Source organism: Hemitrygon akajei, chromosome 3 (assembly GCF_048418815.1).
Source record: "Hemitrygon akajei chromosome 3, sHemAka1.3, whole genome shotgun sequence".
Taxonomy (NCBI): Eukaryota; Metazoa; Chordata; class Chondrichthyes; order Myliobatiformes; family Dasyatidae; genus Hemitrygon; species Hemitrygon akajei.
The window spans coordinates 137715335-137859513 of NC_133126.1; the positions used below are offsets into that span (position 1 = coordinate 137715335).

General features: G+C 41.5%; 2 protein-coding genes across 2 annotated transcripts; one reads left to right on the forward strand and one right to left on the reverse strand.

The window, feature by feature from the left end:
* Positions 1 to 8694: 8694 nt before the first annotated feature.
* Positions 8695 to 46443, forward strand: copb2 (COPI coat complex subunit beta 2). The gene is made up of 22 exons (XM_073040915.1): positions 8695 to 8828; positions 14512 to 14649; positions 18417 to 18503; positions 19433 to 19559; positions 19689 to 19837; positions 20072 to 20218; positions 20649 to 20748; positions 21735 to 21877; positions 22684 to 22883; positions 23522 to 23632; positions 23716 to 23804; positions 24593 to 24699; positions 26672 to 26815; positions 27026 to 27156; positions 28406 to 28613; positions 33550 to 33660; positions 36093 to 36307; positions 38127 to 38219; positions 38327 to 38510; positions 38606 to 38677; positions 39079 to 39207; positions 46049 to 46443. Exons 1-22 carry the CDS (start codon positions 8826 to 8828, stop codon positions 46142 to 46144), a joined length of 2784 nt encoding a protein of 927 aa, XP_072897016.1. The 5' UTR covers positions 8695 to 8825; the 3' UTR covers positions 46145 to 46443.
* A 922-nt stretch (positions 46444 to 47365) lies between these two features.
* On the reverse strand, positions 47366 to 101207 carry mrps22 (mitochondrial ribosomal protein S22). The gene is made up of 8 exons (XM_073040916.1): positions 101061 to 101207; positions 93527 to 93690; positions 92371 to 92535; positions 84240 to 84383; positions 71147 to 71230; positions 68287 to 68432; positions 50668 to 50776; positions 47366 to 47670 (listed from the first exon to the last, which is right to left on the reverse strand). Exons 1-8 carry the CDS (start codon positions 101167 to 101169, stop codon positions 47551 to 47553), a joined length of 1041 nt encoding a protein of 346 aa, XP_072897017.1. The 5' UTR covers positions 101170 to 101207; the 3' UTR covers positions 47366 to 47550.
* Positions 101208 to 144179: the final 42972 nt, after the last annotated feature.

Below are 144179 nucleotides of genomic sequence, written 5' to 3' on the forward strand. Positions count from 1 at the left end.
TATCTACACGAGGCAACCTCTATCATCAAAGCTGCGGAGAGTAGGGGACTCCGCCCAATAGATCATGAGTACATCCCTCACCATGTATCTACACGAGGCAACCTCTATCATCAAAGCTGCGGAGAGTAATGGACTCCGCCCAATAGATCATGAGTACATCCCTCACCATGTATCTACACGAGGCAACCTCTATCATCAAAGCTGCGGAGAGTAGGGGACTCCGCCCAATAGATCATGAGTACATCCCTCACCATGTATCTACACGAGGCAACCTCTATCATCAAAGCTGCGGAGAGTAGGGGACTCCGCCCAATAGATCATGAGTACATCCCTCACCATGTATCTACACGAGGCAACCTCTATCATCAAAGCTGCGGAGAGTAGGGGACTCCGCCCAATAGATCATGAGTACATCCCTCACCATGTATCTACATGAGGCAGCCTCTATCATCAAAGCTGCGGAGAGTAGGGGACTCCGCCCAATAGATCATGAGTACATCCCTCACCATGTATCTACACGAGGCAACCTCTATCATCAAAGCTGCGGAGAGTAGGGGACTCCGCCCAATAGATCATGAGTACATCCCTCACCATGTATCTACACGAGGCAACCTCTATCATCAAAGCTGCGGAGAGTAGGGGACTCCGCCCAATAGATCATGAGTACATCACTCATCATGTATCTACATGAGGCAGCCTCTATCATCAAAGCTGCAGAGAGTAGGGGACTCCGCCCAATAGATCATGAGTACATCCCTCACCATGTATCTACTCGAGGCAACCTCTATCATCAAAGCTGCGGAGAGTAGGGGACTCCGCCCAATAGATCATGAGTACATCCCTCACCATGTATCTACACGAGGCAACCTCTATCATCAAAGCTGCGGAGAGTAGGGGACTCCGCCCAATAGATCATGAGTACATCACTCATCATGTATCTACATGAGGCAACCTCTATTATCAAAGCTGCAGAGAGTAATGGACTCCGCCCAATAGATCATGAGTACATCCCTCACCATGTATCTACACGAGGCAACCTCTATCATCAAAGCAGCGGAGAGTAATGGACTCCGCCCAATAGATCATGAGTACATCACTCACCATGTATCTACACGAGGCAACCTCTATCATCAAAGCTGCGGAGAGTAGGGGACTCCGCCCAATAGATCATGAGTACATCCCTCACCATGTATCTACACGAGGCAACCTCTATCATCAAAGCTGCAGAGAGTAGGGGACTCCGCCCAATAGATCATGAGTACATCCCTCACCATGTATCTACACGAGGCAACCTCTATCATCAAAGCTGCGGAGAGTAGGGGACTCCGCCCAATAGATCATGAGTACATCCCTCACCATGTATCTACACGAGGCAACCTCTATCATCAAAGCTGCAGAGAGTAGGGGACTCCGCCCAATAGATCATGAGTACATCCCTCACCATGTATCTACACGAGGCAACCTCTATCATCAAAGCTGCGGAGAGTAATGGACTCCGCCCAATAGATCATGAGTACATCCCTCACCATGTATCTACATGAGGCACCTCTATCATCAAAGCTGCGGAGAGTAGGGGACTCCGCCCAATAGATCATGAGTACATCCCTCACCATGTATCTACACGAGGCAACCTCTATCATCAAAGCTGCAGAGAGTAATGGACTCCGCCCAATAGATCATGAGAACATCCCTCACCATGTATCTACATGAGGCAACCTCTATCATTAAAGCTGCAGAGAGTAGGGGACTCCGCCCAATAGATCATGAGTACATCCCTCACCATGTATGTACACGAGGCAGCCTCTATCATCAAAGCTGCAGAGCGTTGTGGACTCCCCCCAATAGATCATGAGTACATCCCTCACCATGTATCTACACGAGGCAACCTCTATCATCAAAGCTGCGGAGAGTAGGGGACTCCGCCCAATAGATCATGAGTACATCCCTCACCATGTATCTACACGAGGCAACCTCTATCATCAAAGCTGCAGAGAGTAATGGACTCCGCCCAATAGATCATGAGTACATCCCTCACCATGTATCTACACGAGGCAACCTCTATCATCAAAGCTGCGGAGAGTAGGGGACTCCGCCCAATAGATCATGAGTACATCCCTCACCATGTATCTACACGAGGCAACCTCTATCATCAAAGCTGCGGAGAGTAGGGGACTCCGCCCAATAGATCATGAGTACATCCCTCACCATGTATCTACACGAGGCAACCTCTATCATCAAAGCTGCGGAGAGTAGGGGACTCCGCCCAATAGATCATGAGTACATCCCTCACCATGTATCTACATGAGGCAGCCTCTATCATCAAAGCTGCGGAGAGTAGGGGACTCCGCCCAATAGATCATGAGTACATCCCTCACCATGTATCTACACGAGGCAACCTCTATCATCAAAGCTGCGGAGAGTAGGGGACTCCGCCCAATAGATCATGAGTACATCCCTCACCATGTATCTACACGAGGCAACCTCTATCATCAAAGCTGCGGAGAGTAGGGGAATCCGCCCAATAGATCATGAGTACATCCCTCACCATGTATCTACACGAGGCAACCTCTATCATCAAAGCAGCGGAGAGTAATGGACTCCGCCCAATAGATCATGAGTACATCACTCATCATGTATCTACATGAGGCAACCTCTATCATTAAAGCTGCAGAGAGTAGGGGACTCCGCCCAATAGATCATGAGTACATCCCTCACCATGTATCTACACGAGGCAACCTCTATCATCAAAGCTGCGGAGAGTAGGGGACTCCGCCCAATAGATCATGAGTACATCCCTCACCATGTATCTACACGAGGCAACCTCTATCATCAAAGCTGCAGAGAGTAGGGGACTCCGCCCAATAGATCATGAGTACATCCCTCACCATGTATCTACACGAGGCAACCTCTATCATCAAAGCTGCGGAGAGTAATGGACTCCGCCCAATAGATCATGAGTACATCCCTCACCATGTATCTACATGAGGCACCTCTATCATCAAAGCTGCGGAGAGTAGGGGACTCCGCCCAATAGATCATGAGTACATCCCTCACCATGTATCTACACGAGGCAACCTCTATCATCAAAGCTGCAGAGAGTAATGGACTCCGCCCAATAGATCATGAGAACATCCCTCACCATGTATCTACATGAGGCAACCTCTATCATTAAAGCTGCAGAGAGTAGGGGACTCCGCCCAATAGATCATGAGTACATCCCTCACCATGTATCTACACGAGGCAGCCTCTATCATCAAAGCTGCAGAGCGTTGTGGACTCCCCCCAATAGATCATGAGTACATCCCTCACCATGTATCTACACGAGGCAACCTCTATCATCAAAGCTGCGGAGAGTAGGGGACTCCGCCCAATAGATCATGAGTACATCCCTCACCATGTATCTACACGAGGCAACCTCTATCATCAAAGCTGCAGAGAGTAATGGACTCCGCCCAATAGATCATGAGTACATCCCTCACCATGTATCTACACGAGGCAACCTCTATCATCAAAGCTGCGGAGAGTAGGGGACTCCGCCCAATAGATCATGAGTACATCCCTCACCATGTATCTACACGAGGCAACCTCTATCATCAAAGCTGCGGAGAGTAGGGGACTCCGCCCAATAGATCATGAGTACATCCCTCACCATGTATCTACACGAGGCAACCTCTATCATCAAAGCTGCGGAGAGTAGGGGACTCCGCCCAATAGATCATGAGTACATCCCTCACCATGTATCTACATGAGGCAGCCTCTATCATCAAAGCTGCGGAGAGTAGGGGACTCCGCCCAATAGATCATGAGTACATCCCTCACCATGTATCTACACGAGGCAACCTCTATCATCAAAGCTGCGGAGAGTAGGGGACTCCGCCCAATAGATCATGAGTACATCCCTCACCATGTATCTACACGAGGCAACCTCTATCATCAAAGCTGCGGAGAGTAGGGGACTCCGCCCAATAGATCATGAGTACATCCCTCACCATGTATCTACACGAGGCAACCTCTATCATCAAAGCTGCAGAGAGTAGGGGACTCCGCCCAATAGATCATGAGTACATCCCTCACCATGTATCTACACGAGGCAACCTCTATCATCAAAGCTGCAGAGAGTAATGGACTCCGCCCAATAGATCATGAGTACATCCCTCACCATGTATCTACACGAGGCAGCCTCTATCATCAAAGCTGCAGAGCGTTGTGGACTCACCCCAATAGATCATGAGTACATCCCTCACCATGTATCTACACGAGGCAACCTCTATCATCAAAGCTGCGGAGAGTAGGGGACTCCGCCCAATAGATCATGAGTACATCCCTCACCATGTATCTACACGAGGCAACCTCTATCATCAAAGCTGCAGAGAGTAATGGACTCCGCCCAATAGATCATGAGTACATCCCTCACCATGTATCTACACGAGGCAACCTCTATCATCAAAGCTGCGGAGAGTAGGGGACTCCGCCCAATAGATCATGAGTACATCCCTCACCATGTATCTACACGAGGCAACCTCTATCATCAAAGCTGCGGAGAGTAGGGGACTCCGCCCAATAGATCATGAGTACATCCCTCACCATGTATCTACACGAGGCAACCTCTATCATCAAAGCTGCGGAGAGTAGGGGACTCCGCCCAATAGATCATGAGTACATCCCTCACCATGTATCTACACGAGGCAACCTCTATCATCAAAGCTGCGGAGAGTAGGGGACTCCGCCCAATAGATCATGAGTACATCCCTCACCATGTATCTACATGAGGCAGCCTCTATCATCAAAGCTGCGGAGAGTAGGGGACTCCGCCCAATAGATCATGAGTACATCCCTCACCATGTATCTACACGAGGCAACCTCTATCATCAAAGCTGCGGAGAGTAGGGGACTCCGCCCAATAGATCATGAGTACATCCCTCACCATGTATCTACACGAGGCAACCTCTATCATCAAAGCTGCGGAGAGTAGGGGACTCCGCCCAATAGATCATGAGTACATCCCTCACCATGTATCTACACGAGGCAACCTCTATCATCAAAGCTGCAGAGAGTAGGGGACTCCGCCCAATAGATCATGAGTACATCCCTCACCATGTATCTACACGAGGCAACCTCTATCATCAAAGCTGCAGAGAGTAATGGACTCCGCCCAATAGATCATGAGTACATCCCTCACCATGTATCTACACGAGGCAGCCTCTATCATCAAAGCTGCAGAGCGTTGTGGACTCACCCCAATAGATCATGAGTACATCCCTCACCATGTATCTACACGAGGCAACCTCTATCATCAAAGCTGCGGAGAGTAGGGGACTCCGCCCAATAGATCATGAGTACATCCCTCACCATGTATCTACACGAGGCAGCCTCTATCATCAAAGCTGCAGAGCGTTGTGGACTCACCCCAATAGATCATGAGTACATCCCTCACCATGTATCTACACGAGGCAACCTCTATCATCAAAGCTGCGGAGAGTAGGGGACTCCGCCCAATAGATCATGAGTACATCCCTCACCATGTATCTACACGAGGCAACCTCTATCATCAAAGCTGCAGAGAGTAATGGACTCCGCCCAATAGATCATGAGTACATCCCTCACCATGTATCTACACGAGGCAACCTCTATCATCAAAGCTGCGGAGAGTAGGGGACTCCGCCCAATAGATCATGAGTACATCCCTCACCATGTATCTACACGAGGCAACCTCTATCATCAAAGCTGCGGAGAGTAGGGGACTCCGCCCAATAGATCATGAGTACATCCCTCACCATGTATCTACACGAGGCAACCTCTATCATCAAAGCTGCGGAGAGTAGGGGACTCCGCCCAATAGATCATGAGTACATCCCTCACCATGTATCTACATGAGGCAGCCTCTATCATCAAAGCTGCGGAGAGTAGGGGACTCCGCCCAATAGATCATGAGTACATCCCTCACCATGTATCTACACGAGGCAACCTCTATCATCAAAGCTGCGGAGAGTAGGGGACTCCGCCCAATAGATCATGAGTACATCCCTCACCATGTATCTACACGAGGCAGCCTCTATCATCAAAGCTGCGGAGAGTAGGGGACTCCGCCCAATAGATCATGAGTACATCCCTCACCATGTATCTACATGAGGCAGCCTCTATCTTCAAAGCTGCGGAGAGTAGGGGACTCCGCCCAATAGATCATGAGTACATCCCTCACCATGTATCTACACGAGGCAACCTCTATCATCAAAGCTGCGGAGAGTAGGGGACTCCGCCCAATAGATCATGAGTACATCCCTCACCATGTAGATGTGCTCAATGGGAGGAAGGACTTTACGCGTGATGGACTAGATTGTATCCACTAATTTTTTGTAGGACTTTTCATTTTCATACCAGGCTGTGATGTAGCCAGTAAATATACCTTCCATCACACATCTCTAGAAGTTTGTCAAAGTTTTAGATGTAATGCCGAATCTTCGCAAACTCCCAAGGAACTACGTGCACTTCTGTGCTTTCTTTGTAATTGCACTAATGTGCTGGGCCCAGAACAGGTCCTCCAAAATAACACCGAGGAACTTAAAGTTACTGAACCTCTCCATCTCTGATGGACATCTGGTTTCCTTCTCCTGAAGTCACTAACAAGTTTGTTGGTCTTGCTGACATTGATAAAGAGATTGTTGCTGTGGTACCATTCAGCCAGGCTCTCAATCTGCCCCCTATAAACTGATTCATCACCACCTTTGATTCGGTCTACAACAGTGGTGCTATCAGCAAAATTGAATATGGCAGTGGAGCTATGCTTAGCCACATAGTCATAAGTATATAGGATTAGAGCAGGGAGCTAAGCAGACAGCCTTGTGGTGCATCTGTGCTGATGGAGATTCAGGAGGAAACATTGCTCCCAATCTGACCTGACTGGGGTCTACAAGTGAAGAAACTGAGGGTTTAATTGCACAAGGAAGTATTGAGGCTTATAGACTGGTTTTGAGGGGATGATGTTATTGAATGCTGAGCTGTAGTCGATAAAGAAAATCCTGATGCATTGTTTCTGTTAAGATGTTCCAAGGTTGAGTGAAGAACCAATGAGATGGCATCTCCTTGTATTTGCCTGTCCTTCTTGTCCTTCTCCTTTATGAGGGCTCAGTTATGTCCTCACTGTTGTGTATTCAATATTTATGTAATATCTGAGTAATATTGTAAATATAATTATTGATTAAACATTCTTTGTTCATTTACATATTTCATTATAGATCTAAGAAGTACGTGAAAGGCATACATCATTATGCCACCACTTCATATGTGTGTGCCTCACTTAAAGAAAAAGAAATTAAGCACACTAATCTCAGCTCCCGTGTTTTTTCTTTCAAGTAGATTTTGGAAGTAGAAAACAGAACAATTGTGATGAGGTAGTTTTAAAATGAACCTGAGACAACTACCTGCACAGCACATTTTTCTTCAGAAGGGGAGACACTTGAGTTAAAAAAAAAATGGGCACAGCCCATTTTTCTTCAAAAGGGGAGAAGTTTGAGTTAAAAACAAATTGCAGCATGTTTTCTTTGGAAGGAGAGAGAGAGAGAGAGAGAGAGATATTTGAGTTAAAAGAGGCAGAAAAAAGGAAGAAATTAACAAGCAACAGGTATGACCATAGGCTCATAAACAGTGAGTGCTGGGTGATAATAATAATAAATATTTAAAAAAGTATTGGAACATTGGAAATATAGATGCAATTGATTGCACAACAGATAATTGGACGGTGTACGCTGAACACATTGAGCAGTATTTTAAAGCAAATGGAACTGCCAGTAAGAAATGAGCACCAGTGCTGCTGAGTGTAATAGGTGGAAACCATATTGTTTGCTTAGATGTGTGGCTGCTTCAACCAAACCAGCTGAAATGAGCTTTGCTGATACTGTGAACATAATACAGCAACATTTAGAACCAAATGTTCTCATTATGACCTTGTACCTTACTGTCTTCCCACATTGCAGTTTCTCTGTAACTCTTTATTCTGCATTCTCTTATTGCTTTACCTCAGAAAACTGTTGTAATGTATTGATCTGTATATAAATCAGTATTTTTACTATACTTTGGTACATGTGACAATAATAAACTTATTTACCAATTTAATTAACCTCTGAAATTTAATAACTCCAGAATACTTCCTAACATATTGACCAAAATACATTAAGAATGTAATATTTTGCACTATGTTTATTTTTCATATTTTTATTTGAATCAAGTTTACAGTTTAAATATTAGAAAGATCTTTTTATATGGTCCTGTGTCTGCACTGTAGGGTTCTCGTCTGCAGGTGGCGCTCTGGACGCAGTCTGGAGAAGACTATGGAGTAAGTAAGCGATAGTCAAAGGAGTACCTGGAGAGGCTGATCTTGAGCGCAGTGCTCAGAACCCTGCTGCCCCTTCACTGTGAGACTTATGTCCGGAAACAGCTTTTGCCCATACTGTAGCGTACTTTGTCCCCTCAAAGCGGGAGTGTTTCTGGAGAGTGCGCTACTGCTGCATTGTCAGCACTGAGTCTGCAGAGGGGGCATTTTGCGGAGTGTGCGCTATTCTGCTGCACAGTGAGCGCCACGCCTGCAGAGGGCGATGTCCCTGGAGGGGCGCTTCTTCTCCTCCGTGAGCTCCGCACCTGCAGAGGGGGGGGGGGGTGGGGGGTGTTTCTGGAGAGGGCTCTGCGCCGGCAGGAGGCAGTATGTCTGGAGTTCCTGCCCAGGGCAACTCTCGCGAGTTTGCCGAAGTCTCGCTTTTCGTGGCAGAGGAGGAAGCTCCACGTCAGAGACCAAGCGAGTGAGCGGACTGCCCGGCCTCTGAGCAGCCGAGGACATGGTGAGTTTGCGGCGGTGCGCGATGTTGTTGCTGTGAAGGTGAGCCGGGTGCTGGAGTGTCTGCAGCCCGAGCTGTGCCTGGGGTTCCGGGCTGGCCCCTTGGCTCCCGGCTTGTCCACTGGGGCCTGTGCTTACAGAGGTTTTGGGTGGCATCTGAAGTCTAAATGCCGGAGCTTTTTGATTATCCCTGAGATCAAAATATTGAGTCAATGATCATCAGTTCTTTTATTTTACATTAAACGGCCTTCAGCGGAGCAACAGGCTGTTAGAATCTTGATCCGTGTTGCCAAGAGGTCTGAAACGCAGCAGAGTTCCCTTACATGTCCTTTGTGAAGCTACTTTCAGTGTGAAATTTAAGTACTCATTTATGGCCTGTAAATATTCAGGTTCGTGCTATAAGTTGGTATTATGAAGTGATCTGTGTACTTAACCATGTTGCTTATTACTAAATGCTACGACTGATGTGGATGTGCAGTTACCTGATGCATGATATTTTACTTTGTGTCAGTACTCTGCCCTTTGTTAAGTTTCTTTATAAAGGTGTGATACTTCTATGGAAAACAAGCAAGTATGTTTGCTGTTTGCCGTTGAGTTCCTCCAGTACTTTGCATTGGTTGTGTTTATGCTTGATAGATGTTGCCTGAGATGCTGCTGTTTATATTGACTAACCAGGGCTGTCAGTAGTTGTTCCAGGCAAGAACGTGTGAACCTTACAGCATTACTGTAACTGGTGCTCCTGATGTCGCCTCATTATATTGGTGAGGCCAGATACACATTCGGTCTCCACTTCACTGACCATCTTGTGCCAAGTGTCTTCTAAGATCTTGCCGTGGCCAGTTTTTAAATTCTATATCCTATTCCCAAACCAACACATTTGTCCACAAATGCAAATTAATGAACCAGCACCTTGTATTCCATCTGGTGGCATGACATCGACTTCTCAAACTTTCAGTAACCATTGCTCCTCTACCCCCATTTTTTCCCCTGGTCCACCTCGTCTTTTATCTCCTTTCCCTTTTCACTTTCCTCCTGATCCATCTGGTCTCCTTTTATACCCTGTTTAAAAAAAACCTGTCACATGACCTCTACTGGCAGGAAAATGACGTCACTCCACCATCACAAGACCACTACCTTAAGGCCAGTATAGCTTCAACACCACTGTCACGTGAGAAGTACAAGATACCCACGGTACGTAACATCAGTCATTCCCCTCCCTTATCTACACCTGCCTATCATCCTCACCTCCCTGGGTCCACCTATCACCTGTCAACTCTTGCTTCACCCCTCCTCTTTCGTTTAGTTCAAACAGTCCATTTCCCTCCATAGATGTTGCAGTACCCTGAGTCGTTGAATTCCTCCTGTACTTTGCATTGATTGTGTTTATGCGTGACAGATGTTGCCTCAGCTGCTGGATGTTTTCACTATTCTCTGTTATTGCATTTATGTAGAATCTCTCTCAAACTTTGCTTGTTTCAAACAAATAGTCTTGCAAAATAACAACTGTTCTAACATTTTAAACTTTACCACCATTGGATATGTGCATAATTTTCTGCAAACAGCAGTGAAATAATCCTTTTGTAGTGATGTTGGTTGTGATGATGTATATTGCCAAAACACTAGGGAAACTTGATGAAAAATTAGTGCAATAAGACCAGATGTCATAAGTCACAAGAGTAGAATTAGGCCATTCAGCCCATCGAGTCTGCTCTTCCATTCAATCATGGCTGGTTTATTGTTCCTCTCAACTCCATTCTCTTGTCTTTTCCCTTTTTGATGCCCTTACTGATCAAGAATTTATCAACCTCCTCTTAACGATACCCAAAGAATTTGCCTCCCCAACCTTCTGTACAATGAGTTCCACAGATTTACCGGCCTCTAGCCGAAGAAAAATTCCTCCTCATCTATGTTCTGTGGGGATGTCTTTGTATTCTGAGGGTGTGACCTCAGGTCGTTAACTCTCCTTTTCACCTCCACTCTTTAGCCCTTTTTCACTTTTCAGTTGTTTCAGTGAGATCCCAACAGGTACAGGCCCCAAACTGAATATTTCACAAACAGTTAAGGGGAGTGAACGGGCTGCAGCTACACTGAGGGCTGGAAACCATGTTTATGCTGGCGATGCAGCAACTAAATGATCAAACTAGTAATCTGACAGACCCAGGCTCAAGTCCCACCATTGCTGCTGTGGAATATATATTCAATTTTTGCTATAACCTATCCCAGCAGTTGATTCTTCAATACCCCCTGAAGTGATCTCTCAAACATGCTCTGACTGCTATGGAATAAGAGAATAATCCTGCATGCAGCACTTGGCGTGGTTCTGGGGACTGAATTCAGTCACGGCAAAATCACTTGTAACCTCTAAGTTCTGGCAAAGATTTCCTCAAATATTTGTCTTAAGTTGGGATAGCGGTCAGACAAGCTTCAGCCAAGTGCAGTCTAACTCACAGGATCACACTTTATAGTTAATGTGCCAAACTCCTGAGTCTGTCTCGTACTGGCAGGGCTGACATTCATGTGGTGACTACACAGTGGTAATACAGGCCGGGCGGAGTAGATAGACCCTTCAATGTTGACTCCAGACCTCCCAACTCCCCCACTAATCTGTCAGTCCTCTCTCAGTGGAATATTATCTTGACATGGAAATACATAATTATTTCTTTATCATTGCTGAATCTAAATCCCAGAACTCTCTGCACTAGAGTACTGTGGGAATACCCTCACCAGTAGGATGGAAGTGGATTAAGAAGTTACCTTACCATCACCATCTCAAGGGCATTTAAGGCTACGCAATAAATGGTGGCTTTACCAGCAACAACATCACGAAAAATTAACAGATTTAAAAAATGTTGGCTGACTGCAGCATACACATCAGAACCATGAGGCTCTGACTTTGTTTACTTAAGGAGACAAAGTTGACAATTGCAGCAGATAGTCGTAGAAAACTACAGTATAGAAACAGCCCTTTGGCCCATCTAATCTGTACCAAAACATTTTTAACCTACCTACTCCCACCAACTGGCACCAGGACATAGCCCCCCCCCCCCCATACCTCTACTATCCCTGTACCTATCCAAGCTTAGCTTAAACATTGAAAACAAGCTCCCACGGATCACTTGAACTGGTAGCTCACGACCCTCTGAGTGAAGAAGTTTCCCCTCCCATTCCCTTTTAAACTTTCACCCTTAACCCATGAGGTCTGGTTGTAGTCCCATCCACCCAACCTCAGGTGGAAAAAGCCTGCTTGCATTTACCCGATTGATACCCTAGTAATTTTGTATACCTCTATCAAATCTCCTAACCTATTCAATCTTTCCTTGTAACTCAGCTCCTCGAGATCCAGCAATATCTTTGTAAATTTTCTCTGTACTCTTTCACCCTTGTTTACATCTTTCCTGCAGGTAGGTGACCAAAACTGCACACAATACTCCAAATTAAGCCTCAAAGTTCAAAGCATTTTATTATCAAAGCATGTATAAATTTTACAACCTTGAGATTTGTCTGCTTGGAGACAGTCACAAAACAAGAAACCGAAAAAAACCCATTTAAAAATGTCCCAATAAACACCCTATGTGCCGAGAGAAAAAAATAAAACACACCACGGAAACAATAAAAGCAAGAAACAACATTCAGAACGAAAGGCCCATGGCCTCAGCCTTTGTTCAACACCCAGCAGAGCAAATCATCACCAGGCTCACAGACAGAATGCTCGGAGCAGGCTCACAGTGTCAGTATCAATGCCGCGAAGAGCAGAGTAAATGTCACAGCAGTAAGCAGAACCACTCCGACCTTCACCCCCGGTACTGAGACATCCTGCTTTTTCAATCCATCTGGCCTGGTATTTAAATTGTCCAAAATTTCCATTCCAAATCTTCATCGGGTTGTTTCCAACACCGGGACTCAGGCCTTGCTACGTCAACATGCTCTGGGCCTGGACCATGCTGCCTGTTCCAGACCATACCCGACCTTTTCAAGTTGACCTAGTGCTCAGACCTCGCCTTTGATTTTGGTGGATGCACTCTGAATCTTCTCCACTCCGGTTTCTCTCCGCTTCACAATTCAGTCTTGACCATGTCTCCCTCCCACTCTGGCCACTTTTCCTTGAAAATGCCTCGACCACCAATGTTGTATACAACTTCAACGTAGCATAAACGTAAAGATCTTCTGTACTTTGATTCTCCGCTGCCTTTGTCTTCAAACTAGTTACATTACCTGCATGTTATGTAGGTGATTAAATCTCCTAATGGAATAGAGTAAAATGCTTGTGTTTGTTTTAGTGGTGTCCAGGGAAGTGTAGCACCTCTGGTGAAGGGGGCTTGCCCAATCTGGGGCAGCTCCCTCACTTTTGCTCCCCACCAGATGCTAAGCCCTCACCTGTTCATTCAAGTAGCGGCCACACCCCGGTACACCATTTCAACTGGTGAACTAAACCAAGTGAGGGTAGTCGGCACCGTCATACCCTGGTGAGATCGGAAAGTTCCTGTGCTAGCAGCGAAATCAGCTCCAGTGGACCTGCCGAGGGACATCTGCGGTGACATCCAACTGCTAGGAAGGTGAGACTGCAAGATTCCGTGGAGTGAAGGGCATGAAGTCAACGTGGTCATCCACTGCGACCAAGGAAGATCCCAGTTTGTGATATGCTTGACCACTGAACCTGGGCTTCTGCGGTGCAGAGAGTGGAACTGTCTCAGTGCAAAGCCCTTTTTCACTTTTAAAAACTGTCCTGCACGGGTTTCCTGTTATCATTGGATGCAATGGATAACTACTGTATTAACTAAAGCCTGTTCCTGCACAGAGCTTTATTTTAGCTAATGGAAGCCCAAACAGCTATGGGGTTGAATGCCAAACAAGAAAAAATCTGCAGATGCTGGAAATCCAAACAACACACAAAATGCTAGAGGAACTCAGCAGGCCGGGCAGCATCTATGGAAAAAAGTACAGCTGACATTTCGGGCTGTGAGACCCTGCTGAAGGACCTCATAGAAAACTGGTTGCTGGAGCCCTGAGCAGCCAAGCTTGGCCTGCAGGAACGTGGAACATTTTTTAATTGCAATCTTTTATCACTTTCATTGCTTTTAAGGTGGAGGGAGTATTTTGGAAATCTCAAAGATAGGGATGCAGGTTTGTTGATAAGCCAACCAAAGTGGGCATGAATGAACATGGAGTTGTCTACAAGAAAAGGGTGACCTCGTGGCCAGTCCAAGATAGCAAAGTGGATGCAAGGGTAATTCCAGTATAACGTGACAGTCAAGGCTAGGATTGATTTGACCTAATGTTATTGTAACATTATTTTATTTTACACCTTATTTGCTTTTTGTGCAAGATTACTCATTCACCTATTTTCCACGTGAACTGTATTAATTAGGCTATTAAATCTTCCAGTGCCCATAGGTACTAATAAACTACTGAAAGACTGATACTGGACTTGTTTATCATTCAGAATGTGCACATACCCAGGGTAAATGAGTTATAAGACTAAAGACTGAATTAAGTTTTGTAGGTGAGTTTAATATATAGTTGCATAAATTAAACAATTCTCATAAACTTCATTAATTGGAATTATTTTTATGAATTTCAGATGCTGGAGAGTAATTTGTCTCGTGGTTACTTTTGCCTTGTGCGTTTAAAAAAAAAACTGCCTACAAACTCTGCTTTGGCATAATATTACTTTATCTTTGTTTTTACAGCCTCTGAGACTGGACATCAAGCGAAAGCTGACCGCTCGGTCTGACCGAGTGAAAAGTGTGGATTTGCACCCAGCTGAGCCATGGATGCTGGCCAGTCTCTACAATGGCAGTGTCTGCGTGTGGAACCATGAATCCCAGGTAGGGAGTTTTTATCCTCTTTCTGGTGAATGGTTTAATTGTTCCAGAGTGTTAAATACCGTATTTCTTTTATGTCTCATTAATTGGAAGTTCAAGGTGTATTTATGATGAAAGTACATGTATGTCACTATATACAATCCTGAGATTCTTCCATAATTAAATAATAACCATCACAGAAAGACCGCACCAACTTGGGTGTTCAACCAGTGTGCAAAAGACAACAAACTGTACAAGTACAAAAAGGAAGTAATAATAATAAATAAGCAATAAATATCGAGAACATGAGATGAAGAGTCATTTTAAGGTGAGTTATAAATGTAATAACAACATCTAGGTTTCTGTGTGTACAATGCCTATTAAAAGTATTCATTCCCCTTTTTTCATGTTTTATTGTTTTACAACATGGAATTATAGTGGATTTCATTTGGCTTTTTTTGACTGATCACCAGAGAAAGATTTTTACATCAAAGTGAAAACAGATCTCTACAAAGTGATCTAAATTAAATCTACAAATATAAAACTAAAAAATATTAGATATTTGATTGCACAAATATTCACCCCATTCAAGTCAGTACTTGGTTAATGTACCTTTGGCTACAATTATAGCCTTGACTCTGTGTGGATAGGACTCCCATCAGCTTTGCACATCTGGACACTGCAATTTTTTCCCATTCTTCTTTACGAAACTGCTCAATGTCTGTCAGATTGCACAGGGATCGTGAGTGAATAGCCCTTTTCAGGTCCTCCCACAGCTTCTTAATTGTGTTGAGGTCTGGATTCTGACTTGGCCACTCCAGAACATTAACTTTGTTGTTTTTAAGCCATACCTGTGTAGCGTTGGAGATCATTGTCTTGCAGGAAAACAAATCTCCCAATTCACAGTTCTCTTGCAGACTACATCAGGTTTTCTTCCCTGTATTTTGCTGCATTCATTTTATCCTCTGTCTTCCCAAGCCTTCCAAGGCCTGATGCAGTGAAGCATCCCCAGAATGTGATGCAGCCACCACCAAGCTTCACAGGAGGGATGGTGTGTTTTCTATGTTTGGCTTACCCCAAACATTGCATTTAGTGTGATGGCCAAAAAGGTCAACTTTGATTTCATCAGACCGTAGAATCTTCTTCCTACTGATTTCACGTGAGGCTGTCTCTTTACCACCCTCCCATAGAGCTGTGGGAGCCCGAAGCACCCGGGCAACAGTTGTATGCGTGGTCTCTTCCCATCACTGCCACGCTCTTGTTGGTCTCCCTCAATAGTCCCCTTTTTGCATGCTCACTCAGTTTTTGAGGAGAGCCTGCTCTTTGCAGATTTACAGCTGTATCATGTTGTTTCCATTTCTTGATGATTGACTTATCTATACTCCAAACGCTATTCAGTAACTTGGAAATTTTCTTCTATCCATCTCCTGACTTGTGCTTTTCAAATACATGGAGTAGTTTTTGAATCACCAGCGGTTGGACCTTCCAGATGCAGGTGTATTTTTACTATAATCAATTGAAACACCCTGACTGCATGCAGGTGATCTCCACTTAACTAATTATGTGACTTCTAAACCCATTGTTTTTACCAGTGATGATTTGGTGTGTCATATTAAAGGGAGTGAATACTTAAGCAATCAATTATTTTGTGTTTCATATTTACAGTTTATTTAATCACTTTGTAGAGATCTGTTTTCACTTTGACATAAAAGTCTTTTTCGGTTGATCAATGTTAAAAGAAGCCAAATGAAAATGCTAAGTTGCTTTCAATCATTCATTGTATCTCCATAAAATATATATATATCTGTGTTTGTGTGTAGACACACGCACACACACACTCTTTTATTATATGCTTCCGGCCAGCGGATGTGGGTTTGGTTGCAGGATTTAAGAGAAGTTTGGATAAGTACCGTAGATTCCGTACTACAGAGCGCACCTGATTAAAATCCGCAGGCTCTAATTTTAGAAAGAAAATCAATTTTGTACTTGTACAAGCCGCACCGGATTTTAAGCCGCAGGTGTCCCACTTTGTAATATGAGATATTTACACAGAAAGATATTACACGTGAGGATTTTTTAACTTTTAATTAAATCAGTATGGTAACATAAACAAATACATATTGCAAATGCTTTTTTTTGAACCGTGCCTGTAACATGGCTACTTTTAAATATACATACGTATCGGTAACACACAAATTACGTTGCGTATACTTTTTTACTGAACAGTGCACGAACAACATTCCAATATCTCCTAACGACTGGTAAAAAAATATATACTGCAGCCTACCAGGAAAAGTTATTGATCGCCTTTAATTTAAAAGCAGCGTTCTCGCGCGGGTCTAATGCCGCTCGCCCCCACCTTCCCGTTTATCGCAAACCGGTATTTCCCACAAGATGCGGCGAAACCGGATGTGACGTCATAGCATCCCGGGATGTAGTACAGAAAACAAATATAGTTAAAACACTTCTAACTTTAACTAGAAAATACTAACAAATGAATTACTAAGCGAAAATATTATAAACTAAATAACTGCCATAAAGGCAGCACAATGCTTTTCTTCGAGTGTTTTCCATGTTGATGAGGGTGAGTACAAATGACTGATTTACAATAATTTAATTGTGAAAGTGCGCTTGATTTATCGTACAATTTCATTGGACCTCTGTGAACTACTCATCAATTTTATTGGTCTACTGTTACGAGGCAAAATGTTTTTGGCGGCATGAAAAAAAATCATGCATTAGCCGCACCGTAGTAAAGGCCGCAGTGTTCAAAGCTGTTCAAAGCGTGGGAAAAAAGTAGCGGCTTATAATCCGGCATCTACGGTACATGGATGGGAGTCGTATGAAGGGAGATGGTCCCGGTGTGGGTCCATGGGTCTTGGTAGAATAACAGTTAAACATGGATTAGTTTGACCAAAGGGCTTATATCTGTGCCGTAATGCTCTATGACTCCATATGGGTTATCATTCCCCTGTTACGCATTTTGAAAAATTTCATGGTTTTAGTTCCTGATATTCCAACTTAATTTTATCTGTATGTTCGAATCTTTGTCACACCTTGTAAAGGGTTAAAAGTATTAGCAAATAAATTATACTTTTTCTCTTGTTGTTCTGCCTATTGGAATTATTTAGTCAGATTGACAGTTCATCTATTGTGATAGAAGCATTGTTGGAATCAAGACATTTCTTCAAATGAAGTTCTCATGCTGGAATAAGTGTAATGTGGTCACAGATCGAATCTCTTCTACATTTTTAGAATCTTTTTCCTTCATTTTACCTTCCTCCTCTCCAAAAACAAATCTCCTTTTGTGGAAAAAGACTGAGCTTTATCCTTTTAAAGCTCTTATAGATGTTTTATGTGCAACTTTTATATTGAAGTTTTAGAATTAACTTTAAGCTTTAATAATGAATCAGTGAATTCTTAAATATTCTGGAAGTAACAGGTACTTAGATGAATATGATACTTGTGAGACTTGTATCCCATCTCTGATGGAATCCCGTGTTATCATGAGTGCAGAAGAATACTGCAAGGTATTTTAATTCTCTAGAAATGTTAGTCAAATTAAATAAGTTTCACTTGAAAGTTCATGTATAAATAATTCCATCTCATGAATCTACAGAATTATCTTCTGATTTACTCTGATAGTGTGGTACAGAATTTTTATAATGCAATTGAACGTTATGCATACAGTCTTATTGAAGCAAATGGACAACTATTAACATTTATCAATGAAAGTAAGTTTTAGATAGTTCATCTTTACATTTTTGTACTACCTGTGTGTATTTTTCCAGACTCTGGTGAAGACATTTGAGGTGTGTGATCTGCCTGTAAGAGCTTCCAAATTTGTTGCCCGTAAGAACTGGGTCATCACTGGAGCTGTAAGTATCTGTAATTGTGACTGTCATAATCTGCTATATAATTATGGTTCTAACAAGGATGTGAATGAATTCTAGTGCTATGGAGCAATATGGATCTTTGTTGAGCTAATGAACATGTTTCCCTCTCAATATCCAGAGAGAGGAAAATTAGAAATGATAATAAGTGTTGTTTAGACTTATGATCTGACCTGGCTTTGCTCAGACAGCATTTGGTTGTCTGCAGTTGCTAAGAAAACCCAGGAATGTTTGTCCCTGAAGAAAACAGTTGCTAAGGATTTTTTTTTGCATGGTAATACCTTTATTGCATTTTTTTTTTGCATTATAACACCTCATGCTGCAGGTGTGATTATTAGTGAATCAAAGATATGTCTAGAGTTGGTGAGAATATCAAATAGAGTATGGTAGGCTTACTGTGAAAGAGCAGGAACAAATGGAATTTCATTTGAGGTAATGAAGTGAATTGAGTTGTGATTTTATAGATTTGGATGGATGTGCATACTTTTGAGTTTAATTAGGAAATTGAAATGTATTATCTAGTTATTGTGGTTTGTAACTATTGTAAATATGGACTTTAGAATTATGAGCAAAAAAATAACATCTGGAAGTAAGTCTTGAAATTCCTCCCAAAGACAGATTTATATAGTATTTAAAGATCAACGTGTAATCATCTTGTTGGAAAAGTTGATCTTCTGTTACACATTGCAATTTATGTGATCACTGGTCTGCCCCTCTGGGGTAGAGGAAAAAAGATAAAAGTAATGCTTCTGGTCTATAGCATTTTTTGTTGGTTAAGCATCTTAATTTTATTCTGAGACCAGTGATCATAAGCCTGCAAATCTTAAAATTTCAGCAATTTTTAAAAACAAATAAAGCCCAACTTGGAAGAAGCGAATAATTTTTGTTTTGGAATTTGTTCTCTTATAATTTAGGATGACATGCAAATCCGAGTTTTCAACTACAACACACTGGAGCGGGTTCACATGTTTGAAGCTCATTCAGATTACATCCGTTGCATTGCTGTTCACCCAACTCAACCATATATTTTGACCAGCAGTGGTAAGTGTTCATTATTTAAATTTTACACTGGAGAGTAGAATTTTTTTTTTCTCTGAAGACTTATTTCAGTGGGAATGTAGCTAAATTTTTGAAATGGTTCCAAAGATTTACTAATGTATTCTTTCTTAGATGACATGCTGATCAAGTTGTGGGATTGGGAGAAGAAATGGTCCTGCAGCCAAGTATTTGAAGGACACACCCATTATGTTATGCAGATTGTTATCAATCCAAAGGATAACAACCAGTTTGCAAGTGCATCTTTAGATAGGACAATTAAGGTATGTGAACACACTTTGGAAAGAAGAACTGGGAAACCTTTCATGCTGTAGTTAAAATTGTGGAGGATAAAGGGGTATCCAACTAACACATTGAAAATAATAAATGTTGATCTTGTAGCCTAATATGTGGAGGTAATCATATTACATTGAAGAAATGTCACACAATTTGTTCTGAAATAATTGTAAAGAGTTTTTTTTATCTTTATACAGTAAGTTGTGCTTATATCAATCTAGGTATGGCAGCTTGGTTCATCCTCACCTAATTTCACCTTGGAGGGCCATGAGAAAGGAGTAAACTGCATTGATTACTACAGTGGTGGTGATAAGCCATACTTGATTTCTGGAGCTGATGATCGCCTAGTTAAAATCTGGGATTACCAGGTAAATATAATCAGATTGATGAGCGTTTGATCATGATTATGCATTTTATTTTATTGTAAAACACTATTTTACATCTAATAACCAAAGTATGATTCTACTGAATCATATATACATTGGGAAAGTAAATTGCTTTTGTGGTAACATCCAACTAATGTATTGTTAAGTTTTTCACTTGATCAGGAAGCAAAACCTCTAACCATTTGAATAAGTAACTGATAAAACCACTGAACATTCTACCAAAGCTAGGTAGAGCAATAAAGCACTTTGACTAAAAAGTTCTCAATGTTTTTTGGGGAAAACTGCACATTGTTGATCAGTTTGCATTGATCGATGCAATGCCAAAATCAGAGTTAACATAAATAGTATTTTTAGCCCTGAAATAAACAATAACCATTATAAGTTTTAACTGAACTACGACTGTTGTTCATAGAATAAGACCTGTGTTCAGACGCTGGAAGGTCATGCTCAGAATGTATCTTGTGTCAGCTTCCATCCTGAGCTTCCAATTATCATCACTGGATCTGAGGATGGTGAGTATAATGTTGGTAATTGTAATTAGTACTTACAATGCAACTTATCAATGCCTTGTATAGCTTAGTCTATAGTCAGATATGTAAAAATATATTCTTTGTTTGATAACGAGTCATATTAGTAATGTTCTAATTTGTTCACTATTTCATTTAAATACATCATTTGTTACTCAGTTAAATAGTAGGTCGTCTTTTTTTATGCCTTTTAACTATATCCATGAAACTTCGGCTAACTGGGGCAGCTGCCTAATTGGGCCAAAATGAACTGTTCCCAATCTGCCAATTAACTAGAATCCACAATATTACTGTTTAACATATAAAGAGGAGGAATTAACTGTGATGGAGTATTAATAGGACCATTATCTGATGGTCCAAAGTTCCACTACAATGCCATCAAGATAACAGATTATTGGAGATTTACTACATAAAATAGAATATTTAATTCTTATCCTTCCTTTAAGTGGGCAACCATTTTCAATGGCAAGGAAAGAGGCATGTTCTCTTTAGATTATAATAATAACCTAATGGGCACATGCATCAGATTTTTTCATTGAGAATTTTGATGTTTGTTTTTTTTTGGGAAAGCAAAACAATAAGTAATTTTTGAAAATACTTTCATTGTATTTACCTATTTTATATATTCCAGAAAGGGGAGAAGTTGTTGAAATAACCCTTTATTTGTAGTCATTCAGAAAAGAAATGTGTTGTAAAGCCAGAGAAATGCCTGAGGGAAGGATAATGTTTTCTTTAGCTTACTGAGGCAGCAAATTAGAGTAGCATAATTTTTCTATTGCAGTAATCATTGATGGCATAGTGGAGAAGGCAAGTTTAAAAGAAAACTGAAGGACTGAATTAATTCCTAATAAAAAGATAAAGGGGCTGAATCATGTTTACTTTTTAAAATAGACTTTTGAACGTATAGATTAAATGAACCAAAGGTCTTAAGCTTGAAATAATCATTGGACAATTGCATTTAATTTTTAAAGGTACTGTCCGTATCTGGCATTCTAGTACTTACAGATTAGAGAGTACACTGAATTATGGGATGGAACGAGTCTGGTGTGTGGCAAGTCTGAGGGGTTCCAATAATGTGGCTCTTGGCTATGATGAAGGCAGCATCATCATTAAGGTATGCAAGTTGCACATCTTTACAGCAATAGTCTGCAAACTAGAGTGCAGTTCTTTTACGTGCACCAGTGATTTAGTAGTAATCTGAATGAAGTGATGTTTTTGTAGGATAAAATACTAAACTGATAACAATGTCAAATTAATTAACCTTAAAAGGGCAGTATATATTTACTGTCCCCAGATATATACCAAAAATCATGTGCTTGGAATATCTGATGGATTCACAATGATGTTATCATAGATAGTAGGGTTGTGATTTTCCATTTATTTCTAAAGTTAACAATTAAAAATAGTTTTACATGTAACCACCTATTTCTTTATGCAGCCATTTCATTTGTGTACAGTTTAATAATTATACACTTAGTGATATCTGTGCTCTTCAAAAGGAGAAATGTTGTGAATGTAGCATGTGTTTACTTCTGACTCCCAATGCCTATGTTAAGTATTTTCAATTTGTTAACAGTGCATAATTGAAATTTATAAATAAGTTACTTCAACAAAATGGAATAGCCAACTATGCTGGCCCATTATGAAATTTGTTGATGCAGTTGCCATGTTATTTTATGTTCTGGGTGATTAGCCAAGCAGTGTACTAAATGTGCAGAAGAAAACAAATTGTAAATTTTAAAAAGATCTCATTACTCCACAGATCTTCACTCTTAAGCCACAGACAAATTACAAGTGTTAGAGTATTTGCATTTTAATTAAAAGGATTTTTTTTTACCATTTACTGCATACTCTGCTCTCTCATTGCTTTCAAATACAAAGGAAAAGGCTGACACTTAATATAATTTGCACAATTTTTAGCTTGGTCGTGAAGAGCCAGCAATGTCCATGGATGCCAGTGGTAAAATTATTTGGGCTAAGCATTCTGAAGTTCAACAGGCTAACCTTAAAGCAATGGGTGATGCTGAGATAAAAGATGGTGAAAGGCTACCTTTGGCTGTGAAAGATATGGGAAGCTGTGAAATCTATCCACAATCAATTCAACACAACCCCAATGGAAGGTATATCTTCAAAACGTTCCAGTTATATATAAAAAAAATTGACGTTGTAGAATTAAGTTGATTAAAACTACAGAGTCTCTTGTGTACTGTACTTTTGTGAACTGGAACATATCACAAGCATATGTTTAACTATTAGACGAATAAATAACTTACTGCCATTTTAACTTGTAGTTATTTCTTGGTTATAATTTATGTTAGTTGGATCTTCTGCTCACTTAGAACACACTTTTCCTAGTACACCATTAGAAGTTATGTAAAATAATCATATTTATTGTAAAGATTTTCTTGTTAACAGGAAAAATTAATATTTGTTATAACATTTGCTACCTTCCCTCCCTTTTATCAACAAAGGCAATTAAAACTGTTTCTCTTTCTAATGAAAGGGAATAATAGACTCACTGGTCTTTAGAAAAATGAGGGGGTGATCTTGTTGAAAGCTATTGAATATTGAAAGGCTTAGATAGAGTGAATGTGGAGAAGATGTTTTTCTTATAGATTTTATAGATGAGGTTGAGAGTTGTACCCTACCATTCCAAATACTTCAACCTTTGCACTGATATTTAATCTGTTGAGTATCTAAACTAAGTTTCTTAATGTAATATTTATGTTCATAAAGTAATTTAAGTTTTGGTATTTAGATTTGTTGTAGTCTGTGGGGATGGTGAATACATTATCTACACTGCAATGGCTTTGCGAAACAAGAGCTTTGGATCTGCACAGGAGTTTGTATGGGCACACGATTCTTCTGAGTAAGTAATATTCAAGGCAGAAGATTACTTCAACCTTTGATCAAAAGTGAACAAAGAACTAATGGATTTGCTTCCCTTTTCAGATATGCAATCAGGGAAAGCAACAGTGCGGTAAAGATTTTCAAGAATTTCAAAGAAAAAAAGTCATTTAAGCCTGATTTTGGAGCAGAAGGTAATCAGTTGATATATATCACTTGAGTGTTTTTAAGAGGATTGATTGACAGAATTTCTTGCTGAATTTAGAGAATTGTTCATTTAATTATGAGCATATCATGGAACTTTTCCCTGTTACCTCGAGAGCAAACAGTTTCTTTGTAAAGTACTTTATAACCTACTGTTGAGAATAACCTCATAGCATGAGAATGAGTAAATTATGTCATCACTTTAATCCAGAATATAAACCAAAGATTTAGCATTTTTCTCTGTGGAGTTTCAAATTGAAGATAAGTATTGGAAATTGGTATATGTTTTATAGTATATAGTCTGTAATGTGTTAGTGATTATAGTTGAATGTAAATAATTTTTCTTATGTACTTAAGGAAAAGTTGATCTCTGACCTGTATATAGGTTTTTAATGAGTAATGTGCTACTTGTTTATTATGTGACATCTTCAACTGAATTTATTCAAAACTGAAGTATATAACCCAATGATAGAAGAGATTTGTTTTGTATATGTGCTCTTGAGTTGTATGAAAGGGGAATGTGAATGCAGGTCATCTGATGAGGATTAAAAAGTAGATACAGTTGGGATGTATGTACGGTATGGGAGTTATAAGGGAGTGCAAGAAGCAAGCTGTAAACAGAAACTACCCCCTGATTTCTCAGTGATTTAGCCTGATGGGCTAAACATTTTTCAAATATATTTGCAAGCTCTTTGTCTTTATTGATATCCCATACTTTTATGAAATTAATTTCTAACTCTATAGAATATGGTAATTTCAAAGGTTCTCTTACTCATAGGTGTCTATGGTGGTTTCCTCCTGGGAGTTCGGTCAATGAATGGCCTAGCATTTTATGACTGGGATAGCACTGAACTCGTACGTAGAATTGAAATACAGCCCAAATATGTAAGTGACCTATCTAAATAATTTGGAACTATGATTAGCATCCAGTAAGAGAGAATGATCCCAATTAAGTGTGTTGTCTGGCTCCATGAACTTGTTGGGAATTTAAAAAGGGTATATTTCCTTTGGATTTGGAGCAACCTATTTAAAATGTGAATTTATTTTGAGGTAATGATAAAAGATGGTTGAATTGATCAGTTAATGTTTAGTTACAGCATAAAAGCCTTTACCAAGCTGATTTTTTGCTGAAGGTTTCTTAAATTGTACAACTTTGTTCAAAGTTGGAGCTTGTTGGGTACAGTTGCTTACATTTTTCAGTCGTGGTGCTGATGGAAGTTCAGGTGAAATGAATGGACTGGTCAGACACTTCTTACAAGAATATTTAAGTAATTTTCCATATATACAGTTGGTTTGAATATATACAATTTGAAGTTGGTTAACTCTTCTTCAATCTGTGCCAGTCACTCTTTAATTCAATTTAAAATTGTAAATCGTTTCTATTTGACAAAGGAGAGACTGTCTAAAATGTTTGCTAATGTTGACAGTCAGTGTGACAGATGTAAAACCGAGACAGCCACATTGACACATATGTTTTGGTCGTGTTCTGTATTGAAACATTTTTGGAAGTCTATTTTCTCTATAATTTCTAAAGTTCTAAAAATTAATTTACAACCTAATAAATTGACAGTTTTTTATTTGGTACCTCAATATATTCATGGTATTTCTCCATCAGACCAACATGTAATTGCATTTGTTACATTATTGGCCAGAAGGGCTGTTTTGTTGAAATGGAAAGATGCTTCTGGTCCTCCTTTGATACAATGGTTTTCTCAGGTGATGTTACATCTTAATTTGGAGAAAAGCAGAAGTCGAACTTTTGATCCTCGATTTGATTTTGTGAAAAGGTGGGGTTCATTCGCCTGCTACTATCATCTGATTTGAGTTAATTAATATGGTTTTCTTCCGATTTTTCTTTAAATGGATTTGAGTTGGCGGATTGATTTTTTTAAATGGAAGCTTGTATGATGTATAGCTCCGGGGTTGTACTCCCAATGGTTTTTTTTCCCCTCATTTTTTTCAGTTAGTAGGATTTTTTTTAGTTAGTAGGGGTTTTTTTTTCCTTTTTTCTTTCAAAAATAAAATTCTTAACACTTTATTTTTTCTTATTATTATTGATATATTGTTTAGCTTTGTTAATCAGTTATTTGCTAATTTAATTCTTTATTGTACATAATGACATACTGACTTAATGTATCTTTGTTAATTTTCAATAATAATTAATGAAAAGGATTTTAAATAAATAGAAATGAATGGACTGTCTTTAGAGTCGTGGCATGAATATCTGGAGTGACTTATGCATGCGTTGGAAATTGCAGTGCACGTGACAGGAATTGTGCTGCAGAAAGAAATTGAAATGAGATGAGTATTTTACTTGAGGGAAAGACTGGCTTTCAGCAGTGATGAATTTTTGTAAATAATCTGCATCTAACTGAAGTAGAGAAGTCAAATTTGTCCCAAGTCAAATGGCAATGACCTACTTACTGCTGGATCTGTATCAATACATTAAAAACATTCTGTAATTCCAGAGAGTGAGTGGTAATCCAGTGACATTTGCTTTATGTTTCATTGCCTTATTATTTGCTCTTCAATTTTTCATTGTTTCTTGAAAGAACTGATTAAAGGACAAAGGGTGCATTCCCTTCAACTAGTCTTAACTGGCTTATTCAATCCAGACAAGTAAGTGTTGGTCTGCTCATCTGGGGAACATGGTCAGTGCTAACCATGTTTTCATGTATCCATGCTTAGCTCTCAGAATCACTAGATAGTTAATAACAGGTAGAAATTCAAGACTGGTTTTCTCTTCCGTTGCAGAGGCATTAAGTATATTCAAAATAAAACTTCTGGTTATTATTTGTAGTAAGCTTGTAGTGATATTAATAATGTTGACATTGGTTAACAAAATATTTCTTTTCAGATATTCTGGTCAGATTCTGGTGAACTGGTTTGCATTGCCACAGAAGATTCCTTCTTCATTTTGAAATATCTTGCTGAAAAGGTGGCTACAGCGCAGGAAACACATGAAGGAGTTACAGAGGATGGTATAGAAGATGCCTTTGAGGCAAGTTTGGTAGCATTTAGTAGAACAAGTAGGAACTTGGTAAAGTGAAATCTGTTTGAATAGATTCTGTTCTCAGTTACAGGAGTCTGTAATTATATTGGATAAATCCTTGATGTTCTTGTTTATTTTTTAATTCTAGTTTAACACTGAAGAAGGTGTTCATAGTTAAGTTACTTGATTTGTATATATCTTTGGGCATTTCTTTTCTAGGTTCTTGGTGAAATTCAGGAAATCGTGAAGACAGGATTATGGGTTGGAGATTGTTTCATCTACACAAGCTCTGTGAATAGGCTTAATTACTATGTTGGTGGAGAGATTGTCACCATTGCCCATCTTGACAGGTGGGTTGCACAGTTTTAGGAAGATTGTATGGAATCAATATAAAAAGTCAAAATATTATATAGCAATTTTTGTAGAATACTTTTACTGGTTTGGAAAATACTCTAGAGTACAGAGGTGTTGCATACAAGTCCAGTCCTATTTTCACTAACAATTACTACCACTCTGAAGGCAGAGCAAGTAACTAAAACAATTAACTGAATGTCAACTTTAATTACAGGGGTTAAAGAGAATAAAAGTAGGAAAGAATTATTTTAACCTTGTAAGGTGCTGGTGAGACAGAACTTTGAGTAACATGTATAGATTTGATCTCCACACTTCAGGAAGGATACTTGTATTGGAGGCAGTGAAGATTACAACATCCACCAATTTCAGTCCCCAACCCCAGGGATCAGTACTAGACATAGATCAAGCTCACTCTAAGTATATTGTTTCTTGGGCAGGGAAATTAAAACTGCACTGCACACTACATAGTTGTTCTATTAAAGTCCTATGTGATTGCATTAGTTTTACTTTTTGATCTATATTCCTTTGTAACAAAAGTTAGTATATTGCTTATTTTCCTCTTTTGCTATACCAGTCTGTTATTTGTTAGGTTATCACTTTTCTAAATGACTCATCTCACCATGTGAAACTCCATGATTTCTTTAAAGGACATAATGAATTGATTTTTGAAGGTAATGGTTCTTGTGTGCATTGAATGGAAGTAGTCCCGATGAAATGGATGTCTCTTTCCTGAATACTGATGCCACTATCTCATGAATCAAATTTTCATTTTCCTTACCACTCAACATATTCAACATGCAAATTTTTATGCTAAAGCTAAGCTTCTCAAAGCAATCGGGATATCACCTTTAAAAGCTGCAGTTTATTTTGTCTTTGCTCTAAAAAGCTCTCATTCTTTCTGTGTCACTGATTTCCCTGTTTTGGTGCAAGCCCACTTTGATAAGGGCCTGTTCAGACTGTGTAGTGACATTATCTTTGTACCTTCAGTTTAGCAATGCAGAGAACAACCTCTCTTTGACAATGCCATCCCTTGTTATGTAGCTTTTTCATTTTCAATTTGAATGACCTCCAGTACTTCGGTATCATGCAGAATTCTCCCTAACCAATATGGGCATTAAGATCTTTGAATCAATTGAAAAATGCAAATAACTATAGAAAATTATTTACAAAATTCATAATACCCATGTTTTTTTCATTAAGAACTTAACTGACGCTATAATCCTATTATCAATTTTATCTTTTCAGGACTATGTATCTTCTGGGTTATATCCCAAAGGACAATCGATTGTACTTGGGTGACAAAGAGTTAAATATCGTCAGCTATTCACTGCTGGTCTCTGTCCTTGAGTACCAGACAGCAGTCATGAGAAGGGATTTTTCCATGGCTGACAAAGTTCTTCCCACTATTCCAAAGGAGCAGAGGACAAGAGTAGCACACTTCCTAGAGAAACAGGTAAGTTGGTACTATAGAAGTTGACCATGAACTCTGTAGATGCATTTTGTTTAGTGTCAGTTCTGAACAGAATGTTACACAGCTTTTTAGTATTGGAGTAGTTTATAACTGTGAGAATAAAGAAACTGAAATTAGCTTTTGCTGTGGCTGCTAATAATTCTTTATAAATCTTGTAGAATTTTTATTTGTGATGATGTTAGCTACTTTGTATTGAATGATTGGAGGCTTTGTGGCCTGAGTTTCCAAATAAAATCATTTCCAAATACTGTAGCGATGTGCTACACACAGCCCTGAAATAACGACACGCAGTCGGTAAGTCATTTCGAGACTAGTTTATTCAAACTTCACAGTGCTGGCATTTAAATCCCTAGCGCCCGCCCTCTCCGGGCGGAAATGACATCGAAGGTGCATTACCAAAGTCTCCCCCTGCGCGCTGGCTATTTGTGAGCCGGTTCGCCTGCGCAGAAAGTGGGTCGCCACATAACCCCCCACCGGAACCGGTGATACACCCCCCCAATGTCCACAGTCTGGATCAGCCTCTGTTTGGGAGGTCTGCCTCTGCGCCGCGGTGCCTGAACCTCGACCGGCTGCGCCGTCCACATGGGCTGGTTTGAGTCGGTCCACTGTGAAAACCTCCTCTTTCCCCCCAATGTCCAGAATGTACGTGGACCCGTTGTTGTTGATCACCTTGAATGGCCGCTGTAGCGGCGCCCGGTGTCCACTCCTTCGTACAAACACAAGCTTACAATTCTGCAGGTCTTTGGGTACATGGGTCGGGGTCCGTCCGTGCTGTGAAGTTGGTACGGGGGCCAGGTTGCCGAGCCTTTCGCGTAGCCTGTCCAGGACTGCTGTGGGTTCTTCCTCTTGCCCCCTTGGGGCTGGTATGAACTCTCCCGGTACGGCCAGGGGTGCGCCGTACACCAACTCGGCCGACGAGGCGTGCAGATCCTCTTTGGGCGCTGTACGAATTCCAAGCAGGACCCAGGGAAGCTCGTCCACCCAGATAGGTCCTCTCAGGCCAACTTCAAGTGACGGTGGAAGCGTTCCACCAGTCCGTTCGACTGTGGGTGGTAGGCAGTTGTGTGGTGCAGCTGCGTTCCCAACAGGCTGGAGGTGAACTGGGCACCTCTGTCGGAGGTAATGTGGACCGGTACCCCGAAGCATGCTACCCAGCTTGCGATCAGTGCTCGGGCGCAGGAATCGGCAGATGTGTCGGTGAGCGGGACCGCCTCTGGCACCGGTCTACCATCGTTAGGAGGTACCGCGCTCCTCGGGACACTGGTAGGGGGCCCACGACATCCACACGAATGTGGTTGAACCTCCGGTGGGTGGGTTCGAACTGCTGCGGCGGGGCTTTAGTGTGCCGCTGCACCTTGGCTGTTTGGCACTGCATGCACGTTCTGGTCCATTCACTGACCTGCTTGCGAAATCCGTGCCACGCGAACTTGCTGGAGACCAGCCGGACGGTTGTCCTGATAGATGGGTGCACCAAACCGTGTATGGAGTCGAAAACCCACCGCCTCCAGGCTGCCGGGATGATGGGGCGAGGTTGGCCAGTAGCCATGTTGCACAGGAGGGTCCTATCACCTGGGCCTACGAGAAAGTCCTGCAGCTGCAAACCCGAGATTGCAGTCCTGTAGCTGGGCATCTCGTCGTCTGCCTGCTGCGCCTCCGCCAGTGCTGCATAGTCCACTCCCAGGGACAGGGCCTGGACAGCTGGTCTGGAGAGTGCGTCCGCCACAACGTTGTCCTTCCCCGAGACATGCTGGATGTCCGTCGTGTACTCGGAGATGTAGGACAGATGTCGCTGCTGGCGAGCCGACCGGGGATCGGACACCTTCGTGAATGCGAAGGTCAACGGTTTGTGGTCCGTGAACGCGGCAAACGGCCTGCCTTCTAAGAAGTACCTGAAATGCCGGGTTGCCAGATACAGTGCCAACAGCTCCCGGTCGAAAGCACTGTACTTAAGTTCAGGTGGTCGTGGGTGCTTGCTGAAGTACGCCAGGGGTTGCCAGCGCCCCTCGATGAGCTGCTCCAGCACCCCACCGACTGCTGTGTCAGATGCGTCCACTGTGAGGGCGGTAGGAACGTCCGTTCTGGGGTGCACCAGCATCGCGGCATCTGCCAAGGCTTCCTTGGCTTTAACGAAAGTGGCCGCGGCCTCCTCGTCCCAAGTAATGTCCTTGCCTTTACCCGACATCAGGGTGTACAAAGGGCGCATGATATGGGCTGCTGAGGGGAGGAAACGGTGGTAGAAGTTCACCATACCAACGAACTCCTGCAGGCCTTTGACTGTGTTGGGCCGGGCAAAGTGGCGGATCGTGTCTACCTTGGCGGGCAGAGGTGTTGCCCCGTCTTTGGTAATCCTGTGGCCCAGGTAGTCGATGGTATCAAGACCGAACTGGCACTTGGCTGGGTTGATCGTGATCGTGAGGCTGAAATCACTCAAGCGGGAGTAGAGCTGGCGGAGGTGGGACAGATGCTCCTGACGGCAACTGCTGGCTATAAGGATGTCGTCCAAATAGATGAACGCAAAGTCCAGGTCGCATCCCACTGTGTCCATTAGCCGCTGGAACGTCTGTGTAGCATTCTTCAGGCCAAACGGCTTTCGGAGGAACTTGAACAGGCCGAACGGGGTGATGAGTGCTGTTTTGGGGATGTCTTCAGGGTGCACCGGGATTTGATGGTATCCCCGGACGAGGTCTACTTTGGAAAAGATTCTTGCCCTGTGTAGGTTTGCTGCAAAGTCTTGTATGTACGGCACAGGGTAGCGGTCTGGAGTGGTAGCCTCGTTCAGTCTGCGGTAGTTGCCGCATGGTCTCTAACCCCCGGCTGCTTTGGGCACCATGTGCAGGGGGGAGGCCCAAGGGGTGTCAGACCTCTGTACGATCCCCAATTCCTCCATCCTCTTGAACTCCTCCTTCGCCAGGCGGAGCTTCTCTGGGGGGAGCCTTCGTGAGCAGGCATGGAGGGGTGGTCCCTGGGTCGGAATGTGGTGCTGTACCCCATGTCTGGGCATGGCTGCCGTGAACTGCAGTGCCAGGATTCTGGTGAATTCGTTGTCCGACAGCGTGATGGTGTCCAGGTGTGGGACCGGCAACTTGGCTTCACCCAGGGAAAATGTCTGGAAAGTCTCGGCATGTATTAGTCTTTTCCCTTGCAAGTCGACCAGCAGGCTGTGACCACAGCGGCCAGTGTGAAGTCCCACGTGAACCAGCTGGAGCCGAACTGCAGCTGCACTGTGTGGGTGCCGTAGATCCGTATCGTGCTGCCGTTTGCGGCCCTCAGGGTGGGTCCTGGCTTCCTGTTGCGGGTGTTGTACCCCGTCGGGGGCAAGACGCTGATCTCCGCTCCGGTGTCGACCAAGAAGCGGCGTCCCGACTGTTTGTCCCAGACGTACAAGAGGCTGTCCTGGTGGCTGCCGCCATAGTCATTAGCGGCAGCTGGCCCTTGCAGGGCGGGCGACAACGTCGGGCTTTTGTGCCCCACCACTGGTGGTAGAAACACCACTGTTCACTGGCCTCCTCACTCCTGCCTCTGGGTTGTGTGCGCCCCCATGCCGGGCCTGGTCTGGTCTGCTGTTGGGCACGTGGCCTGGTAATCTGACCGATGGACGCCACGCTCTCCCTCTTGGCTTTCCACAGTACGTCTGTCCAGGCCGCCACCTTCCGGGGGTCACTGAAATCTGCATCGGGCAGCAGCAGATGTATGTCCTTGGGCAGTTGCTCCAGGAACACTTGCTCGAACATGAGGCATGGCTTGTGGCCGTCAGCCAGGGACAGCATCTCGTTCATCAATGCTGATGGCAGTCTGTCTCCCAAACCGTCCAGGTGAAGCAGGTGGGCACCCCGCTCACGCCGTGAGAGGCCAAAGGTCCCAATGAGCAGCGCTTTGAATGCTTCATATTTGCCTTCTTCCGGGGGCGACTGTATGAAATCCGCAACCTGGGCGGCCGTCTCCTGGTCAAGGGCACTCACCACGTTGTAGTAACGCGTGGAATCAGAGGATATCTGCCGAATCTGGAACTGGGCTTCTGCTTGGCTAAACCACACGCGTGGTTGCAGCGTCCAGAAAGTCAGCAGTTTTAGCGAAACTGCGTGAACAGATGAAGAGTCGGCCATCTTTGGTCCAAATCCCGTTCCGACCGTCGGGGTCACCAATGTAGCGATGTGCTACACACAGCGCTGAAATAACGACACGCAGTCGGTAAGTCGTTTGGAGACTAGTTTATTCAAACTTCGCAGTGCTGGCATTTAAATCCCTAGCGCCCACCCTCGCTGGGTGGAAATGGCATCAGAGGTGCATTACCAAAGTCTCCCCCAGCGCGCTGGCTATTTGTGAGCTGGTTCACCTGCGCAGAAAGTGGGTCGCCACAATACTATAAATTCAAGCTCATGTCACTGATTGTTCCAATCAATGGTTGGTGGGTCCATTTGATACCCTAGCAAGAAATCAAACAGTCAAGAATGAATGGGAAAGCTGCTTTGTATTCATCCAGTTTGTGTAAAGTAGTTTGTGATTTGGAAATCTAGATATCCAAGATGGAGAATCACAAGAATTCATATTTTGATATTTGTATATACATCACTGAACTCAGACAATTTCATTTTCAAAGTAGTTAGCCTTGTGAATCAATTTGCAATATTTTCTTCTGCTGAAGGTGCATAAGTACAAGTTTGTTTTCCCTTTTAGGCAATAATAACTATTTATTAATGCCCAGATAAATTGGTATTTAAGATCCAGAGAATATAAAATAATGTATCGGTATTTTCTACCATAGGAAGAATGAAACCTCCTCTGAACAGGAGTAAGACTGATAGAAAATACATTGCTACAATAACAATTCAAGCTGAATTTTTTTTATAGTGGACAGGTTTGAAAATGAGAATGCGTTTCTCACAAGAATTTTCAACTTGCTGTCTTTCCTTATACACAGGGTTTCAAATCACAGGCTCTTGCTGTATCCACTGATCCAGAACACCGCTTTGAACTGGCACTGCAGCTGGGTGAACTGAAGATCGCCTATCAATTAGCTGTAGAAGCGGAGGTAATTAATGTCCTGTTGCTTCAATACCCATTGGCACTAGTGTTTGAAGCCATATTGCATTATTGAATTCAGTTAGAATATATGCTTTTTATGTTTAATTACATCACGCTGAGTTAAATTATAATACATTAATTATTAAAAGCTTTTGAAGTGGGTTAGTACAATATTTGATGATAGGTGGTTCTGGTTCTGAAAGGAGGATATCAGTGGACTTGGTCAAGACAGAAATGGAAGTCAGTTTGCAGAATTAAGCTGTTACATTTGGGGATGATAAATCATATGTACATTGGACTTCATTTTTATATATAGCAAAATCGTTGGTGACACAGTGGCTCATGAGTAAATCACTCAGAGGAAACCCATGTATTCAGAGGGAGAAATTGCAAATTCCACATGGAGAACACCGAAGGTCAGGACTGAATTTAAGTTGCTTAAGAGGTATGTTTAGTGTTGTCTGTGTGGAATTTGCATTTTCTCCCTATGAATAATTGGATTTCTTTTGGGTGCTCTGATTTCCATCCAAATTCATGGATTGCTTGCTTAATTGGCCACGTAAATCACCCCTAATGTGTGGGCAAAGGTTGATGGCTATGTGGGAGAATAAAATAGGATTAGCGTAAATGAGCACTTGATAGTTGGTGTGAACTTACTGGGCTGAAAGCCATGTTTCAGTACTTTATAACCATGATTTTATTACTCTAATCTCAAAGTAGACACATATTTTTAACCAATTATTTTCATGTTGTCACTTCTTAAATTCTCTAATTCCTCTGTCACTTTTTATTTAAAGTGGAGATTTTGTAGAGTTTTGTCTTGGTTTCTGTTGGTAAGTTCACCTCAGCTCATTAGCTGTAATTGTAAATCTATGTATGAGAACCTTGATGTAACATTCAGTGGTGTATAAAATCAATCTCATTAACCCTTACTTTGCGATGGGAAATATTTATCCAGTTACTCAGTCTCTGTGGAGAAGCCGGGCAATATTTCAGATGCAAGTCAAACTTTATCACAGAGTAATGGAATTTTAAAAGCAAATAGAATAAAGTAGTGGTCGCCAACCTTTTAAACCCCAAGATCCCCTACTTCAGCCTTGAAAGGCAAGATCGACCTACTAAATCGTGTTTAGGCACACGCATGCACACCAGGCAGAAGGGACCGGAAGTGGAGCCCCGCAGCCCCAGAAGCAGTCTCTCTTTGCACGCAGCTTTCCGTAGCAGGAAAGTTGCTATGTTACCATTATCTTAATTAGTATTACTTACTTTTATAATGCTCGCATTACAACACCTTTAATCCTATGTTTCATTATTTAATTATTATTAAATCATCATTATTATTAAATCATTATTTAATTTTATTTCAACACGAAAAATAAATGAATAAAAATTGACCGTTGCACTCAGTGTGATGACTGGGGCTGAATACTTTCTGCTAGTTCCCTGAAATTTGGCTCATAACTACTGACAGCCAGTCTGAGACAGTCTGTGAGTTGTCTATCAGTAAGATAGCTCCTGTACTTAGATTTAATAATTTTCATACGTTGCAGCACAGCGCCCTCGCAAACCTCCTGACAGACTGAGTATTTGCATGGACAGTTTCCTTTGTTAGACTGAATGTTGAATCTGCCTCGTTTTTCAGGTGTTTTGTATTGGTAAACTGTTACTGAGACACTAGTATAAGTTTCAGTGGTACACAAGCTAATGACACCACTGTTTTTGTTTCCCAGTTCTTTTACATGTGGGGAATGTTTGAATTTAAAGGGGGCAGAGTGTTGTAATGTGAGCATTATAAAGATAGGTTGATGCCGATTGGGATAATGGTGATGTAGCGGTGCTCCCGCTGCGGGGAGCTGTTTCTGGGGAGAGGTTGTTTCCGGGTTGTGGGGTTTTGCTTCCAGTCTTTTCTGCCCAGTGCGCAATTTTCTTTTTTTTTCAGTATCTACTGAGAAAGTCTCAAAAATCGACTGGTCGATAACAATCGACTAGTTGGCAGCCACTAGAATAAAGGAAAGCTGCAGTCAGATAAGGAAAATTTGACAAGTAACATGGTGCTTAACCATAAATCAAAGAGATGGTAAAAAGACTTAATAGGTATTAACATGAGAAAGTTCAAAAAGAATCACAACCAGAATTAGTTAAAAACGGTGCACCGAAAATAGGTGAATGCTTATGACAGGGATTGTGATTAAGATTTAGAAATGGGAACATAAACAAAGTAACATGGCCTTAGAAACTGGGAATTACAAAAAAAAATCATTAACAAGTTGGCATTTCTGAAAGGGCAGTATTCCAGCTGTGAATACAGGTTTCAGACAGCAACCCCATGTAAAAATGTAAATTTCAGGTATGATTTCAAGCCTGACTTTGCATGTTTCTGAAACTGTAAAATTTCGCCATTTTATCTTTCATGCAAAATGTCCCATTTTATCTCTACAGTCAGAACAGAAATGGAAGCAATTGGCCGAGCTTGCAATTAGCAAGTGTCAGTTTGCCCTTGCCCAGGAATGTCTGCATCATGCTCAGGATTATGGTGGATTGCTGCTGCTGGCCACTGCTTCTGGCAATGCTCCGATGTTTAACAAACTAGCAGAAGTAGTTGAAAAAGATGGCAAAAACAATGTGGCCTTTATGACCTACTTCATGCAAGGAAAGTAAGTACTCTGGTTATTGGCCTTAATTAACTTTTTATTTTATGTCAAGTGAAATGATAAGCAGCAACTATTGATTTCCATAACTGTATGCAGTAATGTGCAAAGTCTTAGGCACATGTAAAAAAATTCTGTAAAGCGAAGATGCTTTCAAAAATAATGAAGTTTCTAGTTATTGAAAAATTTGCTATGAAGACCAGTAAACAGTTTTTAAAAAATCACACCCTTTGCCTTTAAAACTGCATCAGTTCTCTTAGGTATACTGTCTTGCAGTTTATCTGATAGGTTGTTTCAAACATCTTGGAGAACTTGCCACATTTCTTCTGCCGACTTCAGCTATCTTGCTTGCTTCTGTCTCTCCAGGTAACCCCACACAGCCTGGATGATGTTGAGATCAGGACTCTATGGAGGCCATAACCATCTGAAACCATATAAAAAATCTAGGGTGCCCAAGTCTTTTGCACAGTACTGTAGATCTAATGCTTCCTTTATCTGGATGCTCCTATCACAAATACTCCTGTATGTCCTCATCACCATCTGAAATTCTGCCAACAGTGTCATCAGAAAATTTATAGATGATGTTTGAGCTGTGCCTAGCCACACAGTTGTGGGAGTAGAGAGAGTAGAGGAGTGAGCTAAGCATACATCCTTGAGGTGTGCCAGTGTTAATTGTCAGTGAGGAAGAGCTGTTATTTGTAACCCGCGCTATCTGTAGTCTCCCAGTAAGTCAAGAATCCAGGTGCAAAAGGGAGGTACAAAGGTCCAGGTTTTGTTCTTAGTTTACTGAAAGGAAAATTTGCGTAAAGGACCCAAGTCCTTTAGAAGGGTCTCGGCCTGAAATGTCAATAATTTCCTCCTCTTCATTTACTCTGCCTGACCTGATTTCCTCCAGCATTCTGTGTGTATTTTGCACTGGATTTCCAGCATTTGCAGACTTTCTAGTATTTGTGATTTACTACCTAAGTTTATAATTTTAATGAACAATTTGGTGTTTTTAGTTTTAATTAATTTTAACTGTTTTTAACTCTATGGCATATTAACAAATCAGTTACTTGGGCCTTTGACATATGAATTATCGAAAGCTCTCTGGGAGATGCTGGAGGCAGTGTCTCAGGATCATTACCAGAGGATTGATTGCTCATGCATCTCACTCCATATGCGGGACACCTTCAAAACCAAAGCTTAGTTTGTTGGGGCTGTTGGGCTACAGAATTTTACTGCTGCTAATCTGGTCCAGTGTATCCAGTTTTTTGAACTGAAGAAATGGGAAATGATTAGTGTATAAAAGGACAACTATAATTTTAATAAGAACACTACCATTCTGTATTACTTTAGAATGGCTTGGATAAAATATATTTCTCATGAATGCCCTCAGAAATAGTTTAGATTGTAAATCTTGCCCTCTTGATATATTAAAAAAAGATTGTATTTTTGCTTTTGTGTAAATCCTTAACCAGGATGAGCTGCAATGCTCCTTCCCACCACTGTGCTCAATCACACATTTTCAGATCTCTGCTTTAAGCTACTCTCATCCAGGCCCTTATCTGATGTCAATATATCGCAAATGAGCAGTTCACTTGGTAACAAAAGTGTGAATGATTTTCCCCTCCTGTGTTGCCTTCTTCCAGACCCCTCCTCCTGTTTATAGTGTAGGCTATTAACTTGTAGCTTCTCTCAAGTGAACTAACTCACTATAGTCTATAGGGAATTTATGCATTTAATTTAAAAAAATATATATTTGATTTAAAGTTTAATTGATTAACATTTTAAAGTATATTTAGGTATTCTGTATAAACTCCTAACTATATCCTAATCTACTTAGGCTTGACAGTTGTTTGGAATTGCTGATAAAAACAGGACGCCTTCCAGAAGCTGCCTTTTTCTCTAGAACTTATCTGCCCTGTCAGGTTTCCAGGTATGGTATAACTCTTTTATATCATAGTGTAATACGTGTTTATGCACAAAAGTACACAATAAATGCACATAGGTTCTATTCTGATGTTGATTTTCCCTTTTTTTAAGAGTTGTGAAACTGTGGAAGGAGAGTCTCTCTAAACTAAACCAAAAAGCTGCCGAATCGCTTGCTGACCCCACAGAGTATGAGAACTTATTCCCAGGCCTGAAGGAAGCATTTGTGGCTGAGCAGTATTTGAAAGAAACCAGCAACACTAAACACAGACCTGCTCGGGATTACCCCCTTGTCACTGTAAATAAGAACAGTCTCTTACATTTTAGAAGTGCTGAGAATTTGAATTTGTAAACTGGCTAGTGTTAATCTTTTCAATTATTTTTGTTCATCAGCCAAATGAAGAAAGGAACGTTATGGAAGAATCAAAAGGCTTTGTGTCATCTCAGCATGGAACATCAGCAGAGGTAGCTGGATCTTAAATACTTGGGATGGAAACTAATGTAAATCAGTGTAAAATCAAAACTTCTAAAACTGGCCATGATTTTGAAAATGTATGAGGTTGGAAAGTAAAGTCTGTAATCCTGACCCTGCAGGTGTAAGTGGCTTAGTACATGCCTTGAACCACTAAAGGACTCTTCATAAGGCAAATATAGCAAACTCAGTGAGGGTCTCTGGTGGCAGAAGCTGAGCCTTGCAAGATATGTCCAGAAAAATTAAATAAGATACATATTTGGAGCATTGTGTTCTAAAATAGTTTCCTGTTTTATGTTAAAATAGTTATCTAAAGTAGTTTCATTTATACAAAATTACTTGCGAGTGATTTTATTACAATATCTCCACTTGATATAAATCTGTGATGTTACAGAAATCTTCTAGTGAAGATGAAGCAGTACCAGAAAAGTCCACAGTAATATCAGAAACAAAAGCAGTATTGGAATCTTCATCTGTTTCTGTACCAGTTTCAGCTGACTCAATGGACCTTCAAACTAAAAAGGTAATAAGCTGGAATATTCCATGTACACATCTCATTTCAACTATTCCTTGGATAAATAAATAAAAAATGACTAGATTAGCTAGTGCTTGATTTGGTGATTGCACTTGGTGAGAATATTCCAAACATAAATGGCTAACAGTGGAGGTGGTGCAGTCAATATAGCTGTATTGATTTTTCAGGAAAGGATTTGATGTGCACTTTGATAAGTGGAATCAAAGGCAGATTATTAGCTACATGGACAGTGACCGCAAATGAGTGAAGCACAGAAGTGATTTGCATGTTTTTGTGCATAAATCATAAAAAGTTACTCAGCAAGTCCATCAAGAAGTATGGCATGTTGATCTTTATTGTAAAGTTTAGAAATAGAAAAGTTTGTTACAATTGTATGGGATCTAAGTAAGGCCTCTCTGGATGACTGTTTCGGTCCTCTTACCGTGAAATGAATAAAATTAACATTACATCAGTCCAGAGTAGATTTACAAGGGTAAAGTCTGGGATGAATGGATTGTACTCTCAATGAACCCGATAGGATGAGGTAACTTAAAGTAAAGCAGCCCTTAGAAGGCAGTGATCATAATGTAGAATTCACCCTGCAGTTTGAGAGGGAAAGCTAAAGTCAGGTGTATCAGTTGGAGTAAAGGGAATTACACAGGCATCAGAGAGAAGCTGGCCAAAGCTGATTGGAAGGGGACTGTATTAGGGGTGACGGCAGAACAGCAATTCAGAAGGCGCAGGATAAATACATACCAGAGATGTAGTATTCTAAAAGGAGGATTATGCAATCATGACTGACAAGAAGTCAAAGACAGCATAAAAGCAGAAGAGTGGGTATATAATATAGCAAAAATTGGGAAGTTAGAGGACTGGGAATTTTCTTAAAAAAAATATAGGGCAACTACAAAAAGTCATCAGTAGCAAGAAAATGTAATATGAAGGTGAAGTAGCCAATAATATAAAGGTATACCAGAAGTTTTTTCAAATGCTTAAAGAGTAAAAGTGAGGCGAGAGTGGATATTGGACTGCTGGAAAATGATGTTGCAGAGGGAGTAATGGGGAATAAAGCAATGGTGGACGAAGTGAAGAAGTATTTTGTGTCTTCACTGTGGAAGACACTAGCAATATGCCAGAAATTTGAGAATGTCAGGAAGCAAAAGTGAATGTAGTTGTTAATACTAAGGAAAAAGTGCTTGGGAAGCTGGAAGTTCTTGAGGTAGATAAGTTATCTGGACCAGGAGGACTATATCCCACGGTTCTGAAAGAGGAAGCTGAAGAGATTGTGGAGACATTAGTAATGATCTTATAAGAATCTCTAGATTCTAGCATGGTTCCGGAGGAATGTAAAATTGCAAATGTCACTCCACTCTTTAAGAAGGGTAGGAACAGAAAAAGAGGAAACTAGCAGGCCGTGGCTATGGTAGTTGGAAAGATGAGATTTCGGGGTACGGCGATACATGATAAAATAGGCTAAAGTCAGCATGGTTTCTAAAGGGGAAATCTTGCAGGACACATCTATTGGAATTCTTCAAGGAACTGACAGGCAGGATAGACAAAGGAGAGTTATTGGACGTTGTTAACTTGGATTTTAAGAATGCCTGTGACAAGGTACTACACATGAGGTTCCAAAAAAAAAGCAAAGAGCAGGAATAAAGAGGGATATTTCTGGTTGGCTGCCAGTAACTAATGGTATTCCGCAGAGTTCTGTTTTAGAACCACTTTTCATGTTCTGTGTCAGTGATTTGGATGATGGAATTGCAGACTTTGTGCCCAAGTTTGCAGATGATATGAAGATAGTTGGAGGGGCAGGTAGTGTTGACGAAGCGGGGCATCTGCAGAAAGACTTGGATTAGGAGAGTGGGCAAAGAAGTGGTAGATGGAATATAGTTTAGTTAAGTGTATGATCATGCACTTTGGTAGAAGGAATAAGGGTGTAGACTATTTTTTAAATGGGGAGAAAATTCAAAAATCAAAAGTGTGAAAGAATAATTTGCAGGTGAGTCAGTGGTGAGGAAGGCAGATGCAATGTTAGCATTCCTTTCGAGGACTGGAATGTAAAAGCATGGATGTAATAATGTTTTTTTTTTAAGGCATTGGTCAGACCGTACTTGGAAATTGTAAGCAGCTTTAGGCCCCTTACCTAATAAAAGATGTGCTGGCATTGAGTGATGTCAGAGGAGGTTCACAAGAATGATCCCAGGAATGAAAGGGTTAACATCTGAGCATTTGATGGCTCTGGGCCTGTATTTGCTTGAGTTTAGAACAGGGGTGGGGGGGCATATCTCATTGAAATGTACCAAATATTTAAAAAACCTAGATAGAGTGGATTTAGAAAGGGTGTTTCTGACGAGGACCAGAGGACACAGCCTCCAAATAAAGGGACGTCCATTTAGAAGAAAGGTGAAGAGGAATTTTTTTTTTAGCCAGAGGGTGGTGAATCTCTGGAAATTGTTGCCATAAACGGCTGTGGAGAACAGGTCATCAGCTGTGTTTAAAGCGGTTGATAGTTGATAGTTTCTTCATTAGTCATGGTGTCAAAGGTTACAGGCATAAGTTGGGAGTATGAGGTTGAGAGGGGTAATAAACCAGCCATGACGGAGCAGGTTCAATGGGACGAATGGCCTAATTCTGCTCTTATGTATTGTAGGAAAGGCAGATAAGTTCAGGTAATGGATACATCAGTGAAACTTGGTTGCAGGAGGGACAGGACTGGTAGCTCAATATCCTAGGGTTCTGTTGTTTTAGACACGACAGGGAGGGCTGGCGATACTAGTCAGGGAAATGTCATGGCACTGTTCTGTCAGGACAGACTGGAAAACTCATCTAGGGAGGCTTTATGGGTGAAACTGAGGAATAAGAAAAGTATGGCCATGTTAACAGTACTATATTACAGACCATTCAACCGACTGCAGGACTTAGAGGAACAAATTTGTAGAGAGATTGCAGGCTGTTGCAAGAAACATAGTTGTTATAGTAGGTGATTTTAACTTTCCGTACTATAAAAGACCAGATGGGATAGAGTTCTTTAAATGTGCTCAGGAAAGTTTCCTTAATCAGCACATCAGAGTTCCAGAGAGAATGTGCAATACTTGATCTCCTATTAGGGAATGAGACAGGGCAGGTGACAGAAATTTGTGTAGGGGTACACTTTGCATCTAGTGATCATAATGCCATTAGTTTCAAAGTAAATATGGGAAAGGATAGATCTGGTCCTCTGGTAGAGATTCTAAATTGCAGAAAAGGCCAATTTTGATTGTATAAGTTAAGGATCTAGCAATTGTGGATTGGGGCAGGCTAGTTTTCTGGCAAAGGTGTACTTGGTAAGTGGGAGGCCTTCAAATGTGAAATTTTGGGAGTACAAAGCTTGTACTTGCCTGTCAGAATAAAAGGTGAAGAAAACAAGTTTGGGAAGCATTGGTTTTCAAGAGATATTGAGGGGAAAAAAGGTGTATAGCAGGTAGGAACAAATGAGGTACTTATGGGATTTAAGAAATGCAAGAACACAAAAAGAAACCAGGAGGGCTAAAAGAAGGCATAAGGTTGTCCTCGCAGACAATGTGACGGAGAATCCTAAGAGATTCTACAGATATGAATTGCAAGGGACAAAATTGGTCCTCTGGAAGATCAGAATGCATGAATCCAGAAGAGATGGGAAGATCTTAAATGGATTGTTTGCATCTATGTTTACTCGGGAGACGGACACAAGAGTCTATAGAAATGAGGCAAAGTGGTATCAACTTTATGGACTCAGCACAGATTATAGACGAGGAAATATTTGTTCTCGAGGCAAAGTAGCATGGATAGATCTCCAGGGCCTGACAAGGTGATCCCTTGAACCCTGTGGGAGGCCTGCGCAGTAATTGTAGGGGCCTTAATGGAGATGTTTAAGTCATCCCTAGCAACAGGTGAGGTACCGGAGGATGAGAGGCTAGCTAATATTCCACTGTTTAAGAAGGTCTCTAAAAGTAAATCAGGATATTATAGGCTGGTGAGCCTGATATTAGTAGTGGGAAAGTTATTGGAAGCTATTCTAAGGGACCGGATATGAGTATTTGGATAGGTAGGGACTGATTAGGGATAGTCAGCATGGCTTTGTGCGTGGTAGGTTGCTTCTAACCAATCTTAGGAGTTTTTCAGGAAGCTTCCAGGAATGTTGATTAAGATAAGGCAGTGGATATTGTCTACATAGATTTGACGAGTGCAAGGTGTTGCACTTTAATAGGACCAACCAGGGTAGGCCTTACACAGTGAATGGTAGGGCACTGAGGGGTGCAGTAGAACAAAGGGATCTGGGAAGACATTTGGAGTATTGTATACAGTTATGGTCACCTGGCAAAGATGTAAATAAGGTTCAAAGAGTTCAGAGAAAATTTACAAGGCTGTTGCTGGGACTGGAGGACCCGAGTTAATAAGGAAAGATTGAATAGGTTAGGACTTTAATGCTAGGAATGTAGAAGATTGAGGGGAGATTTGATAGAGATATACAATATTATGAGGGTATAGCAGGGTAAATGCAAGCAGGTTTTTTTTTACTGCACTTGGGTGGGACTACAACTAGACATGTTAACTCTGAAAGGTGAAAAATTGAAGGGAGAATGTGAGGGAAAACTTCTTCAGTCAGAGATTTGTGAGTGTGGAATGAGCTGCCAGTGCAGGTCATGCATGTGAGCTTAATTTGAATATTTAAGAGAAGTTTGGATAGGTACGTAGATGACAGGGGTATGGAGGGCTGTAGTCCTGGTGCATGTTGATACGACTGGGCTGCTTAAGTGGTTCAGCATGACCATATTGAACAGTGGAGCAAGCTTGAGGTGCATGATGGCCTATTCTTGTTCGTGAGTATGCTATATACTATAGATCAAAGTTAAATTGTATGTGTAAAGACATTGGTAATTGTGTATGTTATGCCTAGTTATATGCTGACAGCCTGATGAATTGGGAAGATGCTTTTTAGCACAGAGAAGTGAAGGTTCATAGCAGTGCAGAAAGGCTAATGATTACACCAAAAAAATTAACAAAAATTAATGCATCTGCTTTGTACAAAGACCTAGCTAGACCTTGTTTGGGATACCTATCCAGTTTTAGAGCATTTGTACGTTGGGTAGAAAGCCATAAAGAATGTAGATAAATGGCACTAGATAAGTATTTTTAAAGTCATTTAGATAGTATAAGGAGTTGGGCCTTTATTTTTCTAGAGGTAATCTTCAGTGCATATTGATTTAAGTGTATAAAGAAATTAGACTCACTCTGTTAAGAAGGGTACTTTAACTGGCATGTTACTTGAGCATAAACTAGATTAAATATTGACAAATTGAATAAATCACTGGCACTTAGTATTGAGTGTAGACTTATTGCTGAATCCCAAAAGGAGCTTAATACAGTACAGAATGTGAGTAAAATAGATACGTCTGTTTATAAGTCTTTGGGAATGTGCCTCTCATTCTGCTTTCCTTTAAACTTGATTCCCTCAGTGTAGAATTCTGTTAAATCAACCTCAAGAGATTGGACTAGTGAATCGGAAATATTAGATGTGATTGTGAGTTACGTCAGCCATCCTAAAATATGATTGAAAATTTGGAATAAATTTCAATTGATTATTGCCTTACTGAAATTTTATTGTCCATACAAAAGAAATAGAAAAGGAAAGTTAAGAACATTTGAGTGGTAAGTCATTGAAAAAGATTCCAAGGAACAATATTAATCTGGACCTGTAAAGGCAAGGACTGATCAGCGTTTGCATGGCTTTAGAGTGACTTCTTGTATGACCAATTTAGTTGAATATTTTGAAGCAGTAGCAAAATGCATTGAAGACAGCGTAGTTGACATACATTACATGCAGAGTTAACAGCAATGTCTCTGTAAGGTGAAACTCATCTTAAAAAAAAAATCTATAGGACTCGGCAAATTAGAAGCAAATTTGTCTTGGTAAGGGGCAGATGGATCTGAAGGGTTGGTTTTTAAGTGTAAAACCTATGAGTCATGGTGTATCACAGCAATTGGTGCTTGGATCCTTACTGTTGTATACATTGTTTGTATTTGAACATAGGCATGGTTAGTAAGTTGCAGATGACACAAAAATCGGGTATAATAGAGTAATCTTTGGCTGACAACATTGAGAAGATGGGCAGAACAAAGATAAATCTTAATTGAGGTGTTGTATTTTGTGAACACAAAGGCTAAGACATAAGTAAAGAATAAACCCTAGGGACTATTGAGGAAAAGAGACCTCACTACACATCCAAGATTCCCTCATTGAGGATAAGGTGACGAACAAAGCAAATGACATTTTTGTCTTCATTAATTGACATGTAAAATTATAAACGTGGGTTTGGCCAAAATATTCTGGAGTACGAAAAGGAGATTTGCCAGGCTGAAGCCTGGTGTGGAGCATTTCAGTATTAAGATAAACTTAATCAGCTGCACTAGTCTTCCCTGGAACTGAGGCCAAAAAAGATACAAAATTTAAGCATAGAGTAGATAGTAGGAAATGTTTCCCCGTAGCAGAGGTCTATAAAGTCAGAGGTTTAATATCTGATTAAAGGGACATGCTTAAATTTAATAATGTTAGCAACTGCTAACCTCTATTGAAGTTAGTGATTTTTTTTCGGTTGAATCAAAGTACTACAGTGTTACCACAACTTAGTGTTCTGCCAATAGAATTCTTAAAAGTGTAATTGGCAAAAAGCCATGCACACACTTGAGGCCTCAATGCCTCTCACTGAAATACTTATACTAGTTTCTACAGACCTGATTTATGCAAGCCATGTCTTTGCCTGTTGTCTATGATTCCTTATGTAAATGTGAGCACAAAATATTGTATTTGTTGATTATATTCTCTTATTTTCAGTCTCTTACTGAGCTAGAAGATGATTTGGATAACTTGGAGCTGGATGACATTGATACTTCTGATGTTAACTTGGATGAAGACTTCCTGGATGATTAAGTTGAAAAGTAATTATTTAAACCTGACCAAATTTCTATTAATGAATGCCTATCATTGCTTATAAAGAAATCTGCTAATTAAACTTTGGACAATTCTAGAATTATAAAAGCTAATTTGGCAGCAAGGTGACATTCCTAAATGCTTGTCCCACACAATAGGTGGTGCTGTTAGACCAGTTTAAAATCATAAAAAGTACCATGGTTGCCACATACCTTGTAAAGTAGTGGAGTTTCATAACTGAATAGAAATGTTCATACTGTTGTGTTGTATTAACTCCAAATAAAACATGTTTTTTATGACTCTTGTACATTTGTAATTGTTCTTTTACAGTGGAATATTTTTCTTCATTCCAAAAAATTGAGATGGTTTTCAATATAGACTTATTAATTCTACTCTCATGAAAGGTGTTCAGCTTAAAGGAGTCTTCGGAGAAAAAGCCTGTGGAAGCACTTTAATATTGATGATTTATTTTGTATTTCAGAAAAGGCTAACCAAATTTGATGAAAAAGTCTTTTGGTAAATTGTCCACCTTCACAGTTTATCAAAAGCTTCTGAAATGTCAGTAAGGACTATTCGTTCTTTTTCCAAGATAAGAAAAGCTGTTAAATTCAGATGGTGGTTGAGGCATCTGAAGTTGTGGTGTTCGCCAAGCAGGATAATTAGCTTGCATGCATTTCATCACCAGTCGAGGTGACATCCTTAGTGCACAGTTTCTCTCTGGGAGAAACACCAACAAGCAGGCACAAGAATTTTTAGAATTGTGGTTCTCTACTGATAACTCCGTAAACAAACATTAAAATAGACGCCATCTACGAATCCCTAAGAGCCAAAAGAATTCAAAGGTCAACTGGATGGGTAGCCTATATGGACACGAGCACCGCCAGTGAGAAGCACCAACAACTGTGCACTGAGGATGGCACCTCGACTGCTGATAAAGCATCTCCAAGCTAACTGCCAAGTTCATCAAGCTCCACAACATCAAAAATTGTTGGGACTGTTTCACAGCATTTATACGTTCAAGTTGTTCCACCCTACATTCAAACATTTCATAGCAACTACTGAAAGAATTTCAATAGCAATTTATAGAATAAGCAGTTCAACTGCAAAACCAACATTGAGCTTTAAAACAACAATGTTTTTATGACCTGGGTCAGTATACCCATTGACAGCAAAGCTTACCCACACTCCAACTGCAATAAAGAGGGGACTGGAGGCAGCAAATAACAGTTAAATATTTAATAAATCACATCCCAAAATAGAAAACATTGAATTTTCTATGAAGATAACGTCTGTACAGATTAGCCACAATCAATGCATTTTCCAAAAGCAAGTGAATGGAAAGTAAATTTTTTTCATCAATTGTTTTCACCAGGATCCAAACCAGAAAGTGTTGGATTGATTTAACATCAGTTTTGTTCTTCGCTCCTATGGAGATCCTGATCACTAGAGCTGCTGAGCGTTTCTTGATAAACTTGCAAAGCTAATTCAATATAGCCTCCCTTCTTAGAATCAGTATTGGAAAATACCTAGAAATAGAAATGTATTATGTTTTAATGTTCCAACTTTGTTTACATAATAACTAGCAAAAATCAGAGATCAACTTTGAGATTTTGCATTAATAATTGTTTCAAAAGAACGAGACAAATCTCTAAGACAACAATTATTTCAATTCAAACTACTGCATTGGAACCTCAAGTCTCTGCTACTGAATTCTGGAATTGAATGACTTTACAGTTTCAATTCCCTGGCCCTGACCGCCTTATCTTCACCATGGACATTCAGTCCTTTTCCACTTATGCTCCCAGCAAGAAAGCCTCAAAGCTTTCTGCTGCTTTCTTGACAAAAGAAACAGCCAGTGCCCTTCTACCACTACCACCCTCCGTCTGGCAGAACTGGTCCTCAGCTTCTCCCACTTTTTCCAAATGCCAGGGGCAGCTGTTAGCACTTGCATGGGCCCAGCTATGCCTGCCTCTTTGCTGGCAACGTAGACCAGTCCAGGTTCAAAGCCCTCCTCAGTTCTACTCAACTCTTACTCCGCTATATTCACAACTGCATTGGGGCTGCTTCATACAGCCATGACGAACTTGCCAATTTTATCAACTTTGCCTCTAACTTCCCTGCTTTTAAATTTATTTGGTCCATCTCCGAACCCTGCCTCACTTTTCTCAATCTCTGGAGACAAACTGTCAACCAACATCCTTTATAAACCTACTGATTCCCATGGTTACCTTTTGCCACCCTATCTCCTGCAAAAATGCTATTCCCTTTTCTCAAAGTCATATAATGCCTGGACGTACGAAGCTGGAGAAAGGAGGGGCTCGCTGTGGAATCCAGTGGCTGTTAGCGAGGGGCTAATGAGCCGCATTTCCAGAGATGCCCAGTAAAAGGATGTTTCATCTGTTCCCAGGACATGACTTTCCATTCCAGAACATCAGAGATGTCCTTTAAAGAACATGGTTTCTCTCCCTCCACTATTGATGCTGCTCTCCCCCGCATCTCCATTTCCCTTACATCCGTGCTTGTCCCATCTTCCCACCACCTTAATAGTCTTGTCCTTACCTACCTCTGCCTCCAACACATCATCCTCCAACTTCCGTCAACTCCAAACGAATCCTACCACTAAACACATCTACCTGCTCCCCTCCCCCCGCCACTTTCTGCAGAGAACACTCCCTCTGCGATTACCTTGTCCATTCATCCCTCTCCATTGACCTCCCTCCAAGCACTTACCTCTGCAAGTGGCCTAAGTGCTATGCCTGCCCATAAGCCTTCTCCCTGACCTCGATTCAGGGCACCAGGTAGTCCTTCCAGGTGCAGCAACAGTTCGCCAGTGAACTTGCTGGGTTGCCTAATGTGTCCAGTGTTCGCAATGCAGCCTCCTCTATACTGGTGAGACCTATCATAAATTGGGGGGCTGCTTTGGTGAGCACTTCAACTCCCATCTGCCACAAGCAGGATTTCCCTTGGGCCAAACATTTTAAATCCGATTCCAATTTCCATTCTGACATGTTGGTTAATGGTGTCCTCTTGTGCCAAGATGAAGCTACTCTCAGGGTTGAGGAGCAACACCTTGTATTCTGTTGGGTTGCCTCCAACCTGCTGCCATGAATATTGATTTCTCCTTCCAGTAAACATATCTCCCCCTCTTTGATTTCCAACTTAGACCTTTTACCTCTTCTCACCTGCCTATTACTTCCCCCTGGATCCCCTCCTCCTCCCCTTTTTCCTACGGTTCACTCTCCTTTCCTATCAGATTCCTTCTTCTCCAGCCATTGACCTTTCCCACTCACCTGGCTTCCAACTAGCCTCCTTTCCTTCCCTCCAACCATTTTATTCTGGCATCTTCCCTCTTCCTTCTCAATCCTGAAGGGTCTCAGCCCAAAATATTGACTATTTATTCATTTCCATAGATGCTGCTTGACCTGCTGAGTTCTTCCAGCATTTTGCATGTGTTGCTTTGGAGTTCCAGCACCTGCAGACTTTACTGTATCTTGCTTTTCAATAACTTTTTTCGTACCATCTTACAATACTGATTTTTAATCTGACTTTTAATTACACTTTTAATAGGCCTGGACAAAGCAGTTGCACTTTTTTTTGCTGTTTGCTTGGGCCATAGTTCCATAAATGTTTGTATAATGTGCAATTATTTGGGCATCTAAGAATTGGCCCAATCACGTTCTTCCAAACAGTCTAAAAATTTCAGCTGTCCAATGTAGATAAATTGAAATCAATGTTCCTTTCAAATTACCATGCTTTTGTTCAACACCTGTGCCCTGCTTTTACAATAGTATGATTGTGTATTTCCCAATTTGTACTCTTGTTGATAGAACCATAGAACATGACAGCACAGAAACAGGCATTTTGGCCCTTCTTGGCTGTGCCAAACCATTTTTCTGCTTAGTCCCACTGACCTGCAGCTAGACCATATCCCTCCATACACCTCTCATCCATGTTTTTAAAAAAAAACATTATTTTCTTTGGGAACACAAAAAAATCTGCAGATGCTGGAAATCCAAAGAAACAGATACAAAATGCTGGAAGAACTCAGCAAGCTGGGCAGCATCTACAGAGAAGAGTAAAGAGTTGATGTTCTGGGCCAAGACCCTTCATCAGGACTAGAAAGAAAGAGGAGAAGGTGGGGGAGGGGAGGAAGAAGTACAAGGTGGCAGGTGATAGGTGAAACCAGGAGAGGGGGTGGGGTGAAGTAAAGAGCTGGAAGTTGATTGGTAAATGAGATAAAGGGCCAGAGAAGGGGGAATCTAATGATAAAGGGTAGAAGACCATGGAGAAAAGGGAGGAGGAGGAACACCAGAGGGAAGTGATGGGCGGGTAAGGAGATAGGATGAGAGGGAGAAAACAGGAATGGGGAACGGCAAGTACCCAGGACAGAAGACTTTAATCCCAGGCAGACCTGCTTGTTTGAGTTTCCTAGAATGCTAATGCCATGCAGATTACCTGTTAAAAACTGCCATTCTACAATCAAGATGAAGTAATAATAAAAACAGAGAAACTCAGAAAACTACCTTAATCAGTTCAATCCCCTTGGCTTGCTGTTTGTTTGTCTCCTTTGCTGAGTGACACTCTGGATGTAACCTGTGATACAGTTCAACCACACTTACAGCATCATCCATTCTGTAAAAAACACATTCAATGATTTAATTACTGTGAGATTCGAAGTAAATTAAGATGTGCGTTTCTGAAAGAGGTCGGGGTTAAAGTCAGAAAACAAATGTGATTTAATTATGTCTGATAAGCATGAATGCAGAAGCCCTGACAAGATTAACTGTTTGTGGAATCATTGAAGTCCTGAGATATGGACTATTGTTTTACAGAAATGTGTAAAAAAAACAACTCCAAATATGGAATGGGATAAGACTATGTACCTCCCGAGTCAGGGAGGGGAGGGGTAAGGAAGAAGGATAAAACCTGCTGCCCTGTAAGGTTCAGGGTTCCCTTCTCTGAAGGCACCCAGCTCTGCAGAACTGTTAATAAACTTTGTTTCCTTGAATTTGTCTTGAAGCCATTATTCGGGAGCGTGGCTCGTTTCTGACAACTTGGGGTGCTCGTCCGGGATCCACACTCCGGCCGTGAGGGGGGCAAGGAAGGACATCGGAGAAGGTGCACCCTGCCGAGTTCGGCAGTCCCTGATTCCTTGCTCGTCGCCCCACGTGGCTTGAGCGAGTGATATCCGGCGGACTCAAGGAAACAAAGAGGGGTTGTCAAGGCAGTCGAGACAGTGAGCGATCGAGTAATTTCTGTGCACAGGACCCAGGTAGGATGACTTGGGTCTTACTGGGCGATCGCGGGGACAAAGGGTTCCGGAATTGGAAAGGAGCACCCCTAAGCTAGGCTGCGACCAAATTAAATTCCTGTACGGGATAGACAAGGCAAAGGTTGTCTAAGTACGGGTGGATTGGAACCGGGCAAGTCCTCGAAAATGGGGGGAGCAGGATCAAAGGGGAGAAAACAAAAGGGAACACCTACAGAAAGTGCTGAAAAATACCCCAGGGTCCCTCCTGATAGTCCCTTAGGTCGCATGTTTGACGATTGGGGAAGTGGGAGGTTAAAGGGAAAATCAAAGGAAAGGATGATACAGTACTGTGAATTGTGGTCCCACCAACCAATCCAAGGGACAGCCGTTTGGTGGCCGAGACTTGGATCCAATGAAGATTGGGTCGAACAGGCTCTAAATATATATGTAAACTCAAAACCTAACGTAAAACAAGAAGAAATCGATTATGCTTTTTGCTGGATGCCCAGCCCCCGAGCGACCACGAAAAGCTTTAAGATGGAAACCAGAGCAGAGGGAGATAAAAGAAGAAATAAGTGGGAGGTATTGGATAATTTACCGCCTCCATGCATACCTCCGGCGCCTCCAGCGGCACCCGTTATGGGAGCAGAGGGAGAAGATAATATGGCGGCAGTAGGGAGGAGAGTCGGCACCGAGCAAGGTGATGACGAAATAGAGGAGGTAGGGCAAAAATCTGACCAAGAAAACAAAAGAGAGACTAGGGCGGAGAGGAAAAGGAAAGAAAACCAAGAGATGAAGAAAGAGGACGAAGAAACAAAAATGTGTCCCCTCCGAGAAGTCCCAATGGGAGGGGCAGAAGGGGGAACAGGTTACGTAAATGTTCCCCTGACGAGCACAGAGGTTCGGACCTTTAAGAAAGAGATGAAAAATCTGTTAGAAGATCCTTTGGGCCTTGCGGAACAATTGGACCAATTCCTGGGACCAAATACCTACACCTGGGATGAAATGTACTCAATAATGGGGACCCTATTCTCCGCACAAGAAAGGCAAATGAGAAGACAAGCTGCAATAGCAGTCTGGGAAAGGGAGAAGCCCCAGGATGGACCAGGTGAACAAAAATTCCCATTAGTAGACCCACAATGGGATAAGCAATCGGAGGACGGAAGGAGGAATATGCGATATGTACGCGAATACATGATAAAAGGGATACGACAGGCTGTGACAAAGGGATACAACTTCACTAAGGCCTTTGGAAGTCACCAGAACCCCGAGGAGACTCCGTCCGACTTCCTAGATAAAATCCGGAGGAATATGCAACAATACGCAGGAATAGACCCTGAAACGGAGGTTGGCCAACAGCTGATTCGTGTTGAATTTGTATCGAAAGCATGGCCAGATATAAGAAAAAAAACTGGAAAAACTAGAAGATTGGAATACTAAACCCTTAAGTGAACTATTTAGGGAGGCACAGAAAGTGCTTGTAAGAAGGGATGAAGAGAAGCAGAAGACGGCAAGGATAATGGTCCAGACAGTGCGACAAGTAACCGCAGATAGTAGAGAGAGACGGGGACCATGGTTGGATCGAGGTAGTAGCCAGGAGCAAGGAGGAGGGCTAAGGAAGGCTTTAAGATGTTTTCACTGCAACGAAGAGGGACACTGAAGGCACCCAGCCCTGCAGAACTGTTAATAAACTTTGTTTCCTTGAAGTTGTCTTGAAGCCATTATTCGGGAGCGTGGCTCGTTTCTGACAATTACAATAAAGGAAACCAGTTTATTAAATTTAGCAGATATTTAACTATCTGTATAAAGTTAAAAGTAAATTTGTTATCAACATACGTATATGCCATCATACACAAACTTAAGATTCATTTTCTTGCAGACATACTCAGAAAATCTAAGTAACAATAGAATCAATGAAAGACCACATGCAACAGGACAGACAACCAATGTGCAAAAGACAACAAACTGTGCAAATACAAAAGAAAAAGAAAAATACTGTAATAATAAATATATAAGCAATAAATAAGAGATGAGGACTCCTTTGAAAGTGAGTCCATAAGTTGTGCGAACAGTTCAGTGATGTGGCAAGTGACGTTATCTCCAGTGTTTTAAGAGCCTGATAGTTGACGGGTATTAACTGTTCCTGAACCTGGTGCTGTGAGTCCTGAAGCTCTTGTACCTTCTTCCTGATGGCAACAACGGGAAATGATCATGACCAGGGTGGTGGGGTCCTTGATGATGGATGCTGCTTTCCTGCAACAGTGCTCCTTGTTGATGTGCTCAGTGGTGGGGAGGGCTTTACCCGTCATATACTGGACTATATTCACCACTTTTTAGTAGGATTTTCCATTCATGGGGAGTGGTGTTTCCATAATAGGCGCTGATGTAACCAGTCAATATACTCTTCACCACACATCTATAGAAATTTGTCAACTTTTAAGGAAGCAGAGGCACTGCCATGCTTTCTTCATAAATACACTTGCATGCTGGACCCAAGACAGATCCCCCTTTAATATGACTAATATTGAAGTATAAAATATTATGGAGTATAAAACTTGTATTTGCTGTGTAATCAAAACTATGTGAAATGCTAGGAATGTAGAAGACAATGGTGTATATGTTAATGAGAGGTAGCTAAGAGATGTAGTCAGCTTTGAAGTTTCCTATTTGCTATGCATGTACCCAATCTGGTAGGAGACTGAAGTCTTAAGATGACAATGGTGTGTTAATGAGAGAGTTTGCTATTTGCTATGCATATATCTTAAGAATGTAGAAGACAATAGTATGTTAATGAGAGGCAGCTAAAGAGATGTAGATTAGAACATGATTAAGTCAATGGGTAGAAACAATAGGGACAAGATAGTACGTGTGATATGCAACTATAGCAACTGGACCAGGAGATTGCTATAAAAAATGCTGTGTCCGGGGATTGGTGGGCAATCAGCGACTAGCTCAATGACTGTCTCAGCTTTGATTTGCAAATTAAAGTTTAACCCTTCTTGAAGAATCTTCTGCGTCTCTTGGTCATTTGTGAGGCACGAAAAACCACGACAAAATTGGCGACCGCGGCAGGACCGGACAGAGACCCGCGGAAAGGAAACGGCAGATTGGGAACGCTTCCCAGTCCTCTAGGGACCCCCACAAAGCTAACAGAATTAAGGGTGCACCCAAACAAAAGGAAAGCGCTTTTTGCGACAATTTGGACTAAGAATTCTGTTGGCTTTGGGGAGGTCTTGGAGACTCAGAAGTGTGGAACCACTGCCAAAGGGTCTCTCCGGTCCAAAGAATCTGGCAGAATTGGGGGTTAACAGAGGAGGCTCAGAGGATTGCTCAAGAACACTGCAGTGAGGGTAAGTACAAATAAGTTAATAAGATGTTAAGGAAAAGTCCACGTGGTGTTGGTAAATCCCTGTGGGTACCGCTTCGTATGAAACGAAGGGCTGAACGGGCAGGGAAAGTAGAATAGAATTAGAGTAGAAAATCCTTGTGGATACCGCCTTAAGAGATAAGGGTCTGAACGGGCGAGGTGTTAGACTAGGCATAGAATTAGAGTAAGTTTAGTTAAGAAAAAGTCCACATGGTGTTAGACTAGGACTAGGTGTAGAATTAGAGTAAATAATATCCAATAAACAAACTGTGAATCTCTGAAATACCTTAAAAGAGAGAATAACATGACAGGTAAAGGAATAGCAGTAGAGATTCTGAGCAAAAAGTTCCCATTAATTCAAAATGAGATTACAAAAACTTCAGAAAAATGGAAAAAAAGAACCAAAAACCTGGTCACAAAGTGGCCAAGAGAAGGAACGTTCGATGTAAGTTTGTGCGAAGAAATGGAAGGACTAATTAAAAATTACAAATCAAAAGATAAATCTAAGAGAGCAAAAAAGAGAACGAGAAATGGAAGTGCTAAAACTCTTCAGAACGGAGGGAGAAAGGCTGAGGAGGACAGGTAGAATATTGATTACAAGCGAGGAAGACACTAAGGTGCTGGAGAAACAGCCTGTTAAAGAGAGAGAGGAGGGTACGGTGAGAAGCTGGCTTCGGCTCCGTACCCGGATGCGAAAGAAACAGAAAAACCCCCTCCCTATAATGAGGAAGGAACCCCTAAGCAGTGCCCCCTGCTGATGGGAACAGTACACATGCAGGGAGAAGTCCAAGTTTGGGATAATGAGGAGGAAAAAAACAATACGAGAAGGAAAAAGCGGCGATATGGAAGGAGATACAGGCAGAAAGGATAAAGATAGAACAGGTACAGAGAGAAATGGAAGAAGGGATTGAACGGTTGAAATACTTGAGAGAGGTAAATGAGTATGAGGAGTATCGGTTATACCATAGAAATAAACAGACTAGAGAAGAAAGTGGGTCATCAGGGCAGGAAGAGATGAGGCATTCAAGAAGAGGTGGGAAAAAGATGAGAGTCTTGGAGAAAACAGGAGAGAAGGGAATCAAGCACGAGTAAGGGTCATGAGGAGTCCCTGCCACAGGTGTACAGACACGGACAGAAAGAAAGAGAAGGTGACTCATTGGAGGAGCAAGAGTTAAGTGGGGAGAGAGAGAGGATGTGAGAATTTGTGGGGAAGAGGTAGGAGGCAGAAGCCTAGAAGGACAGAAGGAGGCAGTAGGGGAGCGACTTGCGGAAGTAGAGAGAGAGCCAGATAAGTTACTGAAAGGGGATTGCCAGGAGAGATGCGAAAAATACTCTAGGGGCCAACCAAGTATTGAATCAAGACAGAAAGGAAGGACTCCACAGGGAGACCGAGGGAAGAGCAGGACCCCGGAGACATTTGTGTGGGAGGTAGTAAAGACATACTCTGAGACAGATGGGGAGTCAGGCAAGGAGGAAAGCCAGGGCAGGTGGGAAGGAGGAGGAAGAATGATGCCGTTGTTAGTTAAAGGATCAGGACAAGTGCAGTATATCCCTTGGGGATCCCAGGACCTAGAAGGGCTGAAAAACACTCTGCCCAATTTACATGAAGGAGCAGGGAAATGGATTAGAGCCTTTGAAGAAGAAACAGCAGGACGATTATTGGCTATGGGAGATTTGAAGGCACTGTTGATAAGGTTGATGGGAACCTCCAAATTTAACGAACTAATGGAAATGGCTGGCATAGTAAACTCGAACGACCCAAGAACTGACGGAGATGGGTTTGACAGAGTGAGGCAGAGGGTATGGCAGGCCCTCAGAAAGCTTTATCCACCCAAAGTGGACCCCAAAGCCTTAAAAGGGGATCCACTGGGAGACACTGAAAACCCAGCAGCCCACGTAGAAAACCAGTTGAAAAGGTGGAGACTGGAGACTGAGCAAGAGGTGGAGAATAGCTTATTTATGACCTCACTGTTCCGACATAGCATTTTGGATGCAATGCCACCACAAGTAAAACCCAAACTGGAGGAGGTGGTTGGGCTAACGTCAAAGACCCCACAAGAATTTAGAGACCACGTAGTCCATGCGGTTGAGAAATACCGGAAAGACAACAAAGGTTGGCTGAGCAGCAGGAAGAGGTGCAAAGAAAGTTAATACAAATGCAGCTCGAAGAACTTAAAAAGGAAAAAGAGAAAAACAAAAAGATGCTGCCAACAACCACCGGTTCGAGTACAGCCATCGAGCTGGACAAAGCACTGCTATATGGAGGGACCGATCATATTGTAAGACAAGGGCTGGAAAACCCCATGCCAATAATTAACTTTGAGGGAGCATTCCTACAAATGCTCTATCAGGAACAGACTAAATTCAAACAGCCCAGACAGGACTGGAAGTCCCAAGGAGGGGGACAGAGGAGCTATGGGCAAAGGAGACCAGTGAGAAGACAGTGGGAAAGAGAGGTAGAGAGATTGTGCTGGGAATGTAATCAGCCAGGTCACATGAGGAGATTGTCCGTTTATACTATGACCTGTCGCACACCAGCAGGAACCGATAAGAAGGGAACCGAAGTTTAGCCAAGGACCAGCCCCCACAGGCCCAAGCGAACCTGTGAACCCCTATGCAAGGTATTAGGGGTGCCCCGAGAACTTGAGTGGGAAGGGACATTACCCAATGATAACAAGGGAGGCAGGTGAGGAACCCATTGTTCAGGTTATGTTAGAAGGGCAACTGACACCAATGATGATAGATACTGGAGCCACGTACACTTGCGTACAGCCACAGTATGCCCTTCACCTTCCCATGTCAGGAAAGTTTATTAAGACGGTAGGGTTCTCAGGGAAAACAGTTGACACAGTGCATGGCTCCAGTGCGGTTGAGAATGGGAAATAAAGAAATTGTTTTGCCGGTGCTAGTATTTAAAGGAACTCCGATTAATTTGTTAGGCAGAGATGCCTTGTTGAAACTGGAATTAAAATTAGAATGCACCAGAAATGGGCTGAGTGTGAAAAGAGCAGGGGCTCAATTGATAGTGCGAGAAGACAAGAAGGCTAATGTCTTTTGGATAGGAGACATCGCAGATCAGATTCAGGAAACCTGGGAAAAATGGAAAAAGGGCATGCAGGCTATATTACCCAGGGCTGTAATGCCCAAATCTGAGCTACACTGTACAGTGATTTTTGACGAGACTCAGAATAGGGAGTTAGAGGAGAGATGGCACCTGGAGGCATGTACCCAGCAGCACCTGGAAGGGGAGGCTGTGATAATTGGAAAGCAAGGGGCAGCTTTACAAGTAAAGTGGAACACCTTTTTAGAAAAATGGTACAGGATACCGGAGGCTGCGCCCCACGTAACGTTGTTGGTAAATAAGGGATATCAGTCTAAAGACTTAGGACCTTTGGTTAAGAGTGCTGAAACCGTAACAGCGTGGAGGAAAATCATGCCAGAGGTGTGGATATCAGAAGACAACAATTGTATTAAAATAATGGTAAGTGTAGATATGGTAGGGACAGTGAGAGAGGTCGAAATAACTCCCCAACCACACATGCCCGTGCTGGGAAAGGAAAGAGGCCAGCAGAAAGATAAAAGGTTAGATGAGTTGCTGTCTATTCTGTGGTCACAGCATGACACGGACGTAGGGAAAATAAAAACAGCTAGTCTGAGAAAAGGAGCAATTCCACCCAGGAGACCACAATACCCACTAAGACCAGAAGCAGAAGAGGGAATAGCATCGACAGTGCAGGGGTTGCTTGAAATAGGAGTGCTTAAAAGAACAAACAGTCCATGCAATACCCCGTTGTTGCCGGTCTTAAAAGCAGATAAATCTAAGTGGAGATTGGTGCATGATTTGCGAGCGGTAAACGATGTGGTAGAGGACTGGCCAGCGGTAGTCCCCAACCCACACATGCTTTTGACTAATGTTCCACCAGAAGCAAGTTACTTTTCAGTGATTGATTTGTGTTCGGCTTTCTTCAGCATTCCTCTGGCCGACCAGTGTCAGTATCTGTTTGCATTTACTTACAGAGGTGCTCAGTATACCTATACCAGAATGCCACAAGGATTTAAACATTCACCACACATTTTTAATCAGGTGTTGAAGGCAGACCTAGAGGGCATACCATTGGAAAGTACATTGTTACAGCATGTGGATGACCTGTTGATTTGCTCCCACAATAAGGAACAGTGTGAGCAGGACACTATAACTCTAATGTTAGAGAAGCTAGCGCGTGGAGGACATAAAGTATCCAAAAAGAAACTGCAATTTTGCACGCAGCAAATGGAATACTTAGGCAGGGTAATATCCAAGGGAGTAAAGGCGATAGCACCAGATCAGATTGAGGCAATAACTAAGGCCCCAAAACCCCAGACTGTAGGGCAGATGATGACGTTTTTGGGAATGGCAGGGTACAGCTCAGATTGGATAGGAGAATATGCTGAGATTGTGGCACCTTTGAGAAAGATAATGAAAGAAGCAGGACATACAAATTTGAAGAACGGCTTACAGTGGAATGGAGAGGCGGAAATAGCTTTCAATACTATTAAGCAGGAATTGCAGTCAGCACCAGCATTAGCTTTGCCTGACTACAAGAAGGTTTTTTATTTGTATGTATCCAATCGACAGGAGGGTTATGTCACAGCGATTCTAACACAAGAGACAGGCACAGGAAAAGCAAAGCAGCCGATAGCATACTACAGTACGAGACTAGATGAGGTGGCTCAGGGGTATCCACCCTGTTATCAGGGATTGGCGGCGCTGTACTATGCATATGAAAAGGCATCATCGGTAACCCTGGGCTATCCTGTAACTCTGTACACACACCACAAAGTAGCAGAAGTGCTGGAAAGAGGGAAATTTGTGCTGACGCCAGCCAGGACAGCAGCGTATCAGATGCTATTGACATTTCCTGACATAACTATACAGAGATGCACTACCAGTAATATAGCCGATTTTGTCCCTTTAGACTATGAAGGAGAACCCCATGATTGTGTAGGGAAGACGATGGCATTTGCCAAATTGAGAGCAGATTTACGGTCAGAACCACTAGAGGATATAGATAAAAAGGTTCTGTTCGTAGATGGCTCTTGTTATAGGGATTATGATGGAAATCACGCAGGATTCTCAGTGGTGCAGCAGGATCAGTCGAGCTATAAGATTATTAGGATGGAGTCCTGTCCCCAACCGTGTTCCGCCCAACTAGCAGAAATCAAAGCCCTGACAGCTGCGTGTGAAATTGATGGAAGGTGAGAAAGTAGACATCTATACTGATTCGGCATATGCTCACGGAGTATGCCATTTGTTCGGGGCAGTGTGGAAGCAGAGAGGTTTTAAAAAAGGTAATGGAGATCCCATACAACATTGTCAGCAAATTCTAAACTTAATAAAAGCCAAAATGAAACCTAAAGCATTGGCTATAGTAAAATGCCAGGCACACAAAAAGGGAAATGATATAATAACAAAGGGAAATCAAGCTGCGGACGAGGCAGCTAGAAAAGCGTCTGGATGTACGTCAGCTGTCATTGCCCCCCAGGTAAGCCTAACTCCAGAACCTGACGTAGAGGACCTAACTGAAATACAAGGTAAGGCAACTTTGGCAGAACAGACAATGTGGAGAAAAAGGGGGGCCAAGCAGAACCCGGAAGGCTTGTGGAGCACGGAAGACGGTTTGTTGGTAGCACCCACCCCTCTACTGACGATTCTGATCTCAGAAGCGCATGGGATGGACCATTGTGCAAGGGGGGAAGTGATAAGGAAAATAAAGAAGGATGGTTTTTGGTCACCTTATTTACAGGCTTCAGTGGACTTTGTTTTGTCACAGTGCGCGGTATGCACACAGAATAATGTTCGGAAGGGAATTACAACCCCAATAGGTCACATTCCTGTACCTGAAGGACCATTTAAACATTTAGTGATCGATTACGTAGACATGATAAAGACAGTGGTAAAATTCCTGACAAACGAAGTGATCCCAAGGTTTGGAATACCTACAGAAGTTAGCTCAGACAATGGTTCAGCTTTTATCCAGAAAGTGGTCAAACTGGTACTACAAGTGCTGAGGATAAAGCAAAGATTTGGATGTGTATACCACCCTCAGTCGCAGGGCATGGTAGAGAGAATTAATGGAACCCTGAAAGCCAAACTAAACAAAATTTGTGCAGACACTAAACTTAATTGGGTCGATGCTTTACCGTTAGCATTGATGAGTTACCGCATGCAAACTAATCGAATAACATGCTTGACACCGCATGAGATGCTCACTGGGAAGCTATCATACCTGTGATAGGGGTAAGCAAAAATGTTGAATGGATAAACTATATATACTATAATCAACAGAGATTCATCAACTACACCGAAGATGCACTGGAGGCCTTAGGGCAACAGCTGGATGCAACTAGCAGGATGGCGTGGCAAAACAGGTACTGGATTGGCTTTTGGCAGAAAAAGGGTGTGTGTGTGTAATGTTTGGAGAACAATGCTGCACTTTCATACCGAACAATACTAGCCCAGAAGGGTCTTTCACCAGAGCAATGAATAAATTAAAGAATCTGCGGACGGAGGTCAAACAGAATGCAGGGTTCGGACATCAGTTCTTTGATTGGATAGAAAGTAGACTCGGAGGGTGGGGAGCATGGCTGACTAAAACAGCAATAACTGTCAGTATTATATTGTTGAGCTGTGCGTTTGTGCTGTGCTGTTTTCTTCCTTGTCTCAAATCTCTTGTAGTGCGTGCTGCAACCAAACAATTTCCAATGCTCGTGGCAATTACTGAAGCAAGCTTAGTGGAGAAAAAAACACTGAAAATGTATCGTTACAGCCTACAACACCTGCAGGATGAACAAGAACAAAACGACAGTGTGGGAGTAGATTGTAAGGGCTGCTGAGTCTTTTTCCCTGTCTCAGGTACAAAGGGACAGGTTTTTGGCTCAGCGGCCTGTGTAACCAAAACTATGTGAAATGCTAGGAATGTAGAAGACAATGGTGTATATGTTAATGAGAGGTAGCTAAGAGATGTAGTCAGCTTTGGAGTCAGCTTTGAAGTTTCCTATTTGCTATGCATGTACCCAATTTGGTAGGAGACTGAAGTCTTAAGATGACAATGGTGTGTTAATGAGAGAGCTTGCTATTTGCTATGCATATATCTTAAGAATGTAGAAGACAATAGTATGTTAATGAGAGGCAGCTAAAGAGATGTAGATTAGAACATGATTAAGTCAATGGGTAGAAACAATAGGGACAAGATAGTAGATGTGATATGCAACTATAGCAACTGGACCAGGAGATTGCTATAAAAAATGCTGTGTCCGGGGATTGGTGGGCAATCAGCGACTAGCTCAATGACTGTCTCAGCTTTGATTTGCAAATTAAAGTTTAACCCTTCTTGAAGAATCTTCTGCGTCTCTTGGTCATTTGTGAGGCACGAAAAACCAGGACACTAACAATAGAGTGGTCAGCAAACTTAAAAATAGCACTGGAAATGTCCTTAGCCACACAGTCATAAATATAAAGTGAGTAAAGCAGGGGGCTAGGCACCCTTGTAGTGCATCTGTGCTGATGGAGATTGCGGAAGAGATGTTGTAACCAGTCCAAACTGACTGGCGCCTGCAAGTGAGGAATTGAGAATTCATACTTAAAATGGCTATAGACCCAAACTTTAAAATTCCAATTAATAATTTTATTCCAAATCATTTGCTAATTTCCCACTCTACCGCTAATTATTAATGGACAGTATTAATTGTCCTACAACTCTGCAAACCTCACTGAATTGATCCACCAGACAAGAGTTGGCATCAACTCCTCCAGTTTAAGATGGCACTACTGAAGGTGGGCGACAGCTTACTGGTGGTTTTTATAGCTAGAAATATGACTCAATACTCTATTAATAACTATTTTTATGTATAAAATTGTGGAAAATTATCACCGCAAACAATGAAGAGACGAACGAAGGGGAGGCCAATCTGAGGGTCAAGGCATGTGGGTACGAGATGGAGTCGAAGCACGGTAAAGGCACATTTGGGTGGCTGCAGCAAGGTTGGGTACATCTAAGTGCCAGGCCGATTTAGAAACTTTTGAGTACGGCTGGAACATGGAACGGGGGACGGGGGGCCTGGGGCTGAGTGCGGGGGACAACCCAGTGCTTGGTCGATTTAAACGTGAGCCCAGGTGCTCTGAAAAGACAGTGTGTCGGGACCAGTTCTGCTCTGCAATGTTTCACTCCACAATCCTCAGCACTGAGGCTGAGGCTGTGTCATGCTCTGGGCTTAGTGTCTGCGAGCTTTGTGGTGATTTGCCCTGCTGTGTGATGAACTGAGACTGAGGCTCTGGGCCTACTGCAGCTGCTCCCGGCTCCGGGTTTATGGACTCAATTTCATTCTGAATGCCGATGCTTGCTTTACTGTTTACATGATTTGTTTATTTTCCTCTCTTTGCGGATTGCATGTTAGTCATTTTTTTTAAATTGGTTTCTTGTTTTGTGGCTGCCTGAAAGGAGATGAATCTGAAGGTTGTATAATTTATATATACTTTGATACTAACTGTGGTTTGAACTTTGAACTTAAAACATGAAGGTGTGAATCTGCACTGTGCACTGTAGAAGTAATTTGCTCATACAAGTACATTTTAATTTTAATAAGGTTAAGTCTCAATGACAAACTTCCCATCTCTGAAAATTTACAAAAATTGGATCACAATCCATCAGTTTTTGTTTATTAAAAATGCTGGAAATTTAGTTTGGATGTACTTTCTCAAACTTTTTTTGTTTTTTTTAAAATTTCTTTTATAATTTTAAATTGAATATTCTAATGTCATTCCTGGATTTCACAGTCACTGGATTAAGTGGTACTGTTGCCTGTGGGGGGGGGGGGTCACCATGTTATTGACATATGTAGCTGCATAAAAGCTCACGGAATCTCGGTTTGAGTAACTGTGAGCAAAGGGTGTGGTGAGCACAGTTAGTTTGCTGCTACTGAAAATTCCAGGACAATACATATTGTCTTTCATATTTGCCCAAATAATTATACAAATTCCACTTGAAATGTTTCTCCCACCTGATGCTGGAGTCACTTTAAAGTAAATGCCTAAATTATTATAGTGCTTTGGAATGGATAAAAGGTGATAATTTTGCAGCTCAGAAGAAAACTACAAATTGTTCCATCAGTCAACAACTCAAATCTATGGCTCATTTGCATACAGTTTGAACACTTCCGTTCATCGCAGATGTTTGCAAAAATTAGCCAGCTCAATTTTATGCAAACATCTGTTGAATTGGCAGTCTATGACATTGATCAGTGTGCGGTATTGATCTGACACTAGCCAGTCCAAACAAGTCCACTATCACACATTTTGTCTAAAGCCTTAACAGCAGGAAGGGCCGCATCTTTCATGTTCCCCCCATCTTCTGCGTATTTAAATTGCCGTAATTATTTATAGGCATGTTGATGATTTGCTGGTTGATTGATATAAAGTCCAATGTGCTTTGTGTAATCATTGCAAGAGGTCCTTAACAGGATGAAGAGTACTGATCAAGATGCACGGCAGAGGATAGAGCAGTGGTCACCAACCTTTTTAAGCCTAAGATCCCCTACCTCGGCCTTAGTGAAAGGCAAGATCGACCCCAGATCGAACGCATGTGCAATGGGGCAGAAAAGACCGGAAGTAAAACCCCGTAACCCGGAAGTAGAAATAATGCATAAACACCAGGGATACCCACCCTTTTTTGCACTACGGACCAGTTTAATATTGACAATATTCTTGCGGACCGGCCAGCGGGGGGGTGTTAAACCACGACCGGAATACAGCAATTCTCGAACCAGGTTCCTTATGTCCAGTCTATTCTGCAATTTAGTTTTCACGGCTCTCGGCACTTAGCTGCTGTCCTGCGCTGCTCACGTTTTTTCCACTGAAAAAACTCAACAGGTTCGTCTTTAAGTGCCGGGTTCTTGAACTCAGGGTACCAAAGCAGTTTTCAGGGCTTCATTGCCTCATTAGACATCCTCCCGGCACGAACTCCAGCCTCCTGCCGGCCCGTCGCCAGACGCCCTGGCCAGCTGCGGCTGGTCGTGGGTGGGGTGAGAGGACAGGGTCAGAGCCGGAGAGAGCGAACGACCGAGCGAGGAGTGCAACAGGCCGCGCCTGCCCCCTCTTGTAGGATCTATCGGCCGACAAAAGTTTGTTTCAGTAGATCGCAGCGAGGTAGCTGCTCTGCTACTTACGAAACCTTGAGCCCGAATTAGGTTGTCTGCGAGTATTTTAGCACCAGGTTCCCCACAAACATTCGGTGTGCTAAAAAGGTTCAGAGGCCGCGCCCATCGTCCGCGCTCCCGGCCAGTAGCATTGGCGCTTCTCGCTGGCCACGCTCCAGGCCAGTAGCATCAGTGCTTCTCGCCGGCCACGAGAGGTGAACACTGGCGCGAGGGTATCACTGTGTTTAGGCGACTGATGACCTCGCATGGGTTCAAGTTCAACAGTGGGCTGAAGGGAGTGAGGAACGGAGCAGCTGACTCATATTGTTTCCGCGTGGCCCAGTGGTTGGGGACCACTGAAGTACACTGTGTAGTGCGGGGGAGCTACACGCATGCGCACTGGGCAGAAATAACGGAACTAAAACCCTGCAACCCGGAAACAATCTCTCAACAGTATTTCTGTATTTATTTTTCATTTTTTCGGGATCTACTGGGAAAATCTCAAAGATCAACCAGTCGATCGCGATCGACGGGTTGGCGACCACTAGGATAGAGTATAGGATTTGAAGATGCACTGCCAGACAGTGAGCATATGCAACTTCACTGAACTTACGGGACAATGCATTCAAAAGGTTCAAAGGTTAATTTATTATCAAAGAATGCAATCTGAAATTCTTCAATTCTCTGGGTAGCCATGAAAGAAATGAAAGAGGAAGTGCCCTGTTTCCACATGGAAACAGGAAAGAAACAAAGAAAGAAAAGACAGGCAGCATGATCATCAATCCCCAAATCCCACCTGCCTGCAAAAAAAACAAACAAAAACGGATCAGGCACATCCACCCCCAAATCCCTCACAAACAAAAAACGGACTTGGAATGCTTGAAGATGCATTCTTGCCATAGTGTGTATTGACATCTCTTCCCACATGTGGGGAGAATAGATTACAGGTTAGCATAAAAATAGGTGGTCAATGTCCAGTGTGGGCCAGTGGGCCCATTTTCTGTACTGCAGATCCTCTCTGGGGTACCAATGCCCAGCCGATGGACACTCACGTTTGAACCAGTGTTTGGGTGACTGACAAGCTGCATGGAGGTGAATTTGCTTTGAGGTGCCCTGTTTCCACATGGGCACCTCCACTTGCATTCTCTCCTCCCACCCTGAGCCACCATATTAAAGCCAAGCAGAGGGGGGAAGTGCCAAGTAGACTCGCTTGCTCACTGAGTAACAGGCCCGCTGTCGGCCACTTACTGTTTCTGTGATCGCTCCTGCGCACTTTTTCTTCATTGCCAATTTATGGACAGTTTGATTTGCAAACTGTTCTCAGGAATGGAACCCTGTTGTAACTTCAAACTTCAACGGCCTGTATGATTATTATGCAGTGTTTTATTCTGTTTGCATTGTTGGTGTGCCTGAAAGGGCACTCCTGGTTCCATAGAAAGGTGACTTCTCTCCTCCCCATCAACCAAGGCCTCAGTTTGAGAAAATTGGGATGTTCAATTTCACTCTTGATCTGCCTATTGAATGATTCCCATTCAATAGTTGCAGTCACAAGGTGCCACCGCTTCTAGAGGAGGAGGCTGCAAGCTTGACTTGCAAAACTAGGTCCTGTGGTAGTACACATAGGCAAAGAGGGAAGCTACTGAAATCACAATAATGAGCAGACAGCAGAAAAGCTTGTGCACAGCCTGTACTAGACAATTGGGCATGGGTTAATCAGACACAGGAACACTACCCTCATAGATCATGGCTATTTTATCACCGGATTTTACTGCACTTCTTTGCCATAACCCTGAAATCTTCTGTAGACTAAAAAGTGAACCACAGCCTTAAATACACTTACTGATTCAATTACACTATGACACCGCATGTCACTGAAGTTAGCTCCTCATCGACTTATGAGAGGCCAGGGAAGAAATCGTGAAGGGCCTTCCAGAGACGTTTGCTTTGCCATTAGTCAGTGGCAAAGTTCCAGAAAGTTGGAGAGTAACAAGAAGGATGGCAAGGACATGCCAAGCAAAATGGATTCAGAATCAGCTGGATGATAAGAAGCAGAGTTTGATGGTTTAAAGTTGTTTCTCCAGCTAAAGCCCTGTGATTAGTGGGTGCCCCAGGCTACATCCACACTAGACCGGATAATTTTGAAAAAGCCGGTTTTGCGTAAAAACGATAGGCATCCACACTATGCATTTTTGAAAATATCTCTATCCACATTGAAATGGAGATTTCAGCGAATCTCCTCCTACCGTGCATGCGCAGGACACATCTACCGAAAAAAAGTGACATGTTTGGTGTTGAATCTCGCTGTAAAAAGTGCGCGTTTGTGTAGTTACAGACTAGAAAAACTTAAGACGACGGACAGCTGTTGGCTCTCGCGCAGGAGAACTTAAAACTAAAAAAAAATACTGGAGCGTACGGAGGCAACCGACAGGGAGTTCACAGACAGACTGACCCAGTTGACAACGAACATTGAAAAGTTGAATAACTCTGTTGCATTAATAAAGCACCTTGTTAAATGTATAAAACATGTCTGCATCAGTGTTATCTTGTACTTCCATACAATGTTACATTAGGCTGTTACACATCTATTGTCAGAGAAGTATTTGCATAAATAGGTAAACCACCTTCACACGAGCAAGGACAGAAAACAGCAAGGTGAGTACATTATACTTATTTATTCAGTAAGTTATGGGTCAAAGAATTTGGTGAGTACATTTCTAACTCTATGTCTGTTCTGAAATTGTTAGGTTGCGTTCAAGAAAACAATGAAATAGTGCGCTGCCATCAGACAGCGTTTTCAAAAGTCTCTGGTTACCTCGTCCACACTGATCTGCCCAAACAGCGTTTTCAAAAATACCCACCCTGGAAAGCATTTCTGAAAAGCTCCGGTTTCGGGGGACGAAAACGCCGTTTTAGTGTGGACGGAGGGTAAAAATGAAGAGAAAAAGCTTTGGTTACAGATTTATCCGGCGTAGTGTGGATGTAGCCCCAGGTATGAATGTTGGAACCACTGTTATTCATTATGTAAATTATTTGGATGTGAATGTACAAAGCACAATTCGCAAGTTTGTTGATTATTCTAATTCGAGGGTCCTTGTTGATAGAGAAGCAGGTTACAATGAATTGCAAAGAGAACTTGATTAGTTAGGGAGAAAGGCTGAAGAAAGGCAAATGGATTTCAATGTAGTTAAGTGTGAGTTGATACATTTTGGATAGTCAAGGCAGAGCAGGACTCATACAGTGAATGGCAAGGCAAAGAGGAAACCAAAAGGAACCTTATGTAATAATTCTGTACAATGCAGCATGCTACAGAAAACTTTGTAATTCTGATGAACAAATAATTTAAATAGTACTTACAGATTTCTTTGAATCATGTCTATTATTAAACCATCAATTCTCATTCTGTTCACAAGGTACCACACCAATCCTCCAAAGTGCCTGGTTGACCGGAGAAGATCATACTTGCCATATTTATCAATATATTCATAAGTCTGGTGGTGAATCTGATAGAGATTTACAAACTCAATTAGTTTTCCAATGGGATCGTGTTCTTAACTTGCCACAATGACCACTGAAGTCGAAAATGTTAGCATACTTTAGATGAAACATTGCTAGGGTAATACCTTGCAAATATATTGAATAAATTTCTTCCTGCTCCCTAGCTTACAGAGTAACTACATCAGGACAGGTGGTCCACCATGAATTGGCCAACAATGAGTTACTGTGTTGGTAGATGAAAGCTGGCCTAAGGAGCTTCTTAACATTCTTCTTCCTCATGGTAGGAAGGTGCATCTCCATTAGTCTCAGCTTAAACAATCTTTTAACTCCCCACACAACTTCTCTAAGATAGTCAAACAGCAACTTGGATATAGAATACAATACAAAGCAAAATTCTGATGTATCAGTATTTCACTGAAGTAAAGGAATTTACAGAGGCATGAGAGAGCAGTTGGCCAGAATTGATTGGAAAAGAACACTGGCAGGGATGACAGCAGAGCAGCAATGGCTGGAATTTCTGTAAGCAATTCGGAAGGCACAGGACATATACATCCCAAAGAGGAAGACATATACTAAAGACAAGATGACACAACCATGGCTAACAAGAGAAGTCAAAACTAACATAAAAACCAAAGAGAGGGCAAATAATAGAGCAAAAATTAGTGGGAACGTAGAGGATTGGGAAGCTTTTAAAAACCAATAGAAGGCAGCTAAAAGTCATTAAGAAAAAGATGTAAATTTCTTCAGATGCACAAAGTGTAAAAGTGCTGCTAGAATGGGTATCAGACTGCTGGAAAATGATGCTGTAGAGTGAGTAATAGTGGAGAAGGAAATGGCAGGTGAACTGAGTAAGTATTTTGCATCCATCTTCACTGAGGAAGACACAAGGAGTATGGTGAAAGTTCGAGAGTGTCAGAGGTCAGAAATGTGTGAAACTGCCATTACTCTGGAGAACTTTCTTGGGAAATTGAAAGGTCTGATGGTAGATAATCAACTGGACCAGATGGTGTACACCCCAAGCTTCTGAAAGAGGTGGCTGAAGTGATTGTGAAGACATTAGTAATGATCTTTCAAGAATCACTAGCTTCTGGAATAGTTCTGGAAGACTGGAAAATTGTAAATATCACTCCACTCTTCAAGAAAGAACACAGAAGAAAGGAAACTCTAGGACAGTTAGTCTGACCTCTGTGGTTGGGAAAATGTTGGAGTCAATCGTTGAGGATGTGGTTTTGGGGTACTTGGAGACACATGATAAAATAGACTGTAGTCAGTGTGGTGTCCTCAGGGAAAATTTTTCTTGACAAATCTGCTGGAATTATTTGACAAAATAACTAGCAGGATTGACAATGGAGAATCAGTCGATGGTGTGTACTTCGGTTTTCAGGCCTTTGACAAGGTGCCACACACGAGACTGCTTAACAAGTTAAGAGCCAATGGTATTACAGGAAAGATTCTAGCATGGATAAAGAGTAGCTAATTGGCAGGAAACACAGAGTGGGAATAAAGGGAGCCTTTTCTGACTGACTGCTCGTTACTAGTGGTGTTCCACAGAGGTCTGAGTTGAGACCACTTCTTTTTACGTTATATAGTATGTCAAAGACTTGGATGACGGAATTGATAGATTTATTGCAACGTTTGCAGACGATACGAAGTTAGGTGGAGGGGCGGATAGTTTTGAAGAAGTTTAGAAGTTACAGAAGAACTTAAGACAGGTTAGGAGAGTGGGCAAAGAAATAGCAACTGGAATACAGTGCCGGGATGTGTATGGTCATGCAGTTTGGTAGAAGAAATAAAGGGTAGACTATTTTCTAAATGGAGAGAAAATTCAGAAATCTGAGGTGCAAAGGGACTTGGGAGACCTATGCAGGATTTCTGAAAGATTAATTTGCACGTTGAGTTGGTGATGAGGAAAGCAAATGCGATATGAGCATTCATTTCCAGAGGATTAAAATATAAAAGCAAGGATGTAATTTTGAGGCTTTATAAAGCTCTGGTGAGGCCTCATTTGGAGTATTGAGTAGTTTTGGGCCCTTATCTTGGAAAGGATATGCTGACACTGGAGAGGGTTGAAATGAGGTTCACACAAATGATTCCAGGATTGAATGCCTTGTCATATGAAGAGACTTCATACTGGAATTCAGAAAAATCAGGAGTGACATAATTGAAATTGATCAAATCTTGAAAGGCCTTAATAGAGTGGATGTAGAGAGGATGTTTCCTATGGTGGAAGAGTCTAGAACCAGAGGACACATCTCAGAGTGTAAGGATGTCCCTTTATAACAGAGATGAGGATATTTTTCTAGACAGAGGGTGGTGAACCTGTGGAATACATTGCCACAGAAAGCTGTGGAGACAAGTCATTTGGTATATTGGAGGCAGGAAGTTGATAGATTCTTGACTGGTCAGGGTATGAAAGGATATAGGGAGAAGACAGGAGATTGGAACTGAGAGGGTAAATAGATCAGCCATGAAGAAACGGCAGAGAAGACTTGATGTGCCAAACGGCCTAACTGCTCCTATATCGTATGATCTTATGGTCAAAGCTGGAACCTTCATGTCGAGATGAGTTAGTTTCTACATTTCAGTGCTGTTCACTGCCTCTGATGAAACCATGGTGTATTTACCAATTTGAAATGATTTTGACTTGCATGGCTATTATACATTTTCCATAGCTATTTTACTGTCTGTTCACATTTAATCGCATTGAAGGTATACTCACTCTGATGTAATCAGCAGAATTTGGCTCAAATTGGACAAGACAGAAATCAAGAATGTCTTCAAAATGATCCTGAGCAAAAACAACCTGTAACAGCCAAAAGTACTACCATTAAAACTAATATTTTATTAAATATTGTCATTTTGTACACATAGAAAAATAACAGCTGGGAGTGCACATGGGGGAAATGCAGTTAATCAGAAAGATCACATTTTTTCAGATGCTTTTGGACAAATGTATTTATGCTTTGGCAATGGTTATTATTAGCTATCCATAAGAGATTCAGATGGATGTAAACCTTTAATAATATAGTCCCTTTCTCATTTAAAAAACAGTGGGATTGATTTGAGTTTGGATCAAGTATATGTACAGCATGTTTTGCATCTGCCTGTTCCAAATTTTCTAGTTCTGGCCTTATTTTAATGACTTAGGCAAGCTTCCAGTCAATATACGTTATTTGGTCCTTTCCAGAGAGATGCTGGGCAAATCTAATAAGATGTAGCTGGATAAATCAGTAAAAAAAAAAGATAGTCCTCAAAACTATAATTACTGCAGGTGATCAGCAGATTATTTTTACATCAAAAATAGCCTTTATTCATAATAAAAAATACAAAGTAGTAACAGTATATTACATTCATAGTCATTACATTCAGTAGTGTTAACCTATATTTTTTTAAATCAATATAGCCTACTGGGATGATACTCCCTTTTAGTGTTTGAGGAGCTTCCCCACCCAACTCAGTTCTTCCTGGCCCAGTAGTGGAAGGAGCCTAGACTATAGTCCTTCCCCCCCAGAGTCCTCACGTCAGGTAACCAAGCTTCCGTGAATCCTTTAGCATGTACTCGTGCATCCTGGAATATGTTAGTCAGCAGCATTCTCCAATAAACATCACGTTGGGTTGAAAGACCAACAAGTTTCAGGCAGACCAAAAGGGATCTTTTACCGAGTTGAGGACCTGCCAGCAGCATTTGATGTCTGTCCCCGGAATCAGAGACACCTCTGTTACGCAGCTGCTGGGGTGAACCAGGACAAGGACCCTTGTGTCTTCCTCCAGGAGCACTTCGCAAATCTGCAGTCTGCAAAGAGGTGGGCGACTGTCTCTCCCCCACAGCCGTCGTGAGGTTACCGTGGATTGGAGGTGATATGCTGTCAGTACAAGGAGGATCTGACTGGAAGGGCCCCTCTCACCACCAGCCTAGCGAGATCTTGGTGCTTGTTGGTGAGATCTGGTGATGAGGCATTCTGTCAAAAGATTTAGACAGATGCTCAGGGAACCATTCCGCTGTATCCATACAGTCCCTGTCCTGTAGAGTCTGCGGCACCGTCCATATGGACCACAGTTTGAAAGACTTGTGGGAAAGGGTGTTTGTTTAGAATATTTTTTTCTTAAAGGACAGGTAGTAGTATGGCAACAACCAGCTGACTGGGACTTAGCACTGCAAAAGGGCCCAATCTACCTACTGCAACACTAGGCAGGTCGAACCTCAATATGTAGAGATACCTGGTGCTCACATGCTAGACCATCAGACATAGGAGCAGAATTAGGGCACTGGCCTATTGAGTCTGCTCCGCCTTCCATTATGGCTGACTTATTATCCCTCTCAACCCCTGCCTTCTCCCCACAACCTTTGATGCCTCGATTATTCAAGAACCCACCAACCCGTCTTAAAATATACCCAATGATTACCTGCACAGCTGTCTGTGGCAATGAATTCCACAGATTCACCATCCTCTGGCTAAAGAAATTCTTCTTCATCTGTTCTAAATGTATATCTCTCTATTCTGAGGATGTGCCCTCTGGTGTAGACTCCCCCACTCCTGGAAACATCCTCTCCAAATCCACTCTATCTAGGTCATTCAATATTCAAAAGGTTTCAACGAGATTTCCCACCCCCCACCCATTCTTCTAAACTCAAGCGAGGACAGGCCCCGAGCCATCAAATGCTCCTCATATGTTAACCTTTTCATTCCTGGGGTCATTCTCGTGAACCTCCTCTGGACCCTCTCCAATACCAAGGTAAGGGGCCAAGAAACTGCTTACAATATTTCAAGTGTGGTCTGACTAATTACTTGGAAAAAAAACCTCATCATTACTTCCAGGGTTTTATATTCTAATCCTCGAAATGAATGCTAACATTGCCTTTGACTTCCTTACCACTGATCAACCTGCAACTTAACCTTCAGGAAATCCTGCATAATGACTTGTAAGTCCTTTAAGCCTCAGATTTTTGAATTTTCTCCCGATCTAGAAAATAGTCCACACCATTATTCCTTCTACTAAAGTGCATGACCACATAATTCCCTACCACATATTACATCTGCTCTTTCTTTGCCCACTCTCCCAATCTGCCCAAGTCCTTCTGCATACACCCTGCTTCCTCAACACTACCTGCCCCTCCAGCTATCTTCATATCGTCCAAAAAACTTGGCCAAAAGCCATCAATTCCTTCATCCAAATCATCGATGTATAGCATCAGAAGAAACAGTTCCAACACCAACCCCTGTGGCAACCACTAGTCACCGGCAGCCAAAACGGCCCCCTTTATTTTGACTCTGCCCTGCTGGCAGTCAGCCAATCTTCTATCCATTCTCATATCTTTCCTGTAATACTATGAGCTCTTATCTTGTTAAGTAGCCTCATGTGCGGCACCTTGTCAAAGGCCTTGTGAAAATCCAAATAAACAACACCCACTGACTCTCCTTTGTCTATCCTGCCTGTTATTTCCTCAAAGAATTCCAACAGATTAGTCAGGCAAGAATTCCCCTCGAGAAACCATGCTGACTACTGCCTATTTTGTCATGTGCCTCCAGTACTCCAAAACCTTATCCTTAATGATAGAATCCAATATCTTCCAACCACTGAAGTCAGGTTAACTGGCCTATAACGTTCTTCCTACTGATTCCCTCTCTTCTTAAAGAGTAGAGTGACATTTTCAATTTTCCATTCCTCTGGAACCACTCCAAAATCTAGTGATTCTTGAAAGACCATTACCAATGCCTCCATAACCTCCATAACTACCCTTTCAGAATCCTGGGGTGTAGTCCATCTTGCTATTGAGGGAGTGCAGCGTAGGTTCACGAGGTTAATTCCCGGGATGGCAGGACTGTCATATGTTGAAAGATTGGTGCGACTGGGCTTGTATACACTGGAATTTAGAAGGATGAGAGGGAATCTTTACTTTACTTTGTCACCAAGCAATTGTACAATCATCACAGCAATATTTGACTCTGCGCTTCGCACTCCCTGAAGTACAAATCAAATATAATAAAAATTTAAATTATAAATCATAATTAGAAAATAGAAAAGGGAAAGTATGGTAGTGCAAGTCAGGTCTGGATATTTGGAAGGTACGGCCCAGATCCAGGTCAGGATCCGTTCAGCAGTCTTATCACAGTTGGAAAGAAGCTGATCCCAAATCTGGCCGTACGAATCTTCAAGCTCCTGAACCTTCTCCCTGAGGGAAGAGGGACAAAAAGTGTGTTGGCTGGGTGGGTCGTGTCCTTGATTATCCTGGCAGCACTGCTCCGACAGCGTGCGGTGTAAAGTGAGTCCAAGGATGGAAGATTGGTTTGTGTGATGTGCTGGGCTATGTTCACAATCTTCTGCAGCTTCTTCCGGTCTTGGACAGGACAACTTCCATACCAGGTTGTGATGCACCCTAGAAGAATGCTTTCTACGGTGCATCTATAAAAATTAGTGAGGGTTTTAGGGGACAGGCCAAATTTCTTCAGCTTTCTCAGAAGTAAAGGCGCTGGTGGGCTTTCTTGGCAGTGGACTCTGCTTGGTTAGACCAAGTCAGGTCATTTGTGATATTCACCCTGAAGAACTTAAAGGTTTTGACCTGTTCCACCTGCGCTTCACCAATGTAGATAGGGTTGTGCGGTCTGCTACTCCTTCTGAAGTCAACAACCAATTCCTTCGTCTTGCTGACGTTGAGGGATAGATTATTGTCTTTGCACCATGCCACCAGGTTCTTAATTTCCTCTCTGTACTCAAACTCATCATTACCCGAGATACGGCCTACAATTGTGGTGTCATCAGCAAACATAATATTGAGTTCGATGGAAACTTGGCTACACAATCACGGGTGTACAGTGAGTACAGCAGGGGGCTGAGTACACAGCCTTGTGGGGCACTGGTGCTCAGAGTGATTGTAGAGGAGAGCTTGTCCCCTATTTTTACAGCCTGGGTCCTGTCTGTGAGGAAGTTGAAGATCCAGCTGCCTATCTGAGTGCTAAGACCCAGGTTCCGGAGCTTAGGAATCAGTTTATTTGGAATGATGGTATTAAAGGCAGAGCTGTAGTCGATGAAAAGGAGCCTTACATATGCGTCTTTATTCTCCAGGCGTTCTAAGGAGGAATGTAGTGCCAGAGAGATGGCATCTGCTGTTGACCTGTTGCTCCGGTAGGTGAATTGCAAAGCGTCGAAGTTGACTGGTAGATTATGGTTGATGTGTGCCATAACCAATCGCTCGAAGCACTTCATAGCAATTGATGTTACAGCCACAGGTTGGTAGTCATTCAGGCATGCCACCTTGCTTTTCTTCGGCACCCAGATTATCGTTGCCTTCTTAAAACACGAGGGGATCTTAGACTGAAGCAGGGAGCAGTTGAAGATGTCAGCAAACACTCCAGTTAGCTCGCTTGCATAGGTCCGGAGAACCCATCCCGAGATGCCATCTGGGCCCATCGCCTTCCTTGGATTTATCTTCAGGAAGACTCTTCTAATGTCTTCCTCGGTGATGATGAATCTCCATTCCACCAGGTCCGGTTCATCTCGCATAGAATATGTAAAGGTCGTCAGGAAGAGAAGCGCTAGTTATTGATATTCCCAGCCTTTTCTTTGTGCCCAGTGATCTCATTTAGACCCTGCCATAGTCTACTAGCATCCCTCTGGTTAGCCTGGGCTTCCAACTTGGCACCCTTAATGGCTTTCCGGAGTTCACGCCTGGATTCTATGTAGCGACTGGTATCCCCGGACCTAAAAGCCGCAGCTCTAGCCTTCAAAAGGGACTGGATCTCATAATTCATCCAAGGTTTCCGGTTAGGGAATACCCGGATCATCTTGTGAGATACACAGACCTTCTTGCATTTCCAGATAAAGTCCGTGACAGCTGAACAATACTCATTGAGGTTAGCTGCCAAGTCCTTGAATACTAACCAGTCCACTGATTCAAAGCAGTCACGGAGGATCTCATCCGTTTCCTCTGTCCAATGCGACACCACTTTTGACACCGTGACCTCCCGCTTCAGTTTCTGTTTGTAAGCCAGGAGGAGGAATACGGCCTGATGGTCCGATTTTCCGAAGTGAGGGCATGGGATGGAACGGTAGGCATTCTTGTGTAGCAGTGGTCAAGTATATTCAGGCCTCTAGTGGAGCAGGAGACATGTTGGTATAACTTTGGCAGCGCTTTTCTGATTGAAACATATAAGATTATTAAGGGATTGGACATGCTAGAGGCAGGAAACATGTTCCCGATGTTGGGGGAGTCTAGAACCAGAGGCCACAGTTTACGAATAAGGGGTAGACCATTTAGAACGAAAAACTTTTTCACCTTCAGAGTTACGGATCTGTGGAATGCTCTGCCTCAGAAGGCAGTGGAGGCCAATTCTCTGGATGCTTTCAAGAAATAGTTAGAGCTCTTAAAGATAGCGGAGTCAAGGGATATGGGAAGAAGGCAAGAACGGGGTACTGATTGTGGATGATCAGACATTATCACAGTGAATGGAGATGCTGGCTAAGGGCAGAATGGCCTACTCCTGCAACTATTGGTCTAGCTAGGTGACCTATCTACCTTCAAACTTTTCAGTGTCCCAAGAACCTTCGTAGTAATAGCAAACAAGAGAAAATCTGCAGATACTGGAATTCCAAGCAACACACACAAAATGCTAGAGGAACTCAGCAGGCCAGGCAGCATCTATGGGAAAAAGTACAGCCAACATTTCGGGCCAAAACCCTCTGGCAGTAATAGCAATGTGCTTTGGGTCTACACGTAGCATGATGCAACCACACACAAAGGAGGTCATCAGGATGAGGGCAACATTAAGTACACCTTCCCTGGTGACTGTGCATTGTGATCTGTCGGACGATCTCCATCTTGGACCCCTAGATAAAAAGGGAACCAAGGGAGCCAGGGGAATGAATGGAGCCAATCAGCAGCTTTGGGAAGAATGGCTGTTCCAGACTCTCCTGCTTGGTGTCATTTAACACCTCTGTGGTAGAGGACAGGAAATTCCAGGAGGCTGTCCTATATGTGGTCTAACTTATCATACAGGCCGGTATAAAAGAACATGTAGATCTTTAATATGTCTGTGAGGAATTTACTGAGTATCCTCTTCTTTAACACTGTGGACCACAGAGCACACCACTGTAATCTTTTTCAAAGAAGAAGAGTGAGCATGTCGCAACCTGTTCCACAAAGCACTCTCATGCTGAAGATGATCTGGAGGATTCATTACCAAAGACTCCAACTTCCCTCTTCACCTCTCGAAGTTCCTCGCATCCAACTCCTCAATGCAGCAAGTGGCACATCTTCAACTGGCTTCTAACTGGCTATTTCATAGCCAGCAAGGTTGTGTGCTATTATCAAACCCAATTCAGTTCTGATGACAGCTGATCTCCCAATTATACATGAACAAAGAAAAAGAAACTCCAATTTGCCAAAGGAAGCATATTGAACCTAGCTTCTAGTGCATGCTGGCTTGCTGTAAATATTGGTACGTGAGAGATGCCCACATGTGTTATGCTAAGGATCTTTTTATTTTGACATACTCTTGGAAAGTTTCCATATTGTTTTTCAATGATATTGAAAACAGCAAGTCAGCTGGTTTGCATTACATTAATAATATTGGCACCATAGTCTTTCCCTGGAAAACTCAGGGAAATATAGAGAAAATCTGCTGGGGAAAAAAATCATACATCAAAAAGCAAATTAATGTCTTTCTTCAAATATCATTTGCAACAAATGGCCCCCAGCTTTTTTGAAATACAATTTGTCACAGCTTACTAACAGCCTCTCGGATTTCCCCTCCCCCTCCTCCCACCTTTAAATCTGACTCCTCATTTCTTTTTCTCCTGTCCTGCTGAAGGGTCCCGTCCCGAAATGTCATCTGTACTCTTTTCTATAGATGCTGCCTGGCCTGCTGAGTTCCTCCATCATTCTGTGTGTATTGCTCGTAAACTTGCCAGATTGTCTTTTGGGATGGAGGGAAGGGGTGGGTTGTAGAGGGTGCTAAACAAGATTTATTTAAAAATACTTCCAATTTGATTTCAGGTCTATATCTGCCTATCCAAGGAGCTGAACAAAGGACAAAGACTAGGTGATGAGTTCCAACAAAGACATGGGGAAAGCAAATTTAAAAAAACAATTTAAACAGCCAATGATTTGTTATAAAATTGCGCTGGGAGGATTTAGTCCAAATCCATCTTAAAAAGTCTGCATGAAAGCTGAACTCAGTTTAACTGAGAAATATTTGTCATTCCTTTTAAATCAAATTATACTTGAATAGGGTGATTTGACATAGTCTATTATTATGTAAATATCAGTACATTTCATTTTAATTTTAGGTAAACAAATCAAACAATGAAGTTATTGTCATACATTTCCTACTTCTATTTACAGCCGCAGATCTTGATCTTTCTGACACACTCAGAGAATCAGTATGTACAGCACATATGTACACACACCAAAAGATATATTTGAATGATTATATATTACTTATTTATACCAAAAATAGGAGTTAGAACCATAGAACATTACAGCACAGAAACAGGCCTTTTGGCCCTTCTTGGCTGTGCCAAATCATTTTTCTGCCTAGTCCCACTGACCTGCACCTGGCCCAGATCCCTCCATACACCTCTCATCCATGTACCTGTCCAAGTTTTTCTTAAATGTTAAAAGTGAACCTGCATTTACCACGTCATCTGGCAGCTCATTCTACACTCCCACCATTCTCTGTGTGAAGAAGCCCCCCCCAATGTTCCTTTTAAACTTTTCCCCCTTCACCCTTAACCCACGTCCTCTGGTTTTTTTCTCCTCTAGCCTAGGTGGAAAAGCCTGCTTGCATTCACTCTATCTATACCCATCATAATTTTATATACCTCTATCAAATCTCACCTCATTCTTCTACGCTCCAGAGAGAAGAGTTCTGTCTCAAATGTGTTCAGCAGCTAGATGATATGACTGATACAGTGTTTAGGACAGATTCTATTCTACTGTATATTCAGATTTAGTACCTCGATATTTAATGATATAATCAGATATGGGAGTTTGCATGCAAATGCTGCATTGTGGTTCTATGTATCTCCAGATAATTTATAAGAACAAAGCGAGTCTTTCACATCAAGATAAACAACCTGTCAAATGACGCACTTCCTTGGTTGATGCACGACCAAACAGTAACAACATGTGGCACAGTGGCTGCCTGGAGTTCCAGTGACCCAGATTCAACCCTGACTGCCAGTGAAATCAGAATGGAGTTTGCATATTCTCCCTGCAATTGGATGGGTTTCTCCCAGGTGCTCCAGTTTTCTCCTATTGGTTGGTTAATTGACCACTATCAATTGCCCCCAGAATATAGGTGAGTGGTAATCCAGGAGAAACCGTTGGGAATGAGAGGACATTAAAATGATCTGGGAGGAATCAATACCAAAGACTTCAGCTTGCCTCTTCACCTCTTAGAGTTAGGGCAGGAATTATGCTTGACATCTAGCATAGATTAGGTGGGGTGACGGGTCTGTTCCTACACTATTTCCTATCATTCCGCAACGTATCCAAAACGCGCACCCCAGCTTTTTTTAAAATCATGGACAGCATCTTCAAATGAGGAAGTTTTAAGACCTACTATAGAAATTCGTAATTTGCAAAACAAACATAACTTAGTGTGAAAAATTAACAAACAGGTTATCCAATCAGGTTTCTGCTCTCTGAACTTGCTTACAATTGAAGTCCAGTTCTTGGAAACTGAGCACAGGAGGTGTATCTGTTTGGATTATCCAGAGAAATCAGTGGTAGCAGAACTTTGCATTTGCAATGGCCATAGTATTGACTTCAATGGCACAAAACTACTGTGCCGCACCTCTGCCTTTTGGGACTGCCGGATAAAGGAAGCCATTAAAATAAAACTAGAGGAAAAGAACTTTAACAAAGACAAAAGTCTCATAAGAACATAAAAAATAGCAGAAGTAGGCTATCTGGCCCGTCGAGCCTGCTCCACCATTCAATAAGATCATGGCTGATCTGGCCATCGACTCATCTCCACCTACCTGGCTTTTCCCCCTAACATTAATTCCCGTACTATGCAAAAATTGATCCATCCTTGTCTTAAATACATTTACTGAGGTAGCTTTCTCTGCTTCATTGGGCAGAGAATTCTACAGATTCACCACTCTTTGGGAAAAACAGTTCCTCCTCATCTATTCTAAATTTACTCACACAAATCTTGAGGCTACGTCCCCTAGTTTAAGTCTCACCTACCAGTGGAAAAAACTTTCCTGCCTCTATCTTATCTATCCCTTTCATAATTTCATATGTTTCTATAAGATCTCCTCTCATTCTTCTGAATTACAGTGAGTACATTTCCAGGAGACTCAATCTCTCCTCATAGTCTAACCCCTTCATCTCTGGAATCAACCTGGTGAACCTCCTCTGCACCGCCTCCAAAGTCAGTATATCCTTCCTCAAATAATGAGACCAGAACCGCACGCAGTACTCCAGATGCAGCCCCAACAGTACCCTGTGCAGTTGCAACATAACCTCCCTGTTCTTAAATTCAATCCCTCTAACAATGAAAGCCAGCATTACATTTGCCTTCTTGATAGCCAGCTGCACCTGCAAACTAAACTTTTGCGATTCATGCACAGGCGCTCCCAAGTCCTTCTGCACAGCAGCAAGCTGCAATCTTTTACCATTTAAATAATAGTCTGATCTTCCATTTTTCCTTCCAAGGAAATAAAGGATGGGAATTTGATGGTAAACAAGGTGGAAGTGAGCTAACTTGATTGGATTAGGACTAACCAATCAGGAGGGACAGACGAAGGGGCTATAAATAGTACTGGACTAGACATCCCTGATGAAGATGGCAGAGTTTGTCATTGAAACGTCGGTTATAATCAACACCTGTACCTGGCTGGAAGCCCAAGAAGAGTTTATTTGTCATATATGCCAGGAAAGCACTAGATCAGTTTTCAGTATTTAAGGTAATATACTGTAGGTAATTATTAAATGGGTAGGAGAAAGGAAAACCAAGATCCAGTTCCTAAGTGTATATGTAAATTCTCAGTTGACCCAAACACTTGGGAAAAATACAATTGAAGCAAGGGTGCTTTGTGACCGTGATCCAAACAAGCCTGAACAGAGACAATGGTTTGCATGACTGTTTTCACTCTGAGTCTGTCTGAGGCCTCCGTCAGTCAGAGTTGACCACAGGGATTGCATCGTAGCTGTCTCAACACGCAAGCCTGTGCAGTAAAGTATGGAGAGCAAGCCCATGTTACAAGCTCCCCCTCTCCAGCTATCTGATGAACCCGGAGGAACAGCAGAGACCGATACAGTTTGGTACCAGGAGCATTGCAGGAATTGCCAGTCAGCATTGAACTCAATGTAGGGGACTCCAGCTCCTGATTTTTGCCCCTCGGGGTGTACTCCCGAAGTCTTCCATAAGAGTGGGTTTAGCCACAAGGCAATGGAGGTGTGAGATCAGAGTTTTCCTTCTCCTAGATGAGCTGCCAACCACGGCTGATGAGCCCCATCTGCTGAAGTGACTGGTTTTACTGTGCCAGTAACCGGCCTCTGCCCCTTCTCCTGTCTGTAGAAACAATCCCGCCAGGCTTAGCAGCTAAGCCGCAGGTGAAGGCCAGAAGCTGGGCATGGCTGTCTCAGACTATATGATGCACACGCCACTGATTCTATGTACTCAATAAACTTACGTTAAATTATGACTTATTTAAACAATATGTATACTTATTACTGTGATGCTAAACACAGCTCTAATGTCATATTTAAGTTTACTGATGACACCAATGTCATTGGCCAAGTCAGAGATGACAATGAATCAGTTTAGAAGGGAGACTGAAAATATGGCTGAGCGGTGCCACAACATCACACACTTTCAGCAAGACCAAGGAGCTGATTATTAACTTCAGGAGAAAAGCGGAGATCCAAAAGCCAGTCCTCATTGGAGGATCAGATGTGGAGAGAGTCAGCAACCTTAAATTCCTCAGTGTTATCATTCCAGAGGATGTGTCCAGGGCCTAGCACAGAAGTACAATTAGAAATAAAGCATGGCATCCAGTCTACTTCCTTAGAAGTATGCAAAGATTCAGCATGACATATAAAACTTTGAACAACTTCTTAAATGTGTGGCAGAGAGTATATTGACTGGTTGCATCATGGCCTGGTTTGGAAACCTACAATGGACTATCCTACAAAAAGTAGTTGATATGGCCCAGTCCATCACAGGTGAAGCCCAACCCATCATTGAGCACATCTACATAGAGTACTGTAGTAGAAAAGCAGCATCCATCAAGGATCCACACCATCCAAGCTATGGGTTGAACTCCATCTGCCACTTCTCAGCCCAGTTTTGCATCCTGTCAAAGTCCTGCTGTAATCTCTGACAGCCCTCAACACTATCCACAACACCCCCAACCTTTGTGTCATCAGGTTAGTAAATTTGCTGATGACACAAAGGTTGGGGGTGTTGAGGATAATGTGGAGGGCTGTCAGAGGTTACAGCGGGACATTGATAGGATGCAAAACTGGACTGAGAAGTGGCAGATGGATTCAACCCAGATAAGTGTGAGGAGGTTCATTTGCGTAGGTCACATATAATGGCAGAATACAGCATTAATGGCAAGACTCTTGGCAGTGTGGCAGATCAGAGGGATCTTGGGGTCCGAGTCCATAGCTCAAAGCTGCTACACAGGTTGACTCTGTGGTTAAGAAGGCATACATGCATTGGCCTTCATCAATTGTGGGATTGAGTTTAAGAGCCGAGAGGTAATTCTGCAGCTATACAGGACCCTGGTCAGACCCCACTTGGAGTACTGTGCTCAATTCTGGTCGCCTCACTACAGGAAGGATGTGGAAACCATAGAAATGGTGCAGAGGAGATTTACAAGGATGTTGCCTGGATTGGGGAGCATGCCCTATGAGAATAGGTTGAGTGAACTTGGTCTTTTCTCCTTGGAGCGATGGAGGATGAGAGGTGACCTGATAGCAGTGTTCAAGCTAATGAGAGACACTGATCATGTGGATAGTCAGAGGCTTTTTCCCAGGGCTGAAATGGCTAGCACAAGAGGGCATCATTTTAAGGTGCTTGGACATAGGTACAGAGATGTCAGGGACTATCTATTTGTTCATCTGTTTTTTTACGGAGAGAGAGGTGAGTGCGTGGAATGGGCTGCCGCTGCCAGCAGTGAAGACGGAAACAATAGGGTCTTTTAAGAGACTCCTGGATGGATACATAGAGCTTAGAAAAGTAGAGGGCTATGGGTAAGCCTAGGTAATTTCTAAGGTAAGGACATGTTCAGCACAGCTTTGAGGGCCGAAGGGCCTGTATTGTGCTGTAGGGTTTCTAAGTTTCTATGTTCTCTTTTATTGCTGCTGCCATAAGGAAGATGGTAAAAGAACCTCAGGATTCATACCAAATAAGGAACAGTTATAACCTCTCAACTATCAAGCTCTTGAACTAGAGGGGTTAACTTAACTTGCTTCATCGCTGAACTGTTTCCACAACTTATGAACTCACTTTTAAGAACTCTTCATTTCAGGTCTTGGTACTCATTCCTTATTTATTCATTATGATTCTTATTATTTCCCCTCTTTTGTATTTGCAGGTTGTTGCCCTTTGCTCATTGACTGTTTGTCCAACCTGATGTGTGCAGACTTTCATTGCCTCTATTGTGCCTTTTGGATTTACTGGGTATGCCTGCAAAAAACCAAATCTCCCAGTTGTTTTTATTAATGTACATATACGCAATCATAAAGTTATTTTCCTAACATTACTTTATTAAAGGACAAAAATGTAGTTAGTTCCTATTTCTAAAGATATTGATCAAGTAGGGTTAGAATATAGAAGAAAAAAGAACTTTACCAGAAGATTTTCATTTTTAAAAATTGCTGGTGGAATAATTCTGCGACCTTCACGGGGGAAGTAGACCTGTATCATCCTGTCCCGTTCTTCCCAGGTTGCTTTGCGCAGCACCCCACTAGGTTCCCTCACCACTATAAATCGCTCCTTAGAAAAAGAACAACATATTAATTTATAACAATTAAAGAGATGAGTGGGGAAAGCACAGAATCAATAATGAATGATGCTTTTTCTCTCTCTCTACTTTTAATTTCTACTCATCAAGCCAGTTGTGATAGAGCATGGAAGACAAACAATTTCTACATTAGATATTGTCTGCACACCCCATCAAGAATAATAAATGTTTGATATGTCATTTAATGTATCAAGGGTGAAGATCAAGTTTGACTGAGTAAATGCAATTTACCTACCTCTTTTGTTCGGATATTATATTCTGATAAAATTACTTATTTTGACAGTGAAGACTATGGAATATAAAAATGCCAGGAATACAAGGGGCAGGGCTGAATTTGAGGAGGGCTTAATTGATATTTCATTATTGTGGCAAAAATATCAGAGACTCAACAGATTCAAATAAGGAAGACAAAGACTGGGACAATGATGGGAGAGTAAAGGGAAAGGTACTGTTACAGGATAGTGCTGAAGTGATTGAATGACAAATGTAATGATGGTGCAGAAACACTGGAGGACCGGAGAAGATGAAAATGCCAACAGCAGAATTATCACCCAATAGTGCCAAAATAATAAAAATGGAACAAAGTTTACAATTAGGGAATATTGAACAAAAGACGTAAACGGCCTTTTGCTTGCAAAACTACATTGATTCTTTGCCCACATTATTATCCTGTCATGAAATCTCTTTGCCAGGACATGTTAGAATTAGATGGCACTACAAACACGTGCAACAGCTCACTGGTAGTTATAAAGACAAGAAATTTAACTAAAAACATATCCAAGAACACCTTTCCTGAGGTAAATTGTGTTAAATTATTGCCACGAACAGTGGCGAGTGTTGGCGGCGAGGTCAGGGATGAGCCGAGATGGTGTGTTGCAGAATCGATGCAGATGGAGGGAGCTATTCAGAAACAAGAGGTTGAAGCAGAGAAGTTCCGATGCCCATACAACTGGCCCAGGTGCAATGTCGGATGGTTCTGAGTGCCAAGGGAAGTCTGGGCAGAGGAAATTCGATGCCCATACTGGCCCAGGTGTGAGGTTGGATTGCTCTGGGCACTGAGCTAATTTGAAGGAGTAATGAGCTGGGAAGTTGATTGGTGAAAGAGACACAGGACTGGAAAAGGGGGAATCTAATAGGAGAAGACAGAAGGCTGCAGAATAAAGGGGGTGGAACACCAGAGGGAGGCAGTGGGCAGGTAAGGAGGTAAGATGAGAGAGGGAAAAGGGAATGGGGAATGGTGAGGTGGGGGGGGGGGGGCATTACTAGAAGTTCTAGAAATTGATGTTCATGTCATCAGTTTGGAGGCTACCTAGATGGAATATAAGGTGTTGTTCCTCCAACCTGAGTGTGCCCTCATCACGACTGCAGAGCAGGCCGTGGACTGACGTGTCAGAATGGGAATGGAAAGTGGAATTAAAATGGGTGGCCACTGGGAGATCCTGCTTTTCCTGGCGGATAGAGTGAAGGTGGTCGGCGAAGAGGTATCCCAATCTACCTCGGGTCTCACTAATATACAGGAGGTAACACCGGAAGCACCAGATACAGTAGATGACCCCAACAAACTCACAGGTGAAGTGTTGCCTCACCTAGAAGGACTGTTTAGGACCAGGAATGGTAGTGAGGGAGGAGGTGTAGGGGCAGGTGTAGCACTTGTTCCGATAACAAGGGTAAGTGCCAGGAGGGAGGGACAAATGGACAAGGGAGTCGTGTAGAGAGTGATCCCTACAGAAAGCAGAAAGTTGGGGTGGGGGGCAAGATGTGCTCAGTGGTGGGATCCTGTTGAAGAGCTTGGGTGTGGCTTCGGGCTGGGCGGAGAAATCTGGGCCAGGTACGAGGTACTAAGCGATATGGTCTAGGCCCTGACCCCTTCAATGTAGCCAGGTCCAAGTGTGAGATACAATCCGCTGTTGAGACAATTTAAACTCTGGCTCAGGTCGGAGAGGAGTGCTGATTTCGCACACTCACCGTGATGTTCACACCTCTCTCCAGGGCGTCGGAGCCTTAAACTGTTCCATTGTTTGGTCAAGTTAAACATCAGCCCACTTAATCAGAGTGTCAGGATCTGATTTTGATCATTCACCACAATGGTCACTCCACTCTCCATAGCACTGAGACTATGAAGTCTGCCCCAGCTGCTGTGCTCCGTGCACACTAATATGATGAACTGATCAGCAAGGCTTTGGGCCAATTCTGGGGCTTGGATCTGAGGACTCAGTTTGGTTAGGAATGTTGTTATCCAATTGTTTGAATGATTTGTGTTTTTTTTCCCTTTCTCTTGCACATCGAGTGTTGGTCTTTTATTTTTTTTCTTTAATTGCATTCTTTTGGGTTTCTTGCTTTGCGGCTATCTGTAAGCAAGCAAATCTCAAGGTTGTATAATATATAAATTCTTTAATAATAAATATACTTAGAATTATTTAATTGCATGAAAGTTGTTTGCAAGCACGGTTAATGGCAAAAGCTATGTGACAGGGATATGTGTCAAAACCACATCTGCAGTATTGGCAGTAGATTTCCATGACCTCAGAGAGAGTGCAGCCTAGATTTACCAGAATGATGCTTGGTCCTTAAGTGTTAAAACTTGAATAGAGATGACACAAATTTGGATTATTGATGAAACTTAGACGGGTATAGGGTGCTTCCTGGATATTATGGAAAATTGATAAATTGAAACTACAGTACTGTGCAAAAACCTTAGGCATCCTAGATTTTTCATATAAGTTTTGCTTTAGACATTTTTTGTCTTCTGCATTGGTGTGTGTAAAGGAGAACAAATTTTAGATTTCCAAACATTCATTTTCCAAAAACTATTCAAGAGAATATTTGTATTTCATTAAAGCTAGTAACATATAAGTAGTAGACCACTTTTCAAATGAAAACGTGATTACTTTGTATGTATATAGCCTAGCGCATGATTAAACAAAGATAACAAACAGGTTGCTAATGATCAATAACATAATGAGCTGAATGAAATAAACAGATTAACTGAAACAGAAATGGGTGTAGAAGGAATCAAACCGGGCGAAGGACAACCAAACTAAAAGGCAGATGTGACAGCTTAACCTTCAAATAATCAATTCTTATATCACGGCAAGAGTGAGCATAGCAGCAAGACACAAGGTGGTCATCCTGCATCAGCAAGGTGTCTCCCAAGCACAGATTTCACGACAGACAAGAGTTTCAATATGTGCTGTTCAAGCTCTTCTGAAGCCCAAAAATCGGGTAAGGCTGAGGAACAGAAGCACAGAGGTCAGCCATGGAATCTCAGTGCAGCAGATGAGAGATACATCAAACTGACATCCCTTCTAAATCGGGAAAAGTCCATCACTGCTATCCACTCTGAACTCACAAAAACCACTGGAGCCCAGGTACACCCCTCTCGAGTCCGGAGAAATCATGGCAGAAGAGGTCTTCATAGAAAAGTTGCTGCAAAAAATCAATTCCTCCAAAGTGGAAACAGAGCCAAGAGATTCACTGTCAAAAGAAAAACACCATGTCTGGGGGTGCTGAACAATGGCAGCAAGTGCTCTGGATTGATGAGACAAAATTTTTCAAACAGGAGACAGCTTCTCTGTAGAAGAGCTGGAGAGTGCTACGTGGATGAGTGCTGCAGCCAGCAGTGAAGTACGATGGAGGTTCCCAGTAGGTTTGGGGCTCATTTCTACAAATGGAGTTGTTGATTTGGTCAGAATTAATGAAATTCCCAATGCTGAGAAGTACAAGCAGATTTGGTTATTGATGAGGAACTGGGACACCCATGGGGCTGCTCCCTGAGGGTACACGTCGTCCAGGCCATTCCTGGAGATAGGCAGAGAGTGGTGGTAGACAGTTGCCTCTCTGACAGGAAGCATGTGGCTAATGAAGAGCTGCAGGGATCATTGTTGGGTCTGTTGTTGTTTGTCATCTATATCAACAATCTGGATGATAATGTGGTAAACGAGATCCACAAATTTGCAGATTACGTCAAGATTGTGGCTGGGCAGCAAGGCAGACTATCAAAGTTGGTTCAGCTAGAAAAGTGGGTTGAAAAATGGCAGACGGAATTTAATGCAGACAAGTGTGAGGTGTTGCAGTTTAAGAGGACAAACCAGGGTAGGACGTACACAGTCAGCGGTAGGGAATTGAGGAGTGGGGTAGAACAGAGGTATCTAGGTATACAGATCCACAATTCCATGAAAGTGCTGTCACAGTTTGTTAGGGTCATAAAGAAACTTTTGGAACATTGGCCTTCTTGAACTACCGGACATTGCCTCAGGGGAGAAGATTTAGGATGGAGATGAGGAGAAACTGTTTTTCTCAGAGAGTGGTGAATCTGTGGACTTCTCTGCCCAGGGAAGCAGTTGAGGCTTCCTCACTAAATATATTTAAGGAACAATTAGGTAGATTTTTACATTGTAAGGGAATTAAGGGTTTGGGGAAAAGGCAGGCAGATGGAGCTGAGTTTATGGACAGATCAGCCATGATCTTATTGAATGGCAGGGCAAGCTCGATGGGCCAGATGACCTACTCCTGCTCCTATTTTTATGGTCTTCATAAATCAATGAATTGAATGCAGGAGATGGGATGTTAGATGAAGCCTAATTTAAAGTGTTGCGTGCAGTTTTGGTCAGCTACCTAGAGGAAAGATATAAATAAGATTGACAGCGTGCAGAGAAAATTTACAAGGATGTTGCCAGGACTCGAGGACCTGGGTTATTGGGAAAGGTTAGGACTTTATTCCCTAGAACATGGTAGACTGAGGAGAGATTTGATAGAGGTGTACAAAATTATGAGGGGTATAGATAGGGTAAATGCAAGCAGGCCTTTTCCACTGAAGTTGTGTGAGCTTACATCTAAAGTTCATAGGTTGTTAAGGGTAAAAGTTGAAATGTTTAAGAGCAAGAGGAGGGTGAACTTCTTCACTCAGAGGGTGGTGAGAGTGGAACGAGATGCCAACACAAGTGGTGGATGAGGAGTTGATTTCAACATTTAAGAGAAATTTGGATAGGTACAGGATTGGAGGGGCAAGGTCCAGATGCATATCAATGGGATTAGGCAGATTAATGATTTGGCATGGACTAGATGGGCTGAATGGCCTGTTTCAATGCTGCAGTGTTCTATGATTCTCAATCATGTGATAGCATCATGGAGGAATCTGATTGGTCCCAAGTTCATTTAGCAGCTGGACAATGTTCCCAAATACAATCCAAGGTCATAAAGAAGAATTTTTAGTGAAAAGACAGAGAAGGGGTTCTGTAACAGAGGGAATAGCCTCCACAGAACCCTGTTCTCAACATCATCAGGGCCGTTTGGGATCATCTGGAGAGACAGAAACAGCAAAACAGCCAAAGTCTGAAGAGGAACTGTGGCAAGTTCTCCAAGATGCTTGGAACAACCTACCAGTCGATTTTGGTATGACAGTGTACCTATGAGAATTGATGCAGTTTTAAAGGACAAGGGTGGTCATAATAATTTAATGTCAGAGAAATGTATACAATATACAAACCCCATTTCCAGAAAAGTTGGGATATTTTCCAAAATGCAATAAAAACAAAAAATCTGTGATATGTCAATTCACGTGAACCCTTATTTAACCGACAAAAGTACAAAGAAAAGATTTTCAATAGTTTTACTGACCAACTTAATTGTATTTTGTAAATATACACTAATTTAGAATTTGATGGCTGCAACACATTCAACAAAAGTTGGGACAGAGTTAAAATCAGATTGAAAAGTGCACAGAATATTCAAGTAACACCGGTTTGGAAGACTCCACATTAAGCAGGCTAATTGGTAGCAGGTGAGGTATCATGACTGGGTATAAAAGTAGCATCCATCAAAGGCTCAGTCTTTGCATGCAAGGATGGGTCGTGGCTCACCCCTTTGTGCCAAAATTCATGAGAGAATTGTTAGTCAGTTCAAAAGGAACATTTCCCAACACAAGATTGCAGAGAATTTAGGTCTTTCAACATCTATAGTACATAATATTGTGAAAAGTTTCAGAGAATTCAGAGACATCTCGGTGCGTAAAGGGCAAGGTCGGAAACCACTGTTGAATGCGCGTGATCTTCGAGCCCTCAGGCGGCACTGCCTAAGAAACAGTCATGCTACTGTGACAAATATAGCCACCTGGGCTCGGGAGTACTTCGGAAAACCATTGTCACTTAACACAGTCCCTCGCTGCATCCAGAAATGTAACTTGAAACTGTATTACGCAAGGAGGAAGCCATAAATCAACTCTATGCAGAAACGCCGGTGAGTTCTCTGGGCCCGAGCTGATCTCAGATGGACCAAAAGACTGTGGAACCGTGTGCTGTGGTCAAATGAGTCCACATTTCAGCTAGTTTTCGGAAAAAACGGGTGTCGAGTTCTCCATGCCAAAGATGAAAACGACCATCCTGATTGTTATCAGCGAAAGGTGCAAAAGCCAGCATCTGTGATGGTATGGGGGTGCATCAGTGCCCATGGCATGGGTGAGTTGCATGTATGTGAAGGTACCATTGACTCTGAGGCGTATATTAGGATTTTAGAGAGACATATGTTGCCATCAAGGTGACGTCTCTTCCCGGGACGTCCATGCTTATTTCAGCAGAACAACGCCAAACCACATTCTGCGTGGCTTTGTAGACACAGAGTGCATGTGCTTGACTGGCCTGCTGCCAGTCCAGATCTATCTCCTATTGAAAATGTATGGCGCATCATGAAGAGGAGAATCAGACAACGGAAACCACAGATTGTTGAGCAGCTGAAGTCTTATATCAAGCAAGAATGGACAAAATTTCCAATTGCAAATCTACTATAATTAGTATCCTCAGTTTCAAAACGATTAAAAAGTGTTATTAAAAGGAAAGGTAATGTAACACAATGGTAAACATGCCTCTGTCCCAACTTTTGTTGAGTGTGTTGCAGCCATCAAATTCTAAATTTGTGTATATTTACAACATACAATTAAGTTGGTCAGTAAAACTACTGAAAATCTTTTCTTTGTACTTTTGTCAGTTAAATAAAGGTTCATGTGATTTAACATATCACAGATTTCTATCTTTATTGCATTTTGGAAAATATCCCAACTTTTCTGGAAATGGGGTTTGTACATCCTGAAATTCTTTTTCTTCGCAAACATCCATGAAAACAGAGGAGCGCCCCAAAGAATGAATGACAGTTAAATTTCAGAACCCCAAAGCCTCTACCCTATTGATTTGATCTAGTTTTTTTTTAACTGCTTACTGTTCTTTATAGTTTTTTTTTTGATATTTAGAAACATCATTTCATTATTTTTGAAAGCATCTTCGCTTTACAGAATTTTTTTTTATATATCTGCCTAAGATATTTGCACAGGATTGCACTTCAGTTGATTAGTCCAGTGTCAGAAAAATAAAGTCAAAAATTTGATGCCAACATTCTAGGCATGAAGCTAGAAACCAACTATGAGCAAGAACAGCTAGGAACTCACTGAAACAATCAGCGAATAATGCTGGATCAATTTACAGTTTGATTATTAACCAAAATTATTAAAGAATATGGTGCACAGCTATTAAGATAACATCAACTGTGATCTCATTCCATAGCTGAGCACTTGAGGGGTTAAATGGACCATTCCTGCTCAAATTCCCTGGAAATTGATTACTGATATTAAGGGTAACATCCTCATCCAACATAATCAATGAGTTGGTTCTTTTGGACTATTGATTCTACAGATCTGTTTAATCATTAAACAAAACATGTTAGCCTACTTTAGCAAACCAATTCTCTCCTCTAGCATACGACAAGAAATACTAGTGTTTTAATGCATTCCTATAATAAGCAATATATTCTGTCCTTAAATGCTTATGAATTACTCTGATCCCAATAAATGGTCATGTTTTCAAACTTGATTTCCATTTTGTAGCCCAAATAGATTAATAAAAATGCTGAAAAGTCAGCATAATATGCAAGTTAAGAGTAGGAATGTTAGGCCTATTCAAACCCCAGAATACTTACTCTGTGTGGAATGTTATAGGTTATATCTGTGAAGACATATTTAGCTGTTTCCAAACCTTCAAGAATCTTATCTTCTGCAAGTACGTCACAAATTGGTTCTCTTTCATTCAGGACTGGTGGCATGTGGAGATGATCTTTAGCTGCTTCCACAGCTTTAAGCCGAGTCTGGAGAAAATTCATTGTAATTATGTCAGTGGTTTTGCTCCATTATGAGTCATCTTACCAACTCTGTACCATTATGCACGATCATTGTAGGTGACTTACATGTCATTTTGCTACTCACATGCCTTGCATTCACTGAAAATATGAACAAGACTTGTGTTTCTCCATGCCTGCAGACATGCTAGTAGCAAGTTCCATTCTGATGTTTGAGAAGGTATTGGATAAATATATGGCGGAGCAAAAATTTGCAGAACTACAGAGAAGTGGGGCAATGGGCGAAACTAGATAAATGTGCCACATAGTCTCCTTCTATAGTGTAATAAATCTATACGGCTCTGAATTCAAGTCAGTGAGAAAACAAATCTACCCTTGCTGCCTGCCTGATGTGAGAAGTTCCCAGTCCTCTCGGATATGTAGTCTATTGACTTAGTGAGATCTCATAGTGAGGGCAGTCATGACTTGACAAACCCAAATAAATACAGAGGAACTGCAGGATTTTAATCAGAAAACACTATTTTCTTCTCCATGCATTGGCTAGGCCCTAATTTTCATCCAGTCAGATATACCACAGCTATTTGGATGCACCATCAGCCTGCAGAACGAGGGCAAAGAAACTCAGCTGTCAGTCACAGTCCAACTGCAGCTGGGTTCAAATCACAATTACTGTGCTGTTGTGCCACAGGATTCAAATATGGGATCATTGTGCTTGTCAAATCTGACAGGTCATATTAAATACAAACATAAATTAATTTATTCCATGAGAATAAATTACACAATAGCTACTGTTAAAGAACTGCTTTCCCCAATAACTTAAGAGACTTTTACCATTTACCTTGCATTATATTTCAAAACAATTGCTATCTAAACATGAACAAGGATTATCTCATCTTCTCCTCACAAATATTTGAGTTGTTGGAACACTGTAGATATGCATTTGCTCATTTATTTAAATATAAATAAAAAATTCAGAACTGGCAACCAATGGTAAATGTACCTCCTCAAGCTGCTCATCAGTCATTAGTTTGTATTGAGGTGGCTTCAAATGCTGCTTCACAGGCTTGAAGATCTTCTCCAGATTCAAGCCTGTTATTCTGGTAAGGATACTCTGGACATCTCTGTCCATGAATTGAGGTTTTCTGATACCCGCGGCTTTCACCTCTGTGAAACAAGGAGAGGGAAGAGAATGTAAAAATTGTTTTATTTCTACATAATACTGTCTCTGGATCAAGTGAAATGTTGCCAAAACATTTCCATAAATTTCTGAAGCAAATCATGACAGAGATGAATAATTCTCCCCCACACATTATTAATCTGTGATCACCAACATTAATGACTAAATTTGCATTGCCAAATCAACACATAAATCAGAAATCAGCTTCTGCATAGAAGCTTATCAGATGCTGAATAAAAATACCTCAGGTCCACAAAGGACACAACATTTTGTCCTGAAAAAACAAAATTGAGAGCATTCTGTACTTAAAGCACAACACACTGAAAAATGATGCGTGCTTTTAGAACTTTAACCGGACAAATGGCAAACTCAAAGTGGGGTGATCCAATCACAAACAAGAGAGAATCTGCCGATGCTGGAAATCCAAGCAACATTCTCAATATGCTGGAGGAACTCAGCAGGCCGGGCCACATCTATGGAAAAGAGTAAACAGTCGATGTTTCGGGCCAAGACCCTTCATCGGGTCCTCTCATTTCCATTGATGCTGTCTACCCCGAGTTCCTGCAGCATTTTGTGTGTGTTGCTCGAAGTGGGGTAGACTCTTTTGGCCAGTCCACTCTACATCTTTGGAGTGCTCAAGTGTTAGATTAAAACAACTTATTCCTTTCAGATATCGAGTTCATAGCGCAATATGTTATCAGTCAGTATTCGAAAGGCACCGGAAGCGTAGCTTAAATTACTGCAAGTTTTGGGCATTTCCCCACATCTACAGTGCATATAAAAAAACACTCATCGCTCAAAAGCAAAATATATGAAAAAAGGCTTTCAATTATGCAAATACAATTGCTTCTGAAGACAAAAGAGACTGCAGATGCTGGAATCCAACAGACTGTCTATTGCCTATAACTGAGGAATATGTCATCAGCAGGGCTGCCAACTCAGGATTCCTGGATGTAGCCTCACACAAATCTCCGTACCCATCCAACCCCATTATACAACTTCCCTTCCGGATTTATTTTTTTTTACAAAATGCAAAACCTTCAAAAAAATGAAAAAAAAAACACAGAATTTGTTTTCGTTCATTCCTTCCTGGGTTTCTATCAACTTTTTTGAGATCATTGTAACAACAAATTGAACATGTGAAGGGAAAGATTGGGATATTTGATTACTTTACCATAGGGGGAAAGGATACACAGTTCTAATTTCATCAGGACAACTTTGCTCTATACATTGCTACAGCCAAGTCAAAGCAGCATTTGACCCATTACAGCACCACGGAGCTTTAACAAAGCTAGTATCAGTAGGAGACAAAGGTTCATTGACAGACAACAACTGCCTTTACATTCTCAAAGAACAAAATGACGGACAATTGCCAATCAACTGCCACCGTGAAAGAAGGTGCAGCATTTGAAAACCATTTAGATAAGTATGTGGACAGGAGAGGTTAAGAAAGCCATGAGCCAAACACAGGCAGGTGGGAAAATCTCTCTGTGCAACACAGCAGGCAAAAAGGATATGGACCAAATGGTATGCTTCCATACTGTAAGACCCTATGACTTGTCTGAACACCTTCTCACCTGTCACTGTCACCGTAACCATATAACAATTACAGCACGGAAACCGGCCATCTCGGCCCTTCTAGTCCGTGCCGAACACTTACTCTCACCTAATCCCACTGACCCACGCTCAGCCCATAACCCTCCATTCCTTTCCTGTCCATATACCTATCCAATTTTGCTTTAAATGACAATACCGAACCTGCCTCTACCACTTCTACTGGAAGCTCATTCCACACAGCTACCACTCTGAGTAAAGAAATTCCCCCTCATGTTACCCTTAAACTTTTGCCTCCCAAGTCTCAACTCATGTCCTCTTGTTTGAATCTCCCCTACTCTCAATGGAAAAAGCCTATCCACATCAACTCTATCTGTCCTCCTCATAATTTTAAATACCTCTATCAAGTCCCCCCTCAACCTTCTATGCTCCAAAGAATAAAGACCTAACTTGTTCAATCTTTCCCTGTAACTTAGGTGCTGAAACCCAGGTAACATTCTAGTAAATCTTCTCTGTACTCTCTCTCTACTTTGTTGACATCTTTCCTATAATTCGGTGACCAGAACTGTACCCAATACTCCAAATTCGGGCTTACCAATGCCTTGTACAATTTTAACATTACATCCCAACTCCTATACTCAATGCTCTGATTTATAAAGGCCAGCATACCAAAAGCTTTCTTCACCACCCTATCCACATGAGATTCCACCTTCAGGGAACTATGCACCATTATTCCTAGATCACTCTGTTCTTCTGCATTCTTCAATGCCCTACCATTTACCATGTATGTCCTATTTGGATTATTCCTACCAAAATGTAGCACCTCACACTTATCAGCATTAAACTCCATCTGCCATCACTCGGCCCACTCTTCTAACTAACCTAAATCTCTCTGCAAATTTTGAAAACCTACTTCATTATCCACAATGCCACCTACCTTAGTATGATCTGCATACTTACTAATCCAATTTACCACCCCATCATTCAGATCATTAATGTATATGACAAACAACATTGGACCCAGTACAGATCCCTGAGGCACACCACTAGTCACCGGCCTCCAACCTGACAAACAGTTATCCACCACTACTCTCTGGCATCTCCCATCCAGCCACTGTTGAATCCATTTTACTACTTCAATATTAATACCTAACGATTGAACCTTCCTAACCTTCCATGCGGAACATTGTCAAAGGCCTTACTGAAGTCCATATAGACAACATCCACTGCTTTATCCTCGTCAACTTTCCTCGTAACCTCTTCAAAAAATTCAATAAGATTTGTCGAACATGACCTTCCACACACAAATCCATGTTGACTGTTCCTAATCAGATTGACCACAATTTTAAAAGCAGAAGGGGAGTTGGGAATCAGTATACAACTAAAACAAACTGTTTCAGCAGTGGGTAAAAAAACCCACCGAATTAATTTTATTTCTCACGTGCCTAACTTCACTCAAATATTTAAGTTTATTTTGAAATGATTGAATACCTTGTACATGCTGATAGCACAGTGAATATAACTGAGTGCATTGTATGAAAAGTTTTATTTTGATATGTCTAAATATGAACTAGGAGCAGGTTATGTTTGAGTGGAATCAGTTTACCTGTCCTCTAACTTCACGATATGCAACCCCTGCACTTGCTCCTAATTTCATCCCATCATCTGGCTTAGCTCCTTCTTCACTGATCAGATGCCATTTGTGTCTCAGGTGGCATTAGCAGCTGGAACAGTAGAGCTTTATCAAGCATGGCGAACTACACACTCCACTTTTACATTGTTTTTTTAAAAATTCTGGCAAAAGTCCGTATGTAAAATTAAGTAATTTCTAAACTGCTCATTCAATATTGCAACTGTTATGCCACACATATATTGTGTTAAGATAAATATATGTATAAAGACAAAGCAGGGCATTGCTAAAAATGCATTTACATTTCAACAGTTTGTTCAAGTTTAGAACTTGGAAAAAGCCAACAGGGATTCTTCCCATTTATCTGCATGCCCCATTCATTTATTAACCTCTGGGAATTAGTGTGAGGTCAACTATTGCCTGGTAATGCAGGAAAACACAGCTCCTTGTTGAAAAGTCTACAAAACAGGCTTGTTTGCCTGAGCAGCACACACACGCATAATGCTGGAGGAACTCTGCAAGTCGAGCTGGTTCCACAGAAGGGAATAACGAGTTGTCGTTTCAGGCCAAGACCGTTCATCAGCGCTCGAATGGAAGCAGGCAGAAACCAGAATATGAAGGTTGGGGGAAGAAAAAGAGTACAAGTTAGCAGGTGATAGGTGAGACCACGCGAGGGGAAAGGTGGGTTGGTCTGGATGAAGTAAGAGGCTGGGAGTTGACTGGTGGAAGAGGTAAAATAGAGGTCAGTGGACCACAGAAGAAAGGGAAGGAGGAGGGGTGCCAGAGAGAGGTGAAAGACAGGTGAATAGATGGGGTGAGAAGGCAATCAGAAGGAGGAATGGGAAGAGTTACCCTCACTAGATGCTGCCCGACTTGCTGAGGGCCTCCAGTGTTTTGCATGTGTTGCCCAAGATTTCCAGCATCGGCAGAATCTCGTGTTTAGACTCGCTCGCCGGATGCAGAAATTTCTTCTCCATTAGGAGGCATCTGATTTGGTTAAGTACAGCGTCACTTGGCAGAATCAAGGGTAATTTGCATTTGAATACATCTGGAGTTTATCATAAAACTCTTCCAGCACAAAGCACCTGCAGGATTCACTCTGCTCGACCTACAGGTGCACCTTACTTGTCAGTGCATTAGATTGTATTAAGTGAAGAACAAAAACCTTCCAGTCCCCACCGACTTCTCTGTCTCTGCTAGAGAGGTGACTGGCTAATTAAGCAATAAACTGTCAAAAAATTGAACCAATCTACATTAGGTACAGTGCTATCAGATGTAAATAAAAAAAGAATGTTTGCCCATTTACACATATTAACTTAATTTTGTTTTCAAAGACTATTAACTCAAGATGGACAAATATAATTTTGAGTGGCTGTTAGGAACACAGATTTTCTGGCCCCCTCTTCTTTCCCACAAATTGTTAGCAATCTTATAGCTTTCCCATGCAATATAGGAGATACAAAACCTGCCCTTCTTCTTCACTTCTCACCATACAGAGACCCAGGCTATCTCTCCAGAAGCACTCCTTCACTTGTGCTTCTTCCAATCCAGTGTACGGCAGTGTTCATTAGGTGTTGGTATCTATGCTGCAGTGATGACAGGGTGACACATTGCAGATCAGCCCCATTCTGTTCAAATGTCTGAGTGATAACTACTGTTATCCTTCATCCAGTCTCAGTTTCAACGACCAATCTGTTCATCTTCCCGCACATTCACAACGAGGCTCAACAAAAACTCACCTGCCTGAGCACATTTCAACTTTCCAGACTCAATGCCTAATTCTTCAACTTCAGGTACCTTACTATTTCTGTCTTAGGACTGAAGGAGTCATCCATATGTGATTTTGGTTCATAGATTTCACTCTTCATTTGTACCTATCGGGCACTTCCCACAGCAAAACAAATGCTCCTAGTACCTATTTGAACTAATTTCACCATATCGTAGATACTTCCTTTACCTACCAACCACCTACTCCACAAATCAACATCAACATTTATTTACAAACTCTTTCCCAATTCTGAAAATGGGTCTCTGATCTTAAATACTACCTGTTTCTCCTTTTACAGATGTTGCCAGTTTCCATCATTTGCTATTTTAATACAAATATCCTCATATATGGAATTGGGTGCAACACTATTTATGTGAGTTATGCTCATTATTCATTTGATTATTGTACAGTATCACCTAATACCCCAAAGAACTGGGATAAAATCCTTTGAAGCTATTCATCTCCTTCCAGCTAAATAATACCATTCAGTCAATGATGTGAGCAATAGTCACTTGATTCACTATAGGTCAGAAGTGAGGATAGTTGTTGATATCCAACTGCTACTCTTCAAAAAAAAAGAAACAATCCTTGCCCGCATGAAGCAAGACTCAAAACAACACTCAGTCAGCAGTGATTCTGCAGCAATTCAATCTTTTCCAAAGCAATAGAGTGAGTAATATAAATAAGATTTAAAAATACTGATTTTGCAGCAACATCACTTTCTGTGGGTGATGGAGAGAATCCACTCAACAGGTGCAAGGTGCTCTTGTCACTTTATCTAAGAGCAGCAAGACTTATATGTCACAGCTGCACTGCAACAGACACCCAAGACATTTTCCAGTTAATCTGGGGTTCAGAAATGGATCACGTGAGGATCAACAAATGAAAATAAACCTACTACCATCACGCTGATGGTTGTTTTTGTGTGTGATCCGGTACGTAAGCAAGTGTCATGACACTTTGAGATTCCACTTGCCCCTAGTGTTGTGCAGAACAAGTCCAGCCAATTTGCCTTGGAGTCCAGCTTTCAGATGGATTATTCTACGGCCACCTGCCCTTTGTATATCTTATCCCAAGTACGCTTTTGAAAACAAATCAGTTAAGCAGTAGTCTGCACAAAATGAATGCAACGGATGTTGTTGGGTGTTCCTCTGACACTTATCAGTCATTTGATAGAATGCCTCGTCACCAGTACTTTCAAAAGCACCAAGACCTTTTTGGGCTGGCTGTTTTGAAGGCTTTCTGTGAAATCTTCCATGCTTGGATGAATACTGGCCACGACAATGATGGCTGCACTGGAAATGAAACTACTATACCTCTCCTTCAACAATGCTCTTGTTTGGAAAGTCTGGGAAGAGATAGTCAAAGTTAAAACCAAAAACCTACATTAAATAGGATTGTGTGCTACCTAGTCTGTTCCCAGGAACGCAGGACAGATATTGATTGCTACCGGAAAGAATCCAGTCAACAGAAGCAAGGTAAAACACCAATACAGCATAAAATGCTTTCTGAGATAAACTGATCCACATTGGACTTCCACAGAAGAATGCTGTCCGTGGCTATATGGTGCAAACTAGCAGACCTGGGTTGAGGTCTACCTGCTGAGAGATATGCTGAAGCAGGCTGCTGTCACTGCAAACATTATTTAGATGAAGCCCACAGTTTACAGACTTCTGTCGCTACACACTGATTGATTCAAATCTGTTCACCCCATGACTATTTGCTCTAGGATTGTATAGGAATGATTATTCATATGATAACGTTAAGAAATTGCAATAGCATAAATTGTGAAGAAAATGTTGACTTGAACATTATTTTTATGTACACTTATTTTATGAATAAAGTATTTTCTGAAATAAGGAACTGATGGGACTTAATAGCAACTAATTTTGTAAGATATTTCCCATCCTCAGCACCGTTATTTCAATTTAAACCAGCTCCAATTTGATGAGCATTTTTACTAAACAGAACCCTCCAAGACCTGGATCAACACGTTAATGTGTGGAGGCTTGCGTGCTGCAAGAACCCCATCAGGGGATGCCAACACAGGGCCACCCATGTTGGAACGGCTCAGGACGAGATGCCAGACGAAGATTGTTCCAACCCCGGCTCCCGAACGGTCAGACTCGCGTCTGCCCTTCTGGGCTATGCCATACGAAACAATAACAATTAACAGAACAGGCTTTGGCCAGATACCGTTCAGATAAAGGCCACAGTTTAAGGATTACACAAGTTTTGATTCAAATCAGATCACCATGCGAGCAGGTGATCTTACCAACATTTATTTTATTTTGACAGCTTTGCAATTAACAAAACTATAAATGTCACTCCAATCCAAAATACTGTGGGACTGGAGAGCTGCTGCGTTAAGGGTAGGCGCAGAGCAATAGGCATTGCCAGCTTACCGGATTCTCCGGGGGCCTGCGTGCAAAGACCTCTAACACACGGCTGTTCCGCGCTTGCAAAAAGCCGGGAGCTTTGAATGATACACCGCGTTGTCCTGAGCGCAGCCATGTTCGCCTTCACCTCTGCGACAAGGGGGAGGGCGGTGGACTTCCTCTTTGAGGAACGTGGCAATGCTGCATTCTGGGAGATGGAGTTCCGGGAGGCAGTTGCATTTCTAGTGTAGCTGTAATCGCTGGAGTGCGATCACTCGAGTCGAGTAAGATGTTATCCTAAAGTGTTGTCTATTGGTGGGTCCTCAGCTAGCTGTAGAGACCGATCCGGGATTCGCATATTCTGCTGCAGTATGAACATGAGGAAGTGGTGTCTGTGATTTGGGTGTTCAGCCAGTGCACAAAAGACAACACTCCATGCAAATACAAATAATATTAAATAGGCAATAAATATCAAGGACCTGAGATGAAGAGTCTTTGAAAGTGAGACAATAGATTGTAGGAACATTTTAATTGTGAAGTTAAGTGAATTTATCCCCTTTGGTTCAAGACCCTGATGGTTGAGGGGTAATAACTATTCCTGAACCTGGTGGTGTGAGTCCCGAGGCTCCTGTACCTTCTTCCTGATGACAGCAATGAGAAGAGAGCATGTCCTGGCTGGTGAAAGTCCCTGATGATGGATGCTGCAAAGTTTCATATAGAACATAGAACAGTACAACACAGTACAGGCCCTTCGGCCCACAATGTTGTGCCGACCCTTAAACCCTGCCTCTCATATAACCCCCCAACTTAAATTCCTCCATATACCTGTCTAGTAATCTCTTAAATTTCACTAGTGTACCTACCTCCACCACTGACTCAGGCAGTGCATTCCACGCACCAACCACTCTGAGTAAAAAAACCTTCCTCTAATATCCCCCTTGAACTTCCCACCCCTTACTTTAAAGCCATGTCCTCTTGTATTGAGCAGTGGTGCCCTGGGGAAGAGATGCTGGCTGTCCACTCTATCTATTCCTCTTAATATCTTGTATACCTCTATCATGTCTCCTCTCATCCTCCTTCTCTCCAAAAAGTAAAGCCCTAGCTCCCTTAATCTCTGATCATAATGCATACTCTCTAAACTAGGCAGCATCCTGGTAAATCTCCTCTGTACCCTTTCCAATGCTTCCACATCCTTCCTATAGTGAGGTGACCTGAACTGGATACAGTATTCCAAGTGTGGCCTAACCAGTGTTTTATAGAGCTGCATCATTACCTCGGAACTCTTAAACTCTGTCCCTCGACTTATGAAAGCTAACACCCCATAAGCTTTCTTAACTACCCTATCTACCTGTGAGGCAACTTTCAGGGATCAGTGGACATGTACCCCCAGAGCCCTCTGCTCCTCCACACTACCAAGTATCCTGCCATTTACTTTGTACTCTGCCTTTGAGTTTGTCCTTCCAAAGTGTTCCACCTCACACTTCTCCGGGTTGAACTCCATTTGCCACTTCTCAGCCCTCTTCTGCATCCTACCAATGTCTCTCTGCAATCTTTGACAATCCTCTATACTATCCACAACACCACCAACCTTTCTGTTGTGTGCAAACTTGCCAACCTACCTTTCTACCCCCATATCCAGGTTGTTAATAAAAATCACAAAAAGTAGAGGTCCCAGAACCGATCCTTGTGGGACGCCACTAGTCACAACCCTCCAATCCAAATGTACTCCCTCCACCATGACCCTCTGCTTTCTGCAGGCAAGCCAATACTGAATCCACCTGACCAAACTTTGCTGGATCCCATGCCTTTCTGAATAAGCCTACTGTGTGTAGATGTGCTTGCTAGTGGGGTGGGCTTTACCCGTGGTGGACTGGGCCATATCCACTACTTTTTGTAAGATCCTCCATCCAAGGACATTGGTGTTTCCATACCAGGATGTAATGCAGCCAGTCAATATATTCTCCACTACACATCTATAGAATCTTCATAAACTTCTAAGGAAGTAGAGGTGCTGCAGTGTTTTCATTGTAAATGCTTGACCCAGGACAATTCCTCAGAAATAATAACACTGAGAAATTTAAAGTTGCTGTCCCTCTCCACCTCCGATTCTCCAATGAGCACTGGCTCATGGACCTCCTGCTTTACTCCTCCTAATAATCAGCTCCATCGTCTTGCTAACGTTGAGTAAGAGGTTGGTGTTGAGGCACCACTCAGCCAGAATCTCAGTCTCTCTCCTATATGCTAATTCATCACCACCTTTGATTCAGCCTATAACAGCAAACTTGAATATGGCATTGGAGCTGTGCTCAGCCACTCATTCATAAGTGTAAAGTAAGTAGAGCTGGGGGCTAAGCACACAACCTTGCAGTGCACCAGTGCTGAAAGAGATTGAGGAGGAGATGCTTTTGCCAATTGGAACTGACTGAGGTATGCAAGTGAGGAAATCGAGGATCCAATTGCACAAGGAGATATTGAGACCAAGTGTTGGAGCTTATTGATTAGTTTTGAGGAGAAGTTGGTATTGAATGCCAAGTTGTAGTCGATGTATGCATCTTTGCTATTCAGATGTTCCAGGGTTGAGTGAAAAACTAATGAGATGGCATTGGCTGTGGACTTGTTGCTCCAGTAAGCAAATTGGAGTGGATCCAAGTCACTTCTCAGGCAGAGTATGTTTCATCACCAACCTTTCAAACACTTCATCACTGTGGATGAATCATTGAAGCAGGTTATCACATTCATTTTTGGCATCAGAAAAATTGAAGCCTGCTTGAATCAGGTGAGTTCCTTAGACTGCCAAAGCGAGAGGTTAACGATCTCAATGAACATTCCAGTCAGTTGATCAGCACAGGTCTTTAGTACTTGGCCAGGTACCCCATCGAAGCTGGATACTTTTTGTAGAATATCCCTACTGAAGGCTACTCACACATTGGCCTCCGAGTCTGAAATCACAGGATCATCGGGGGCTGTGGGAGTTCATGATGGCTCCTCCATGTTTTGATGGAAGAAGGCATTGAGCTCATCTGGAAGCAAAGCCCTATTGTCACTTATGTTGCTTGATTGAACTTTATACGAAGTGATAGTGTTCAAGCCCAGCCACACCTGTCAATCACCCTGCGTTGCTCCAAGTTTAGTTCCGATTTGCAACTTTGCCCATGAGATGGCTTTCCGGAGATCCTACCTGGACCTCTTGTAACTTCCTTGGTCATTAAACTTGGATGCCTCTAGTATGGCCCTCAGCAGATGGTTCATCCAGAGCTTCTGGTTGGGGATACTCTGAATGATTAAGTGGGGACACACTCATCTACAGCTGTTTTTATAAGGTCCATGACAACCGTGCTGTATTCATTCAGAACAAGGACATATGTGCAGAAAAGACCTGGAAAAAAAGCCAGCAATATCATGAAGGATCCCACCCACCCTGCTCATGGACTGATTGTCCCATTCCCATCAGAGAGGAGGTTATGTAGTATCCACATCAGGACCACCAGACCAGACTCAGCTACTTTCCTGAAGCAGTAAGGCTGATCAACCCCTCCATCCACTAACCAACATTTACTGTCAAAGTTGCCTAACGTACTGATGTGTTGTGCCAAGTGGGCATCCAATCAGTCTACGTATATAGCTATCCCATGTATTGATATTCATTGTGTTTTTTTTATTTTGTGTTTTTTTTTTGTGCTGCATTGGGTCCAGAGAAACAATTACTATCTTCTCCTTGTCATTAAACATTAAATAACACTAAACAATCTTGAATCTTGAACTGATGCTACATACTGAATACCTGTAGTCTTTTTTTTTTTGTTAACTAGTTTAGATTTGTCACGTAACCCATGACCGGGTTACCGAACCAGCAGAAATGGAATAATATGATGGAGTCTGGTATTACTGATGGCGTCCCTGGGTGGGCTCGAACCACCAACCTTTTGGTTAACAGCCGACATTCTCCCGACATTTTAAAGTGGTTGTCCACAGAAAAGATGAACCCTAGGGGTACATAACAGGGTGAAATACCTTGGTGGGGCTGATGTGGTCTGATCTGTATTCCACTTTTCAAAGCAATGTTGCCAGTTGATTATTTTCATAATATTTAACTAGATCACTCTTTAATCAATAATATTTATCTTTGTTTACCATCACTGCCATTATTTTGACTTGTGTACTGTAAGGATTAGACTTGGTAATCCCCTGAAGCAGATTATTTACCTGAGGACGCAATCAGGTCAAGAGATGAAGGTTGTCATAAACTGTAAAATCTGTGAGTTGCAGAGTTTCCGGGATTGGCACACTATCTTCCCAAGAAAACATAGTAATTGAATTTGTGGGACATGAGATGCATAAAGAGAGACTGAGTAATATCAGCAGTTCTTGTTCTTCATATGAAGGTGGGGAGGCTGATAAAAGTACATAAAAAAACATTTTTAAGTGACATATAAGAGGCATTGGCAGCAGCAGAAGGCAGGCAGAGCACCACCAGACACGGAGAGTTCTTTCTCCTTGCGTGGGGTATCATCTTATTTTTTAAACCATAAAAGAGAAATAGGGTCTAGCGGAGCGGCCATTGTCAGAGTTGGGGCTAGAGTCAGAGCGGAGACATGGAGGCTTTGATTCAAGAGGCTTTGATGAGAAGAGTGAGGGTAAGAAGGGTAGGTTTTTCCTTTCATTATTGCTGATTTGGTCTTGGTTGCTCATAGTGCAGAGCAGGCAGAATGGCAGATATGGCAGTGGAATGTTCTTCCTGCAGGATGTGTGAATTCATGGAACCTGATGGTCTCCCTGATGACTACACTTGCGTGAGGTGCAGCCAACTTCATCTCCTGAAAAACCCGCATTAAGGAGCTGGAGCTGGAGAAGGATGGACTAATGATCATCCGGAAGGCAGAGCAATTGATAGTTAAGTCTTTTGTGGTTACAACCAGCGTGCAAAATTTAGGGAGTAGATGGTTGAACACCGAGAGAGGTAAAGGGAGAAAGAAGCCAGTGCAAGGTTCTCCTGTGACAACAGGTACACCCCTTTGGATACTGCAGAAGGGCTGATCAATCTGGGCAAGACAGCAGCAGCCAGACTAATAGCCTCAGAAAGGTAAGGTGAAGTCAAGCAGAGCAATAGTCACAGGGGACTCGATAGTCAGGGGGACAGATAGGAGATTCTACGTCAGCAAAAGTGATGCCAGGATGGTGAATTCCCTCCCAGGTGCAGGGTCCAGGATGCCTCTGAGCAGTTGCAGAATATTCTTGAAGGTGAGGATGAGCAGCCAGAGGTCGTGGTACATATTGGTACCAATGACATAGGCAGGAGATGGGTAGAGGTCCTGAGCAATAAGTTTAGGGAGCTGGGAAGGAGGTTGAAGAGCAGGACCTTCAAAGTAGTAATCACTGGATTACTCCCAATGCCACGAGCTAGGAAAGGTGAAAACAGGAAGATAGTGCAAATGAAAGGAGATGGTATACGGGACAGGGCTTCAAGTTCTTGGATTATTGGAACCTTTTCTGGGGAAGGGGTGACCTGTACAAGTGGGACGGGTTGCATCTGAACTGGAGGGGAACCAGTATCCTGGGAGTGAGGTTTGCTAATGCTGTTAGGGAGGGTTTAAACTAGATTTGCAGGGGGTGGGAACCGAAGTGAAGAGGTAGGGGATGGGGAGTTTGGAGCACAAGTAGTGACAGCTTGTAGGGAGTTTGTGAGAAAGGATAAGCAGATGTTAGAGCAAAGATGCACTCAGCCAGATGGTTTGAGATGTGTCCATTTTAATGCAAGGAGTATCATAAACAAGGTGGATGAACTTAGAGTGTGGATCAATATGTGGAACTATGTCATTGTGACCATTACAGAGACTTCAATGTCTCAGGGGAAAGAATGGCTGCTGAGTGTGCTAGGCTTTAAATGCTTCAAAAAGGACAGGGAGGGAGGTAAAGAGGTGGCAGTGTGGCACTGCTAATCAGGGCTAGCATCATGGCTGGTGAAAAGGAGAAAGTCACAGAGGGATTGTCTACTGAGTCATTGAATGTGGAAGTCAGAAACAGGAAGGACACAATAATTCTACTGGGTGTTTTTTATAGACCCCCAATAGTAACAGAGACATCAAGGAGCAGATAGGGAGGCAGATTCTGGGCCGGTGCAACAATAATAGAGTTGTTGTGAAGGGTGATTTTAACCTTTCTCCTGTCATCTCCTACAGCAAAGGGTTTGGATGGGGTGGAGTTTGTTAGGTGTGTTCAGGAAGGTTTCCTGATGCAATATGTAGGTAAGCCAACTAGAGGAGAGGCTGTACTTAATCTGATATTGGGAAATGAACCTGGTCAGGTGTCAGATCTCTCGGTGGGAGATCATTTTGGAGGTAATGACCACAACTCTATCTCCTTCACCATAGAGCTGGAGAGGGATAAGAGCAGAGAATTTGGGAAAATATTAAATTGGGGTAGGGGAAAATATGACAATATTAGGCAGAAACTAGGGAGCATAAATTGGGAGCAGATGTTCTCAGGAAAATGCATGGCAGAAATGTGGCAAATTTTCAGGACACATTTTCCTTGCATTCTGCATAGGTATTTTCCATTGAGGCAGGGAAAGGATGGTAGGGTAACAGAACCATGGTGTACAAAGTATGTAAAAAATCTAGTTAAGAAGGAAAGAGAAGCTTATGAAAGGTTCAAGAAACTGGGTACTATTAGAGCTCTAGAAAATTACAAGGTTGCTAGGAAGGAGCTTAAGAATGAAATTAGGAGAGTGAGAAGGGGCCATGAGAAGGTCTTGCTGAGCAGGATAAAGGAATACCCCAAGGCATTCTACAAGTATGTGAAGAGCAAGAACATGAGCAATGTGAAAATAAGACCAATTAGGTGCCATAGTGGAAAAGTGTGCATGGAGTTGGAGGAGGCAGTGGAGGTACTTAATGAATACTTTGTTTCAGTATTCACCGGAAAAAGGACCTTGGTATTTGTAGGGATGACTTACAGCGGACTGAAATGCTTGAGCATATAGGCATTAAGAAAGACAGTTTTTGAAAAGCATTTAGTTAGATAAGTCACCGGGAGGTCTGTATGAGATATACTCCAGGCTACTGTGGAAAGGGAGGGAGGAGATTGCTGAGCCTCTGGCGATGATCTTTGCATCATCAATGGGGATGGGAGGGGTTCCGGAGGATTGGAGGGTTGTAGATGTTGTTCTCTTGTTCGGGAAGGGCAGTAGAGATAACCCAGGAAATGAGAGATCAGAGAGGCTGGGCACGGTGTTGGAGAAGATCCTGAGAGGCAGGGTTTATGAGCATTTGAAGAGACATAACCTGATTAGGGATAGTCAGCATGGCTTTGTCAAGAGCAGGTCACGCCCGGCAAGCCTGACTGAGGATGTAACAAAACACATTAACGAAGGTAGAGCAGTGGATGTAGTGTATATGGATTTCAGCAAGGCATTTGATAAAGTTCCCCATGCAAGGCTCGTTCAGAAAATAAGGAGGCATGGGATCCCAGGCGACTTTGCTTTGTGGATCCAGAACTGGCTTGCCCACAAAAGGCAAAGAGTGGTTGTAGATGGGTCATATTCTGCATAGAACTCAGTGACAGTGGTGTGCCTCTGGGAGCTGTTCTGGGACACCCTCCTCTTTGTGATTTTTATAAATGACCTGGATGAGAAAGTAGAAAGGTGGGTTCATAAATTTGCTGATGACACAAAAATTGGAAGTGTTGTGGGTAGATTGGACGGTTGTCAGAGTTTACAGCAGGGCATCAATAGCATGCAGAACTGGGTTGAGAAGTTTCAGATGAAGTTCAACCCAGATAAGTGTGAAGTGGGTCAAATTGGTAGGTCAAATTTGAAGACAGAATGTAATATTAATTGTAAGACTTTTGACAGTGTGAAGGATCAGAGAGATCTTGGGGTCCATGTCCATAGGACACTCAAAGCTGCTGCGCAGGTTGACAGTGTTGTTAAGAAGGCATATTGGCACTCATCATCCATGGGATTGAGTTCAAGAGCTGTGAGGTAATGTTAAAGCTATATGTGACATTAGTTCGATGCCACTTGAGTTTTGTGTTCAGTTCTGGTCACCTCACTACAGGAAGGATATGAATACTATAGAGGGACTGCAGAGGAGATTTACAAGGATGTTGCCTGGATTGGAGAGCATGTCTTATGAGAATAGGCTGAGTGAACTTGGACTTTTCTTCTTGGAGTGACGGAGGATGAGAGGTGAACTGATAGAAGTGTATAAGATAATGTGAGTCATTAATTGTGTGGATAGCCAAAGGCTTTTTCCCAGGGCTGAAATGGCCAACATGAAGAAGCATAGTTTTAAGGTACATGGAAGTAAGTACAAGGGGGATGTCAGAGGTAAGTTTTTCACACAGAGTGTTGGGTGCATGGAATGCACTGCCAGTGACGGTGGTGAGGCGGATACAATAGGGTATTTTAAGAAACTCTTACATAGGTACATGAAGCTTAGAAAATTAGAAGGCTATGCAGTTGGCAAATTCAAGGCAGTTTCTAGAGTAGGTTACATGGTCCGCACAACATTGTGGGCCGAAGGGCCTGTAATTTCTACGTTCTATGTTCTGTAAAAGAATGCTATCAATGAATAGTTTCTGCTTTCCAGGGAGCAATTTCTTAATGTATTTTCAAATAAGGCAATTCATAAATTTCAAGCTCTAGCTATGTATACATAGTTCTAACAGAGCCATTGGTGTGTTGTTCTCACAATTCTAATTTGTTACTAATTTTCAAAACACGTACATTCACCCTGGTAGTTAAAATAAAATGTTTATTCTGAGACTTCTGCTTGCCCGAAGACACATAGGCTAAAAGTTCCCTTGATTTCTTTGCAAATTTTCCCTTTTTCCCTTTGAGCATTCGTCAACGCGGTTGAGTTTGGGAGTTCTGCTGTGAGAACACAGGCTGTGCATATTCATTGAAATGCTATGAAAAATTGGGGAAAATGTGGAAAAGTGCATCATGTACCCATGCTTCACAACACTTCAGATGCCTCCGAACGTTCAATTCCGGCAAGATGGCGGCGCAACTGGTCACAGCAGTTTCTATGGGGTGAACAGAAGTTGCTCCTGTTCTGCTTAAAAGAACTACTAATGATTGACGGATCCTGCTGTATATTAAGAACTTAAAGCACTGCATGTCTACACCATCAGTGAGTTGCTCACTGGCGGAGATAATGAAGGACCTATGCAATGTATTGATGTCTGAGTCGATGGAGGCGCACAGTCAAGTAGCGAGTGGCCATCACCATCGCTTGTGCTCACAAGACCACTTTGGACATTGTTAATCTGGTACACTGTGAGTTTGATTGGCTGATATATTGGATGAGAACAGGGGCGGATGGAGGGGTCGTAGACCTGGACCATAGCAAGGACTGGGCCTGACGCCGTGGTGCCACCTGTTCGCAGCCGCACGGAGTGAAGGGACGAAGCTGTTGTGCTTCACCAGGGGCAGTGTGGCGCAATGTCCAGAATGTAGTCGGAGCTGCCCTACCAGGGCTTCACTCGGCAGAAGACAAGTGAATTTGTGGCCAACGGCAGGTGTTTTTTTTTGTCTGCACTCAACGGACTTGAGGCCTCTAGCTGTGGGGACACTTGCTTTTCAGCCCCTGGAGAAAGAGCTGTCCAAGCCATTATGCTGTATCAGGGTTGCGTAGAGCATTTATGGCAGCTGAAGATTTCAAATGGACTGAGGGATCTGGACTATATACATAAATATCTGTTTGGTTAGGTTTTTACTAATATTCTATATGTGCTTGTATATTGGAGGACTGGGCCTCAAAGCCCTCGTGTCACCTAGCAGGTGTTGGGGCTGGTTGACAGATGATGGGCTGGGAGGGCATCTGGACTAATATGTGCCCATTCTGTGTCTTTGTATTTTTACTAATTTTCTATATGTGTTTATTGACTTGTAAGTGCAAGGAATGGATATCAAACCACAGCGTCATGGGGGTTGGTTGTCGGGGCTCTTATTACAAGATTGTAATCCTCTGTGTGCATCCTGTGTGTGACTGTTGGTAATGTGTCTTTGCACCTCGACCTAAAGAAACACTGTCTTATCTGGCTGTATTCATGAGTATTTCTGTATGGTTAAATGACAATTAAACTTAAATTCAATTTTGCAGTTTCATGAAGAAAGTCATTCTAGTTCCAAACATTTAAATATTATCTAGATGTGAAAGGGATTTGTTTTTCAGCCTGTAACAGTTTGTTCACAACTTCATGTCCTTTCTTGACATAACATACTTGCTATCTGCTTTGCAATTAAAAAATTAGGACCAAATGAAGCAACTGCATCTCATAGCTTTGTTGATGTCCACCTCAATGACGTAAAATACTAAATGAGTCTGGGTTTTATTCAAAGTCTCTGGCAAGAAACAGATGACCTTGGTTGAGGTACTGTTAAAGTGTGAAAGCACAAACATGTACAGAGAGGAACAGCTAGAATTATATGTGAAAAAGTTCACTTCTTAACTCAGCCTCAAAATATCAAATTTTGATTGTTGAATATGTTCTTCACTGATTTCAATAGGAAAGTAAATATAAATAAAGCTACTTAAGGAATTAATTTCCATTAGTTTTCTAATATTTTATTAAGGATCTGATCTTCACCATTTTTCTGTTTTGGATCCTTATAGTCACATAAAAATCTTCATAAAATTTATAATCTATTTGTAAGTTACAATGTAGAGTAATAAATTTCCTACTATGCTGTAAAATTCTGTCCTCTTATAATGATGCTACTTTAGAATATTTTAATTTATATCTCAAACTATTTCTTTTAAAAGTTCATCTAATTGGTTTAATTTTTAACATTTTTCTTATCATACAGTATTTATGTGCAATGTCTTTTAGAAACCCAAAGTTTAATTAACTTCTCAAATAATGGTTCTTTTCAGCATATTTTACATATTACATGAGCAGGTATTATATTGAAAATTTAAATATGGAGCCAATATAAATTTAAACTCAAACAAGGCAGTTGCCAGAAATCTGAAACAACAGAAGATGCTTGAACCACAAACGTCAGGGGGAATGTACATGACATTTTAAGTCCAAAGAATCTTTGCCAGAGTAGGAAGCTAAGGCAGATGAAGAACATTAATAAAGGGGTAGGGCTGGAGAAGGGGAACAGGAACAAAATTGCACATGTTCAGGAAGAGAAACAGCATGACCTTGTTGTAAGGAAAGAAAGCGATGATTAACCAGCAGGAGTGGTGGAAATGCAAAATAGCAGGAGGCATTCTGAGAAAAAGCAAAAACAAAAATAATGATCAGTATGAGACATAGAGAATGAATAAATACCTAAAAAGAGAGGTGGATAAAAGAGAATGGAGAAAAACTAGGTGGAGCATATTCAAGTTGCTTTATAGTCATGAACAAAAAATATTGCACGTTCAGAGAACATACGTGCAGTGATTCTGCAACTGCTGCAGACGAGGATCTACAAAGTCAAAAAGTTCTGATGTGCCAGTTCTTCAAAAAGCAATTTTCTTTTGGTCTAGAATTTTCATTTCTGAGAATTGTTTGATTATGGTAGGTTAGGTGTGGGCTAAATCAATAAGAAGAAGTGAGTGTGTTCTTGTCATATATCATGGACAGAGTTTATTTCACAGCAAAGCAACAGGCATAGCCAGTTGCAGATGGGCATTCTGGCCAATATAGGAACAAAAGTAATTTCCACAAACATTTTATTTAAACAAGCATTCAGCTAACAGTGCAGTGGGACATCAGAAACACTTTGAGGAGACCCATATTTCAAATGAACTTGTGAGCTGTTGCCCTAAACAGGGTATCTGCTGCCCCAACTGAAGACACAGGTAGATTTTAAGATGCTATTTGTCAGCAGCCTGAAATATTTCCATGGTTGCTGGATGAACCTACCATTTTGTCCTTTTCCCAGCAAAAGATGTTTTTTTTTTACCTACATTTGAGAACCGTAAATCACGTTGAATTGAGTGCTGGCGATGGACTCCTTGCCTATTCAGTTAATTAAATTTATTTATAGTCCTATTAATGATATAGGGTGCCAATCTGAACATAGTAATGTGGTTGCCAGTTGAGTAGGTGGGACCTTTCACAACCTAATATATCAGCCACAGGAAGATGAAGGTGGGATGAAAACCATTTTTGATTAGATTTTAACTCTGATGGTGAAGAAAGTTAAAATGTGTAAAATAATTTTAGTTGTTTTGCCTGTTAAAAGTATTTACCCAGTTTAATAATAACCATTCAAAATTCATGTTATTAAAAATTTCCACTTACTCTAATTCTGTGCAAGGTTTACATCGAATATGTTCAATTTGATTGTATTGTTTCCCGAAAAAGACTAGGTTTACTTTCAGATCTTAGCACCAAGGTTCGTTGTGTTTGCAGGCTGAGTTGTAACAAAATGGAAATTAATCTACAGAGTAAAAATTCAAACTGCATCGTAAAGACAATTTGGTACCTCTGGATATATTTGTAAATAACATGGAATAATGAGTCATCCCCGACACAATGGTGCCAAGAAAACAACCTTTCCCTCAATGTTGCTAAAACAAAGGAGTTGGTTGTGGACTTCAGGAGAAATTGAGACAGGCTAACCCCTATTTGCATCAATGGATCTGGGGTTGAGGGGGTGAGCAGCTTTAAGTTCCTCAGCATACACATTACTGAGGATCTCACGTGGTCTGTGCACACCAGCTGTGTGGTGAGAAAAGCACAACAGTGCCTCTTCCACCTCAGTTGGTTGAAAAAGTTTGGAAAGAGTCCCCAAATCTTAAGGACTTTCTACAGGAACACAACTGAGAGCATCCTGACTGGCTGCGACACTTCTTGTTATGGGAACTGTACTTCCCTCAATCGCAGGATTCTGCAGAGAGTGGTGCGCATAGCCCAGTGCATCTGTAAATGTGAATTTCCCACTTTTCAGAATGTTTACAGAGACAGGTGCGTAAAAAGGGCCGGAAGGATCATTGAGGACCCGAGTCACCCCAAACACAAACTGTTCCAGCTGCTACCATCCAAGGAAAGGTACCTCAGCATAAAAGCCAGGACCAACAGGCTCCAGGACAGCTTCTTCCACCAGGCCATCAGACTGATTAATTCACGTTGATACAATTCTATTTCTATATTGACTGTCCTACTGTACATACTATTTTTAACAAATTACTATAAATTGCACATTGCACATTTAGACAGAAATGTATCATAAAGATTTTTACTTCTCATGTATGTGAAGGATGTAAGAAATAAAGTCAATTCAAGAACAGGGCTTAATAAAAAACTAAATTTCAAATTTATATTCTTGTGATTTGAATATATAGTCCTTAAAATATGTAACAAACATTATGCCACTCCAATAATGCCAATAATTATTAGTCAATAAAGATTTCATCCTCTCATTTGCTTCTTTACCATTATCTTTGGGACCCTCCTTGAACCCAAGAGATTCTATAAAATAAATAGGGTTGTCAATTCAGTTACATAGGGACTGCTCTGAAATAATATGCTATATAATCTCACCAATTTCAGTCGAGCAAAACCAACTCCAATCCAGTAACTGATGCAAAGGAGTAGCTAAGTTAACATGGTCCTCCTGATGTTCATTCTTCTGTATTCATATTCCAGAAAATAAATAAATAAAATTTGTTATTTTCAGAAACATAGAGAAAGTTCTTTGAAGAACGATAGACCAGTGAGTTTCAAGTCAGCCATAAGGAAATTGCTGGAGAAAATTCTTAGGGATAGGATATACAGTCATTTGGAAGCCCAGAGCTTAATTAGAGAGAGCCAGCATGCCTTTGTGTGTGGCAGGTTGTGTCTTACAAACTTGATTGAGTTTTCTGCAAGGTGATGAGAGAGCTTGATGAGGGTAGGTCAGTGGATGTTACCTGCGTGGATTTTAGTAAGGTGTTTGATAAAGTTTCTTATGGGAGGCCAATACAGAAGATTAAAATGCATGGGTTTGTGGTGAGTTGGCTGTTTGGATTCAGAGCAAGCTTGTGCATTGAAGACAGAAGGTAGTGGATGAAGGGACTTATTCAAACTGAAGGTCTGTAATTAGTGGAGTTCCACGGGAATGTGTGCTGGGACCTCTGCTGTTTGTGATATATGTAAATAACCTGAATGAAAATGCAGATGGGTGGGTTAGTAAGTTTGGAGATGATACCAAGACTGGTGCAATTGTGGAGAATGTTGAAGACTGGCAAAGATTACAGCGTAATATAGACCAGTTGTAGATATGGGGAGAGGAATGGCAGATGGAGATTAACCCAGATAAATGTGAGGTGCTGCACCTTGGTAGGGCAAATGCAAGGAGACAGAACACTGTTAGGGTAAGATCCTTAATGGTGTTGCTGAGCAGAGGGATCTTGGGATCCAAGATCAAAGCTCCTCGAAAGTGGCTACACAGGTCAATAAAGTGGTTAAGAAGGCGTGGAAAATGATTGTCAAGGCACTGAATTCAAAAGTCAGGAAGCTATGTTGCACATTTATAAAACTCTGGCGAGACCACATCTGGAGTATTGCATAGAGTTCTGGTCACCCCGCTATAGGGAGGATGTTGAGGCTTTGGAGAGGGTGCAGAAGAGGTTTACCAGGATGCTGCCTAGTTTAGAGGGCAAGTGCTATCACAAGAGGTTGGATAAACTTTGTTTGTTTTCTCTGGAGCACTGGAGGCTACACAATTTTGAGAGGTGTAGATAGAGTGGACAGAAAGTATCTGTTTCCCAGGATTGAAGAGACTAATATCAGAGGGCATGCATTGAAGGTGAGAGGGAGCAGGTTTAAGGGGGATTGTGGGGTAAGGTTTTTACTCATAGAGTTGCAGATGCCTGGAATGCATTGAAAGGGAGAATACAACTACACCTGTGAAGATCCCTGCTGCACCTAATGACCCTGTGATCTCTGTCTCAGAGGCTGACATTAGGCTGTCTTTAAAGAGAGTGAACTCTTGCAAGGTGGAAGGTCCCAATGGAGTACCTGGCAAGGCTCTGAAAACCTGTGCCAACCAACTGGCAGCAATATTCAAGGACATTTTTGACATCTCGCTGCTACGGGCAGAAGTTCCCACTTGCTTCAAAAAGACAACAATTATACCAGTGCCAAAGAAGAATAACGTAAGCTGCCTTAACAACTATTACTCAATAGCACTCACATCTACAGTTATTAAATACTTTGAGAGATTGGTCATGACTAGACTGAACTCCTGCCTCAGCAAGGATCTGGACCCATTGCAATTTGCCTATCGCCACAGTTGGTCAATGGCAGATGCAATCTCAATGGCTCTCTGTCCGGCTTTAAACCACCTGGACAACACAAACACCTACGTCAGGATACTGTTCATCAACTATAGCTCATCATTTAATACCATCATTCCACAATCCTGATTGAGAAGCTGCAGAATCTGGGCCTCTGTACCTCCCTCTGCAATTGGATCCTTGACTTCCTAACTGGAAGACCACAATCTGTGCGGATTGGTGATAACATATCCTCCTCTCTGACGATCAACACTGGTACAGCTCAAAGGTGCATGCTTAGCCCAATGCTGTACTCTCTCTATACCCATGACTGTGTGGCTAGGCATAGCTCAAATACCATCTATAAATTTGCTGGTGATACAACCATTGTTGGTAGAATCTCAGGTGGTGATGAGAGGGCGTACAGGAGTGAGATATGCCAACTAGTGGAATGGTGCTGCAGCAACAACTTGGCACTCAACATCAGTAAGATGAAAGAACTGATAGTGGACTTACAGAAGGATAAGACGAAGGAACACATACCAATCCTAATAGAGGGATCAGAAGTGGAGAGAGTGAGCAATTTCAAGTTCCTGGGATTCAAGATCTCTGAGGATCTAACCTGGTCCCAACATATCAATGCAGTTATAAAGAAGACAAGACAGCGGCTATACTTTATTAGGAGTTTGAAGAGATTTAGTATGTCAACAAATACACTCAAAAATTTCTACAAATGTACCATGGAGAGCATTCTGCTAGGCTGCATCACTGTCTGGTATGGGAGGGCTACTGCACAGGACTGAAAGAAGCTGCAGAGGGTTGTAAAATTAGTCAGCTCCATCTTGGGTACTAGGCTACAAAATACCCAGGACATCTTCAAGGAGCGGTGTCTCAGAAAGGCAGCGTCCATTATTAAAGACCTCCGGCACCCAGGGCATGCTCTTTTCTCACTGTTACCATCAGATAGGAGGTACAGAAGCCTTAAGGCACACACTCAGCGATTCAGGAACAACCTCATCCTCTATGCCATCCGATTCCTAAATGGACATTGGACCCTTGGACACTACCTCACTTTCTTATTATATAATATTTCTGGTTTTTTGCACGATTTTAATCTATTCAATATACGTATACTGTATAAGGTATACTAAAGAAGATTTATTTATTTATTAATTTGTTTATTATTATTTTATTTTTTTCTTCCATATTATGTATTGCATTGAACTGCTGCTACGAAGTTAATAAATTTCACGTCAGATGTCAGTGATAATAAAACCAATCTGATTCTGATTCTGAGAATGATGGTAGAGGCAAATACTTTAGAGGCTTTAAAAAAATGCATTTGGATAGGCACATGAATGTAAGGAAGATAGAAGGATTAGTGTTTGGCTGTTTTTGATTTGTTCTTTAGCTGGTTCAGGACAACATTGTGGTCTGAAAGGCCTGTTCTTGTGCTGTACTCTTCCAAATGAAAACATTTGGGAAAAGTAGAATATGTTCATTTTAAAAGATACATTCTAAGTATGTTAAATGCATTCTTGCATCCTATTCTAGAATAAAGCTTTTCCAGAATAAAACATTCAAGAAACATTACTGATTGAGAACCATATTTTGAAGCATATTCTTATTTTGAACCATTATTTTGAAGTATGTTTTTGAAGCATGTTATGTTCTTTGCTTGTGGTACCTCAGATGGGCATTTGGTGGTGCTGTTGTGTTACAATGACTGTCATGCAAGCTGTCATTGTTCCTACTGATACCAAAAGCTTTTGGTCATTAAGAACAACTTGCAGTTATTATGTATCTTTACTGAAGGAAAGCTTCTCAAAATACTTCACCGGAATATAATCAAACAAAAACTGATAACCTGCTGAAGTGGGTACTTTCATTTTAAAATAGATTATTGATGAGAACTTAGTGATGCTACAAAAGGGGAATAGAATGGCAGAAAGTTTAAGAAGAGAATGTTAGAGGGAATGGAGACATGCCTGAGGTCAGAGTTGGAGGAATACAGAGTTCATGGAAGTTTACGTGAGGTGAGGTGGCCATGAAAGTATGGGGTTAGCAATAGATGAGCCTGCGTTACCAACTTACAAAACAGCCACAATAGGCAGGTGCATTTCTTGACTTATATCTTAAAATTGGTAGTAACAATGTTATTGGTGAAGCGCCAGACTTTTATATTATGAATGTGGAAACCTGCAGAAAATAACTTCGATTTCTCACCATGTGGTTCAGTTCCACAGGATAAAGAGAACAAAGCAAGTTAAGAAATCGTTTCTGTTATTGAATCCTTGTAGTCTGTTATGTGCAATGACCCATCCTGCAATAATACTGTATCTCTCCTGCCAGTAGTTTTTATACTTCGCTTCCCCTTCAGCCATAATTGTTCCCAATTCCCCCCCCCCCCTTCCTCACATATTACATTGTCAGGTATAGTTCCAGTGGGTCTCCAGTGGTTGCCAGCTCTCCACTTCTTTCAACTCTTGCTTGCTGAGCTGTCACTTGCAATGACTTTGCCCAGATGTCAGTTTTGGGTTGCTGGAATGAAGCCAAAGAAAAATCTTCCAGGCCTCACACTTTGGGTTTCCAGACAGTTTGCCTTTGGCTATGTAGCTGCACCCACAATTCCTAGCTTCATTAAAAAGCCATCCAATTCTGAAATATTAAAATGAACCATTACAGGCCAGAGTGCTGAAAATGAAAGCCTCCCTAAGTCTGAAAATTGGTATTAACTTTAGCAGGGAGCGTTTGATTCCTAAATTAAAATCTGCGAGACAGAGATAGATCATCTTTGCCAAAACTCATAAGATAAAGATTACCATGACTCAAAGAATCACTGGCAGTTAAAAGTCTTTTTACTTACAATTCAAGAATTCAGTTCCAGCAGTAACTAAAATAGTGGACATATTTAAGCAAGATACCCAGAAATATTAAAAAATTCAAAATTGCTTCAGTAAATCCAAACCAAATCTTTTCAAGTAATTTAAGTTATGCAACTGACCTTCATCCTATTGAGTCTGCTGAGAAACCTCTCCAGTACCATTGCCTATTCTTTCCTCAGTGATACAAAACATTCCTTCTCAAGCCTGTCCAATTCCTTGTTGCAAGCACTGATTAATTCTAAACCCACCATCTTCCCAACCAGTACATTCCAGGCCCAAACTATTATCTGAGTAAAGAGTTTGCCCTCCACATCCCCCCTGCAGCTTTTAGACAAAGTTTTAAATTTGTGTCCCTTGGTCCTTGAACTATCAATGAATCAAGCTAATGGAAACAGCTTCCATCTATTTCCCTTATCCAAACCAGTTATGGTTATGTACACCTTTCAGATCTCCTCTCAACCTCTTAACCGCTTTAAGTGCCATTTTCCATGAGTGAAGAGAATTACAACTGACACATGGTGGATGATTTGATTCCTCAGTCATACTTGAAATTTGCTTTGATTTACTGCTGATACTATTTCATACTGACATTAAAATGGAAGTATATCTGCAGTCTTGGACATTAAAGTTCAGAATGTCAAAGGCATTTATGTATATTTTTATGTATGTCTATTTCTTAAAATGAACCAGGGCTAATGAAATATTCAGTGTGCTCTTATTGTGCTAAGTTTAATTTGTTGCTTTCGGTGTGTAGAAGTCCAAATAACAAATATAGTTAATATATGATGGTGAAGTAAATTACTGAGTACCAGCAGTCTCCTTTCTCATTCATTCACCAACACTCTGAAGGAAAGTCAATAATTTTAATGAATTATGTATTTATTAAAGGAAAGAAGTTACAAAAAGACAAGCAGCAAGTGCAAGCGAGTTAGCTGGAGTGTTTGCTGACATCTTCAACTGCTCCCTGCTTCAATCTAAGATCCCCTCATGTTTTAAGAAGGCAATGATAATCCCAGTGTCGAAGAAGAGTAAGGTGGCATGCCTGAATGACTACCGACCTGTGGCTCTGACATCAATTGCTATGAAGTGCTTCGAGCGATTGGTTACAGCACACATCAACCATAGCCTACCGGTCAACCTTGACACTTTGCAATTAGCCTATCGGAGCAACAGGTCAATGGCAGATGCCATCTCTCTGGCACTAGATTCCTCTTTGGAACACCTGGAGAATAAAGTTGCATATGTAAGGCTCCTTATCATTGACTACAGCTCTGCCTTTAATACCATCATTCTAAATAAACTGATTCCTAAGCTCCAGAACCTGGGTCTTAGCACTCAGATCTGCAGCTGGATCTTCAGCTTCCTCACAGACAGGACCCAGGCTGTAAAAATAGGGGACAAGCTCTCCTCTACAATCACTCTGAGCACCGGTGCCCCACAAGGGTATGTACTCAGCTCCCTGCTGTACTCATGTGGTGAACTACATATACCTGTCTGGACACGCCCCTGATGACTGCTCCTGTAGCTCCTCCCACACACCCCTGTATAAAGGTGATGGAGGTCTGAGCCCTGCCTCTCTGTCTCCAGGATGTAGTATGGTCACTGCTTGTTCCTTCTTCCAGTCAATAAAAGCTGATACCTCGTTTTTACATCTCAGAGTGAGTTATTGATGGTGCATCAACTCACTGTACACCCGTGATTGTGTAGCCAAGTTTCCATCGAATTCAATATATAAGTTTGCTGATGACACCACAATTGTAGGTCGTATCACGGGAAATGATGACTTTGAGTACAGAGAGGAAATTAAGAACCTGGTGGCATGGTGTGAAGACAATAACCTATCCCTCAACATCAGCAAAATAAAGGAATTGGTTGTTGACTTCAGAAGGAGTAGCGGACCGCACGACCCCATCTACATCGGTGGTGCGCCGGTGGAACAGGTCAAAAGCTTTAAGTTCCTTGGGGTGAATATCACAAATGACCTGACTTGATCTAACCAAGCAGAGTCCACTGCCAAGAAGGCCCACCAGCGCCTTTACTTCCTGAGAAAGCTGAAGGAATTTGGCCTGTTCCCTAATACCCTCACAAATTTTTATAGATGCACTGTAGAAAGCTTTCTTCTAGGGTGCATCACAACCTGGTACGGAAGTTGTCCTGTCCAAGACCGGAAGAAGCTGCAGAAGATTGTGAACATAGCCCAGCACATCACACAAACCAATCTTCCATCCTTGGACTCACTTCACACCGCACGCTGTCGGAACAGTGCTGCCAGGATAATCAAGGACACGACCCACCCAGGCAACACGTTTTTTGTCCCTCTTCCCTCCGGGAGAAGGTTCAGGAGCTTGAAGATTCGTACGGCCAGATTTGGGAACAGCTTCTTTCCAACTGTGATAAGACTGCTGAACGGATCCTGACCTGGATCTGGGCCATACCTTCCAAATATCTGGACCTAACTTGCACTACCTTACTTTACCTTTTCTATTTTCTAATTATGATTTATAATTTAAAATTTTATTATATTTACTTTGATTTGTACTTCAGGGAGCGCGAAGCGCAGAATCAAATATCACTGTGATGATTGTACGCTCTAGTATCAATTGTTTGGCGACAATAAAGTAAAGTAAAGTAAAGCCAAACTGGGAATTAACAAGTTTAATATTGATTAAAAAAATGCTGCTAAATAACACACTTTTAAGTCACCTCTTCAATAATTTTATATGATGATTGAGGAAATATTAATATAATGGTTATTCATTGAATTGGATTTACCTTGGGTAACACATAGACCTCTGTTTTTCTAAGCTCTATATACTTATCCAGGAATCTCTGAAAAGACCTTACTGCAGCTGCCTCCACCCTCATTGCTGGCAGCCCATTCCACACACTCACCACTCTGTGCGTAAAACACTTACCCCTGACATCTCCTCTGTACCTACTCCAAGCACCTTAAAACTGTGCCTTCTCGTGTTAGCCATTTCAGCCCTGGGAAAAAGCCTCTGACTATCCACATGATCAATACATCTCATCATCTTATACGCCTCTATCGGGTCACCTCTCATCCTCTGCCGCTCCAGGGAGAAAAGGCCAAGTTCACTCAACCTATTCTCATAAGGCATGTTCCCCAGTCCAGGCAACATCCTTGTAAATCTCCTCTGCACCCTTTCTCTGGTTTCCATGTCCTTCCTGTTGTGAGGCAACCAGAACTGAGCACAGTACTCCAAGTGGGGTCTGACCAGGGTCCTGTATAGCTGTAACATTACCTCTCAGCTCTTGAAGTCCACCCCACGGTTGAGGAAGGCCAATGCACTGTATGCCTTCTTAACCACAGAGTCAACCTGCACAGAATCTTTGAATATCCTATGGACATTCACCCCAAGATCCCTCTGATCCTCCACACTGCCAAGAGTCTTACCATTAATACTATATTCTGCCATCATATTTGACCTACCAAAATGAATCACCTCCCACTTATCTAGGTTGAACTCCATCTGCCACTTCTCAGCCCAGTTTTGCATCCTATTGATGTCCTGCTGTATCCTCTGACAGCCCTCCACACTATCCACAACACACCCAACCTTTGTGTCATCATCAAATTTACTAACCCATCTCTCCACTCCCTGATCCAGGTCATTCTGGGAGTAGGTGTCCCAGAACAGATCCCTGAGGCACACCACTGGTCACCAATCTCCATGCAGAATATGACCCGTCTACAACCACTCTTTGCCTTCTGTGGGCAAGCCAATTCTGGATCCACAAAGCAAGGTCTCCTTGGATCCTATGCCTCCTTACTTTCTCATTAAGCCTTGCATGGGGTACCTTATCAAATGCCTTGCTGAAATCCATATACACCACATCTATTGCTCTACCTTCATCAATGTGCTTAGTCACATCCTCAAAAATTTCAATTAGGCTCATAAGGCATGATCTGGCTTTGACAAAGCCATCTGACTATTCCAAACTTATTATGCCTCTCCAAGTGTTCATAAATCCTGCCTCTCAGGATCTTCTTTATCAACTGACCAACCACTGAAGTAAGGCTCACTGGTCTATAATTTCCTGAGCTATCTCTACTCCCTTTCTTGAATAAGGGAACAGCATCCACAACCCTCCAATCCTCTGGAGTCTCTCCCGTCCCCACTGATGTTGCAAAGATCATTGCCAGTCTCCTCCCTCACCTCCCACAGTAGCGTGGGGTATATCTTGTCCAGTCCCAGTGACTTATCCAACTTGATGCTTTCTAAAAGCTCCAGCACATTCTCTTTCATAATGTCTGTATGCTCAAGCTTTTCAGTCTGCTGTAAGTCATACCTACAATTGGTAAGGTCCTTTTCCATAGTGAATACTGAAGCAAAATGTTTAAAAGGATAGATATCTGATGTTGCAGTACATGCAGTGTACATTACATCCCTATTTTTAACTACAAGAAACAGAAAGAGAAATGAGCCCTCAGTATCAGAGACCATTATGGTTTAATCTCTTTGATATATCTGCAGAGTGCCTATTATCTTTTAGGTGCCTCCATTTACCTTCCTCTACAATTCAGACTGTTTGTTTCCCAGTTCTGGGAAAACACAAGTTGCATGTTCATCAATGAATTGTGACTGAAGTAATTGCTTCAATGCATGCAGTCTCCTTTATCCTGTGCCTTTGTCCAATCCTATCTGCAGAATTATATTATTTCCGTGTATATTTTTGACATTCTTCTGGTCTATGAATCTTTGGATTTAGCATCTTCAAGGAGCATTTTTCAAAACAGTGGTGCTAGAATGTTTGTGAACCCTGCAGAATTTTCTCTATTTCTGCATAGATATAACCAAAAATGTGATTAGATCTTCACGTAAGTCCTAAAACTAGATAAACAGAACCCAATTAAAGAAATACCACAGAAAGCATTCTACTTGCTCATTTACTTATTGAGAAAAATGATCCAATATTACATGTATATGTTGAAAAAAGTATGTGAGCCTTTGCTTTCAGTAACTGGTGTGAGCCCCTTGTAAAGCAATAACTTCAACCAAATGTTTCTGGTGACTGTTGATCAGTCCTGCACATTGGCTTGGAGGAATTTTAGGCGATTCTTCCTTACAAACCTGCTTCAGCTTTGGGATGTTGGTGGGCTTCCTTGCACTAATTGCTTGCCTCAGGTTCTTTCACCACATTTCAATAGGATCAATGTCAGGACTTTGACTTGGCCATTCCAAAACATGAATTTTCTTCTTTTTAAACCATTCTGTCCTTGATTTACTCCTGTCTTTCGGATCATTGTCTTGTTGCATTATCCAACTTCTATTAAGCTTTACGTGATGGACCGCTACCCTGACGTTCCCCTGTAAAATGTCTTGATACAGTTTTGAATTCATTGTTCCTCAACAATCGTAAGCAGTCCAGACCCTGAGCAAAGCAGTTCCAAACCATGATGCTCCTTCCACCATGCTTCACAGTTGGGATGAAGGTATGGTGTTGTTGTGCAGTGTCCTTTTTTCTCCAAACATTTCTGTCAAAAAGATCAACTTTTGTCTCATCTGTTTATAGAACATTGAACGAGAAGCATTGTAGAACATCCAGGTGGTCTTTGCAAACTTGAGATGTGCAGTAATGTTTTTTGTTAGAAAGCAGTTGTTTCCTCCATGGTGTCCTTCCACGAACAGCATTCTTGTTCAGTGCTTTCCTTATAGTGGACACATGAACAGAGATGTTAGCAAATTCTAGAGATTGTTGCAGGTCTTTAGCTGTTACCTTTGGGTTCTTTTTCACCTCCTTCAGCATTGCTTGGTGTGCTGTTGGTACGATCTTTGCAAGATGCCCACTCCTAGGGAGAGTAGCAACAGTACTGAGTCTCCTCAGTTTGTGGACAATTTCTCTTTCTATGGACTGATGACCACTCAGGTCTTTAGAAAAGCTATTGCAGCCTTTTCCAACTGCATGTATCTCTACAATTCTTCTTCTAAGGCCCTCTGAAAGTTGTTTTGATCAAGGCATGGTGCACATATACAGATCTATCTTGAGAAGAGCAAACTTGGTCAATAACCAGACTTTGTGTGTCTTTTTTATAGGGCAGAGCTCCTATACAACCAACAACTCCAATCTCGTCTCATTGATTTGAACGCCTGTCTCCAAATAGCTTTTGTAGAAAGCATTACCCCAGGGGTTTCCATACTTTTTCCAACAAATACATATAATATTGGATCATTTTTTTTCAATAAATAAATGAACAAGTATAATGTTTTATGTGTTATTTATTTAATTGTGTTCTCTTTATCTAGTTTTAGGACTTGCATGAAGATCTGATCAAATTTTAGGTCATATTTATGCAGAAGTAGAGAAAATTCTTCAGGGTTCACAAACTTTTTAGTACCACTATAGTTTAAATGTACTTCTATACATCAATGGCTTATGACTTACTGGTTTTAAATCGTCCAGCTAGATACCGATGGTTTGCCTTGAGTGGATAACAGACAAATTTCCTGTGTTAAGTTTGGCTGTCTCTGCACAAATATCATGCCTTAGATTTATTCACTGGCTCCTCCTTCCACAGAATTAACCTTATTTGACACTAGATACCTTGTATTCAATTGGTATGTAGATCCTGACCTTGTGTCTGACCCTCCACAACTCATTTTTTCTACTCCATGGACTTCTGATGTCCTTGTCTTTGGTGCATTGTCTGTAGAAGTGAATTTCTAAGACTCAGTTTGCACAACCTATGCAGGCCATTTCATTTCCAACTATTCACATTGCTGTCTTCAATACTTCACAGTTTCATTGACTTTACTTTCCTTTTTATGCTTTTGCATTTTGCTTTGCCTCATGTAACTTTGTCCATTCACTGCCCGATATTTATAGCCTGATTTAAGACAATTTTGCACCGTTGCTTGTCCATATGCACTTTTCTTTAGGTCTGTCTCATACAGCACAGTTTCTTCAGGCTGATGTCCTAGTTTGGTTCCTTAAGGATGTTGTAGCTAGATGTGGTACTTGGGATAAGCTCCCACTACCTATTAAATGCTCGCAATGGCGTGCGCCTCAAATGGCCTCTGGCAACGAAGTCCAGCTCCTGGCCTTCAAGTGTGGCTGAACTACTCAGCCTAGTGGAACCACTTCTACTGACAGGAGAAGGGACAAAGGCAGGTTACTGAACCCTTCAAAGCAGTAAGGCACATCAGCCATGGTTGGCTATCTCATGGGCAAAGTGCCAATTCCAGACTATACTTGAATCAATGACGGATGCTTAACGGTTGTGGCAGGGCTTGAAAAATATTACGTTTTATAAAGTTAAATCAAGTGACATACAGTAGGTGATAACTGGGCTTCACTTCCAGATGACTTCAATGCATTCTGTGTTCTGCTCACTTTGACTCTCAAAGCATGAAGGAGCCATCACAAACTCCCACAACCACAGATGATCCTGTGATTTCAGTCGCTAAGGCTGATGTGTGAGCATCATACAGGATGGTGAACCTGTGAAAAGCATTCAGCCCAGATGGGATACCTAGCCAAGCATTAAAAATCTGTGCTGATAAGCTGCAGTGTTCACCAATATCTTTAACCTCTCACTTTGGCAGTCCGAGGTACCCAACTGCTTCAAGCAGGCTTCAATTATATCAGTGCATAGGAGATCTGCCTCCATGACTGTCGTCCAGTAACACCTACAACAACAGTGATGAAGTGTATTGAGAGGTTGGTGATGAAGCAGATCAACTCCTGTCTGAGAAGCGACTAGTTAGTGCATTGTTCATTGATTCTATTGTGGATATTATTCTACTATGGACTTACTGTGTATGCAGCAAAAAGATGAATCCCAAGATTGCCTAAGGTGACATATATGTACATTGATAATAAATTTACTTTCAACTTTGAAAAATTAATACCTAAAAGAAGGCCTTTTCATGCTATTTGGATTTAACATAGGGTTGGTGCTTATTTAAAAAGTGCACAGATGGCTACGTTATTTCTTAAAAATTTTTATTCAGTCTTCATAATATTTTTAGAAAGTGGACAATGCTGCTTGCAGTCTTCTAACTTGATTGCAGAACAGAGCAATGCAGAACAGAGAAAGCAGATATAGAGCGCTCAGCTGGGTTTTACATTCTATAGCTACATTCCTTCAGGTACTATAATAAAATTGTAGCCTAGCAAAATCAATTTTGGCTCATGCTAGTGCCCATTACCGTGGCAACTCACTATTCCACTAGGGGTCTTATACGGCTTGACCCTAATTCATTAGGATGTTACATCAGGACTGGACTTTGGCGTTGTCTTTGCATATTACCAGTTTTATGCCCAGGAATAAAATTTCCACATTACAAAAGCTATCAACTTCAGTCCTACAGTTAATATCAATGTGGTGTCTACCAGTTGTAGACACTATTTCAATACTACTGTATCTGGAGTTCTGAAGTATATACAATGCAAAAGTATACTCCAAGATAATATGTTCACCAAGCTAATCTGAAGCTCTAACCATGACTCTGATTTAAGGTATCTAAAAAAAGTCACACCATGAAAAATGCCCATATTAATAGATGGTGCATAAAAGGTGTGTGGTATTAGACCAGTGTACTCAAAATTCCCTGTTTGCTATTTTTAATCAATATCCCTTAAAATATATGTGTTTTTACATGTTTGTATTAAAACACCTAGGTATTGTTTTAAACTTCAGAGTGAATTAGCTTCTAGGTATTACAAACAATATGATTCAAAGTATTCAATGGTTCATTTATTATCAAAGTATACAACTCTGAAATTATTCTTCTCTAGATAGCCACAAATCCAAGAAAAAAAGAATGGCAACACTATCATCAACCCAAAATCCCCTCTCCCTACTTACAAAAACAAACAACAGAACAGGAACATTGACTCCCAAATCCCCCTCTCCCACACAAAAAAAATGAGAAAGGTCATGCGAGAAACATAGACTATAGAAAACTATAAGACTGGAAAAAAGTCCATAGTTCCTGGGCCAAATCCATTTCCATAGCCATATCCAAATTGCAGAAAATGTCGATCACATTCTCTGGGCAAGCGGCATGCCACACAGTCTCCTCTCTGGCAGTAGAGCGATCCCCACCAGTGATCAAAAGGCAGGCAGCCACTGTTCGCCTTCCACATTCGCCTCATTGTTTCAGTCTCCTTCGTCACTGTAATCGGCAAAATGGAGTTGATTTTGTCATTGAAATATGCTGAGAACTGTAAATCATAATAAAGCTGGACAATTTGTTCCACTTGCCATTTGCCTCATTGAATATCATTCTCTTCATGAAGAAATTGCTGGATTTGTATTATGAATGAAAATTAACACACATTGAGGGTTCAGCTTGGGACATGCTGACAGTAAGCTATTTTCTACAATAACAGCCTACCCTTCCAGTCCAGAAGTACTACCGGTACTTTGAGTCTAATTCACTGTCCTTCAATCTCTAATATTTCTGTTTCTTTCTCTGCCTTTAAGTATGGAAAAGAAGCAAGATCAGGCTGTATGACTTAGAGATCATGTTCCTTCGATCGACAAGATCATAGTCACACATCGTCAGAGCCTTTTCACTCTGCCCAGTGTTCTTTGATTTTTTTAAGCCCAAACTTCTAATCATGGTCATTTACATTCGATAATTACAAAAGTTAATGAACTACTAAAACAGCATGTTTCTAAATAATGTTGGATCCTGATGTTTTGCAATCCAAGAAGTCAAGAATGAGGCATAAAATTTGTTGGTTATGATAATTTGATTAAGTGTTACAGGAGCAAAGAATACCAGTGAGGAAGCATGCTGAGAGACAGGAGAGAACAAAAAACATGCAGCAATGTGCACAAAATGCCGGAGAAACTCAGCAGGCTGGGCAGCATCTATGGAAGAGAGAAAACAATTGAGGTTTGGGGCCGAGACCCTTCGTCGGGACTCATCAATCCAGTATGAGTCAAAGGTCTTCAAGCTGTAGCTCCAGTTCCTTAATACATTCTCTCAGGGGCAGCACTTCAGGTCACCTGGAGCAGATGTGTTTATCTAGGAGACTGGAGGTCACCCAGACTTCTCACATCCCACACACAGTACAAATCACTGCCCCGGAGCCATTCTCACTACACTACTATGCCCAGCATCATCATATCTAATATAACTGGATTTAAATTCTATATTGAATTCATTGAGTTCATTCCTAATTTAATACTTAATGTCATTATTAAAATTCAGCCACATAGCAAGCACAGTTAAGGTAAATTGTTTTGTCTGTCCAATTAAGTTGTTCTCCAACACCTAATTTTCTACAATCATATATCTTTGCAAATATGGAATAAATGTATATGCATTATTGAAAGAATACTATACCAACCCGCTACATCAATTCCACTGCTGTTTGTTAAATGTTCAAAAACAATGGGTTTTTTTACAAAAAGATGAATTAAGGCCAATCTCAGATTTGGATCTTCAATATTAAAACAAATATTGAATCCATTTAATTAACAGAAAACAATTCCTTAATTAGTATTGAATTCTTGGATTACAATGTTCCTTGATATTTCAATAGTATTCAAATTTCCAAACTAGAGTTTCTGCCAGTTACTGAATTTCAAAAACCAAGGAAACATTAATGTCCAGAATGAACAGAAATCAAAATATATGACTGAAATTCCAACAATTTCCAACAAAGTATCAGTAAACAAAAAATCAGCAACCTGATTGCACTTTCTGCTGCTGTGGCACTACAAGAAATTTATTTGTTGATCCTGATTCAACTTACAGAAGATGGAATAAAAGCAGGTGAATAAACTATCACCGATGATAAATTCATACATTTCTATAAATACCTATTCAGTACAGGCTGGACAATTATCTTGCTTGGTAATTTTGTTGGTTACTGGAATTAACATTATTGAAAATATGAACCTTGAGTCATGTAGTGCATTTATACAAATGCTATCCGAGCCATTCTTGCAACTATACAGAATACACACGAAGGCTGACAGACATGCTCAGAGATCGAATTGCACACTAAATTGGAATAATTGTTTACAATCAGTTACACAAAAGTTTAATCTGTGAAAATCGCCATTGTGCATCCAAGATTCATACATAATGCACTGAAGCAGGCCATAACTGTAGACTTGAGGTCCACTTTAATGTTCATTGAAGGGAGCCAAATGTTACTTTATCCACCTCTGTAAGTGTGAAGCCTCCATTAATGTAAACATTGATTCTTCACTATCCCATCTTTACAGATGGATGACCAGATCTTCCCTGGCACAAAATCAAGACTTAACCATCTTGCCCCCATCACCCCAATCACCAGCAGTTTTGCCCCATTTTCCTTCCCCCACCACAAATGATACCAGATATTATCTACCTCATCAACCACAGACCACAACACTCCCCAACCCATTTGTTCCTGCCTGACTCTGTCCACTATCCCCCAAGCTTAGGGTTAATGAGAATTCTACTTGAACAAAATGACCGTGCACAAGACCACTTTAAACCTCTGTAGAGTTCCCACTCCTACAGAATGACTTAGGAATAGAATTTGGAATTTCAGTCTTAATAAGCATTGCGTTTTGTCAAAGAGGGAATTCAGCTGTGGGTTATTAAGTAAAATCATAATACTCACATGCAAATTGGTTAACCTTATAAAGTGACTTCACAGCTCTCTGAGGTCTTTGCAATTCTCCATTTCTAAAGATTCTGGGGTTCTTGGGAAGTATTTTTGCTGGCCAGTGTCACATAATTCTTGATCTTCTTAAGCAATGAAGCAAGTTCAAGAGGCCATATGCCCTACTCCTCCTCCTACTTGTTGCATTCTCATTTAATAATGATTTTCATTTCCTTGCCACAAGTGGCTTTACCTTCAAATGCTCCAGGTGCAGCTCTGAATTTTCTTTCCTTGTTTCTCTCTCTCTCTCTCCCCCCCCCCCCCCTTTACAAAACTCTATTTTCATGCTGAATTCCAAGAATTCACTTCAGCCTGGAATGTATTTAATGTTGCTGTTGGTGTATGGAAGTATATACCAACACTCACTATTGGATGTATTCATTTATTGGCAGCTATTGTGTCTCCTTGTAATATCGTTAACCTCCTTAGGCTATCATACAGCAGAAAAAATATTTGCCTTTGTGTGTCCTTTGATGCAAATTTAGGAAAGCTATGTTACATAAATTGTCAACTCGCACCTGACCAATTTAAAAAATATATCAAAATATTTATTTTTCATCTGATCTTGAGGTAAGCCAACACAGAGAGGCTGTTGATAAGAAGTAGTGAGGAATTAAGAGTTAGGGTTTTGTTGATATTTCTCATAAGAATAACTGGCACTCATGGTATCTTCATGATCCATTAAGGCCACTTGTTCACAGATGTTCCTGAGAAATAATTGCAAAGGAACACATCATGTTAACATCCAAACATTAATACTGAACTTTTCTACTTGCATGCTCACAGATAGTGTTTTGTCACCATCATCCCCTCCCCCTCCATATTAATCCATAAAAACATTATAGCTGGCAAGCAGAGAATTAGAAAACCCCAGTCTACAACATTGCGCCAAACCTCAGACTCCCACAAGTGTAGAATATATAAATTTTGAAATTGGGCCTAGAATGTAAAATTATTCCTGGTGAACACCAATTGCTCAAATTGATGCCACATGTTAAAAACTCATTTACACTGCTAAAGGTGTAATGCTATTGTTGGTGCTGACATTATACTGTTCGCTTTTTGAGCAAAGTAGAGCTCTGCATACTGTATATATTTAAAATAACTCCATTTACTATCTTTCAACTTCCATAAAGATAATTTAAAATAATTAAAGCACTGACCATTCCATGAGATTGCTCTAAGATATGTTCATGTTAAAATGCAGGCCAGCTAACTACCAGAAAATTTCACAATACTGTTTTCTTTACAGTCTTGTGAAGCAAAGTATTGCAGCAATGAATACTGAATATTTTTAATTTGCATGTATAATAACAGTGATAAAAGATTGTATTCATTCTTGTTGGATGAAGGCTTGACTACTATAGCTGAGTACCGGTAGTTCATCTTGCATCAAGACAGGATACAAATTATTTTGCAATGAAGACATCTCAACAGAGCAAACTCCCACTGATAACAAGGTGATAAGACCATAAGACAATAAGATAAAGAGGTAGAATTAGGCCATTTGGTCTATTCAGTCTGCTCTTCCATTTCATAATGGCTGATTTATTATCCCACTCAACCCCATTCAACTGACTTCTCCCTGTAACATTTGATGCCATTATTAATCAAGAACCTATCAAACTCCACTTTAATTATATCCAATAGCTTGGCCTCAGTGTGGCTATGAGTTCCAAACATTCACAACCCCCTAGCTAAGGAAGTTCCTCCTCATCTACTTTCTAAAGGGACATCCTTCTGTTCTGAGGTTGTTCCCTCTGGATTGAGAACCTCCACTACAGGGAACATCTTCTCCGTGTACACTCTATTTAAAGCTTTCAATATTCAATAGGTTTCAATGAGGTAACCCCCCACCTACTTCTAAACTCCAGTGAGTACAGACCCAGAGCCATCAAACATTTCTCACACGCTAACTGTTTCAATCCCAGGATCATTCTTACAAAACTGCTCTGCAGCCTCTCCGATGCCAGCACATCCTTTCTTAGATTAGGGGCCCAAAACTGCTCACAATGCTGTAATTGCAGACTTACCAATGCCTTATAAAGCTCCAGCATTACATCCTTGCTTATATATACTAGTCCTCTCAAAATGAATGCTAACATTGTATTTTCCTTCCTTACCAGTGACTCAACCTGCAAGTGAACCTTCAGGGAATCTTGCATTAGGACTCCAAAGTCCTTTTGCTCCCAGTTTAGAAAATAGTTCATGCCTTTATTCCTTCTACTAAAGTGCATGACAATAAACTTAAACCTTACCCATACCCTATATTACATTCCATCTGCCACTTTGCTCAATAAAAGTTGTTATATGTTAAAGTACTTGATAGGACTTTGGGCAAAATTCTGCTCTTCATTATATACCATAGACATTTTCTATCCACTTGAATGAGCAAACTACTTCTTATTTTAACATTTCATCTAAAAATGGCCAAATCCGGCTGTGCAGGTGTCATTACAGTGTCAGTGTCATCTGAGGAGTTAATGCTCAGGACTTTAGAATTCGATTTATATTGACTCAGATGTGAGGGTACATACTGTATTAAATCCTGTCAAAGTTTTTCACCTTTTGTTATTACTTCAAAAAGCACACCAAAATGAAACAGATTTATCTTCTGCCAAAAACGTAATTGATATGTCAGCAGTGAAGCAGCAGTAGCTCTCTTAGCTCAACCAGTTCACCCCATTGCAGTGACTCAAGCACAAAGGGTTGATACTCGAGGTGCAGTGTTGAGGGACTGTTGCATTATTGGAGATACTAATTTTCAGAAGACGAATTAAAATATTGGCCCATCTATTCCATCAGGTAGTCACAAAAGATTTTGTTAAACTATTGGAAGAAGGAAAACTATTCCCAAGGGAAATTGCATCTCTTTAGATTGGTTAGTATAAACTCCAAAAGGGAAAAATACCCAGAGCTATTAGAAAGAACATGAGAGGATTCCATTAATTTGATGATTCTCTTAAAAACTGGCTCAGATGCAGTGCTATGAATCACTGCTGTGTTGTGTTGCATTATAAATCTTAGACCTATTTCACTTCTGTGTGTAGACTGAAATGAATGTTCAAATTGATTGCAATAACATATGAAGATATGTTGTATATGGTATTTTGATAATTGTTGGAAGCTTTAAATAAAATGCTGCATTGTCCATTTGACAATCTAACATACATCAACAAAAGTGGCTGGGAAAATACTGTGTGAAAAATAATATCTGTTTCTATAAAGAAAAGATATTTAGTCAGGCAAACTAACAAGATTCTGCACAAGGAAGGAGCCAAAGTAAGCTAAAGGATAAGGAAGTTCCAAAATAAAACCAGGAAATGGATTAAAAAAAAATAAAGTTGGCTAAAGTAACGGAAGCACTGCATATTTGTTAGGAAAATGAGGTCCAGGCATTGTTTGGGGGAATACCAACTGGAGTTCCCTGAGACTCAGAGAACTGAGTACTGGCCACATACAGTATTGTTTTGAAATTATATCAACCAGTGCAAAGTTGAATAAAATAAAACGGTTGACAGCAAAACAAAATGATGCAAATAAGTGAAAGATGACGTTAAGGCAGAATTTTCCACCAATTTTCTGTACTGCAAAATGCAAGTACAGTCTTATAACAGTGCATTGGGGTCAAAGTGAGATCTGCAGAATTCAGAAAACCAAGTGTCCATTTCTTTAATCAATTAGAAGAAGGATTAAATGTCTTGCCTTCACTGCTGATAGAAAACTAGGTAAGCTCTGAGGATTTCACAGAGGCATTGAAGGGATGGAGACTGGATCAGCTATTGGGCAAAAAGTTCAGAGATTAAGTGTGGAACTTATTCTCTTAGAGATAAAAGAGAATGTGAAAATGTGTAAGTATAGGAATTCAGGATAACTTTGGGGCTTTATGAGTAAATCAGAAAATATTAAACAAGCAACTAAGGAAGCAAAGTGGGACTCAAACACTATGCTAGCATGTACTGCAGAGATGAAATGCAAGGTTTGTTGGATCGATTCCTTGGATAAAAGGGTTATTCTGTAAAAAGGGGCTAAGCAGGAAATGTCCACTTTCTTTTAGAATTCAAATGTAATTTCATACAAACATGCCAAAAACTTACAAGAGTTTGATAAAACTAATGTGTGTAAACTTATACCATGTATGACCTCAAGCCTCTCTTGCCATCAAATAAGGTCACAGCTGATCTGATCCTGGCCCCAGATCTGACTTAGAATCAGAATCAAAATCATATTTAATATCAACGGCCTATGTCATGAAATTTGTTAATTTGCGGCAGCAGTGCAATGAAGTACTGTACATGATAAATAAATATAGAGAAAAAACTGAGTTACAAGAAGTATTAAATAGTTAAGTTAAAATAAGTAGTGCAAAATACCAGAAATAATAAAATAGTGAGGTAGTGTTCAGTGGTTCAATGTCCATTTAGAAATCAGATGGCAGAGAGGATGTGGCTGTTCCTGAATCACTGAGCGTGTGCCTTCAGGCTTCTGTACTTCCTTCCCAATGGTTACAGTGTGAAGGGGGCATGTTTTAGGTGGTGGGAATCCTTAACGATGGACACAACCTTCCTAAGATGCTGCTCCTTGAAAATGTCTTGGATACTATGGAAGATGGTACACATGTTAGAGCTGACTAATTTTTCAAGTTTCTCTAACTTAGACAGACAGATTGGGAGAATGGGCAAAGAAGTGGCAGATGAAATACAGTGTTCGGAAGTGTATGGTCATGCACGTTGGTTAAAGAAATAAAAGGGTATTTTTCTAAATTGAGAGAAAATTCAAAAAATCTGAGGCACCAAGGGACTTGGGAGTTTTTGTGCCGGATTCCCTAAAGGTTAATTTGCAGGTTGAGTCTGGGCAATGTTAGCATTCATTTCACAAGGACTAAAATATAAAAACAAGGATGTAATGTTGAGGCTTGATAAAGCACTGGTGAGGCCTGACTTGGACTATTGTGCACAATTTTTGGTCCATTATCTTAGAAAGGATGTGCTGACACTGGAGAGGGTTCAAAGGAGGTTCATGAGAATGATTCCAAGATTGAACAGCTTGTTATATGAATAGTGTTGTTTGATGGTTCTGGGCCTGTATTCACTTGAATTCAGAAGAATGAGGGGTGACCTAATTGAAACTTATCGAATCATGAAAGGTCTTGATAGAGTGGATGCAGACAGGATGTTTCCAATGGTGGGAGAGACCAGAGGACACTGTCTCAGAATAGAAGGGCATCTTTTTAGGATGGAAATAAGGAGGAATTTCTTTAACCAGAGAGTGGTGAATCTGTGGAATTTGTTGCCACAGGTGGCTGTGGAGGCCAAGGCTATACGTATACTTAAGGCAGAGGTTGATAGATTCTTGATTAGTCATGGAATGAAGGGTTACAGGGAGAAGGCAGGAAATTGGGGCTGAGAGGAAAAATTGATTAGCCATGATGAAATGGGGGGAACAGACTCGATGGGCCAAATGGCCTCATTCTATTCTTATATCTTATGGCCTTGGACAAAATAAAATGCAAAACTAACTGATTTAAAAATGAGGCATTGTTGCAGTCATGTGGCAAAGTAACTTAGAAAGACATGAAGCTGAGGAGGTAAAGAAGATTCAGAAGGAAACTAAAATCAGCAAATTTGTAGGCATTTGAGCTATGCCTAGCCACAATGTCATGGGTGTAGAGAGAGTAGAGCACAATTCCTTGAGATGTTGATTATCAGCGAGATGAAGATGTTGTTTTTGATCTGCACAGACTATGGTCTTCCGATGAGGAAGTCAAGGATCCAGTTGCACAGGGAGGTACAGAGGCCAAGGTTTTGGAGTTTTTTTTACCAGACCTGTTGGAACAAATGTATTAAATGCTGATCTGTAGTCAATAAACTGCAGCCTGACATAAGTATTAGTATTGTCCATGTGAACCAAGACCACGTGAAGAGATTGCATCCGCTGTCGGCCTATTGTGGCGATAGGCAAATTTCAGTGGGACCAAGTCCTTGCTGAGACAGGAGTTGATTCCACCCATAACTAACCTCTCAAAACACTTCATCACTGTAGATGTGAGTGCTACTGGATGATAGTCGTTACGGCAGCTCACCCTGTTCTTCATGGGCACAAGTATAATTGTTGCCCTTTTGAAGCAGGTGGGAACTCCAGACGGTAACAATGACAGATTGAAAATGTCTTTGAAGACACACACCAGTTGGTTGACACAACTATTGTTGCCAGAATTTCAGATGGTGATGGTAGGGCGTACAGGATTGAGATAGATCAAATGGTTGAGTGATGTCACAGGAACAACCTTGCACTCAGTGTCAGTAAGACCAAAGAATTGATTGTGTGACCTCAGAAAGGATAAGATGAGTGAATACACACTTCTGATCGAGGGATCAGAAGTGGAAAGAGTGAGCAATTTCAAGTTCCTGATGTCAACATATCTGAGGTTGTATCCTGAGCTCACCATATTGATGCAACTACAAAGCAGCTATATCTCATTAGCAGTTTGAGGAGATTTGTATGTCACCAAAGACAGTCGCAAATTTCTACAGATGTACCACGGAAAGCATTCTAACAGGCTGCATCATCGTCTGGTGGGGGTGGGGGTGCTGCACAGGATTATAATAATTGGAAGAAAGTCAACTCCATCATGGGCACTAGCCTTCCCAGCATCCAGGACATCTTCAAGGATCAATACCTCAAAAAGGCAGCATCCATCATTAATGACCCTCATCACCCAGGACATGCCCTCTTCTCATTGCTACCATCAGGGAGGAGATACAGGAGCCTGAAGGCACACACTCAGTGATTTAGGAACAGCTTCTTCCCATCTGCCATCTGATTTCTAAATGGACATTGAGTCCATGAACACTACCTCACTAAATTTTTGCACTACTTAATTCCTCAAATTCACAATTTTATTAATATGTATTGCATTGTACTAGTGCCACGTAGCAACAAATTTCACAACATATACCAATGTTATTAAACCTGATTCTGAATGTGACTGAAAAATGAAACATTTTCAGTCAGCTTCTGCTTGAATTGGAATTGGTTTATTATTGTTACGTGTACTGAGATGGAGTGAAAAACTTGTCTTTCAGATCAATTCATCACACAGTGCCACATGGTAGTACGAGGTAAAGCAACACAGGTGACATTTATGTACTTTGAGACCAAAATTTATTCTGAACTGTGAATACAGAATAAAGTGTAACCACAACAGAGAAAATTCACTGCATATAGACAATAAGGTGCAAAATCATAAGGTAGATTGTGATGTCAAGAGTCAGGGAAACATTCAGTCATCTCCTAACCGTGGGGGTAGAACCAGCCCTTGAGCCTGTTAGAATGTGCTTTCAGACTTTTTTGTCTTCTGCCTGACGGAAGAAGGGGGAAGCGAGAATGTCCAGGATGGAGGACAGTGTCGATGGAGGGCAGGCTGCTTTCTATGATGTACTGCGGATGGAGTTAGAGCAGAATCTGTCCACACAGTCATGAGTGTACAGAGTGCTCAGTAAGGGACCGAGGATACAATCTTGTGGAGCACCAGTGTTGAGGGTAATGTTGGCAGAGATGATGCTGCTTATCATTATTGACTGCAGCTTGTCAGGAAATTGAGGATCCATTTGCTGAGGGAGATGCTTACATTCAAGTCTTGGAGTTTTGTGATGAGTTTGCTTGGAATTACCATGTTGAATTTGGAGTTATAATCAATAAAAATTTGGTTACATAGATGTCTCCACTGTCCAGCTTCTCTAGAGGTGCGTGTAGGGCAGGGCGATGGTGGCAGCTGTAGAACTATTTTGGTGGCAGGCAAACTGCACTGGCTTGAGCAAGGTTGGAATTAATGCAGCCAGGACCAGCATCTTGAAGTACTTCTTGATGGTGGAAGTTATAGCCACTGGGTAGTAGTCATCAAGGCATGTTACCTAGTTTTTCTTAGGTACTAGTAAGATAGTGGTGTTCTTAATGTACATGGGAACCTCAGATTGTAGCAAGCAGTGGTTAAAAATATCTGCAAACTTCACCCCTCACTCACACACAGCTGATTCACACAGGATCTAAGGACACGGCTAGGGACAACATGCAGGCCAGATGCTTTCTGTGGGTACTCCCTCTGAAAACTGATGAACATCTGCATCTGCTATGGTTTCTGGAGACTTTCAGGACAGGTGGTGACATACCGGTCCCTTCTGTTTATAATGTACACAGAATCCATTATGCTCATCAGGATGGGATGTGCTGTTGTCGGCAAAGCTGCCCAGCTTTGTTTACAGTCCATTATAACATGTAAGCCCTGCCACAACTGATGGCTGGTCTGGAATATATTCTGAGAATATATAACGATTGTCATTAATACAATTGAGGCAATTATCTCAGTGGAATCATTAGGTGCATTGTTTGAGGGAGTTCATTCAGTCATTGTTGCTCTTTGTCAATGGAATTCTCTTATATTTGCATTTCATGCGATTAGATTCCACAACAAAACGTCACATGTGGTAATCAATTAAAACTGCTTGTTTAGATCTCCTACAAACAAGAGAAAATCAAAGCTGCTGATCTCCTGTTTCTCCAAACTAAGTTTTTGATTGGAGTATTTTTCATGAAGTTTCCACTTGACAAAATAAATAAACTATCACTAAAAATATAATTTTTAGAATTTTTTTAAATTTACTATTAAAGTGATCATTGAAGTTCAGTCAAAATAATATTTCATTGAGTTCTTAACATCAGTCACCAGCATAGAAATCTGAAAAAGACAGATGTGACATTTGTCTTTAATGTGGAACTGATTAGGTGACGTATGAGAAGAGAAAATTAAATCTAAACCATAGAAAGGAATAAATAACTTTAAGTGAGATTCCTTTTTGTACAAACAAGTGAAAATCTGCAAATGCTGGAAATCTAAGCAACACACACAAAATACTGGGGGAGCTCAGCAGGCCAGGCAGCATCTATGGAAAAGAGTACAGTCAACTTTTCAGGTCAAGACCCCTTTTGTACAGATATGCTTGGAAAAAAATGGCAACTAAAATCATATTTTATATGCAGGAAAATGGCTCAGTTTAGCTTTTTGTTTTCAGAAAGTATCGAATCAATTGGAACAATTTTCACATGGAGAGGAATGAGTCTTCATTGAGTTAAGGTTTCTTGGTATATGTTATGTAACTCCAAATGTTGAGACAATCATATACCAATAAACAGTAAATAGTAGAATCTGCAGGCATCTTCAACATAGATGGAACCAAACACTCAAGTTAATGGCTATGGCAGCCAATGGCAACTTAGTCCTTAGCATGTATTGTGTTTAACTTTGTTGTTGGGAGTAAAACTCTGATTGCCATGAGGCCATTATTAACCTGACAGCCAATGGCAGCTTAACCCTTGCCATGTACTGTGTTTAAATTTGTGGTTGTAATAAACTGCTGATAACCATGAGGGCATTGTTAATGAGGCATAACAATTTACACATTGCCCCAGCAGAATTTGGAAAGAGAATTGCTTCCAAACACCCAGGGTAAATGTGGCCTCTGGGCTCAGAACATTTCTTCCCTTCTCCTTTCTCTTCTAACAGTTTGTCCTGTTCTTCTGGCCCTTCTGTTTACCAGTGTGCTCATATCTAGGAGTCACTGGTTTGTGGAGAAACTTAAAGTCCTTCAGCATTTTGGCTCATCATTCACGTAATACTGGCGACTTTAAAGAACTCTACAAAGTATCAATAATTCTTAGACTGAAAGACTACAAGACGTAGGAGCAAAATTAGTCCATTTGGCCCAGTGATTCTGCTCCACCGTTCAGTCATGGCTGATCCTTTTTTTTCTCCTCCTCAGCCTCACTCCCCAGTCTTCTCCTCATAACCTTTGATGCTGCGGCCAATCAAGAACCTATCAATCTCCACCTTAAAATCACACAATGAGCTGGCCTCTACAGCTACCTGTGGTAACAATTTCCACATATTAATCACCCTCTGGCTAAAGACATTTCTCCACATCTCTGTTTTAAATGGACACCTTCTATCCTGAGTCTATGGTCTCTTGTCCTAGACTCTCCCACCATGGAAAACATCCTTTCCACAACTACTCTGTCCAGGCCTTTCAACATTCAAAATGTTTTAATGAGATTCCTCGTCACTTTCTAAATTCAGTGAGTACAGGCCCAGATCCATCAAACATATTTCATAGGATAACCCTTTCATTCCTGGAATCATGCTTGTGAACCTCCTCTGAATCCTCTCCAATGCCAGCACATCTTTTCTTAGATAAGGGGCCCAAAACTGTTAACAAAACTCAAGGTGAGGCCTCACCAGTGCCTTATAAAGCCTCAGCATCCCATCCCTGCTCTTATATTCTAGACCTCTTGAAATGAATGCTAACATTGCATTTGCCTTCCTCACCACTGACTCGACCTGCAAGCTTACCTTTTGGGTATTCTGCACAAAGACTCCCTTTGCTTCTCAGATTATTGGACTTTCTCCCCATTTAGAAAATAGACTGCATATTTATTTCATCATCAAGTATCTCACGTAGTCTGTACACACCAGCTGTATGGTGAAAAGGGCAGAACAGCGCCTCTTTCACCTCAGACGGTTGAGGAAGTTTGGTATGGGCACCTAAATCCTAAGAACTCTCTACAGGGGCATAATTGAGAGCATCCTGACTGGCTGCATTACTGCCTGTATCTCCCTTAATCACAGGACTTTGCAGAGAGTGGTGTGGGCAGCCCAGCGCATCTGTAGTTGTGAACTTCCCATGATTCAGGATATTTACAAGGACAGGTGTGCAAAAATGGCCCGTAGGATCATTGAGGACCTAAGTCATCCCAACCACAATCTATTCCAGCTGATACCACCCGGGAAGCGGTACCACAGCATAAAAGCCAGGACTAACAGGCTCTGGGACAGCTTCTTCCACCAGGCCATCAGACTGATGAATTCACACTGATTTAAGTGTACTGTATATTACATTGACTGTTCTATTTATTATAAATTACTATGATTGCACTTGGCACATTTAGATGGAGCCATAACATAAAGGTTGTTACTCCTGCAGTGTTCTCAGATTATTAACTGTAATGTTAACGGTTAAGTGCATATATAAAATGGCTTCTTTGTAGTGTTATAATGAAATGGCTTCTTTGTAGGTAACTGATTAGGTAATGTTCTGTTTAGTTGAAATGTTTGGGTGATAATTATTGATAATGGAGGAACTAACCAATGGAAGCAATGTTGTTCTATCTGTGTGTGTGGAAACCTGGAGTGAGTGCCCGGGATTTTTGGGAGGAGAAGCAAAGAGGAAGGACATGCTGAACGTGCTCTGGTCGACCACCGAGGTTGGTCCCAGGTGGCGGGTCGAGGAAATCGAAGAAGATCGAATGGTAGACCGGAGGTTTCGATAATTGAGCTCCAACGGTTGTGCACGAATTGATTGAACTCTGATAAGTTTTGGCACCTTTTTCTTTTCTTTTTATATCGTATCGCTATTAATTACCTAGTTCCAGTAGGATTTATAAAGTGTAGTCTGTAAAACGTATATTGTGTGCTGTCTGATATTGTGTGTGAGTTTGTACCAGTGTGCGTTACACAGCATCTACGCAAATAGGAGACATGGTTTGCGAGTGGACGGGTTTTCACCTAGACAGACACAAGTCAAAAGCCCTAGGCGTTACACTCCTCATGTATGTGAATGATGTAAGAAATAAAGTCAATTCACTTCAAAGTGCATGACTATGCATTTTCCAACATTGTATTTCATTTGCCACTTCCTTGCCCATTCTCCTAATCTGTCTAAGTCCTTCTGCATCCTCTTTGTTTCCTCAACACTACCTTCCCTCCACCTATCTTTGTACACTGCTAGTGTCTTCCACAGCGAAGATTGATGCAAAATACTCATTTAGTTCATTTGCCATCTCCTTGTCCCCCGTTTTATTTCTTTGGTCTGATTTTGTAGTGGTCCCATATTTACACTCATCTATCTTTTATTTTTATACACCTGAGAAAGCTTTCTCTATCCACATTTTTAATGTCATTGCAAGAGCCAAACAAAATCATTCAGCAACTAATCTACAAGTAGTTTTTTGTTTGCCTTCAACAGAACTGGTAGGTCATATCCTTCTGATGTTAGAACTTTTCAGCTACAGTATATAAGGTTAACAGAAAGAATTACCATAGAGCTCCAATTTAGTATTTCTACCATCAAATCAATGAATCAATGTTTTAAAAAACACAAAATGCTGGCAGAACTCAGCAGGCCAGACAGCATCTATGGGAGGAGGTAGTGACGACAAAATCAATGTTTTACACTAGTAAGTGCCAGAATCTATCTCATCTGTTTCTCTGTGATTGGTGTCACCATCACCCATGTTAATGGCAACTGATACAACTTGCACAACAGATGGAAATGTGTGTTTCAAAGTTCAAAGTAATTTTATTAACAAAATATGTACATTATACATCACCATATATAACTCAGATTCATTTTCTTGCAGGCATTCACAGTAAATACAAAGCAACACAATAGAATCAATAAAAAAACACACACAACAAGACGGACAAACAACCAGTGTGCAAAAGACAACAAGCTGTGAAAGTACAAAAAGAAAAAAAAGAACAAAATTATAATAATGAATAAATAAACAATAATTGAGAACATGAGATGTATCCTTGAAAGTGAGTCCATAGTTTGTGAAAATGGTTCAGCGTTGAGGTGAGTTAAGGTGTGAAATTATCCCCTCTGATTCAAGAGTCTGGTAGTTGAGGGGTAATAACTGTTCCTGAACCTGGTGGTATGAGTCCTGAGGCTTCTGTGCTTTCTTCCAGATGGCAACAAGGAGAAGGGAGCTTGTCCTGGATAGTGCGAGTCACCATATTAGATCAAATTGGCACCCATACCTGTAGAAACCTCAGCTTTTACATTAAAACACAATCTGGTATGTGCATACATGTTAACAAGCTAATCATTGTTCTAATAAGGTCAAGGACTTTGGTTGTTCTATTGTAGTTGCATGAAATCAGCCTGTAGTTCTCCCTTTCGGAGCAGAAGAATTTCAGGTCTTTTTTTTCCCCACTGTGTATTGCTGATCTATAATAATCCAGTAAGAGTCAGGCTAATTGGGTACGTTACCATTTTCGTATTTTGACCATTTCATATGTAACACTCAATACCATGGGAGAGAAGTAAAATGGTCACTTTTGTGTGAATGTTGGAATTCCCAACCTGTTGCTACTTGCCCTAATGTCTTTGGCTGCAAAGGGGCAACAATTTAATTCATCTGAATGACATCCAGCTAAAGCATAAGAAATGGTGAATGCCCAGAATCTACGTAGTATGCAAAGATAAAGAACTGGATGACATAAAGCTTGTGTTTATAGAATGGTCGTGAGTTTATTGTGATGCAGAGGCAAACTTAGGTCTACATATTTAAGCTTAGGGTCACATTGA

Coding starts and splice junctions, on each gene's coding strand:
- copb2 (XM_073040915.1), top strand. Junction 21,878..22,683: donor AAGGCAGCATCATCATTAAG/GTATGCAAGTTG, acceptor CACAATTTTTAG/CTTGGTCGTGAAGAGCCAGC. Junction 36,308..38,126: donor ACCTACTTCATGCAAGGAAA/GTAAGTACTCTG, acceptor TAATCTACTTAG/GCTTGACAGTTGTTTGGAAT.
- mrps22 (XM_073040916.1), bottom strand. CDS start 101,169: ATGGCTGCGCTCAGGACAACGCGGTGTATCATTCAAAGCTCCCGGCTT. Junction 93,691..101,060: donor GCAGGCCCCCGGAGAATCCG/GTAAGCTGGCAA, acceptor CTTGTTTCACAG/AGGTGAAAGCCGCGGGTATC. Junction 47,671..50,667: donor AGGGGATTGAACTGATTAAG/GTAGTTTTCTGA, acceptor TTCTATTTCTAG/GTATTTTCCAATACTGATTC.